The sequence below is a fragment of the Microtus oregoni genome, unplaced genomic scaffold, assembly GCF_018167655.1.
Source record: "Microtus oregoni isolate MIOR12 unplaced genomic scaffold, Mior012 000020F_ref0000438, whole genome shotgun sequence".
Lineage (NCBI taxonomy): Eukaryota > Metazoa > Chordata > Mammalia > Rodentia > Cricetidae > Microtus > Microtus oregoni.
The window spans coordinates 17,697,768-17,835,136 of record NW_024543079.1 but is presented as its reverse complement, the minus strand read 5'-3'; the positions used below and the strand labels follow the sequence as shown (position 1 = coordinate 17,835,136).

The window sequence follows — 137,369 nt, the reverse complement described above, 5'->3', positions numbered from 1 at the left end:
GTATTAACGACAGCACTCTAGCACTTTGTAGATTTGGAAGCCGTGTCACAGTCAGCCAGTAAGTGGCTTAGATGCTCCTGGGAGCTGGTAAGTTGGCTTCTATCTAGGATAGCTTTTGTACATGCAGATCGCATGCCAAATCCTGTGCCAAAACCTTTACACCCCCTTTTAACAAATTCATGGGGTCTATTCTATTACCCACCTTCCCTTTGCAAGTGACAAACCAGATCAGAGCATTGTAAGAGCCCGTGAGCCAATAGTCAAATGTCAGTCACTTGTTAGTCTGTCTCCGTCAAGATTTTTACCACCTATTATTTCTCCAAGTTTCTTCAAGTTCAGTAGCTTTTGGTAGTCAAATAAAGTCACTTTCCCCATCTTGGTTGGTACCATGACCCAAGCCATTGCTGTTTTTCACTTGGGTACCTGGCACCAGCCTTTTCTGCTACGCTGTTTTCAGCCTGCAACCAAAGAAATTCTGTTAACACACAGGGAAGATCACGTTCCTTAAGTCCAAACCACCCGGAACTCCCACCACAAAGGAGAAGAAAAGTCCACTCTAGGTCTGCCACCCTCTTACTCCACAAACCCTACGCCTTTCTGATGTCACCTCCAAGTGTCCTTTCACCCCCTGCTCTCCTGCCTATAAGAGCTTGACTTCCTCAGCTCTTGTGCCTAGGTGAACAAGCCATTGTCTGGTCCTAATGGAGCTGTCTAGTGGTTTTTAAAAAACAAAACAGACAAAAGCAATCCAGTGTGAAACTGCCATTTTGGAAGTGCTCAGAGGCCTACACAAGGCCCCAGGAATCATGTGGTCCATGCATGTGAGGGTCAGGATGGGTTTCTTGGAGAAGGCGATGACCGACTGCACAGAGCTCTCATGGGAGAATAAAGAAAAAATTCCTTGTGAAAGGGACCAGAATGTGCAAAGGCAGCGATGTGAAGTGAAGCTCCTCCTGTGAGACCGGAGAATCAGCACCGCCCCTCTCATCTCCTGCTCATCTTAACTACACTCTTGCTCCAGAAGTTGGCGGCATGCCAAGGGGGTAGCATGCAGCAGAGAAAGCTATCGGCACCAGTAAGGGGAGAATTTTATCACTGAGGTAGGTTAGAATTGCTGCCTCATGATGATAATAAAGGGCAGGCTAGACTTTTGGTCAGCTTTATTAATGCGTTTAAGTTTTTTTCTTCCCTGTTGTCTTGGTTTGTTTTTTGTTTTTGTTTTTGTTTTTAATGCAGCCTCTTACTTCACGAGCAGTCAGTTCTCTCCTATCCTTTGGTTCCGCACTGCAAGTCATTGTGAGTTGCAGCCACACACCTCCCCTTTCTTTTATACACCAGGGGCTATCTTAGCAGGACTTCTCCCAAAGTCGATGCTGAAGGTATGGGGGCCTGTGTCTGTAATTCCAGTATTTGGGAGGAAGGGGCATAGGGTAAAGAGTTCAAGGCCATCCTGGGCTTCAGGAGATCCTGTTGGGGAAAGACGTTCTGAATGGCTTATTTGGGAGCGAATTCCAGTACCTCTCAGGAGGGGTGGGCTAAAGGAGGTGCCTGAGCAAGCCTCTGTGGGCAGTTGGGGCTCACACTTGCTGGGGACCAGTGAGGGGAGAGTATGAAAGATCTCAGAGATGTCCCAACTCAAGACTGGGGTATTGGGAATGTTTCACTCCAGTAAGAGCTACTTCTAGCATTACGGAGAACCCTCAGGTGAGAGTTACAGAATTCCAAGGAAGTGGCTTTGGTGCTTACAGGTGACTGCTGAGATGGTCAGGGCACGGCGTCTATTGTGGTCCTCCTATCCCCAGCTAATGGTGATCTGTGCCTTAGAAAGTCTGTGTCTTAGCAGTCAATTTGGGAAACGCATTAGTGCATTGAAAGAATGGAGCTGAGCTGTTTCCCCGCACCAACCTGTAAGGGCCTGACTGTGTTCTACTTACCCCGTCCCCTGCATCTTCCACCCATGGAGAACAAGTGAGAAGATTCTCTAGACTAGAAGTTCTCTGCACCTCCCTGGTCCATCCAGATCTTCCTGTGGACTTACCTACATCAGCAAGAGCCCCAGTCTGCCTGTGTGACAGGGAGCAGGTGGGAGATGCCTCCTCATCAGGTATGCCCTGTTTATCTTGGTGGAAAAGGACCCATGCCAGATAAGGGCATAAGGTGACAGGAAGGACTTGGTGGTGACTGCAGCCACCAGTTCCTGGTTGCCAAGTGAGAGCAATGTGTACATTCCAAGCTTTGTGCTCCCTTGGAAACTATTAAGAGATGAGCTACAGGGCAGGCAATGGGAGCAATGAGGAATCCGAGCAGCATCCTTCTCCCTCAGCTTCAGCTCAGCCACCCACCTTCTCCAGAGGCATCTATGTCATAGATATTGTCCTTCCACCAAATGGCTGACCAGAAGCCAAGACTTCCCATCCCCATTGCCACTGGGGTTACAATATAATTGACACCAAGAGCAGACAACTTTCTTTTGAAATATAATTTTAATGTAATACTATTAGTCTTTCAAAGACTTTGTATTGTTTCCAAACACACAGAACAGAACTCATTTGCCATCTTAATCATTTGTAATCACACAATTTAGTGACACTAAGGGCGGTCGGATTGTGTAAGACTCACCACCCTTCAACTCCAAGCTTTTCATTTTGCCAGACTGAAACCCTGTGCTCATTAAACAGTCACTTCCCACATCCCCTTCTCTCTGTGGGTGGCAGCCACTGTTCTACTTTCTATCTCTATAAATTTGACTCTTATGGACAACACAGCTACGAACCAGGGTGGACACACTTATATGACTTCAAGTCTGCTTTTCATCCCTGAGGGGTTCAAGCCTAGAAATGGAATTGCTGAATCGTATCACATTTCTATTTTTAATTACTTTGAAACAGGGTTTTGTGTATCCCAGGCTGGCCCCAAAGTCATTATGAATGACCTTGAACTTCTGCTCCTCCTGCCTTCACCTCCTGAGTGCTGAAATTACAGGTGTGTGCCACCGCCCCCAGCTGATGTGATGCTGGGGTCCAGGGCTTGCTGCATTCTAGACAAATGTTCTACCAAGGAAGCTACATCCCTATGCCCCATTTTTAAGCTTCTGAGGCCCCCACACACTGTTTACCCAGCGTCTATACTACTTCTTATTCCCATATGCAGCACATAAAGGTTCCACTCTGCTCACATCTGGCCAACATTTTTGCCAACAGGAGCCACCCTAATGGGAATGAGGTGATATTCTTTTCTTAGGAGACACAGTGTTGGTTTCATTATGGCATTTGTTGTGGTTTTGATTTTTATTTCCCTCTGGCTGAACAGCCTCTGGTGTGGCCCTTATTTGGAGAAATGCCCTGGCTTGTTTTTGAATTACTTTTCAGGATTTTCCCCATATGTTTTGAGTGTTATTTCCCTATCAGCTGTGTGATTTACAAATATTCCCTCCCCTTCTTTAGGTTGCTTTTTTATTATGTATCTCTCTCTCTCTCTCTCTCTCTCTCTCTCTCTCTCTCTCTGTGTGTGTGTGTGTGTGCGTGCGTGCGTGCATGTGTGTGTGTGTGTGTGTGTTGGGGGTCAGAGGATAGCTTCTAATGTTTATCTTAAGAGCTATTATTTGCCTTGTTTTTTGAGACAGGGCCTCTCAATGGGAGCTGGGCCTTGCTGAATCAGTAGGCTGACTGGCCAGCGACTCCCAGGCATCTGCCTGTCTCTCTTTCTCATGCTGTGATTATAACTACACACCACCGTGCCTGATTTCTTATGCAGACACCAAGGATCAAACCTGGGTCCTCGAGTTTGTGCAGCGGCACTTTACCAACCTAGCTACGTCCCCAATATCTGTTGATAGCATCTTTTGACAAATATTTTTAAGTTTTTGCTTGAAGCCCCTATGCTATGGCTGAATGAAATACATAGTTCTTTGTGCCTGTCTTCATCAGCATGTCTGAGATTTGCCCATGCTGATGGAGGTGCTAATCTCATTTTTGTTTTTATTTCTGATTAATAACATTGTTGTACTGATGTAGCCCAATGTATCCATTTCTTTATTAATAGACATCTGGACTGTTTCCATAGGCCAAATGGATCGCGCTGCTTGAACATTCATGTACCAATCTTGGTGTGGGCATATGCTTCCTTTAGTCTTGAGAGAACTCCTTGGAGTGAGATTGCTTTGTGTTATACTGGCCCATGTTTATCAGACACTGCCAAATGGATTTATGAAATGGTTATGCCACTCCATCCCCTCACCCCCAGCACTGAATGAGCGTCCTTGTTGCTTCACATCCAGCAGGAAGGGATTTAATAAAGAATGTGCTTATGAAACAGCTGGATAGTGTAATGCTTCCCGAGGAGTCTCTTTCTATTCATCCCTGGTATAGTACCAGCAACATACGAAAGACATGATTCCACCCAAACCCATGTTGGGGGAATCAGCGGGTCTGTTAAGGTTACTTACAGGATAGAACCAGATGTTTTACTGAAAAGTCCCGTGTTAGCATGGGTGATGACTTCCCAAAAACTGCATAGATGAAGCCTTTCTTCAGTTAGCCTTCTACCTCCTGCATGCTGCAACACCTTCTGAGGCCATGTCCAGCTGGAGTAGGGGGGTAGAGTATGTGGAAAGAGAGAGGAGAGAGAGAGAGAGAGAGAGAGAGAGAGAGAGAGAGGAGGTACGTGTGGGGGAGTGCTGGAATCTCAAGTGATTGCTAACCCCCTTCCAGTTCAGAATGCCAATGGGGTGTCAGAGGCATGAGGTATGGCCACAGGACCACGGCTCCCCACTGTCACCCTCCGCAGCCTGAGCAGTTCCTCTAGACCTCTAGGGATCTCATCGTGGGCCCAAACAGAAAAGAATTTCAGGACTAGACAGTTTACAAGTCAGGGTTAGGATTTAATAAAGATATTTTAGCATATGCTTAAGCCCTAGGGTTAAAGGGATTCTCAGAAGACAGTAAGGCACACGCAAGAGCATGGATGTAGGCTTCTCCAAGATGAGTTGAAGAGCTCGCCCCACCTCTCTAAAAGAAGTATATATTGGATTCTGGTGGAGTCACTTGGGAAGAGAACACCTCAGTGGAGAAGGTGTTTCCACAGATTGGCCTACGGGCAAGCCTGCAGGGCATTTCAATTGATGATTGATGTGGGAGGGCCCAGCTTGCTGTGGGCAGTGATGACTCCGGGCTGGTGGTCCTGGGTGTTATAAGAAAGCAGGCTGAGCAAGCCGTGAGGAGAAAGCCATGAAGTAAGCAGCACTGTTTCACGGTTTCTGTGTCAGTCCTTGTCTCCAGGTTCCTGCCTGGGCTTCCTTTCATGGTGCACTGTGATGTGGACGCACAATGGAAGCAGACCTTTTCCGCAACCAGCTGCTATTGGCTGTGCTGTTCCATCACAGCAAAAGAAACCTTAATAAGACAGTATCTTTAAGGGTGGCTCCTGATGGATGCCTGAGAGGATTGCCCTTGATGAGATTTCCAGGAGGCAGGAGACGGGCTACCTTTATTGTAAGCAAAGTTAGCCATCCCAGATCAAGGACATATACATTCTGGCTACAAGCCTGGACCTTTGTTACTTTAATCTACATATGAAAGGACTGTGATTTCTCTGTGGCCACCTTAATAACAATGTTCACCTGTGCTGGAATTCTGGTGTCCCAGCTAGCGAGAGGCTTTCATGAGACTCTGGCATGCAGGAGGGGTTGTGGTCCCCTCTCCTGCTTCCATAATTCCTCTTGTGCTCTCCTGCCGCAGTAAGAGTCATGTGGGTATTAGAGCTGCTCTGATTTTGAGGTATGATGACCATGCCACGGAGGGCAGAATTTTACAGTCGTGTTTCATGGCCAATGTCACTTCCCCCTGCTCCCCACCACCGGCCACTCTCTGGAGCTCTCCAGCACATCTCTTGCCATTTCTGCATCTGTGCCCACCCCTTCATGTTATCAATTCATCCTGCTCTATTAATGCTAAAGATTAAAAGTAGGCAGGAGTGTGGTGGCGTACCTTCAATCCCAGCACATGGAAAGCAGCGGGGGTGGGGGGCTGTCTCAGTGACTCTGAGTCCAGCCTGGTCTACACAGGGAGACCCTGTGTGGAAGTTTGAATTAGAATGCCCCCCATAGGCTCATAGATTTGAATGCTTGATTCCCAGTTGGGAAGGATTAGAAGGCATGGCCTTATTGGAAGAGGAGTGTCACTGGGGATGGACAGGCTTGGAAGTTTCAAAATCCCAAGCCATCTATTTTCAGAGCCTCTCTCTCTCTCTCTCTCTCTCTCTCTCTCTCTCTCTCTCTCTCCACACACACACACACACACAGTTGTTGGTTCAACATGTTAACTCTAGTTCCTTCTCCAGTGTCATGCCGGCCTGCCTGTCTGCCGCTGTGGTCCCTACCATGACGGTCATGAACTCACCGTCTGAAACTGTAAGCAAGAGCTTAATTAAACGTTTTCTTTTTAAAAGAGACTTTGGCCATTAAGTAGCCTGTGTTTCTTCACAGCAATAGAAAAGTAACTAAGATACCTGTCTTAAAAAAAAAAATCAACAATAGCCGGGCAGTGGTGGCACATGCCTTTAATCCCAGCACTCAGGAGGCAGAGGCAGGTGGATCTCTGTGAGTTTGAGGCCAGCCTGGTCTACAGGAGCTAGTTCCAGGGCAGGCTCTAAAGCTACAAAGAAACCCTGTCTCATAAAAACAAAAACAAAACAAAAGCAAAGTATTCAAGAGGCTCCTTTAAACGGGCCTAAAGTTGCAGCACAGGCGGGTGTCTCCCAGCTGGCTGGAGAAGAGAGCCTAACCCTTGCTTATATAGCCGAAACCAGGAGTGGGACAGCAAAGGCATTTGCACCAACCATGCCAGTCTTTAATGCAGATGGAGGACTGTGTTTGTGGCAGCACCTCACTCCTGGATAGGAACGGCTTCCAGGATTGGCATTATTGTAGGGAAGTCAAGATGGACACCTAAAGCGTCATGTCCAGCTAAGAGGAGAGAGACAATAAGCATGGGGACTTTTGCTTGTTTAGTACTCAGCTGGCTTTCTCTGCTCTTGTATATCCCAGGGTTCAAAACCAGAGGAAGGTGCCACTGAGCGTGCTCTGGGTCTTCTTTTATCAATTAACAATCAAGTCAAGTGCCATGGACACGCCCACAGGCTAACTTACCCAGTTAATTCCCCATTAAGACTCTTCCAGGTGATTCTAGAGCGTGTCGAGTTGACAGTTACAACATCAGCACGAACTAGGAGTCAAATGAACCCAGCCTCCAATGCCTTAGCTTATTTAAGAGACCATAAACAATTAAAGAATTCTGTTATTAGGCTGGAGAGATGGCTCTGTGGTTAAGAGCACAAACTGCTCTTCCAGAGGACCTGAGTTCAATTCCCAGCACCCACATCAGGTGGCTCACACCCATCCGTCACTCCAGTTCCCGGGGTATCTTCACTCTGGTTTTCATCACCCACACACGTACCTCCCATATATATAAAATATAAAATAATAAAAAGATTTTTTTTAAAAAAAAGAACGCTATTATGGCTTAGATATAAAAGTCTCCCCTTTCCCACCTCACCCTGAGGCTCATCTGTTTAAATTAGTCCTCAACTAGTGGTGCTTTGTGGGAGAGCCTTTGGAATCTTTGGAAGGAGAGGCTTCTGGGAGGCCCATCCCAAAGCTAGCCCAGTTTCTCTGCCTCCTTATCCACCGTGTTGTGAGCTAATTGTGCTATCCTCTCCTGTGGCCAGAGACAGAAGCCAGCCCCACCACCATGCCGTCTCAGGGAAACAGCGAAACAAAGTAAACTCACCTCCTCAAGCGGCTTTCTGTTGGGTTGCTATCTCATGGCAAAAAAGAGCAGCGTTAATAACTACCACACACTGCAAGCCCGTCCCTCTACCAGTGCCTCTCCCGTCCTGCGGGAACCCATGCCTGAATTCTGAGGTCAACGCAGGAAAAAGGAGAAGGAGCACTTTAAAAAGTGCTATTTTAAAGGCGTCAGTTGGGGCCAGGAAGGGCTAGGAATCGGGAAGAGAGACCAACCTGGAACAGAGGAATAATAAAAACAAGAAAAGCCCCTCCACCTGCAGGGATTTAGAATGGCCCATGCAGAGGTGAGGGAGGCCACTAGAGGGCACCAGTATCCATCCAAATGCCCAGGGAGGGGGCGGGGCATACATTATTACACTACTTTGTTTTTTTTTTTTTTTTTTTTTCAGTTTTCCAGGGAGCCCTCGGCCCAAGAACCCACGAAACTGTGTCCACACCACGACCTTCAGCTCTGCACTTCATTTGACTTCAGGAGAGGCAGTCCTCAGGGAATTCTGATGTTCTGATCCTGGAAGTACGCCCTTCCCGGAATCCCGTCAGTGAAGGGGAACCGGAGGCATAGAGGGGCCGCTTTCCTTGGCCACTTTAGTAAGAATCAGCCATTGGTTTCTACGGCCCTGTTAAAAGACAGTTGTCAGGAAAAGGAACTAAGATCATAACTCTTGCAGAGCTATGAAAACAACCACATCGTAAGATTTTAGCTCACTGTTAAACCGCGGAGGTACCCACACAGATGTTACAACTTGTTAAAGGGACTGAATTATAAAAGCCACGTCTGTTTTTCCACACAGGGAAATAAAAAGATTCTACCAGACAAGACAAAGCTTATACAGCTATAGTTATCTATAATTTACAGGAATAGGGGGCTGGGCATCAAGCATTAGGGACAGGCTTTCAGGCTTGGAGATTCCAGCTTCTTATCCTGGGCAAATTCTGCTCTTCTCAGCTTGTCTGGGTCTTGGTTTGCAACTCTGGAGGGAAATTAGTTAGTAGCCCCATTCTACAGAGGAGGAAACCAAGACCCAGACAAGCTGAAAAGAGCAGAATTTGCCCAGGTGGGATGAACTTCTAGAAGAAGGTGAAGGGGTTAGGGAGATGGCTCAGTTGGTTTAAAAAAAAATGCTCATTTTGTAAGACTGAAGACCTAAGTTTGACTCTCCAGCGCCTGTGTGAGAAGTTGGGCACAGGGCAGATGCCTCTAACTCCAGAAATTGGAAGGCAGAGTCAGAAAGATCCCTTGGCTTTTGGGACCAGCCAGTCTATAGATGAGCTCTAGGTTCAGCGAGAGACCCTGTCCCAAAAAGTAAGAGTGATGGAAAAAGATAGCTGATGTTGACCTCTGGCCTCCACAGGCGCACACACATACACCTACATACATACACACACACATATGAACACTCATACACGAGGAAAGAAGGCTAAGTGTGAGCTGAGGCAGTGGCCTTGGTGGACCTTCACTCATTTCCAGTGTTGTGATAGCTCTGGATAACGACACCACATCCATGATGAAACATCATCCCGACAGCCACCAGAAGGGGCGAATGGGGGCAAAAGTTCCTTCAGGGCCTAAGAATTGTAATTAGGCATTTTTTCCTGGTGAGTCTCTGGAAGACCCCACTTTGCAAGCTTGTTTTTGTTTTACCTGACTTCCAACTTACCCAGCACAGAGGCTTTTTTCATGTCTTTTTCTCTGGGCAATGTTTGCTAAAGCATTTGCAAGCAATTGTGCAGCTTTTGAACGACTTTGGTGGAAGATAAAATTTGGGGAGAACAATAGACTAACCAAAAAACTTAAATTGAATAACTAGAGAATGAGAAGCTTCATAGGGGCTTCAGAAAGCTCGGATCAGTTACTGGGAATCTACAAGACTATATGCTTCAGGCGGATCTCTGTGAGTTCGAGACCAGCCTGGTCTACAAGAGCTAGTTCCAGGACAGGCTCCAAAACCACAGAGAAACCCTGTCTCAAAAAACCAAAAAAAAAAAAGACTATATGCTTGCAGGGCTGTGCAGTACCACAGTCATGCACAGGCCCAGCAAAGGGCTCATTTCCTCTCTAAACAAGCATTGAAATGATAGCCCAACAGGTAACCAAGTCCCTGGCTGAGTTTTGAGAGCAAATCTGCATCCACAAAGAACCTCTCTTCATAGACAGGATGATTTACAAGTTTCGAGTATTTTAGGAAATTTCTGCCCAGTCATTGGTTGACCACTAAAGTAGCTGAGTGGAAATCTCAGTACCATACTCACAGAAGGATGTAACCCTTCCCAAAGATGTCCCAAGAAGTCACTGCGGCAAGCAACACATGCAGGGGAGGGGAACCCAGCTAGCACCTAGGGTATCTACACTATGTTATATAAAAACTCCAGGTTTCAACAAAAAAAAAAAATGAGCAAGCATACGAAGAAACAACAAATGCAGAAGACTCACAGTGGGGGAAGCAATCAACAGAAAGTGTCTCTGGGGAAGCATAGGTGTCAGACTTTCCCAGACAAATACTTAAAGTAATATATTTAAAATACAGTCAGAGAACCAAAGAAATTACTTATGAAGAGCCAAGGTAAAGTGGAATGATGTCTCATTAAAGAGGCAATAATAATAAAGGGTTGCAAGGTGCTTTAAAAAGAAGTAGGTGAAAATTTGGGACTTGAAAAATGTAATTTAATAAAAAGTTCACTAAAAGGGGGCAACAGCAAACTGAAACTGGCAAAAGGGGAAATTGGGGAGCTTGAGTAGGCCAAATGAGATCTCCATGTCTGAGCATCAGAGAGAAAACAACAACGACAAAATGAACAGAACTGTGAAGATCTGCGGGACATAATCACACACACCATGGCCTTCCTAGGAGAGAAAGAATATTTGGAGAAAAATAAAAATAAATGGGTCTAAATAGCACATTCTGAGCTCCCCATCTGGACACATCACAGTGAAATTGTTGAAAATAAAAAGTAAGATGTGGTCCATCTAGTAGTACGGCTCTAACAAGCTCAACAGCTGAGTTCCCTCCTGAAATCAAGCAGGCTAGAAGTCAGCGGTGACATTCCCAAAGCACTGAAAGACAAAGATTGTCAATCAAGAATTATGTATCCAGGGCCAGAAAGATGGCTCAACAGGTAAAGGCACTTGTCACCAAGGCTGATGACCTGAGCTCCTTCTCTGGGACTCACATGACGAGAAAAATCACCCTCACTATCTGTCCTCCACATGGGTGCCATGGCATGCACATACTGCCTCTTATACATGGATACAAAATAAATAAATAAAATGTAAAAAACATGGTATATTTAGAAAGCAAGAAAAATGAAGACATTTCTAGAGGAACAAAAGCATGGAGAGAATATGTGGTTAGCATCAAAGAGCTGGAGTCGTAACTCAGTAATAGACGGCTTGTCCAGGTTGGTCCATCACCCTGGTTCAATGCCGAACACCAAAACAAACAAACAAATACCTATTTCACGTGTGTGGTGTGTTAAGTTTGTGGCTATAATCCCAACACATGAGGTGCTGAAGCATCAGGATCACAAGTTCAAGGCCAGCCTGAACTACATGGTGAGACCATGTCACAAGCCAAACCAAACCAAACCAAACCAATCAAACAGGGCTGGGGTGTGGTTCCATGGGAGAGAACTTATGTAGCATGTGGAGGACTATGGTTTCATTCCCCGGTCCCAGTACAAACAAGCAGGCAAAAACCAAGCAAAAACAAAACAAAAACAAACAGACAAACAAAACAAAAACCTAGAGAATTCTTTGATTAAATGAAAGGACACACACAAGACTATCTTAACTCCATTTCAAAGATAAAGGTACACAGTGTGTGTGTGTGTATGTATATATATATACATATGTATGTATAATAATCTCCTAGATTATTATGTAAAGAACTGATTGTAAGTCTCTGCTGGCAGCATATAATCTATAAAGAAACAACTTGTACAACAATAGCAGCATAAAAGAAATAAAAAGCACCCAGATTGGAAAGGAATAAATAAAAGTATTTCTATTTGTAGATAACATCGTCATGATCTTGTAGAAAATTCCAAGGATCACACACACACAGACACCCTACAGGAGAAAGAGACATAGAGACAGACAGACAGAGAGATAAAGATAAATACACACATAGAGAAGAGAGAAAGAGGGAGAGAGAGAGAGAGAGAGAGAGAGAGAGAGAGGAGTTTAGAGACTGGAGAGTTGGCTCAGTGGTTAAGAGCACTTGTTGCTCATTCAGTTTTCAGAACCTACATGTGACTTATAGTGATCTGTAACTCCAGTTCTAGGGGATTTGAAGCCTTCTTCTGGTCTCCATGGGCACCAGATATGCACATGGTACACAAACAGATATGCAGACAGAACACTCATATATATGAAAAAATTAATCTCTTTACAAATGAAAGAAGTAAGATTTCGGCAAGGTATAATATACAAAATCAGTATGAAAATAATTATATTTATTTATTTATTTTTATTTTATGTGCATTGGTGTGGATGTATGTCTATATGAGGGTGTCATATCTTGGAGTTATAAACAGTTGTGAGCTCCCACGTGGATGCTGGGAATTGAACTCAGGTTCTCTAGGAAAACAACCAGTTCTCCCAACCACTGAGCCATCTCTCCAGCCCCGAAAATCAATTATATTTCTTTGTACCAATAATGAGCAATCCAAAAATTTAAAAAGAACACAATTAGAATGAAATGCCTAGGAATAAAGTTAAGGAATAGGACATGCACACTGAAAAATACAAAATAGCATCTAAAGGAATTCTGAGTACATGTGAAGGTATTTGTATTCTCAGACTACAGTTTCAATACAACGTCTGTCGAAATCCCAGCTGAAAAATTTTACATACTGATAAGCCAATTCTAAAATTTATATGAAAATGTACAAGACCTAGAATGGCTAACATAATCTTTAAGAGATAGCATTGGAAGATTCTTAATTCTGTATTTCAAAATCTGTTACAAAGTTTTCAGAGACTGTATGTCGCTGGCTTAAGGACAGAAATCATTGAAATACAATAGACAGTTTGTACTTTTATGAGCAATTGAATTTTGATGAAGACATCAACATAATTCAGTGGAGAAAGGACAGTCTTTTAGGTAAATAGTGCTGGAAAAATCAGGTGGAAAGGATTGAAGGTGGGTCTCTCTTTAGCTCAACACACACATGCATGCACACACACATACATACACAGATGCATGTATGCTCACATACATATGCACACATACACACACAGGATGCAAATCTTCACTCTGAAAACTAACATAATAAAACTCTCAAAATAATGCTGGGGAGTATATCTTATCACTATGCAATAAATACAACACCAAATACATCCAACCAATTGAAGAAAAACTGTAAACATTTTAAATTCAAAGTATACCACAAAGTAAATAAAAAGAAAACACACAAAGAGAAAATATTTTACCATTGTATTTGATAACGGTATAATGCCTAGAATATATACAGAACTTTTACAGCTCAACACCAATGACAAAAAATAGGTAAACCAATTCAAAACGGGAATAGAATTTTAGTACATAATATTTAAAAGAAAATACAGAAGTGTCTAATATACACTTGAAAATGCTTAACATCATTAATAAGTAGGGTAATATTAATCAGAACCACAGTCAGGTGTCACTTCACACATACTGGGATGGATATATTAAAAAGTGAGGAAAAAGAATAATGATGTCAGCCGGGCGGTGGTGACGCATGCCTTTAATCCCAGCACTCGGGGGGCAGAGGCAGGCGGATCTCTGTGAGTTGAGGCCAGCCTGGTCTACAAGAGCTAGTTCCAGGACAGGAACCAAAAAAACTACGGAGAAACCCTGTCTCGAAAAATCAAAAAAAAAAATGATAGTGGTGCACACCTTTAATCCCAGCTCTTGGGAGGCAGAGACAGGCAGATCTCTGAGTTCGAGGCCAGATTGGTCTTCAAAGTGGGTTCCAAGTCAGCCAAGACTGTCACATAGAGAAATCCTGTCTCAAAACAACAACAACAACAAAGACAGATGTATTCCCCACAATGACTGAACGATTCTCAGAACTGTGGGCCAGAATAAGCCCGTTCTCCCTTAAGTCTCTTTTAAGTCAGAGTGTTTTATTACAATAGGAAACGTAATTAATACAGAAAATTGGTACTGAGAAGTGAGGCTGTTGCTATGGTAACACTGACCATGTGGTTCTTAGGCCTTTAGATCTGGTTTGCAAGAGGAATGTAGAAGAATCTGAAATTCTCAGATAGGGAAAGAAAAAAAAAACTTTTGAATGTTGTAAGAAGAGTTTAAAAGGTCATTCTGGTGGGAGTTTGGAAAGCTAGTGGGTGGTGCAGTTCACGAGGTTTCAGACGCGGAACAGGAAGGACTCTATCACAAACAGGGCTGGAGTCTATTCAAATTATATTCTGACAAAGAACTTGACTGCATTTGATCTACGGCTTGAGAGCTTAAATGGGCCTGAATGAAGTGAGAAGCAACAGGCTAATAGGTGGGGGTAATTTCAAGATAATAGAAGGTTCAGGCTGAGGCATGGCTACTATTACTGCACATATCCAGGCCTACAGTGATGAAGAAGAGCAGAAAGCAGGGCAGAAACACATTTTAAAAGTGCAGTTGTTCCAAAAAAAAGAAAAAAACCAGCCAAGGTGCATAATAACTGTTAGAGTGTTCTGCACTGGGGCAGTTAGAAAGGAGCCCAGGGCAAGACTCTGCCCATCAAAGGCTCCAACATGTGAAAAACCAAAATAGTTTGAAAGGAGTCTAAGCTCAGAATGCCTAAAGGGTCCCTGATCCTGGAAAGAGAGTGCCTGGGAGGGTGTTTCCCTAGGGTCGACACACAGGGACCGCTGCACTGTGGTTCAGGGGTGGCCAGGCTGACAGCAGAACTGGACAGCATTGTCCACATGGCGATGGTTTCACAGGCATGAAAGATGCAAGGCTGGGAGGATCACTGTGTCTCCCTCCATAGCTTCAGAGCATCACTGCATGGCTAGCCAATGTGTGTCTCTGAAAGAGGCCCCGAGAGACCCTAGTATGAAGCTGGTCAGGTGAAAACTTCAGTTACAGAGGAGACCCAGGATGTTGGAGGGGCCAGAGCCATGGGATGTCCCCCGAGGAAAGCCTCATGAGGTATTCATAAAGCATCCAGTGCAGCACAAAGGCTGTTAAAAGCCACTATTGTGTCCCCAGAGCTTCTTCCCAAATGCATAATAAACCATGATTAGAAGTAAGAGGATTTGATTCTGGGAAGATTTAACAGATCTTCCAGTGAGCTAGGAACCCTTGTGCAATAACTCCAGATCCTAACGTCTGCCTCCCTGGTCTCTCTCCGCCTAGTTTTTCCTGGCCGTCTTGAGGGCTGTGATGCTGGTTGTAGGGAACCTGGGTTAGTCAACTTCTGCTACTGAAATGAAGTATCTGGGGCTAATGAATTTATAAAAAGAAAGATGCCCTCCTGCTCATGGTTTTGGGGATTGCAGCCTAGCATTATGGTCCTGTTGCTTGGGGCCCCTGATCAAGCAATGGGACATCATGGGGGCAGCCATGTCAAAGCAAACTGCATAGGCTTTGAGCCAGGAAGCAGAAGAAAGACTAAGAGAGCGGTGCACACCCCAGGGATCTAAAGACCCCTCACTAGCCCACCCCACACTGGCAGCAGGAGTACCATTCTGGGGACCAAGCCTTCAACACAGGGACTTTTAGGAAGATGCTAATCCAAGACACACATGGTGTGGTTTGGATGAGAATGCCCCCCATGTTTGACTGCTTGGTCCCCAGTTGATGGAATTGTTTGGGAAGGATCAGGTGTGGCCTGTTGGATGGCATGGGGGCAGACTCTGAGGCTTCAAAATTCTGCCACCATCCCTAGTGTACATTCTGCTTCCTGTTTGTGAGCTGGGATGTGAGCTCTCAGCTGTTGCTCCAGCATCATCCTGTCCACCTGCTGCTCCCCCCATCCTCATCCCCTCCCCACCATGATGGTGATGTACTCTTATCCCCTACAACCGTAAGGCCCAGGTAAACTCTTCCTTCTGTAAGTTGTGCGCCCTATTGTGGTGTTTATCACACAATAGAAAAGCGACTAATACAGCCTGGCAGCACCTTTCTGTCCTTAGATCAGGAACCTAAGGGGTCTGGCTGCTTACTCCACGTTACCTAGCTGCTCAGTAAGAATGGATATGACAAGCCAGGGCTGGCTCTTCCTGGACCTCGGTGCCACCATCTGTAAAGTGGGGACAAGAGGACTCTGGGTAGTTTCTAAAGTCCTCCCTCAAAGTTGCTTGAAGTTTCTGGAGTGCTAGAGAAAAGGCAGGGTGGGGGCAGAGGCAAGAAAGGAAGGGAAGGGAGAAGAAGGAGGGAGGGACACAAGGTATCAAGGGGTGACTGGGACTTCAGTTCTTACTTTTTTTTTTTTTTTAGGTCATAATAAGGAAAGATTTAAGCCAGATGTGCTGCTGAGTTGCAGTAGCCGAGGGTGGATGCACTGTGATAACAGCGCATTAGTGTGAAGCCATTTATCTATCAACAGCTCCGGACAGAGCGCAGCCATTGGCGCTGCCAGGCACAGCATCCCCACATTTGATCTCGGCGTTTGGAAACCCTCAGACCCCAGCTGGGCTTCGGAGCCCTTCCAGGAGGGCCCTGCTCCTCAGAAGTGTCTAGCCCTGGCTCCACTCATACGACAGGATGAGGCAGGGCAGGGACCCCGCTACTCACTTGGCTGCACATTTGAGGCACGCTGGGGAGGCAGGAAGAGCAGAGGCCCAGAAGAGCCAGGCTCAGTGGGGACTGTGGGAGCCCACAAGGTCACAGGCCACATGGTTATTACTTTTTAATTAAAACGGCGTCTTTCCCCCTTATTACAAAAGCCATGTCTGTTTATTTTATCAAAATTAGAAAAGACAGACCAGGAAAAAGAAAAATTAAAAACGACCCATGACCCACAGAGAGCTGTTAACACCCACGTACATCCGGGAGTCATGAACTGAATGCCCGTGGGGCCAGACTGTTAATGTAAATGTGCAATGGGTGTTAAACTTAATACCAGGGAACTGGGGAAGTGCAGTCAGTACAGTGCTTGCATGCAAGCATGAGACGCTGAGTTCAAGCCCTGGGACCCATGCAAAAAACTCAGGCATGGTGGTAACTTACTTGGGATCCCAGTACTGGGGAGTCAGAGGCAGGTGCAATCCTGGGCTCACTGGCCAGTCAATCTAGCCCAGTTGGTGATCTCCAGAGCAGTGAGAGAGTCTCCCTCAAAATATAAAATAGATGGCCCTAAAGGATAGAACTGAGGCTGTCGCCTTAGCTTCCGCAGCACATACATGCACACATACATACTCATATGCTTATGCGCGTTTACCTGAACAGGAACCCATTTATTAACATGTATATGTACATAGAGTGAATTAGTTCACGTGAAAATTATGATAAATGAGTGAACTGTGACATTAGAACTATCACACATGTTTGCTCTGACCAGGGAGGGCTGTTGACAGATATATAGCTTCTGGCGACTGTACTATTATTATCCTGAGTCCACTCATGACTACTGCAAGTTACTAGGGTAGTCTGTAATATAGATTATGTAGGTGGTGTTTTGCTTTGTTTTTAAATAGGGAATTACTATGAAACCCTGACTAACCTTGAACCTGCTGGCCTGCCTCTGCTTCCTGTGTTAGAATTGAAGGTGTGTGCCACCATACCTGGCAAGAGAAAAAGAATTTTCTTTTGAGACAGAGTCTTATGTGTAGAAGCCAGCATGAATATGCTGTGTAGACCAAGCTGGGCTGGAACTCATAGAAATCCACCTGCCTCTGCTTCCCCGGTGCTGGGATTAAAGGAGTGTGTCACTATACTCAGCCCCTTAAAAATATTTTAAGTATAGACTTAAGTTTCAGAAACCACCACTTTAAAATCCCTATTAGGTAGACGTCTAGATAATTTTCATATATGTATATATATATTAAATAAACATATACATGTAAAACACATATATACAGATAAATACATACATATAAAATTCAGCAGAATTTTATGTGTACACTCAGTTTAATGTTCAGACAAAAGGAAGGTGTTTGTGTTGAAGACTGAGACCCTGGACCCACACCCTTTCCTCCTTCCCTCTCACTCCAGTAGAAATCCCTAAAATAGCAGGATGACGCAGAAATCTGGGTTGAAATCAGTTATTCTAATAGCTCCAAGTCTTCAGTCCTCCGTAGGCTTTTCAAAAATCAGGGGGCACTGATCTGGGGTTGCCTCCTTCTTTCCCTAAGGTGTGGCAGGCTTGGCTGCTCTCTGAATAGTCATTTTCTACTGCTCTGTCGCTCCATTTCTGGATTTTGTTCAAAGGACTGGTGTACCTTGTCCTGAGTCATCATCAGAAAACCTGCTATGCTAATCCCATGGCCTTTGCTGGAGTCTGCATTTCCGGGACTGACTCCCTTGCTGCCTCTCTTGCTGCTATGTCTCTGTGAATTCACTGGAGCTGTGAAATATAAGCAGTCTGCTGGAGACTCGGGTGTCAGCTGTTGCTTTCTAGTAGTGGGGAAATGTCACTGGTATCTTCTCATGCCCGTCTTCCTGCTTTTTTTTTTCCATTTTTTTATTGAGAAAAGGAGAAAAAAAAAAACAAGTTTCCACCTCCTCCCAGCCTCCCATTTCCCTCCCCCTCCTCCCACCCTTCTCCCCCTCCTCCCACCCTTCTCCCCCTCCCCCCACTCCTCTCCCTCTCCCTCTCCAGTCCAAAGAGCAGTCAGGGTTCCCTGCCCTGTGGTAAGTCCTAGGTCCTCCCCTCTCCGTCCATTTCTAGGAAGGTGAACATCCAAACTGGCTAGGCTCCCACAAAGCCAGCACATTACCAAGGTCCCCAGTTAGTTCCTTGGGCAGCTGAGGATAGGGAACCTGAAATGACTCTATCCTATAGCAATACTGACGACTATCTTGCATATCATCATAGAACCTTCATCTGGTGATGGATGGAGATAGAGACAGAGACCCACACTGGAGCACTGGACTGAGCTCCCAAGGTCCCAATGAGGAACAGAAGGAGGGAGAACATGAGCAAAGAAGTCGGGACCACGAGGGGTGCACCCACCCACTGAGACAGTGGAGCTGATCTATTGGGAGCTCACCAAGGCCAGCTGGACTGTGACTGAAAAAGCATGGGATAAAACTGGACTCTCTGAGCATGGCAAACAATGAGGGCTGATGAGAAGCCAAGGACAATGGCACGGGGTTTTGAACCGTCTTCCTGCTTTAAATGAGAGAACTGTGATAAGAGCAGCTCCATGCCTTAGAACCTTGAGGGAAATGGTAAAAGACCCACAGAACCTCCCAGGAGCGCCCTTGGTGAACACTGGCTCTCCCCAAGTCCTTGCTGCCTCCAGATTTAGTTTTGTGTTTAGGCCACAATTAAACTGGGTCTTTTCCTTTCTAGAAGAAATAATATACATCCCTTATCACCGAGAAGCCAAAGAACTAGAGCAGAGACATGATGAGCATCTTCTGTCGTTGTTTCTCCGAGTCTTCCATGAGCTAGCAAAAAGTTTCAAACAGCAACTTTGCCCATGGACAAACAACATCTGTGGGAATTTTCCATTTTTACTCTAGCAGTGACTGCAGTTGCTAGAGAGCACCCAACAGCAGGCTGCTAGTCATTAGGAGACCTGGGGTGGGGGGCAGATTGGTCATTCACACTGTTTCCTGTTATTCCCTAAGTAGGAAGCATCGCTGAGGTAAAGTCTTTTCCTCATCTTTAATGATTTCCTTTGGGTAAATTCCTCAAAGAGAACTTTCCAGGTAGAAGATTATTCAGACATTTACCCATCTGGCCCATTGCCTCCCAGAAAGAAAATACCAAGTCACGCTGTCACCTCTTTCCAGATGTTTCACACAGCTTGCAGTGATGACAAGTTACCACAGGATCCTGTCTGGACTGTGCTTTGGGCCATCATCCCTAGAACTGGTTGCCTTCCGTCCCTTCCCAGCGGGGGTGCTGATCCGTACATCTAACACCCTCTCCAGCTGTGGCAAGACTAGGGTCACTGCATATTTGCATATAGTGTCGCCCATCCTGGAATCCTCCAGTGCTGAGAGAACCGTCACTCAGCAGCAGGACAGGGGCACGAGGCCTACAGACAACCAAAGCGTCATGGTCGTGTTGGTCCACTTGCTATTGCTATAACCAAGTGCCAAAGACTGAATAGGCTGTAAGCAATAGAGGTTGAACCAATTCATAGTTCCGGAGCATAGTAGACCCCACACCGAAGAGTCAGACCTGATGAAGACCTTTTGCTAGCGGCTCAGGTCATCACATGTCCATGCTTAGAAAGGGAAGTGAGGGGTTTGTAGCAAAGCTAGAACTAAGTTGCTTTTTAAGAGACCCAATTCTAAGAGAACCCATCACTTCCTTAATTTACGAATGAAATAGTCCATTTAGGAGGACAAAACCCTGGCCACCTAATCACTCTTCAAGGTCCTATCTGGTCCCACCTCTTAATACATAAAGAATATTAAATTTCTTTTGTGTATATGCATGTGTATACATGTGTAGAGGCCAGGAGACAACCCTAGATGTCCTTCCTTGGGAGCATCCACTTTTTTTTTTTTGAGACAGATTCTCCCATTAGCCTGGAAACATCTAAGTAGCCTAGGTCAGCACCTGTCCCATGCTAGATTACAAGTATGTTCCACCATGTTTGGTTCCTCCCTCCCTCCCTTTCTTCCTCCCTCCCTCCCTCCCTCCTTCCTTCCTTCATTCCTTTCTCCCTCCCTTCCTTTTTTTCTTCCTTCCTTTCTTTTTTGGACATAGTTTCATAGGCTCATACCTGGTCCACATGTTTACAAGGCAAGCACTTTCTGACGGCTCTTCCCAGGCCCCAAAGATTGAATTTCAACATGATTTTGGCGGGAACACTGAAAGCATAATATTTGACCCTTATCACTGGCACGTCCACTCATGGTGAGCCATGTGCTTTTCTAACAGCTTATCGGGAGTTTGTGTATGCTCCATCTCCATCATAGCAAAGACTTTCCACTATTTCTACCTGTATTTATGCTTTAAATTCCAACTCAGACATCACCACTACCAGGCAGCCTCCATGACTTTACACTGGTCGAAAGTCTGTGTACAGAACCTATTTTTCTCTGCAGCACCCAGGTTACGCTCATCCCCCTCGGCCTCATTCCCTTACAGATCGGCAAATGTGAGCACAGGGGAAGCCTGTCTTCCTCCAGACGGACATACTGTCACCCTCAGACTGTTGCTCAGAGATCAGCTCCTCTTCCTCCTCCCACACTCACTAGAAACCTTCCCTGGGGATTTCAGAGCCCGTATAGACTCCATTTGGGTCTGGTTACTACGGTCTTGCCCCAGAGACATTGCTAGAGAGCAGCAGGCTTAGAAGCCTGAGGCTAGATGCTGGTGGGTGGGTGCAGCCTCCCTCCCTGGACTGTTCAGAGGAAGGGAGAGAAGAGGGAATTTTCATCCATTTCATCAGGCCTCCCCAGCTCTCAATGTGGGTGTCAAATAATCACTTGCAGCCTCCTGGGCTTGAGTCAGACGGAAGATGCTTGCTTGCCAATCATCTTCCCAGAGATTAAAAAAATTCACTTTGGGAATTTCATACATGATTACTGTATTTACATCATTTCCACCCCTCTTCCTCCCCCATATCCTCCCATGACCCCTGCCACTCCTTCTCAAGTCCATGACCTCGTCTATAATCATTACTGTTACACACACACACACACACACATACACACACACACACACACACACACACCCTACTGAGCCAATATTTAGTGTTGCACTAATGTATGTGTTTGGGGCTGACCATTTGCGATTGTTTAACCTATCTGGGGCTGGTCCAGGCCCAGGAAGCCCTTTAAGGGATTATTTATGGCTTGCAATGTCTGCTTGTTCAGCATACATTTCCTTTCCTTCTTACAAAGCCCTGACTTTAGGGGGAGTATTCATGATTCATGTTCCTTCCTTCTTTCCTTCTTTTCTTTTTCCTTTTTTTTTTCGAGACAGGGTTTCTATGTGTAGCTTTTGGTGCCTGTCCTGGAACTATCTCGTAGATCAGGCTGACCTCGAACTTGAACTTACAGAGATCCACCTGCCTCTGTCTCCTGAGTGCAGGATTTAATCCCCTAAATGGGGATTAAAGGTGTGTGCCACCACCACCCAGTCCTTCTTTCTTTTTAAATAAATTTATTTATTTTTTATTTTATGAGTACAGGTGAGTGCCTACATGTATGTCTGTTTACCATGTGCATGTCTGGTGCCTGAAGAAGTCAGAAAAGGGCGTTGAGCCCTCTGGGACTATAGTTACACATGGTTGTGAATTGCTTCATGGGAACTGGGAATCGAACCCAGGTCCTCTGGAAGAGCAGCCAGTGCTCTTAACCACTGAAGTAAAACCAGGTAACTCCAGCCCTTACCATCTTTCTTTCCATCTGGGAAAAGGGGGAGCACAGGGCATAAAGCAATTAGAATTACAGACTCTGGACCATCCTTCTCTGGGCACAGGGACTGAAAACCACTAGGGAACTCCCAAAGCTGCTGCTGAGGTGATCAGAAGATTCTCCCTGATTGCTGTAACTTTCGGATTCAGAGGCTGGAGGCACCAGGTCCCTGGAGAACAGTTGTCCAGGCTGAGGAGCGAGACTGGAGCCATCGTGTGCTCTTCCTCCTCTTTCCTGTTCCTTCCCCCTCTCCTCCCACCTCCTGGCAGCAGATGAGCTGTGTGTACTCTGTCCATGGTGGACCTTGTCTCTTAACTCAGCTCTTTTCCAGGCTGTGCACTGGCCTGGCAGAAGCAGGAAGAACAGGAAGCAAACAGTGTGTGGAGAGGTGGAGGGACCAGGTAGGAGGCAGTGCTCCCAGAACCCTTCCCATGGCGTTGTGCTGTCTGAGCTCATGACTTAGTTGAGCCTTGTCACACCACCTTAGGAACTGACCAATGTCAGCTCTGCATCCAGTGACATCAATGGCCTTGTCACACCACCTTAGGAACTGGCCAATGTCAGCTCTGCATGCAGTTTGCAGCCCCGCCATGGGAAAGCCTTCTTTCTCTTTTCCACCTGCTCATTATAGGACTGTTGAAGAGCGGATGTACATGGTTCAAGGGAGAGGTAAAAAAAAAAAAAAGATGTCCATCATGGCTTGGACATCATCCTTGTGTTAACCCACAGGGAGCATAAAAAGCCTCTTGGTTATCATGTGGACTCAAACATCTCCATTCTTAAGTCTTGTCCCATCTTTGCTTGGAACCATTGCTCGTCAATGCTCATCTTCCAGTAACTTCTAATTCGGACTTCAGATCACCCAGTGTCCTTGTGCAAAATTTCCTCATGATAGCCAAGAAGCAGAGGGGGGAAGGAAGGAGAAGGAGGAAGAGGAGGAGGAGGAGAAGGAAGAAGAAGACGAGGATAAGATATGACCTTCCTGTAGATGTCCCCCAAGATACCTTGTGCAGATGAACTCATTAAAGGGTCAATACCCTGGCCTTCCAAAACAGCAACAACAGTAGTTCCTGGGACTTAATTGTGTGTGTGTGTGTGTGTGTGTGTGTGTGTGTGTATGTCGGAGGTCAATGTCAGGAGACTTTCATGAGAGTTTAGATCAGATCAGGCTGGTCTAGAACTAATGGAGATCCATCTACCTCTGCCTCTTGAGTGCTGAGAAGAAAGGCATGTGACACCAGGCCATACCCTACCTCATCATTTGATGCAGAGTCCCTTTCTGAACCTAGAGCTAATAGATAGGTTAGATAGTAGCTCCAGGGATCCACCAGTCTGGGGGTGCCCCTCCCAGCATTGTGGTCACACGTCTGAGAGCCACCTCTAGGTCTTTCACATGTCCGAGGGGATCTGAACTCAGTCCCTCAGGCTTTTGTGGCAAACCCTTCACTGAAGGAGCCATTCTCAACAGTCACAACTTTATTCAGTCGCTTGTTTACTGTCTGCCTAGCCCTCTAGTGTACGCTTACAGCCCTGGAGTCCAGCTCTGTCTGCGCAGAGACGTCGGGCTGAGTGAACAAATGAAGGAATGGTAACTAAAACTGTGTGCTCGACGCTTGGCATTGTGCCTGGCACACTGACTGACTGACTGGCTGACAGACTGACTAACTGAATGAATGAGTGGTTTGGGGGAACATCACTACAACTTCTGCTGCCACCCCCACCCCCACAGTGACAAGTGTCCTCTCTCAGGCTCGGCTCAACTTGAAAAGCACCATTGGAAGGGGCTCTGCTTCATGCCTTGTTTTCCTCCCATTTTTTTCTTTGCAAAATCTCCTGTGACTGTTTAAGCCCAGGAAGCAGAATCAAAGGGTCTAGGATTCAAAGGACGCTAATTACCTTTCAAAGAGTTCCCTTGGTTTTCCCGCCAGAGGCTGTGGGAGTTTGTGGTTCCTCACTGGGCTTTGAAACTGGGAGGGATGAGTGGGACTTGATTAAAGCACAATGTCAGGAAGCATGGAGGGCAGCTAGGGGTGCTGACCACCTCCATCCTGGGGTGGGGGTCAGTCGTGGCCTCTTCTACCCGAGCTGCTCTTATTCTCCTGATAAGGGACTTGGGGAGCGTCTTGTTCTCCAAGGCTCTTCTTTCAGACTGAGGAACCCGAGGACCATGCTTGTGGATGCAGGAATGACTCGTGTGCTAACAAGAGAATTCAGTTTTGCTTTTGAAACCAGCCCACTAATTCTTCATGGTCTGTCATTTCAAGGAAAAAAAATCATTTGAGAAAAACCTGTGAAGCAAACTTTCATTAGACATTCTCAAGCAGACTACGGGGCCTGTCTTCAAGTGGTGTCAGGAAATGCTGATCTAATAAAGGTCCCTTCATTGTGGGGCTTGGCAGTCTTTACAATACTAATGTGGAGGCTGGATCGCTTGCAAAAGGCCTGCATTCCCCCAAACTCATTTCTCAAAAGATTTCTTGTAAATAAAAGTCTTGTGTGCACTGGCGCATGCCTGTAATCCCAACACTTTGGAGACAGTGGCAGGAGGATTGCGGTGAGTTCAAGCGCAGAGTGGGCTACAGAGTGAGACACTATTGCAAAAAACAAACAGAAATCACTGCAAATATCTTGGGGAGGCTCATGCTTAGCTGAGGAGTGGAGAGCCAGTTGGGGACATCAATGTAGTGTTATAAAATGCCATTGCTTGCCTAAATGAATCTAAATGCCAGCATCTTATCAGTTCAGTAGGTAATACTTCTGTTAATCAGATTCCCCGAGCTATGCCAACACAGCAGACAAATCCTCAGCTCTCACTGACTGATGCCAAATGTGTCTTTCCTGCTCACCCGACATTTCCGGTTGGCTGGGGCTCTGGCCTAACCGGCTTCCTTCTGGCACCAGCGAGGGGCGACTTGCTGTGATACTCTGATGGGAGGTGGGGAGAAGCCCTGATGGGAGGTGGGGAGAAGGTGGGGACCGGGCATAGCTGCTGGTTCTGCTCACGGCACCATTACTTTACTCACGTTTGTGATCATTGGTCAAAGTCAGTCACAAAGCCAGGACTGATGTCCATGGCTCACGAAGTACAATCCTCTTCCAAGGAGAGAGGGCTTGGAAACACTAGCTTCAGGCTGGAGTGGTGTCTCAGTGGTTAAGACCATGTACTGCTTCTTCAGAGGAGTCAAGTTCAGGCCCCAGCACCTAAACAACTGCCTGTAACTGCAGCTCCAGGGCATCCAAGGCCTCTGACCTTCCAAGGACCTACGGCCATCTGCACATCCCATACACAGACACACATACACATGCATACTCAAATATGATACAAATATTTGAAAAACACAATAAATTACCTTCCTTCCTCTTATTAAAATAAGAACCTTGGCTGGAAGTAGTGGCACATGCCTGGAATCCTAGCACTTGGGAGGCGGAGGCAGGCAGATCTCTGTGAGTTCAAGGCCAGTTTACTCTACATATTGAGTACCAGGACAGCCAGGGTTGCATAGAGAGACCCTGTCTCAAAACCACCAAAAGACAAAAGATAAAAATAATAAAATAAAAACTCTGGGGAAGTCAAGATAGTGAATAGAAGAAAAAAGGAAGGCTGGAAGGAAGGTAAGGAGGAAGAGAGGCAGCTAGGGACGGAGGGAGAGAAGAAAGGAGGACATAATGCTCCCAAACGGTTGAGCTTTAGGTTTCTCTTATAGATATAAGGGAGAACACAGGCAGAGGCAGAGACATCTGGAAGAGTCCATAGTGAACGTGATTGGCTGATTGAGCCAGGCCAAGTGAGGAGGAGGGAGAGAGCGAGAGAGGGGAACTAAGAGCAGTGGCCAAGAGGACAAGAGGCCAAAGGGGTAAAAAGGGCCAGAGTAGCCCAAATGGCTGGGTTATATAGGGAAGAGGAGCTGGGGGAAGGGCAGCGCAGCCCAGTCTCTGGACTGGAGAAGTTTAGGGCAGGGGGTGGGGTATGCCAGCCAGGAGGACCCTGTAACAAGTAGGAACTGAGGGAAACTGGAAGAACCTGGAGGCCAGGTCCACTCTGATATGTTAAATTGTCACCCTGGTCATTTGTGCCAGGTTTGAGAAGTAACAAATGGCTCATCAGGTAAAAGAGCTTGTCGTGTATGCTCTACGAGCTGGCTTTGACCCCCAGAACCCGTGGTGGAAGGACAGAACAGACCCCTGTGAGTTGTCTTCTTCCTATATACACATCTCATATATCCACAATACATGTACACACAAGTACCACACAATACACATCTTGTATATCCTCACATACATGTACAGACAACTATCACACAATACACATCTCATAGATCCACACATGCATGTAGACACATGTATCACACACAAGGTTGTTTCTGGGACTGTTAGATTTTGTGTCTAGAGTAAATGAGGTTTCTTTTTTTTCTTTTTTACCTTTTTTTGAGGGCTCTTCTTCAAGACAGGGTTTCTCTGTGTAGCCCTGGCTGTTCTGAAACTCGCTCTGTAGACCAGGTTGACCTCAAACTCAGAGATCCACCTGCTTTTGTCTCCTGCATTCTGGGATTAAAAGCATGTGCCACCACTGTCCAGCAAGTTTTCTTTTTCAAAGAATTCTTTATTCTGATTTGTCATTGGTATATAGAAACATAATTGATATTTGATTATTGGTTATCTATTCAGTAACTACTGAACTCTTCAGAATTCTAATACCATGTCTGTGTGCTGGTTAGGTTTTCTTTGGTCAACTTTACTGACCTGAACTGGAGTCTGGGAAGTGGGAATAGCAGCGCTGGAATTACTTCCATCAGACTGGCCTGTAGGCAAGTCTATAAGGCTTTGAAAAAACTAATGGTTGATATGGGAGGGCCCAGCGCTAGCCCACTGCAGGTGGTGCCATCCCTAGGCGAGTGGTCTTGGGTTGTATAAAATATCAAGCTGAGCAAGGCAGTAAGCAGCACACCTCCATGACCTTTATTTCAGTTCCTGCCTCCAGGTTCCTGCCCTGATTCCATTTCATGATGGACTATACGCTGAAGATGAAACCAACCCTTTCTTCCTCAAGTTGCTTTTGGTCATGCTGTTTATCACAGCAATAAGAAGCAAACTTGGACAGTCTGTAATTTGAAAATGATTGTGACATGTGAATGCAATTATAAATATAAACATATTATAGTATACATTGTAAACATTCGCATATAATTGCATGTAATTTTTATTCCTTCCCATGATACTTTCCTTTATGTTTTCCTCCCCTTTCCTTGTCTTGCCACCTTGCAGTCCTGACATGCCTTCAAAACTCTAAAAACTCCCTAAGTTTGTCATTTTGATTATTCTCCTTACACAGATGAAGATACTGAGACTTGAGGGGAAACCTGCATTGTTACAGCTAATCAAGACGTAGTTGCTAGGCTGCTTCCGGAACAAGTGACGAGTGTAAGAGTGGCCTGCAAATGCAGTCCAGGGACTAATGAACCTGGTTTCCTTCTGGAGAACCTGAGGTACCACCTCTGGGGCTCACCCTCAGGGAGAGATTCTCCACATGACAGTAGATGTGGTAGCCAGGGCCTGAGGATCACGAGCAACCCCAAGAAAGCCCAAGGCTGCCTCTCCTTCAGCATTCTTAAAGTCCCAGATAATCCCTTGGCCAGCTGGACCTCATGCTGCCCATATAGGACCAGTGATTAACAGGTCCGTTAGAATCGCTGGGAGTAAGAGATGACAGAAAGATGGGGTGAGAGAGTATGTTAGGTGGCTCCAATGAGGAGAAGGTGTACACTATGTTATGGGGGTCAAACTGACCCTCGCCGACCAGGGTGTGCACTCAGGAGGATCACCTTCTGTCGTGGTTTTGCTATCGGTACTTTGGACACTGTGTCTCCTGGAACTCTACTCCGCTTGCATGGCAACTGTAAATGAGAAGCCCATGGAAAGGAGGACGTGTAAACAAAAGCGTTGGAAGTAATCACTTTATCTTCACTGGTTTTAATTAGTGGAGTCACCCTCAGCTGCAAAGCCTTGGATGGCTCCCTGGAACCTGATTCCTCAAGTTCGTGACTGCAGAGCCTGCCAGGCTCTTTACAGTTTGACCACCCCACCTGTCAATCTCAGGTCTCCCTTACTCTTCCCCCCTAGGTAACATTGTGAGTCCACCTAGCAGGAGCCTACACAGTTGCTGTGAAACTTGGTTTGTTTATCTCTTAAGTGGGAAAAAATTGCTCCACAGGGTCACTGTAGTCCCCCCCAAAATAGAAGCAAAGCAACGCATGGCTGGCCCTGCACCCACACTTTGTCTAAGCCATGGCTGCTTCCCCATGTGCCCTTACTTTTACACTTCTTCAGAGATCGTGAGGAAGATATTTGGCACTAGAGGACAGCTCTGCCCTCCAGAAGCACTTCTTTCAGATGGGGTCCAGAGTCTTGGTCTGTTCTAACACAGCCGTAGACTGAGTGGCTTAGAAATAAGGATTCTTACCATCCTGGACGTGGGGAGCCTGGCCTAGGAGGAACACTTCAGATCCAAACCTGACAGGTCAGGCTGTGTCCCTGGAGTTTGCATGAGGCCGGTTTGTGGTGAGAGGGGAGGGAGCTACGTGCCAGGAGTGCTGGGGCCCAGACTGCCCCATTTGCACTAGAAGTTTCCCAGGCTGGTCCTGGTGAGGGCCCTCTTCCTAGCCAAAAGGGTTTCTGATATGTCCCCATGTGGTGCAAAGGGCAAGGTAAGCTGTGGGGCCCATTTTGTAAGGGCCCCAATCCCCTTTCCAAACCCTGAACATCACCGCATTTAGGGTTAGATTTCAACATGCTGATTTGCAGGGACCTTGTTCAGTCTGTGGCACCTGGAATAAGTATGGGCTTGACCCTTTTGGGCTAAGGGTTGAAAAAGTCTCTAGGGAGAAGAAGATGAAGGGACATGGCTGGGGCTCTAGGTCTGTATGGAAGAGGACGCCTTGGTGGTAGCTGATGTGTTCGTCACCTTTCTATCACTGTGACAAAACACGTGGGGAGATCAGTTTATAGTGGAAAGATTCACTTTGTCGCGGAGGTCCAGACCCTAGTCATTTGGCTCCATTGTTTCTGGGCCTGTGGTGAGGCACCATGGTGAGAAGCATGAGCAAAGCTGCTCCCACACGACGGCCAGGAAGCAGGGGAGAGCAGGAGAGGCAGGAGATACTGGGAAGGGGAAGGGCCTGGGAACACGTCCACCCCTCAAGCACGGGTGTCCAGAGATGCACTTTCTCCAACTACACCCCCCTGTCTTCTACAAACCATACCACATGGCCTTTGAGGGATATTTCAGACCCAAATCATAATATTTGAGGATGTCTTCTGGGGTTGTGCTGTGGCTGAGGACTGGCCTGAGTATGTGGTGCCAGTGGATGACTGTGTGCAGGCACTATCCGGGTCTCCTTGCGGCCCCACTTCCAGGTCTGTGCTCTGGGACTGTCACCGCCAATCATCAGTGGTCTGGTTGGATCCGCATCCCTTCATGCCATGCAGGCATACTGTCAGCAATGCTCTTGCCAGTCTGGCCTGCACACCCTTCAGGCCTGGCCCACCCAGCATGTGGAGCTTGCAAAATTGTTGATGCCCTTCCATGCATGGCAGCTGGGTTCCTCTTCTCTTGAGTTCAGGGGGAGGGCTGGCTGCCTTGGCTGGTAGAACACAGTGGAAGTGATCCCGTGAGGCTGGAAGCCAGATGGTAAAAGGCCAGGCAGCTTCCGCTTGGTTCTCCTGCAGAGCCCACTCCGGGGGCACACAGCCTCAGAACCCAGAGCCATGCATGAGAGGCTCAGGCCACATGGGAAGCCATGTGTAGGGGCTTTAGTGGACTGTCCTAGCCGCGTCACGGGCTGAGTCATTCCAGCACGAGCACCAGCTATGTGAGTAGAGAAGCCTCCAGATGGTTTCAGCGCCAGTGCCTGAGTCTTCCCAGCTGAAGCCCCCAGACGCCATGGAGCTGAGTCAAACCATCTCCACTCATCCTGTCCAAACTACTGTCACAGAGAGTTTGTGGGCAAAACAGAACAGTTGCTTCACGTCACCAGATCCAGGGTTGTTTGTTACATGGAAATGTTAGCTGGAAAACAGCGCTTCTAAAACTTTTCATTCTGTTGACAAAGTTTAAAATTGGGAGACTTCATAGACACATTTGGATTTCTGGTTTTCAGTGAGAAACCAGAAAACCTGGTCATATTGAGCCTGTATTCCTTTGTGGCAAGATCTGCTCAAAGCAATCTCCTTAAAGAGGAAGATAGCGAAACTGTCTGTCTGACCCCTGTCTAGCTGTTAAGTCACTTGCCTGGTCCCCAAGAGTATGTGGCTATATGAACATAGGCCAAAGTCATCCAGTTTCCTTAGTGGGCACCAAGTTCTCAGAACCATGTATTCTTGCTCACTTTGGCATCCCTGATCTCTGTGGGTGTTCCCCTTCACACCCTAGTGGCACTTAGCCTAGAAGTGTCTAGGATCACCCTTTTGTGCTTTGATAATTGCTCATGAGAAATAAGGATCAGGTAGGGTTTGGGGGTAGTGATGGCTGTGCCTGGATCGTGCTTGCTCTGCAAACAATTTCCTGGTAATCATCTTTCCAATTATCCCCAAAAGCTGGAGCTGCACTGTGAAGTGATTCCGGGTGCTCAGGCTCAGCCTGTGCATGTCAGAGTCCTTATGGTTTGACTAGATCTGTCAGAATGATCAGTGCAGAGCCCCAAGACCAGTAACTCCCCCATCTTTGGCATACATGGCAGTGTTATGGGGACTTAGAATTACCTAAGATAAATTGTAGGTGCTCATAGAGAGTGGAGCTGAAAAGCCAACATATCTCAGTTGGGCTTGGTAAAGTAGACTAGATATAATCTCACCTACTGGGGAATCTGAAGCAGTGAAGTTCAAGTTGTACCTGGGCTATAGCATGAGTTCAAGGCCAGGCTGGATGACTATCTCTATCTCAAAATCAAGAGAAAAAAGAGGGATGGTGTTGGAGGAGGTCGTTTGTTTGTTCCTGGCTGCTCAGCCCCGAAATAATCACACAGAAACCATATTATTTGCAATAATGTTTGGCCAATACTTTAAGTGTATTTCTGGCTAACTCATAACTTAAATTAACTCATCTCCATTAGTCTGTGTATTGCCACGGGGTAAAGTTCCAGCATCTGTCTCTGGCGGGGCGACATGGCTTTTCTAAACTCTGCCTTCCTTCTCCCAGCATTCAGTTTAGTTTTCCCTGTCTAGCTCTTCTCTTTTGCCCTATCAGAGGCCAAGACAATTTCTTTATTAACCAATGGTATTCACAGCATACAGAGGGGAATCCTACATCACCTCACCTTTTCTGTTTAAATAAAAAGGAAGGTTTTAACTTTAACATAGAAAAATTATATGTAATAAAACAGCTATCAAGCAAGAATTACAGTTACAATATTTATACCTACTTCATCTTTTATCATAACTAAGGAAAACTATAACTATAACAATCTATTTTTCAACTCCATCAAAGATTCCAGATAAATATAATATTACCTGAGTAAATGGGGAGTGCATTGTAAGCAACTTCAAAAAATCTAGAACTGATGGAGACCTTTCACTGCCTGGACAGTCACCCAAAGTTCTGTAACATTGAAGCATCCATCTTCAGCCTACTGGCCCATAGTATCTGGCAGACTTTTCCATGAAGCAAGAAATTTCAAAAACTGTTCTGCCTATACTGGCAGTTTGTCAGTCACTTTCTTCTGTGTCCTGCAGATTGTCTGGCAGGCTCTTTCATGAAGCAGGAACCCTGAAGGACCATCTGACCTTTAGACAGCTTCAGCAGTCATTTTTCTGTGGGTCCTACAAGTCTAGTTCATACAACATACCATCAAGCAGTCTAGACAAGAACAGTCTTTTTGCCCAATGGCTAACCAACTCCATAAGGAGCCTCTTCAATGCCCATCATCCTCTTGAAGTAATTGGTGCTGCCAGGAGCAGATTTGTCTCATTGTCATGAAAAGTTCTAAGTTCTTAAAACATTTTAAATGCCATATTCTAAAGGTCTCTGAAAGATTTGAAGAATAACTATCTAACTAAAATATATTTTTATATATCTAGAAAACCTAACTAGTATGACTATAAACTTGACTATTATAGATAACTCTGTTAACCTGTATATCTTAGTTATGCATTACATTTTTAAATGAGTTGCACAAACACAATACCTTAATCAAGAGCAGAAATATACACATAACACAGTGTGTTTAAATATTTATGTAGGCTTTGGAGAGAGAAGAAAAAGAGTATTGAGAGTTATAAAAAGAAGTAAATGGTTTATAAAAAAATGAAACAAAGTCTTTAAAGAGACAGAGCACATACAGTCATAGATTAAAAGAGTAAAGATAATATAATAAATATTAAGAAGTAATAGATTAAAAGCAAATAAGCCATGTAAAGATATAATATACACAGATACTCTGGATTATGTATATTATTGTGTTTTCTTTGAATTTTTTGACTGTGAAGGAGCTAAGTACAGAGAGACGTTTCATTGTATCGACTGCTAAGTTAAACTAACATAAAGGTATCCTGACTTCAGAATTTGAGTCTAAGGCTATGTTGCTTTGGAAAAGAGGTTCTTCTAATGTTTCCACAGAGGATGAGAACCTGTGGAATCCTTCCAGACTAATGTGGTTTGATGAACCAAGACCTGCAGAAAGGTCACCATGAACACCCCCAAAATCTACTTTGCAAAAAAAAAAAAAAAAAAAAAAGCAGAAAGCAGTTTGGAGAGAACTACGCCCAAATTCCCAAATATTGTTTATAAATGTTTGTTTATGTTTAAAGGGGGATATGCTATAGAGATTTACTTGTTTGTTGCGGGAGGTCCTCCCACTCCTCCAGCCTATAGCTGCTGAGATACCAGCCCATTGGGGCGTGGTCTCTCTCCCTTTAAAAAAGCCGCCACTTCCCTCTCCTCTCTCTCTCTTCACTTCCTGCTCCACCAGCGACTAGACTCCCTTCCTCGTTGCGTAGAGGGCTGTTGCCTGGGACAGTGATCTGTAAGTTTTTTCCCCTTTAAATAAATACCACCCTATTAATCATAATTCCAAACTGGTGTGGCATTGCTTGTGACTTACGCCTTCACTGGTTTATTGATACAAATTAAAGGTCAATTTTGTTATATGTGCATTTCTGAAAATAGCCTGGTATTGGCATAAAAACAAATAAGAGGACCAATGGAACTGAATAGAAGACCCAGATATTAATCCACACCCATTCAAACACCTGATTTTTGACAAAGAAGCAAAAAATATAAAATGGAAAAAGGAAAGCATATTTAACAAATGGTGCTGGCATAACTGGATATCAACAAGTAGAAGAATGACAATAGATCCATATCTATCACCATGCACAAAACTCAAGTCCAAATGGATCAAAGACCTCAACATAAAGCCAGCCACACTGAACCTTATAGAAGAGAAAGTGGGAAGTATACTTGAACGCATTGGCACAGGAGACCACTTCCTAAATATAACCCCAGCAACATAGACACTGAGAGAAACAATCAATAAATGGGACCTCCTGAAACTGAAAAGCTTCTGTAAAACAAAGGACACAGTTAACAAGTCAAAATGACAGCCTACAGAATGAGAAAAGATCTTCACTAATCCCACATCAGACAGAGGTCTGATCTCCAAAATATACAAAGAACTCAAGAAATTGGTCATCAATAGAACACATAATCCAATGGAGTACAAACCTAAACAGAGAACTGTCAACAGAGGAATCTAAAATGGCTAAAAGACACTTAAGGAAATGCTCAACATCCTTAGTCATCAGAGAAATGCAAATCAAAATAACTCTGTGATTCCATCTTACACCTGTAAGAATGGCCAAGATCAAAAACACTGATGACAACTTATGCTGGAGAGGTTGTAGGGTAAAGGGAACACTTCTAAATTGCTGGTGGGAGTGTAAGCTGGTAAACCTGCTTTGGAAATGGGTATGGTGATTTCTCAGAAAAATTAGGAAACAACCTTTCTCAAGACCCAGTAATACCACTTTTGGATATATATCCAAAGGATGCTCAATCGTTCCACAAGGACATGTGCTCAACTATGTTCATAGCAGCTTTGTTTGTCGTAGCCAGAACCTGGAAACAACCTAAATGCTCCCTGACCAAAGATGGATAAGGAAAATGTGGTACATTCACACAATGGAGTATTACACAGCAGAAGAAATAACATCTTGAAATTTTCAGGCAAATAAAACATTATATTGAGTGAGGTAACTCAGACCCAGAAAGACAATTATCATATGTACTCACTCATAAGTGGTTTTTAAACACAAAACAAAGAAAAGCAACCTACAAATCACAATCCCAGAGAACCCAGACAACAATGAGGACCCTAAGAGAGACATGTGTATCTAATCTACATGGGAAATAGAAAAAGACAAGGTCTCCTGAGTAAATCAGGAGCATGCGGACCATGGGAGAGGGTTGGAGGGGAGGGGAGTGACAGGGAGGGGAGCAGAGAAAAAGTAGAGCTCAATAAAATCAACAAAAAAAAAAAGAAAAAAAGAAAATGGAGCGAGAAGCTTAGGCATAGTGGAACATCGCACCTTTAATTCCAGCACCTGAGAAGCAGAGGCAGGCGGATCTTGTAAATTTGAGGCCAGCCTAGTCTACATAGTGAGTTCCAGGACAGCCAGGGTTACATAAAGAGATCCTGTCTCCAAAAAATGAGTAACATATTGAAGATAAGAAATGAGTTTTAATTAATCAGTGCTGACTTTCAAATATCAGAGGGCTGAGGAGATGGCTCAGTCTGTAGAGTCCCTGCTGCCTGAGTATGCAGACCTGAGTTCAGATCCCCAGCGTGCACGATTATAATTGTGTATAATGGTACACACCTATAATTCTAGTTCTGTGGACATGTTATGGAGCCATACAGATCCCTGGAACTCACTGCCAGTCAGTCTAGTCAATTGGTGAGCCCTGGGTTCAGTGAGAGACCCCGTCTCAGAAGAACAAGGTGGCAAGAAATAGAAAATGCTCAGTATCAGCTTCTGACTTCCATACACACATGCACGTATGTGCACAAAACATGGTTTTTACACACATGTGCACACATGGATAGACCTCATTTATACAAAAATTAAATATATAGAAAGCATATATACTATTAGAATCCATGAGAATCCAGTGAGTCTTTCTTAAGGGATTGGCTAGAAACTGAACTACAGACAATGGAACCAATGGGCAATGTCAGCATAAAGACTGAAGGAGAAAGACTGGAGAGTTGGTGTAGCCATTAAGAACACTGCTCTTGCAGAGGTCCCGGGTAGAATTCCCATTACCCACACAGTGGCTCCCAACTGTCTTTAACTGCAGTTCCAGGGATCTGATGCCATCTTCTGATGTCTATGGGCACCAGGCATGTATATGGTACACACTCATACTTGCAGGCAAAACACTCATTCACATAAAATAATAAAACATTAAGAGAAGATTGAAGGTGAGGCTGTAATACATACTTACTTGTAGAACAAGATTGGCCGAGGGGTTTGTGTAGCAGCTTTCCCTGAGTTAAAACATTCCATCAGGATTGTTTTATGAAATGAATGGAATGAAATGAAAACATTCCAAGCTCCTTAAGACTCAGAAAGCAACCAACTCAGAAGTCTCAGGAAGTCTCTAAAATGGACCAAACGCCCAAATCCCCTCCCTCCCCAAGGTTATATAAACAATAAGGCCAACTGAAGAGACAGAGGCCAGCCAAGCCGGCCTGCTGAGCTGCCTGCAAGTGTTGCCGTGAGGTTCAGGCTTCCGGCTTTCATGAGCTCTCACCCATACTGGGTGGGCTTTCAGCATCTGGCTGCCTGTGAGTGGCTCCTGCTTTTGTAACTAACCTCTCGCTCATATTCCTGTAAGTAAGCCCTAATAAACTCATTGGTTCTCAAAATTGGACTCGGGTGGTATAATTACTGTGGTCTGTCATTGTTTCTTTATTTGGGGTGAATAAACATTTGTGTCCCTAGAAAAAATACCACTTAACAAGGGGAGAAAGAAACAGGACAAGATTGACTGGGACCAGGCATGGACTTGAGCATGCAAACGTGTGTGTGTGTGTGTGTGTGTGTGTGTGTGCGCATGTGCATGTGTGCGCGCTGTGCCTGGCTTTTTCATGAAAGTTCTAGAGATTCAAACTCAGATTTGCATCATTTCATAGCAAGCACTCTAATCTATGGAACCAACCCCCTAGTCCATGTACAAACCTGTAGAGTGATTCTCAGTGATTATAAGTACGATTGGGAATATTCGTAATATTCTGAAACTGTTGTGTGTCACCAGAATAAAGCAGATGACTAGCAATGGACTAGTCTAGTTCTATCATCTCTGTGACACTGGAATCCAGGATTGTCAGAATCTATCACACTCACACACGCACACACACACACACACAGAGAGAGAGAGAGAGAGAGAGAGAGAGAGAGAGAGGCATACATACACACAGATACACACATATATAAACACACATGCACACAGAGACAGACATGCATACATACATAAACACACACACACACACACACACACACAAGAGAGAGGGAGGGAAGTATCTAGAGTTTTTGTTTTTCCAGCACTCGGGACTAAACCTGGGGCCGTGCACATGGCAGGCAAGTATTCCTGAACTTGTGAGCTGTGTTATGTGTGCTTATATCAACCTTGGCCTAGAAATAACAACCATCCCAGGAGCAAGCAACAATTCTCCTTAGCCTTTAGTTTGTTTCCTTGAAATACCTCTTCTCATTTGTGGGAACCCTGGCTTCTTGGAGATATAGCTTATCTTCCATCTGAGGCAAGATACTAGGGCCAGAAAAACCTGGAATGTTCAACCATACCCCATACGGAGGTTTCAAAGACTGACGAGGCAAAGGACGCTGGTGCCAACATGAAGTGGCTCCCTGCTGGCCGAAGATGAAATAGTTGGAGTGTTAGAATAGGAATGTGATGGATTAAAATTTATAAACTATCCTTAAACCTGTGATTCAACAATGAGGAAAGAATCTACACAATGGGATGACCTTTGGAGGATGATAGCAACAAATTAATTGTCCTGGAATTTGGTAAATAAAGAGAGCAGATCAAACAGTAACCTTCATCCCCTGTGTGTATGAGTTCTACCGCTGGTAACTTAGTTTGCTCAAGATGCCGTAACAAAATACCACAGGCTGGATGGCTTAACCAGCAGAAATACATTCCTCATGGTTCAGGATCCTGGAAACACAAGATCATGGTGTTTAGAATTAGGTCTCTGTGAAATTTCTTACTGACTTGAAATCGACCACCTTTTCTCTGTGTTCTCACATGCCCTTGTGTGAATGTGGAGAGGAAGGTTTTCTGGACAATCAGAAAAAATTTCTGGTGTCACCTTCATTTCACAAGGAGTCCAGTGTTCTTGGATTGGGCCCAACCCTATGGCCTCATTTTACCTTGTCTCACTGTTGCCCAAAACAACCACTCCCAATCTACAGAGTTAAGACATCAACAGAAGACTAGGAAAGGGGGACACAATTCAGTCCACAACAGTATCAGCATTAGCTACTGCCTCATCTCCACGACGAAATGTCCGACAAAAACAGCCTGCAGGAAGAATTCTTTATCTTATCTCAGGGTTTCCCGGAGTTCAGTCCACAGCCCTTGGGTCTGTTGGTCTGGATCCACGGAGAAGCAGCCTAAGAAGGAGGAAGTGGTCAAACCTGTTGATCTGGATCCATGGTGAGGAAGCATCATGAGAAGGAGGAGGTGGTCCACCTCATGGAAAAAAGGAGTCAGGGAAGAGGAATGGGATATTCTGCAATGGCATGACCCAAGTAAGCCTCTTCCTGCATCTAGACCCTACCTTCCTTTTTCATTGCTTTTTATTGAGCTATATATTTTTCCCCACTCCCCTCACTGCCCCCCCCACTTCTACCCTCTCCCATGATCCTCACACTCCCAATTTACTCAGGAGACCTTGTCTGTTTCTACTTCCCATGTAGATTAGATCCATGCATGTCTCTCTTATGGTCCTCATTGTTGTCTACATTCTCTGCTTTATGTCTAAAAGCCACTTATGAATGAATAACATGATATTTGTCTTTCTGGATCTGGGTTACCTCACTCAATATGGTGTTTCCTAGAGCCATCTATTTGTCTGCAAACTTCAAGATGTCATTTTTTTTCTGCTGTATAGTACTCCATTGTGCAAATGTACCACATCTTCTTTATCCATTCTTCGGTCGAGGCGCGTTTAGGTTGTTTCCAGGTTCTAAGACCCCACCTTCTAAAGTTTCCACCACCTCTCCAAATGATGATGCCAGTTGGAGATCAAGTGTTCAACACAACACATGAGCCTGTGAAAACATTTCATATTCAAACCATAACAGTAACTAAAGTCAATGGGGGAAAAGTTCTCTTTACAGATGATTCCATTAAAGAAGTGGAAAAGAAAAGATAGAACAGCTCCATTTTTCGGTTTCCAAAGAACTCATGCGTGTGAATATTGGTGTGAATTGGTGAATATTGGTGTGTTCTCCAAGAGAGAAGGCTAGAGATGTGTTATGCCATGAAAGAACACAATGCTCATGCTAAAGAAGTGCCATGGAGGCATGAGGACCTCGGTTTAATCCCAGTTCAGTAGCCCACACGTCACCATGAACCTATAACTCAGCACTGAGGAGGCAGAGACAGACATGACACAAGGAGCAGTACCTAATTTTTGAGAACCGAGAAAGGAGCTGCACCATCTTGTGATCTTCATTTATTTTCTCTTGTGAGCTCTGCCCTTCTCTTATGATACCTTCAGCGGGACTTTTACTTCATCGTATCAAATGGGACATCTGTGTTGCCTCACTGCTTTCTCCAGACCCAGCAGGGACATTATTGTGGGAGAGTGGGAAGAATTTAAGAGCCCATGGATGGGGAGGAATGCTCTGAGATGCTTGCCCTGAAAACACGAGGATATAGGTTTAATCTGCACCAAATATGTGGGCCTGATATTTCTATCATACTCATGAATGCCAGCACCTGCGGTTACCTGCGTAAGATCAAGCCAGATAAAAGTCTTGCATAGGTGGACAGATGATATTCGGGGACTGCCCCTCGTCTGCCCCTCACTGAGGAGCTTTTGGCAGATGATAGCTGCTGGGGGAGGAAGAATCACTGTTCTTTGAGGATGTGACCATTGGTAGGATTCCTATGCTCTACCGGATGGCCCCAGACCCATGCACACGTGGGAAGCACTAACTAAATGTAACAGTGTCTTATTTAAAAACAGAAGACATGAAATCGGAAGGGGGACTATTGCAGGTGATATGGGGAATTGAAAGGAGGACATGGGGGGATGATATGAACATACTTCATTGTATACATGTATGACATTCTCAAAAATAAAGAAAATATTTTAAAAGAAATTGGGAATACAATGGGCATACCTCAATGAAAGCTATAGATAAAAATTAAACATATTTCATTATTTTCCTTAATACATTCACATGATTTTGTTTCTGCATTTTTGTCTTTATTGGGCATTATTTTTTTCTTTTCCTAATTTCTTTTGTTTTATGTTATCCTCTATGGTTTTGCTTCCCTCCATGCATTTAGTAGTACTTTGACTTTATCTTAGTGTTTTTGATTCTCATGTCTTGATTTTTTATTCCCCTTCTTATATTTATCTAAGTTTGTTTTTGATTTTTTCATCACTGGGATATCTTCCCCTCCTTTCCCCCTGAATCCCTTTCTGTTATTGAGCTTTTAAGAGAAGGTTGCTCAACAACAAAATCCCTGCAAAATAATCTGGAAGACATGATGTGCAAATCACAAGCCAGAAATGCAAGAGACATGAAGAAAGCAAAACAACATGGCTCCCCCAAAGGAGGCCAGAGCCCAGCTGCTGAATTTATGATATTGAAACAGGTGAAATGCCAGACAAAGATTTCAAAACTTTTCTGGAAAAATAATCAAAGATTTGAAAGAGGATATCAACAAGTAGATACATTCAGTCAGAGTCTGAGAAGGAAAGTCAGCAACACAGAGGAAAATGTCAGTAAAACAGATGAGAAAACCAGAAGTATGGGTGAAAAATAAATGCATAAACAATTCAGTAAGAAAGTCGGTATTCTGAAGAAATTTTAGAAAAAAAACACAATGGGAAGCAGAAGCAGCAAGAACATCAGGAATAGAGGATGATGTTGACAAAATAAATATTCAAGCATCAATAAGGAAAATATAAATGAGCAAGCATGACCACCATGTTGATGAATTCTGGGGTCCCATCAAGAGACCCAGTCTATGCATTCATGGGACAAAAGAAAGAACAGAGACAAACACTAGAGACCCAGAGGATCTACTCAATGAAAATGTGGAAGAAGTGTCCCCAAATCCAGAGAAAAACATGGGCAACCAAACGTAAGAAGCGCTTAGAACCCCAAACAGATATGACAAACTACTGTCAAGAAGGGGGGAAAATCCTACAAAGCAAAGGAACAATATTGTCAAGGGAAGATGCTGACCCACCCCCAGAGGCAGAAACAGAGACCAAGGTAAGACCTCTTGTCTGCAACCCTGAATGCCGGGAGTGCTGAAGGATACATTTCAAGCTCTGACAATAGATAGATAATGGCTAACCAAGACTGCTAAATCCATAGAGACTGTCTTTTAAAACTGTCTCATTTTAAAAGACAAGACAAGTACTAACTAAGGCAGATTGTGACCAAGCTCACCCTGTAAAGTTACTAGAGGGACACTACAAGTAGAAGAGGAAGGAAGACTATGTCAGTCACAATTTCATGAGAGGAATAGGGAAACCCAGGAGAGCCAAGAGTCCATCATGTCCCACACAGTAACCAGCAAAACCCTGATACCAATAGGCAAGGACAATCGGTGATCTTAGTTTTCAGCTTGACTCTGAGACAAGCTTCTGGGCACACCATGAGCTGTTTTCTTGATTAAGTTAACTAAAGGGAGACAATCTACCCTAAATGTGGGTGGCACGTTACAATGGCAGCTCAGAAATAAGGGGGTCCAAGGTTCTCTTTTGCATGCTTGTCTTCACGTTTCTGTGAGTTTATCTACTCTGTTGCTGCCGCCGACACCATCTTTGATGGCATCAGGACTCAGCTTCATTTGCCCTCCAACATGGTTCTCCAGGAATCCTCCAGGCCATCCGTGCCGGACTGGAACTGTTGAGCTATCTAGCATCAGAGCCTGAACAGCTGCTGGGTTTCAGCCTCCGCAGGGTGAAGTCAGCTATTGTTGACCTACCCAGACCAAATTGTGTAAACCAATCCAGTAAGTCCCATATGCTATCATTTCTGTTCTCCTAGAAAACTCCCCTAGAGAATTTATACAGGGATAAAATAAAGAACAACAAGCTCACAAGCCAGAAAACAACCATCAGAATTATAGCCATTCATCAACATCTTTGTTGTGGAACAATCCTTTTGCATACTGTGAAGATATGTTGCTCTCATTGGTTTAACAAAGAGTTAAATGGCCAACAGCTAGGCAAGAATAGGTTCAGTGGCACTTGTGGACAGGGAGAGAATTCACAGAGGAGGGCAGAGTTGTCAGGAGATACAGGGAGAAGCAAGATGAACATGCTCTGTTAAAGAAAGGTACTGAGCCACGTGCTAGAACTTAGATAAGAAATATGGGTTAATTTAAGTTGTAAGAGCTAGTTAGTAACAAGCCTAAGCTATCAGCGCAGCATTTATAATTAATAATAAGTTTCTGTATGGTTATTTGAGAGCTGGCTGGAAAGACAAAAACTTCAGCCTACAAGTGGCACCTTATGTGGGACCACATACATTCACATAAAGCCTGAGAAATTTTTTTTTAAAAGTTCAGAACACAGAGGCAAATGTGGCTTCCTGGTGACTGAGGTCTCTTGGATAGGCTCAACACACGGAGACTGCTTACAGACCAGAGCTGTATGGTATTGTATTGACTTTAAATATTTTGATTGCTGATGAACAAGTGACATTGGAAGCTTCTGGATTAAGCCAACCTATATATTTTAAAAGCGTCTTGACTTCAAAATAAAAGTCAAAAGGTGTGTTGCTTTGGGAAATAGGTTATGCTTTTGTTTCCACAGAAAACAAAAGGCTGTGGATTCATTCGGGGTTAAAGAAGATCAGGTTTGATCAGGGGAGAACCCCTGAAAATTCTGGCTACAGATATAAAGAAAATAAACTTAAAAAAAAAAACCACTATGGGACAGGTGATGTATATTTTACCTGTTCAAGTCTAAAACAAAAAATCATCTTTAACTGACTTGTGCACCTCACACCCCGTACTTGTGCTAACACAGATATGCACGTCACCTTTAAAAGTTTACGTGTTTTCAGAACAAGGGGATCAAACACTAATGAAAATAGACGGCCCAGGTGATCCAACATCTCAGATTACCTCTGCTGCTGTTGATTTCTGCATCCAGAACAGCTTTTGAGCCTGCTGGTTGAGATGGTCCAGCCTAACAGACTGCTCCAGTCAGGATTTGACCATTGTCCTGATTTTCTCAGGGTTCCCCAAAGATGCCAGTGTCCCTAAATAACAGGTAGCTGTCTAGAGAAAACAACGCCCACATTCCCTTGAGATGGGTTATGAGTGTTTGTCATCATTTCGGAAGGGTTGGTTACAAGTTGTTTTTAATCATGGTCAGTAAAAAGATAAACAAAGGAGTTGGATTCAAGAATATCTTTCTGAAGGAAAAAAGGGGGCTATGGTATAGGAATGATGAGATGAAAGTGTAGATTGTTGAATCTACTTTAATAAAAAACATTAATCTCAAAATATTTTACATTGGTATGGATTTTGGTTTATTGATACAAATTTAAATTTATTTTTGTTATACTGTATGTATGGTTTTACTCTTGTTTGGGGTATTTGTGCTTAGCAGCTCCTTTAAAAATGCAATGTATAGTTAAATACAGGTTAGTAGTCATCTATAAGAATTAAACTTGTAATCATATTAGGTATATATTCAAGGTTAAACAGATAGATTTAGGTAGATAGATGGTCTTCCAGCACCTAAAAGACTTACAGCATATGACATTTAATTAATAACCTGGGGCTTTTCATGACAGTGAGACACATCTGCTCCTGGCAGCACCAATCTAACCACTTCAGATGAGATGATGAACATCAAAGAACCTCTGTATGGAGTTTGCTTTCTTGTGGCAAAAGCTAGCCATTTGGGTAAGAAACTGCTTTTGCCTCAGTTGCTTACAGTATGGTGTCCATAGAACACAAAATAAAGCAACTGCTGAATTTGCCAAGACAAGGTAGGACAGTCCCCCAAAATTCTCTGTTTCTCAGAAATGTCTGTCAAATATTCTGGGCCTGTAGGCTGAAGATGGATGTTCCAACATTTCAGAGGAGCTTTGGATAGCTGTTTTGGTAGCCAGATGCCCCTGTCATTAGGGAATATTACATCTCTCTGGGGTTTTTGATGGAATTAAAGACTAAATAGTTAAACTTAAAAGTTTTCCTTAGTTATGATAAAAAGTAAATTAGGTATAAAACTTTAGACTCACAATGATAAGATAGATAATAGAGTATTTTTTTTTCTAAATTTGTCAAATACAAACAAACTGGATATTGTAACTATAATTCTTATTCGGTGACTGTTTTTTGTTGTATATAGTTTTACTATGTTAAAGTTAAACCCTTCCTTTTTAATTAGACAAAAAGGAGGAAATGTTTTGAAACAACTTTTTTTATACACTGTGAAGATGTGTTGCTCTCATCAATTTAATAAAGAGCTAAATGGCCAATAGCTAGGCAGGAAGTGGTTAGGTGGGACTTATGGACAGAGAGAGAGCTCTTTGGGAGGAAGGACGATGGAGTTGCCAGGAGATGCAGAGAGAAGCAGGATGAACATGCTGTATTAAAGAAAGGTACCAAGCCACATGCTAGAACTTAGATAAGAAATACGGGATAATTTGAGTTGTAAGTGCTAGTTAGTAATAAGCCTAAGCTATTGGCTGATCATTTCTAATTGATAATAAGTTTCTGTATGGTTATTTGAGAGCTGACGGGGGGACAGAAAATTCAGCTTACACATCTTAAATAAAAACCTTAGCTGTACATGGCCTCAACTCACTAATAAAGAGTTACAGACTGTTGAATGGATTAAAAAACTAGATTCAACTTTTTGTCATCTCCAAGAAACATATGCACTGATACGAAACAGTCTATTAAGTGAAGAATAACAAAAAATAAGCTGGTGCAGCTGTTTTGATATCTGATAAAGTAGCAAAGTAGCTTTAAGCCAAAATTAGCAAGAAGAAATAAAGCCATTTGAGATGGTTCAGTAGTTAAGGATATGTACTTCCCTTGAAAAGGACCTGGATTTGGTTCCCAGCACCTATGCCAGGTGACTCACAATCACCTGTAATTCAAGCTCCAAGGAGATGAGATGTTTCTGGCCTCTATGAGCACCTGCACTCACGTGCAAATATGTCCCATATAGAGAGAATTAAAAATTAAAATAAATATGAAAAAGAGAGAAACTTCAGTATTCAACCACATTATAAATCAAATAGATATATATGCATGTGTATATATACATATATGTACATGTATATTTCACCCAACAAATATATATTCTCAGCAGCCGTGAAATCTTCTCTAAGACAGACAACATCATTAGTCACAAATCAAGTCTTACACATACAAAAGAATCAAAATGATCTCTTGTATCTTATAAGAACACAGTGGGATAAAATGAGAAATTACAGCAGGGAAAATGGCAGTACCCAAATACGTGGAGACTGAATAACACACTCTTGAATGACTGTAGGTTGCTTAAAAGCCAGGAGTTAAATGTAAAGTTTCTAGAATCAAATGAAAATGAAAATACAATTTACTCTGAGTGCTAATGTTAAGAAGCCAGAAAGATCGCAAACGAATAACCTAATGATGCAGCTCCAGCTCCAAGCGAACAAGAACCATCCAAACTCCAAAGCAGGAGGAGCAATGAAGATCAGGGCAGAAATTAATAAACTGGAGACGGAAACAGCAATGCATAGATTGGTCAAACAAAGGATTGATTCCTTGAAAAATGAACAAGATTGACAAACTCCTAGCTAGCCCTAACCAAAAGAATGAGAAAGAAGGTCTTAATGAATAAAGTTAGAGAGGAGAGGGACAGGTTTTCATAATAAAGTCCTGGAATGGAGTCGTGTGAGAATTCTGAGTGCTTGTGAGAAAACTCCAAGAAAACAAGAGTCTTGTGACCTCAGTTTCTTCAAAGCACAGAATCGTTCTTGCAGTGTGTTTCCTTGCTCCTCCCCGGTATAGCAGATAGGAGTGACTTTTCTTCAGCTGGTGTTATTCATGTGCCTCTATGGAAAAACGTGTTTTTCCACATGTGGCTTGTCCTGTGATTGCAGAGTTTCCTCAGGTGACTCTCAACCCTCAGAGCCTAAGTTGTTGGCTGTTCTGAATAAAGTTGGCTATTGCATGAGACTTTAGTCTGCCTCGTTTTTAGGCCCTGCTCTCCCACGTCCATGAAACCAACTAGAGTGGTAAACAGGAGATTGCTAGTATCTAATAAATCCAGGGTGTTTTGAAACTCTAAATACTCCCCAAATGGAAAAGTCTGGAAGATAATAACTTCCTAGACACATAAAACCTATCAAATTTAAATTAAAATAATGGAAAAACTTAAACAGACCCATAAAAATCAATAAGACTGAAGCAGTTATTTAAAAAAAAAATATCCCCTCACAGAAAAGCCCAGGAGTAGGTGGACTCACTGATGGAGTCTGTCTAATCTTTAAGGAAATACTTTCTGCTCCACAGAATAGAAAGGAAGACACATTACTACACTCATTCTTTGAAGCCGGCATTATCCTGATACTAAAAAGGATAAGGGTGCCTCAGTAAAAGAAAACTGTACCCTGACTTCTCTGATGAACATAGACAGAAAATTTCTGAATAAAATTCTTATAAAAATACTAAAAATCACATAAAGAAGACGATACACCATTACTAAGTTGGTTTATTATAGGATGGTCCAGTTGGCACAGCATATGCAATCAATGAGTATAATATAGTACATAAATAGACTTGACAGAAATCACATGGTCAGCTTAATCAATGCAGGAAAAAGCCTTTGAGAAAAATTTAACATTCCTTCATGACAAAAACCCCCAAAGAAAAGGGAAATAGAAGGGGCATGCCTTGACAAAATAAAGGCTACATATGGCAGACCTACAGCCAACATCATCCTGAATGGGGGAACTGAAAACATTTCCTCTAAAATCTGAAATGAGACACGGGTGCCTATTTTCTTTATTCTTATTCAATACTGTGTGCAAGGCTTTGCCAGAACAATAAAACAAAAGAAATCAATAAAAGTGTTATAATTAGGAAAGAAGTCAAGTTATCCCTATCTGCAGACAGTGTAATCTCCATTTAATGAACCCCAGAGACTCCACCAGAACACTCAGGACACAAAAGGGTGCTGGGGAAACTGTATTGCCATGTATGGAAGACTGAAAGATCCACGTCTCTCACCCTGCACAAAATTCAGTTCAAAACCGATCGAATACCTTAATGTAAGACCTGAAAGTCTGGAATGGGTAGAGGGAAACAGGTAAAACACTGGAGATGTAGGCACAGGCAAAGGCTTCTAAACAGGGCTCCAATGCACTGGAAATCACACCAAGAACAGACAAATGAGATTACATGAGAGTTAAACGGTTCTGCTCAATGAGGGAAACTATCTGTACAGCTGACAGACTGGCTACAGAATGGGAGAAAACCCTTGCCAGCCATAGCTCAGACAGGAGCCAATATATAGAACCTATAAAGAACTACAAAAATTAAATACAAAAATAGAAAAAGAAATCTTCCAATCAATGAATGGGCACATGAACTGGACAGACAGTTTTCAAAAGAAAGACTGCACATAGCCAATAATTTCTTGGAATATCCCTAGTCATCAGGAAAATGCAAACTGAAAGTACACTGAGAACTCATTCTGTCAGAATGGGTGCCATCAAAAAAAAATGGTGGCAAACACTGTCGAGGATGTGGCGAAAGAAAAATGCTAATCCTCTGTTGATGGGATTGTAAACATATACAATAACTATGAAAACCACTGCGGAGCTTCCTCAAAAAATTAAAAGTAGAATTACCATAGGACCCAACTGTATCACTCTTGGGTGTATGCCAAAAGGACTTTCACCTTATTGTAGAGAAACTCACCAATTCATGCGCATTGCTGATTACTCACCAACAGGAACCAGGGCCGGCCTAGACGTCCATCAGCTGACGAAAGGATTAAGCTAGTGGGACAGATGTGCAATGGAATTTTACGTATCCTTGAAAAAAAAAAACCAAAACAAAGTCATCACATTTGCAGAAAAATAGATGAAAGAGGAAATCATCATGGTAAGCAAAATGGCCAGATTGAAAAGTAAGTATGCCTGTGTTTGTGTGTGTAGGTCATGAAAGTAGAAAGGGAATCACGAGAGCAGGGGAAGAGATCTTAAAGGGCCAGAGGGTAATGCAGTACTCAGGATAAGAAATCAGAAGGGTGACTGAAGGAAGGAAGGGGACCATTGGAGGAGGGTGGGGACAGGCAGTGGGGGAGGGGACAAACATCTGTTAACCTAAAACATTAATTTTAAAAAGATATATGTTGACCTGTGTGATAGTTACAAAGGAGCAGTGTCTAAAAATTTACTAATCTGTGTGATTTTTCTGTGGGTTACAGGAGACCCGGAGTCCCGTCTCAATACTAACAGCAGTAAGTGCCATGATGAAAAGGAAGCCAGGATGCTGATCCGGTCAGAGAAGCCAGCTGTGAAGAGCAGATTCCCCGCTGAATCAGGGACCATGAAGAAGGAGCAGCGCGTGCAGAGGCCCTATGGCAGAAGCATAGCTATGAATTTCAAGAGATCCTTATACAGGTCTGGGAATTACCCATCAGGCCCCACTGCGTGCTGTATCTGGAGCTTTAGAGACTCGTTTGGTTCTAATTTTAGTGATTTGTAGCACCTGGTGCTTTGCCGCTGGAGTTGTTAATGTCCTATAAATCTGCCCCTTTAAGTGGCACCATGTGCCTAGCTTCGGCCCAGCTATAATTGCAGTTTGGCTTTTGATTAGAGGAAGCCCCCTGCGCCGCTAGTTGTGAGCTGGCCAGGGCGGCTAGACATCCTCCCGAAAAGCATAGCGGGGTAGGCTGGGCCACTGGCGTCTCACAGGGTCAGGGCTCTGATGTGTGGAGTATGCAGCTTCCTGGAGACTCCCCGCAGGGACACTGGGGTGCCAGTCCTTTTCCCAGGATGATGGCAGCAGATCCGTGGAAAGGGAGGCCAGTACTCCTCACCCCTTTTAATGCAGAAACAGAGGCAAGGGTTACTTGGATGTCAGTAAGGCAAAAGGAATTGTCATTTAAGTTTCGGGCCATTCAAATAACTCACTAAACACTGAACCAGTTTAAGCCAGGAGTTGTGCAAAGGCCCAGGTTAACGAGCCAAAGAGCTACGATTGCTAAGCTCAGGGGACTTGGAGGCATTTCCCACTGGGGCATCACTGCCCAAATGTTCTGTCTCCAATCAGCAATTCAGGACACCCAGTCTGGACACTTGAAATCAACTTCAAACCTGAACCACTTCAAGGGCAGAAGCAAGTTCTGGGAGTGAGAATGGCCCTGAGCATTGTTGGGCCTTTCTTCTTCACCCGTCCCTCCCCCTCTCCGTTTCCCCTCCCTCCCACTCCCTTCCATCTTTATTTTATTTCTTCCTTCTCTTCCCCTCCTCTCTTCTTCTGGTTCTTTCTCTTCTTCACTTCCGTTTTCTGGTCTTTTCCTTCCCCTTGTCCCTCACTTGAGTATTTTCCAACTTGTCTCATGAAGCTCGCAGTCTAGAGAGAAAAGCAGACAATGGCAGATCCTAGGAGGAGCTTAAAGGGCACAGATATATGACAAGGAATAATAGGTAGCTCAGGGACATGCTTGCTAGAAGTGATGTGATAAGTAGCGGCTGGCCAGCAGAGCCTGGAGAAGAAGAACCAGACCACTGGGAAGCTGGAAGGGAAAGTAGCCATCACTGTGTCAGGAGAGGGTAAATCAGCATGGTGGCTCTCCTGAGCCAGGGAAGGAGGGAGTTAGAGATGGTTGAGAAGGGATCCCCGGCTGTGGGTCACACCGGGACCTGCATACTGGACATGGAGAAGGTTTGTAGGACTTTGTAGAGGTCTGGTCTGGCTGTGTGAAGGATTTCTTGGCAAGGGTTGAGTGAGAGAGTCAAGGAAGGGGCAGGACTCTTTGAGTGACAGGGAAGAGCGCACAGAGTTGCGACCTAGGTGTAGCAGTGACCGTGGGAAAAAGAGGAGACTGGAGGATGTGCTGGAGGCAGTGTGGGCAGAATACGCCTAAGAATCTGGAGCAGTGGAGGGGACAAGGGCACCATGGCCAAATGCAAGGGTGTTATCAGAGATACCCGAGGGCCAAGCTGCTGTTGTATGAGATGAAGAAGACAGACGTGGTGTGTTTGGAAATAAAGGGCCAGATGTGGAACTGAGGGATGGTTCCATCTGTAAAGAGTCACTGCCTAAGAATGAGGCCCCAGGGGTGTCTGTAACCCCAGCCCCCAGGAACTGGGACAGGCAGATCCCTAGAGATCATTCAGTGAGCTCCAGGTTCAGTGACAGACCCTCACTCAAAAACTAACATAGAAGTGGCTGAGGCACTGGCTGCTCTTCTTGAAGACCGAGGCTTGATTCCCAGCACTGGCAGAGTAGCTCACAACCATCCATCACTCCAGTTCCAGAGACTCCCACGCCCTCTTCTGGCTGTTTGTGGGCACACCCATGGTGCACAGACACACGTGCAGCCAAAACATCCATACACATAAACTAATAGTTAAGAAGAGTAAGGTGGAGATCAAGGGAGGAAGACCCCTGATATCAATCTCTGGTCTCCATTTGAGCATCGTGCACATGCAAACACCCTTGTACACACCTGCACACATACTCACATACCTGCACACATATCCATATGCACAGTGTACATGCATCCATACACGAATGCACTAGCACACACACATGCATGCTTTAGCACACGCTTTTGCACATACCCACAGGAACACTGTGCATTAAACACATATGAACAGGCAAGTGAAGATACTGGATGATTGACAGCTGTCCAGGTTGAACTCAGAGGACAAATGTGGGGAGGGGAAGTAAATGAGGACCCAGTAATTCTTGGTTGTGGCGACCTGTGAGGATCACCAGGTTCTGTGTGCACGGGATGTAACACAGAATGCTTAGCAGTGGGTTCGGGTGGATCCAAGCACCAGCATTGTGAGTAAAACATTATAGGCAGTCTCTGAACACTGCTCAAGGTAGGTTGATATCCAGATGTCTGAGAGCTGGGTCCCCAGATCGATAGCATGACCAGCACCTGGAGTTTATTAGAGATACCACAGCACAGGTTTCACTTGACACCTACAGAATTAGATGCTGCGTAGACAAGATGCAGCCAACCTATGTGTTCACAAGTTGGTACTGGCTTCCCCTTCTTTGTATCTTTGAGGACGGATGTAATGCTCGGGGCTGTGACAGTTACCTTGCAACCATGAAGCAGCATGCTAGCTATTCCCATAGGTCAGAGGCATTGGAATCCTTGACATGGCCGTGCTCATGCCAACCCTACACATCTACTGCATCCATTTCCCATATCCAGGACTTTGTCCATTCCCCATAGTCCCTCATGAGGCTAAGTAAGCCAGGGCTCCGTTGACCTAGGCTAGACTCCAAGATCAATGCAGGTTTGCCACACACGGCTCCCTCCACTCTTCACTCTGGGGACTTCTAGGCCTGTGTCCTTCACAAGAGACAAAGGAGGACTTGGAGGCTGTGGCAGCACCATCTCGATGATAGAATGAAGTGTCTAAGGGATGCGTACATACTTTCAGACACAGCATGTCCCCTGTTCATAGACATGGCAGAGTGAGGGAGGGTATCTGTGGCCAATGGGACCAGGAGTTGATCTCTCACTCTTAGAAAGGAAAGTATTTAATTGAATTGGCAGCTTGCAGTTTCAGAGGTTAGTCCATTATCATTACGGCAGGGGCATAGTGGCTGGGAGTATGGCAGCATGCAGGCAGACATAGTGTTGAAGGAGCTGAGAAGTCTACATCTTGATCCAAAGGCAACAGGAAGTGAACTGAGACACTGGGAGTGACTGAGTGCATATGAGACTTCAGAGCCCACCCCCACAGTGACACATTTCCTTCAACAAGGTCATACTCACTCCAACAAAGTCATACCTCCTAATAGTGCCACTCCCTATGAGATTATGGGGGGCCAATTCATTCAAACTGCCACATTCTACTCCCTGGCCCCCATAGGCTTGTAACAGTATCATAGTACAAAATGCATTTAGTCCAACTTCATAAGTCCTCATAGTCTATGACAGTCTCAACAATGTTTAAAAGTCAAAAGTTCAAAGTGTCTTCTGAGATTCATGCAATCTCTTAACTGTAATCCCCTATAAAATCAAAATTAAAAACAGATCACGTACTTTCAATATATAATGGCACAGGATATACATCACCATTCCAAACTGTAGGGAGGGAGCAGAGTGAGGAACTACTGGCCCAAAGCAAGATGGAAAATCAGCCTGGCAAACTCTAAAGTCTATATCTCCATGTCAAAACGCCCTTTAGATCTTCAACTCCTTTCAACTTTGTTGACTGCAAATGACTTCTCTCTCTTGGGCTGATTCCGCTCCCTCTTAGCAGTTCTCAAAGCAGCTATCCCATGGCTCTAGCATCTTCAATATCTTGGGGTCTCCAAGGCAATCAAGGCTTCCTTCAACTTCACAGTTTCACACAGCAGACTGTCCAGGGATTCATTCAGGGACACTCCAGACACAGGCCTGGCATCAGAGGCTTTTCTTAGTCCAGGAGGCAAATTCCATAAACCCTTTCTTCTATCCTTGACTCCAGAACCACTTGGCCAAAGTTGCCAAGTTCTGTTGCTTGCTGGGGAACGTGTCCATGAAACAAGGCCCCCTCATTCAATTACATCTTCAAAAGCTTTCTGTTTTCCATGGTTTCCTTCATGGCCTAAGCTTAGCTGTCCTTGAACTTGATCTGTAGACCAGGCTGGCCTCAAACTCAGAGATCCACCAGCCTCTGAGTCCAAGTGCTGGGGGTGCTGAGATTAAAGATGTGCACCATCACACTTTGCTTTAAACTTTTATTTAATTTCTTTTCACAAATTGAAATTTTAGCTGGGTAGGATCTTGCCCTAAGGTTACCGTTCCCTTTCTTCCATTTCTTAATCTGTTTATCTCCTTGAACACACACTTCAGCTCCATCCCACTTTCTGGTGTTCCTTTTTCCTCAAATTGTACATTTTGTATTTTTCCTTGTTCAGTTTGCCCCCTTTCATTATAAATCTTCATTAGTGTTACCATTAATAACCACATAGCAGAGAGTCCATATAAGACTGTTTTGAAATTCACTCTGCCATCATAATCAATTCAAATCTCTTCACTTCAACCTCAGACAGACTCTTTGGACAAGGGCAAGAAGCAGCCACATTCTTCACCAAAATATCAAAAGAATGATCTCTAGGCAACATACTAAAATTCTTCTCCTGTGGAACCTCTTAAGCCACCCCCCCCCATTTCAAATCATTCTCAGCACCATTGTCTTTCATGTACCTACTACTATGGTCCATTAGCATTCTCCTACTCTCCTAACCCAAAGTACCAAAGTCCAAATCCCTCCAAATAAAAACATGGACAGGCCTATTACAGCAATATACCCATATTTGGTACCAACTTCTGTCTTAGTTAGAGTTTCTATTGCTGTGAAGAGACACCATAACCATAGTAACTCTTATGAATTGAGGTGGCAGCTTACAGTTTCAGAGGTTTAGTCCATTATTATCATGGCAGGGAGCATGGTGGCTGGGAGTATGGAAGCATGCAGGCAGATATAGTGCTGGAGAAGGAGTTGGGAATTATACATTTTGATCCAAAGGCAACAGTGTTATGATTTATGATGCGAGTGACCCTGGCAGGTCCCATGGTAGGTGGGAGACAGACATGCTGAGAAAGCTTGGGTATGGAGAGTTTATTTAGTGACTATTGGAAGGATATAAGAGTAAAGGGGTGTGGGGGAAAGAGAGAGAGAGAGAGAGAGAGAGAGAGAGGAAGAAGAAGAGGAGGAGGAGGAGGAGGAGCGGAAGGAGGGAAGCAGAGGCTACCGCTTCAGAAGAAAAACAGACAGGGAGAGAGAAAGGAAGAGTGAAGGCATGAGATCAGCTTGCCTCCACAGGAAGGGAAAGGGGAGATTGGGAGTGTGCGGAGCTTGTCTCCTAAACAGACAGGCTACCCAGGTGACAGGGCAGGCCAGGATAATTATAATTATAACATTCCCATCTTCTTCTTATAATAAAAAGGCGAGGAGTTCGGTATGGCAGATTAAGGGGATAAAGGCACCACATTCTCAAGACTGCTTCCTGATGATTTGTGGGTGTCAAATTCTTGGGGGACCTGAGAAAGTTGGGATGTTAGCCACATCCTACGGTAACTGGTTGCTTCACTCCTGTCCAGGATTTGTGGTGTGGAACTGTCTGGTGTCTCTCAAACCTGGCAAGGTGTTGGCAGAGCAGAGGACAAGGTTAACTTTAGGAAGAAAAAAAAAATTCTTTAAGTCCTGGTAATTGAGGAGGAGGGTGTCAGACCAGAGAATTGAGAGAAGAGTGTATCTGACCTGTTTAAGGTGAATCCTTCAATTTGGCTCTCTGGAACTCACAAGAAGTTTTTTGAGTTTGTAAACACAAAGTTTTAGACACATGCATTGTATAAATAGCAGCATATCGATACCAGAATAATTGTGACAGATGTTTTTGCACAATGAAAAGTATCCTTAGAAAATGACCAAGGAGAATTTAAAATCTTGATCTTGTAATATAGTAGTGGTAGCACTCCACCAGAGTTAGATTAACTGCTTATCAGCATTTTATTGATAATGTTAAGACTATGAATGGCAGTATGATGGGAGAGAAAAAGATAATTTGCATTTATTCTCAGACCTTTATAACTTGCATTTGTATACCTTAAAACACCTTCTTTTTGGTTTGAGCTTTGCATCTTAAAACGCTTTTTATTTAAACATGGTAAGAGGTTATGCTGAAATCTGTTTTGTGAGGTGGTCCTTTTTAAACTGACAAAACCTCTCAGCCATCAAACTGTATCAAAGACCTCTGAGAAGGATAAAATTTTATTTGAGTTAATGATTTTAAGAAATGTCAAAAATCTACTTGATTGGCTACCTAGAGCCACTCCTCAGGGTCCTCCATGGTCATTGAAGGCAGGGGCTTCAGGACTGTAATTGCCTTTTGCTGTTGATGTAGGACCTACCAGGCTTCCGAAGATCCTGAGGGTTGGAAATCTGTAGGAAGACAGGCCTACCTTACCCTGAGCAGCTAGGCAATTGATTCCTCTTCTCCTTCGTCGTTAGTAGTTTGGATAAAAGACAGTTCTGTCCAGTGGTTAGTGCTTTTACTTGAAGCAAACTGTGGATGGATGTTGTTCTGTGCCCGTCTGTCTTCTTTGGAGGAGTTGTTTAACATTTATAGCTCACTCAACTTCACTGCTTCATCATCCTAGGCATCAGCTATGCTCAACAATATTGAACCTTAGTCCTTCAAGTGACCCTAATGTTTATTTAAGAGAGTAGACATAAATCACAGGGCTGGATTGCAGAAATTGTTAAAGTAAGTCAAGCATTTCTTTTCTTTAAAAAAAAAAATCTACTGAGAGTCAATGATCAAAAGCAATTACATTCCCCGCCTCCCTACCACTCACACTGACATGCTAGACACCCCTCTCATTCCATCCATGAACATAGATGCACAGCTTCCTGGTGTAGTAGTGCTGTTCACTGCTCCTTGGTTACTTATGCAAAGTTTTAATGAAAGTCACTGGCGTTTTCCTGTAAACTTGATCGTATTCACTGCCTTAGCCACCTCCATACTATTCTGCCGCTGGCTGGCTGGGCCACTGTAACTGGACTGTTTGACGAACCCTTGCCTCCTAGCGTTTGGCTACTGTAAGCACCACTGCTTGATCCTGCTGTAGAATTCAAGAAGAGGTCTACATATCTGCGCTGTGTATTTGCTTTGTCTTTACACAGCTGCAACGGCATCTTCATCGCTTGCAAACTCGACAACAGCTTCACTGGTGAATTGGCTATCAGGTCCAATCTCAGTGTGTTCTATCCCAGGCTTGAGTGGTGGACAAAGACAAATGTCTTTTTTAGTGGCTCTTTGCAAGGTATGTATGTGTACACAGTGTCTAGTGTTGTGCTCTGGAAAACAGAGCCTTCATCCCCATATCTGTGGTCCAACATTCGTGACAAACAATAATTGAGGTCCCTTCCAAATCTGTCTGAAACAAACTCATAGCTATCATTATAGTTATTATACTCAACATAGCCTCTATAACCTCCACCACAAACACAACACCTCATTTCTCAAAGCCAGCTCCTCTGCCAGTTCTGTTGTACCCTCTGCTCGGCCTGGCTGCTGCATGGTCATGCCTTCTCGTAGTGAATCATAGTGAGTTCTAACTTCACTGCTCTTAAATATTTCAATATGCCAACGCCATATTCTTTCCTCGTGTATCTTCAGAGCCTTTTCAGGGAAACAAATGGCAGGAAGGCTCCCCTGCACTCACCCTCTGGAAGTCTACCCGCAAAGTTATTCTGTTTGGCACAATTTCCAGCCCTGAGAAGGACTGAACAATTTCTTGCTTGCTACATCCAGAGGGGAGTCCTCTAAGCTGTGCAAAGGGTCATTGGTCATATCATGACTATTTGGAGCTGTGTGCTTCAACACCCAATCTGCTTCAATGGTGTTTGACCTGAATACTTTCACATTATCTGTGCCCCGTTGTTTCTCTCCAAGGCTATCTGATTTCATCATCTGTTTCACATTCAACAAAAGCCTCCACACTTAGTCTGCCTTCTCTGGTTTAGATTTTGAATTTTAGAGTCAAAAAAAGCAAAAAACTACTACAATTTATCAGCTAAGCACGACAAGGGTAATCCCAGGATCTTCACCAAGAAGCATGTCTGCAAATTTAAATTATACATGCAGAAAACAGAGCTGCACAGGTGTTGGGTGGGTGCTGGGTTGGGCAGGATGAAAGTAGCCAAGGGGTGATCTAGGGAGATATATAGGAGGCAAATTATTATAGAACAGTAAGATGAGCCACTTCCTCTCACCTGGCTGCCAGTGATGGGTAGCCTGAAAGAGGATGGTGCCATTTAGGAACCAAGGGAGAAGGAGTATGTAGCTGGTAATCAGGGATGAAAGGAAGTTGACTAGTACGCTACAGGAAAAGAACCAATAGAAGCAAGCTATATTAAAGGGGACTTATTCATTTGGTTTGTATAGTATGGAGTGGGTAGTCCAATAATGATTGTTTTCCCACAGGAAAGTCTAAAAGCCTGGCAGGTGCTTCGTCTACAAGGCTGGAAGCCTTAGCAGTTCCAGTCTGGTGTTGAAGGCTTGAAGGATTCTTGGAAAGCCAATGGTCTTCAGTGCATGCTGGAAAGCAGAAGCTAGGTTCTGATGTCACAAAGGAGGGCAGTATCAGTGACAGCAACAGAGTGTATACACTCGCCAGCAGGAAGTAGATGTAGGCGGGCAAATGCAAGAGCTTTTCCATGGAACCTCTTTATATCTAGGCTAGAGATGGATGTCCATTCAGGAAAGGGTCTTCATCCTTAGTTAATGCTTTTAGAAAACACCTTGGCAGACTCACCCAGAGGCAAATCTCTTAGTTGATTCCAGACCTAGTCAAGCTGACATCCAAGAAGAACTACCACAGGAAGATGGATGATGGAATTTGGGATCCTTCATAGATGCTGTCCAGGAGAGCCTAGCCCAAGACTCAGGCAAGGGATTGTGGGGAAGCTTTGGAGCTGGGAATCCTGTGGTCTAAGTTAGGCCTTCATCAAAGTCACACTGCAGCTGTGAACAGCTGGATCCAGAGTAGGAGGAAAGATAGACAGATTCTCTTAAAACAGTGCTCACAGAAAATGGCACGAATACAGGTTATTAAATGAATCTTGAATGAGAATGGTCAGCTGGGGACTCAGAGAACCTCCACTCCCTGCACAGTATCTCCAGGTCTGAGTGGGTGGCCCGTGATTCACTCAGCAATGGGCACTTAGATCATCTAAGCAGGGCATTGCCATCTCTACAGAATCCTGTGGCACTCCAGGAGGTGGGCACAACAATGATTGTCACAGCTGAAGTGTGACCTTCCCTGACTCCCCAGCCTTAATACCTTTGGCTGGATAGCCCTCCAGGACAGGCTCCACGAAGCCCTCCAGATTCCATCTTCCTTTGCCTTCCTCCCACCCCGTCTGCCAGCCACGTGGGCCTGCCCCGTGGTCCCTGAATTGCATGTCCACTCCCCGTTTCCCCTGATTGGAAGCCAGGTGCTCTGAGGTGGTTTAATTGCATTCCCCTCTCTGTCCAGGGAGCAGGTTGCCATTCAGCCCAACCCCTTTCTATTTATTTTCTGTTTTCCAGTCTAATTTTGGGCATATTTTTTCTATTTAAAGTTATTTGCTGGCACTAGAATACAGTACTCAGAGAGACAAAACTACCCGAAGTCTTGTTAATGAGGAACAGGGCACTCAGAACTTAGGGAGAAAGCATAGAAAGAAATCTGGCCAGCAGGGAGGGGGAGAGGGCTGGGATAAGGTAGGCAGGCTGAAAGTATGCTGGGGAGCAGAGAAGGAGATGGCTTTCCCACCCCTATCTGGCAGGAAGGTTCTGATGACCTCACCCTCTAGCCTCTCCTATTTCTCACATGTAGTATAGGGCCAGAAAGGACAGGAAATGGAGAGGGACAGGAATCAGAATGGGGATCTCTACCTTCAGCAGACTCCCGAGTCCCAAGCCAGAGACAAAGACTCCTCACACAGGCCTGAACATCTATAATTATTTTAAAGTATTCCAGGTGGGACAGGTGAGCAGTCAGGATTCAGACGACGTCCTGGATTCTTAGGACAATGAAGGGTGTTCGTATCCTTGTTCTCTCTAGAAATACAGTTGGAAGTTGGTGGTGTGGCTCTGCGGTAGAGCATTGACCTAGTAAGCACAGTGTTCATTCCCAATACTTCAAAGAGGCACACAAAAATGTTACTAGCTTCCTATCTACTTGACCTCTACCTTATCTTTTTTGATTTGATTTTTTCCTTTGCTTCCTCCTTCCTCCTCATTCTCCTGTCTCTCTCTCTCTCTCTCTCTCTCTCTCTCTCTCTCTCTCTCTCTCATTTGAGACTGTTGCTATAGCCCAGGCTAGTCACGATCCTAATAATAATAATATATGTAGCTAAGGATGATCTTGAACTCCTGCCTCCTGCTTCAGTCTCCAAAATCTAAGTGCTGGGATTACAGGCATCCACCACTACAGCCTTCTAGACCATGATCTTGACGGTGCAACTGGAAATCGAGCTCCTCAGCTCTAAGAACCCTCCTTTCTCTGCTCATACAGAGTTTAACTTTCTAAAAGAAGTGTGGGTAGGTTTGCCTCTCTCCCATATACGCTTCAATGGTTCTGCTCCCAGATCAGGGCTTCATACAGCCAGAAAACACAGCACCACGAATTTCACCAACATCCCACTCCCATAGTCATTCATCAGCAGTGTGTCGCCAGAGTCCTTTCCTGTTGTGGGAGCTCATTCAGCCAATGGCCTTTAAGATACCAGCCCACTTTGGACATGGTCTTATGTACTATAAGTGCAGACAAAAAGCCTGTGCAGCCCCTTTTCTCTGCTAGATTTGGTTCTAGTCCCCTGCAGATGCAGAGGACTGTGGATCGCTACCCTTACTGTGAGTTTATCCCCAAATAAACAAACCTTTGTTATACTCCATTCCGGGCTATTGTGGAACACTTTGATATTATTGCACTTCCCCATTGCTTTCATATTGTTTTGGCTTTCCTTTGACACCAGTGAACAATCTGTGAGCTCCTGCTATATCCTCCTCACTTCACACTGTGTTGGAAGTGTTTTCATAGGAGTAAAAGAATTCTAGCCCCTGGCCATCTCTTCTTCAGGCTCATCATGCTTTCGTCCCCAGAAGAATCCCAGAAGATGCTGTGTATTCTGTCTTAGTGTAGAGGAGGCAACGGACTTTCCAGAGTTGTCATGGTAATTGAATGGCTCAGCAGTGCCTATGCCAAGCACCAGCCTGTGGTGGTAGCCTCTAGGATGGAAGCCACTCTGGCCAGAAGTGGAAGTTCATGGCTGTTCCACTACAGGCCAGCAGTCGCCTAGAGTCACATGAAGGCACATCTACAGAACCAAATGAGAGCAGGGGTCTGGGTTCAATCCTCACTTCCTATTCTTACAGGTCATCTAACCTCCTGTGTCAACCTCCTCATCTGTAAGATGGAAATAAATGATATGTCCCTCAAATGGCCATGCAAAGGATAAAATTTTACCACTCAAAGCATAAGGCCCACAATGAATGCATCAATATAACCAACAGGGATTTGGATCAAATATTAAGGTTGATCTAAATACTAGAGGTTTTTACAAACATAAATATTTATAAATATAAATATTTCAAGGCACTACGGCTAATTTTATCAAGTTCTATTTGGGCTAAATTGTTGTGGAATATTAATTGAAGATGTGTTGCACTCGTTTAGGCTGTGGAATATTTGTTTAATGATGCAAAGATGTGTTGCATTCTTTTATGTTGCATTTGCTCAACTCTGTGAAGCTGTGTTGGTTTGCCTATCTAAAACTGGTTGGTCATAGTGGACAATGAGGACTACTGAGAACTCAAGAACAATGGCAATGGGTTTTTGATCCTACTGCACGTACGGGCTTTGTGGGAGCCTAGGCAGTTTGGATGCTCACCTTACTAGACCTGAATGGAGGTGGGTGGTCCTTGGACTTCCCACAGGGCAGGGAACCCTGATCACTCTTTGGGCTGACGAGGGAGGGGGACTTGATTGGGGGAGGGGGAGGGAAATGGGAGGCAGTGGTGGGGAAGAGACAGAAATCTTAAATAAATAAATAAATAAATAAAAGAAAAAAAAGAAATAGAAAAAAATAAATAAAACTGGTTGGTCTAGTAAAGAGCTGAACAGCCAATAGCAAAGCAGAAGAGAGAAATAGGTGGGGCTGCCAAGCAGAAAGAATACATAGAAGAAGTGCAAAGAGACAGGAGTTAGAAAAGGAGAAGGAGAGGAGGACATCAGCAGCCAGCCACCCAGGCACACAACCAGCTATAGAGCAAGAAGTAAAGAAAGGTATATAGAATAGAGAAAGGCAAAAGGCCCAGGGTCAAAATGTAGAAGGGAAATGGATTAATTTAAGTTAGAAAAGCTGGGTAGAAACAAGCCAATTTAAATTTATTCTTATTCATAAGAAAGAATAAGTCCCTGTGTATTTATTTGGGAGCTGGGCAGTGGGACCCCGAAGAGTAAAGAGTAAAAACAACCAACTAACTACAGTAAATTGTGCAAATGCATTGGAATTTTCTATTGGAAACTGGTTTGTCCTGCCTTTCCTTTGAGCAGAAAGTCAATTTGGAGGTCAGGTGGTGATGATGCATGCCTTTAATCCCAGCACTCAGGAGGCAGCAGCAGATAGATCTCTATGAGTTTGGGGCCAGCCTCATCTACAGAGTGAGTTCCAGGATAACCAGGGCTACACAGAGAAACACTGTCTCAAAAAAAAAAAAGCCAGTTTGGTTTGCAATTGAGTAAAAAGCAACAACAAAAAACCAAACCAAAACAAACAAACAAACAAACAAAAAAACCAGCTTTCAAGAAACAGTGTATCTCTCTCCAGCTTGGAACTTTTTATTTGGGATCTGCTTTAGGTATGGCTGGTGGTGCCTTCCCTACCCTCTTGATGCCCATCACTTGAACACTGGGGCTGGGACACTGCAAACTTGCAAGTCTCTGATACCCACATTTAAGACCAAGTAGAGATATGAAACGGGCAGGGTGTGCAGACACAGCAGGTAAGAGCTACAGGGAGGGACATGGTTTCGTGCTTGGCATAAGCAGGATTGTTGGGGGTCAGCTGTCCTCATTGTCATGGTGTTCTTGACTCCTGGTCACAGTGCTGAGCTGTTGGTTGCATTGTTTCTGCCTTGTCACAAAAGAGAAACTGAGGCTCAGACAGGTTAGGTGACTCACTCAGAGCTGCAGAGCCGGCGTTTGGATCGGATCCATCTCCTCTAGGATGGGCATTCTTTCCTTTTCTGGACAGTGCACGGGGAAATGGAGGCATCCCACTCATGTGTGATAGTGCTAAGATTGGGTCCAGACTTAGTAGGGTCCTGCCCTGAGCCCCGTGTCTGCTAGGGCATGAGTCAACCTCCAGTTAGTCAGGCAGGGCCAAGGGGACAGGGCTGTGGAGTCCCCAAAACCAAAGGTTTTCAACAACTGGACTTCATTTGAAGTAGTTACTTTGGAATGGCAGGGGGCACACAGGAAGTATGGTGTCCCCCAGGCATGTGGGAGCCGGCTGTCAGCTAATACGGAAAATGATGAAGACAGCTGAATTTTTTCATGTTGTGTGTACACTAGTAATGAAGCAGGAGGAATTTGGAGGGGGGGGGGGGCTCTGGGATGCGGAGAAAGTGTTACAGATGTTAGACTCACAAAGAAAGGCAGACCCTGACCCCTTTGGGGTTGAGGGGAGCATCTCCAGGCATCAGCAGTAAGACTCTGGCAACTGGAAAATGTCTGTAGCCTCTAGGGGCAAGTGCGCATATGGCATTGTGGGCACAGAAGCAGGGCTTCTCTGGACTGGTTCTGCTCTCTAACTTGAAGCAGGGCCATTTCCAGGATGGACACTTGGAACAAAGTGAGCCTTGCTTCACATGAAGGACAGAATAAGAGGTGGGGAATGCGGCTGTTGCTTGTTATATAGTGTTTTTTCTCTGATGCTGCCTAGCCATTCTAGCTGAAATATACCTTCCTGGAGGGATGCTAAGACTCAGGCAGTCAATAAACTCACAAGTCTTAGGAAGCTCCTGAAACTTAACAGGATTCACACCAGGTCTCCCCAGGGTTATATAGGCAGCAGTAATTGCTGCTGAGAGGAGTCTGAACAGTGCCACAGCCTGATGGAGTTCCAGGGATGTAGTTCTCATCCATGCTTGGATGTGCTTTTCAGTGGCAGCTGCCGGATGTCTCCGTGATTCTATAAATTAACTCCCTCATCCTTACTCTGTAAGTGACCCCAACAAACTCCCTGACTTTGAGTGGAATTGCTTGTTCAGTCCACTGTCGGTGAAGAGATATATTTACATCTTCTCAGGAAAAGTCATACACTAAACAGGAACTTATGCTGGGGTGGCTGAGACCCTCAGCAGATCCACACCGTCAAGTATGGAAGGGCTTCCTGGAGCTTGCAGGATGAAGAGGTTGGTTGGGAAAGCAGGGAGAAGATTTGTATTTAATGAATACTTGCTATGGACAAGGGAGGATGGCCCCATCTGTGTGTTGACCCCATCTGCATGCTCCTGTGGGATGAATGGACAGCCACCGGGAGCACATTCTTCCTTAGTTTCTAGGCTTGCCCATCCTCTTGGGTTTTCACTGAGGAGAAAGAACTTGAGGTTCAGTTCTCTTCCCACAGGAGTGAAGCAAACTCTGTCCTCTGACAGCTAGGATGTCAGCAAAGGACCCTACGCTGGTCCAGTCACCTAGGACAGGGATGGGCTAGGTCCTCAGATAACCATAAGTTGTTAGACAAGCATGGTTGTGGGGTTCTTTGGGAAGAGAAGCTAGTAACTAGAAGGATATGTCGCAAGTGTCCATTAGCATATAGTGGCTTGTGCATTAGTTTGGTTTGTGGGGTATGTAGTTCCCCTTACCCCCTGCAGGCTACCCACCAACCCCGCCTCTGATGCTGATCCAGAATGCATTCCTTCACCTCTGTTGTTCCCATCCTCATGCTGCTGTGTGCTGTGTCAGCCATGCTTGCCTGCGACGCATCGCTCCAGCTCAACTCCCCAGCAGCCAGAGGGACCTTTTCAAAATATAAACTGCAAGATATTCTTCCATTTCCACTCTGCCTGTGTCCTCCTCCCCCTTGACATTTCTCCAAAAGCAAAACTTTACTGGGAGAGGGGACGTCGTCCTCTAGAATTACTTGCAGCTGCCATGGGGGCGACGTTCTTTCTGGGGGATCCTGTGAAAGTAAAATGATGGTTAAATTTCAAGATCAATGTCTTTTAAAATTGCAAATAGTCTCTGAGTATTTTGTGGAGGTCTGGCCAGAATGTTGTACAAGATGTGCACCATTTCAGCTAACCAAGTTGGGATCGTCTTGTGCAGCTGGTATCCAAAACAGGTCTTGTAGTAGTGCTATCAGTATCATGACGTCATATCAACCAGGTGGAGTTGTTGTTGTGGGGCCTCATCTTCTTCCTGGAAACTTCAAATGTCACTTCAGGAAAAACTCATTGTTCATTGTGAAAAACTTAAACATTAATCATATAGACATATATAGACATACATATATATATTCAATGAAAAGCATGATAGATATATTCAATGAAAAGTATGATAGATATGAAGAAAAGCAAAGATGTTTTCTAAACTCATATTTCTTTCTGTCCCATATCATGGCTCTTGACATGAGACAGAAACTCCAGAAACTCTGGATTTTTCTCTTACTAACAGGCTTGGAATTGGAGAGGGACTGAGCCAGAGTCCAACTTCAAAACCAGCTCTATATATTTATAAAGAAATGTTTAATAAGACATATATATAAAAATTAATACTTACAAAATGTGTCCATCCATCAGTAATTAAATATTCAGGGTCCCTCAATTTCTTTGAAGATGAGTATTTTCCTGTGGAGATAAGAAAAGAACCCTGCCTCCAACCTATCTGTATTTCTTACCATCAGTATGTTCGCCATCCTTATGAAAGAATAGTTATTTATCTTTTCCAAGTGGCTTCTCTTCTTCAAACCGAACCTTTATTAATTTTGATGGTATCCACAATTTTTCCTCACCTGTGGAGATAAGAGCAAAACCTCTTCCCCAACGTAGCCCATCTCCTGGCTTCCATTGTGAGGTCAGCACATCCTTGCAATAAACTGGTTGATTTAGTTCAGTAGACTTTTCCAATACTCGGGAGGCAGAGGCAGGCGGATCTCTGTGAGTTCGAGACCAGCCTGGTCTACAGAGCGAGTTCCAGGACAGGCTCCAAAGCCACAGAGAAACCCTGTCTCAAAAAAAAAAAAAAAAAAAAAAAAAAAAAAAAAAAAAAAAAAAATCCATTATCCAATGTCTTTCTGCAGCCGTTGTTCCCTTCTCATTAGCGTTGAGAAAATTCAAGGTTAACAAAGCATTATGTGACCTATTTCAACAGAGTGGCGCCCAACGTGAAGGACTAAATCCACTTAAAAAACCTGAGAAGGCTTAAAAATAAGGGAGAGAGAGTTTAACACAGATTTTTGCTGTTTGTTGGTGGCATGCTGTAGAGAGATTTCCTGATTCGGCAACAGCAGCAGAAAAAACGCTGTGTCATTTTAAAGTGCAGCTTCTTGGGGCTGTGCTGCCAGCGTGAACTCTGGCTTTAAAGCATTTGTGGCACTCTGCTTGCTAGAGGCAAGCAAGCACTCTCATCTAAGAGAAGCTTCCTGACTCAGCTTTAGCTGCAAAACCCTGAGGCTCATTAAGAGGTCCTGCCACAAAACACTTAAACGGTGTTGACGAAAAGCTGAACGCATGCTTTTTGGTTTTCAGTCATAGCAGGAAAAAAGCTGCGCCGTTTAAAAATGCCAGCTTTCTGGGCTGTCCTGCCAGGGCAAACTCTGACTCTTTTACGCAGGCGGTTCGTGCAGTTTGCAAGCACAGGCTGCTGAAGTTCGCTTGCTGGCAGGGACCTTGAAATGCCATAGAGTTGTGGCAGTAAACATGGCTACAGCCAGTACCTCAGCCATGAGGCTGGAAAGAAAGGAATGGGCTGGATCCAGCTGTCAAAGCCACGCCTTTAGTCCTACTGAGATTGCTTGGTAAATTAAAGATTCATGTGGTCAGAAAAAGAGAGATTCAAAGACAAAGAAAATTTCTATATGGTTTACAGCTTGTTAAAAATATATGCAGACTAAAAGTTGAAGTTCTTAAAGTAAAAAACAAAAAAAAAGGAAGAGAGTTGTTGTGTGTGGTAGTACACACCTTTAATCCCAACACTTGGAAGGTAGAGGGAGATTGACCTCTGTGACTTCAAGGTGTGGTAGCACAGGCCTTTAATCCCAGTGCCTAGAAGGCAGAGACAAACAGTTCTCTGTGAGTTCAAGGTGTAGTAGCGCACACCTTTAATCCCGAATGCCTGGGAGGCAGAGACAGGTGGATCTCTGAGAGTTCAAGGACAGCCTGGTCTACAGAGTTACTTCAGGTCAAAGATACAGAGAACCTGTCTCAAAAAGCAAAGAGTTAAAAGTAAAAATAAACAAAATAGAGGTTAAAACAAAGCTGCACAAAGATGGAAAATACACAGAGAATTTTGATACTGTATGCTATTATGCTCTCTTTAAATTATTTAAATGCTGAGGAAGGAGCAACAGATGCTAAAAGATATCTATTTATAAATGCTGCTGAACTAATCCAACATAGATATTTTGAATTTGGATCTAAGGATATGATACTTTGGAAAGGAGTTTCTTATTTTGTTTTCACAGAGGGTGAGAGTCTGTGGATTGCTTCCATCCCAATGTGGTATGATAGACCACGTCCTCCTGAATGGTTCCTGTGCACGCCTTCAAAAAATTGCTTCGCTCAACTGCCAACTGAGATGAAACTAGCACACAGGTTATACCATGAAAGACCTAATTAATGACGCCCCCATTCAGCAGGAAGCAGTTTGGAGAGAAAAAACCACGCCCATGTTCCCAAATATGGTTTATAAACGTTCTTTAACATTTAAAGGGGGATATGATATAGGTATGAATAATTTGCATTAGTATAGATTTTGCTTTATTGATAGAGATTTACGGTCAATTTTGTTATATGTACATGTATTTCTTGATCTTGATTAAGGTATTGTGATTGTGTAGTTCATTTAATAATATACTGTATAATTAAGAAATATAGGTTGTTAATGGATAATCATCGATAATAGTAAAGCTTGCAGTCATGTTAGTTAGATTTTCTAGATATATAGAGATATATTTTAGATAGACATTCTTCATGTCTTTCAAAGATTACAGAATAGGACATTTAATGTTTGAATAACTGAGGACTTTTTATGACAATGAGACACTCTGCTCCTGACAGCACCAATCTACTTCAAGAGGAAGATGGGCATCAAAGAGGCACCTTATGGGGTTTGATAGCCATTTGGGCAAGAAACTGCTCTTGCCTAGACTATTGCATAAACTGGAAACAGAGAACCCACAGAGAGAGGACTACTGAACTTGCCTAAGGTGAGATGATCTTTCGGGGTTCCTGATTCATGAAAGAGTCTGCAAGACATTCTGCAGGACACAACAGATAGTGACTGAACTGACTTTGAATTTTCCTGCTTTATGGAAATGTCTGCTGGATACCATGGGCCTGAAGGCTGAAGATGGATGCCCCAACGGTACAGAGGAACTTTGGGTGACTGTCCAGGCAGCGAGATGTCTCTGTCATTTCTCGAGTTTTAAAAGTTGCTTTTTTCTTGTTTGCTTAGGTAGTATTGTATCTTTCTGGAGTCTTTGATGGAGTTAAGAATAGTTAGTTATAGTTTTCCTTAGTTATGATAAAGACTATTGTAACTTTTACTTGATAACTGTTTTGTTATATGTAATTTTGCTATGTTAAAGTTAAAGCCTTTTTTTTTTTTTTTTGTTTAAACCGAAAAAGGGGAAATGATGGAGGAAGGTCATTGGTTAAATAAAAAGAAACTGCTTGGCCCTCATTGGTTAGAAGATAGGTGGGAGGAGTAAACAGAACAGAACTCTGGGAGGAAGAGGAAGTGAGCTCAGACTCGACAGCTCTCCTCTTGGGAGCAGACGCCTCAGAGAGACGCCATGCTCCCCTCACCAGGCCAGATGCATGTGATGAAGCTCCGACCCAGGATGGACATAGGCTAGAATCTTCCCGGTAAGCGCACCTAGGGGCGCTACACAGATGATCAGAAATGGGCTAGTCTAGGTGCGAGAATTAGCCTAGAAGAGGCTAGATAGAAATGGGCCAAGCGGTGTTTAAAAGAATACAGTGTCCGTGTAATTATTTCGGGACATAAGCTAGCCGAGCAGGCAGCTGGGGTGCCGGGGAGGCAGCCCTGCCGCTGCTCTTATTACTACAAAATACAAGAGAACATGGAGGAGGTTTGCCCAGTTTGCAAAATCCAAGTCTGCTGCCATCAAGATAGCAAGATCATGGAGTCACACCTGGTTATAGAGAGTCCATGGTCAAGTATAGTGACGGGAAGCACAGTTAACTACCCAGGCCATGGTCACCTTCTCAGAGATACCTTTCTTAGACCTTCTCGAAAGAAAGAAAGAAAGAAAGAAAGAAAGAAAGAAAGAGAGAAAGAGAGAAAGAGAGAAAGAGAAAGAGAAGAAAGGAAGGGAGAAAAGAAGGAAGGAAAGAAAGAAAGGAATGAAGGAAGGAAAAAACAGAAAGAGAAAGGAAGAAAGGAAGAGAGAAAGAAAGGACCCTATGTCACTACACTTCTCCTGTCATTACTTAATTTTCTCCACCATTTTTCATCTATGTGTCTGTCTGTAACCCTTCTGGAAGTTAAACTGTGTGAGGGTGGAGAATTTGGCCACTCTATGCCACATTCCTAGCATCTAGATCAGGGTTCTGTCAATTGCTTCTGCGTAATGGGTATTTTTAAAGTTACTATTATTCAGGTACTAGAGGAGGAAAAAATATGTTCCAGTTCATCTTGTGAAGTTGATGTGCTTCTGACTGCCAACCAAGACTACAACAACCCACGGGGGCCCAGTGGCTTCATGATCAAAAATTGCTTTAGAATATGAAACCTACGCATGCAGACTCCTTTCTCATTGCTGATCAAGAGGCTGTAAGTCTCAGAAAGGTAAGCCTAGTGTCTGAATAAGAATCCTGGGGACGGGGTTGGCTCTGCCCTGGCTTCTGTGTGGATCCCTCTTTTGTCTTCTGCTGGCCTTGGTTTCCCAGCCTACAAGATGAGGGTAGTTCAGAATAGGCCAGGCAACACTCCACATTCTTCACAGTGTGCCAAGGGTAGATGGCCTCCTCAGAGCATGGCAGTGCCTTCTTTTTCCAACTGCTGACCTTTGGAGAAAGTTTCCCTCCTGGTCTGCTCTCCCTCTGTGGTCTTAATAAGGCTTAATGAGGGGCCTAGCCCCTGAGTGGCCACCAGCTCATACTTATACTCCAGGGCAGGGTAGGGGGAATGTGGCTAATGACAGGGTCCTGGTATGGGGTGAGCTGACAACCTCGGCTGGCCTTTCTGGGCCTCTATTAACAGACCACACAGGGGAATGTCTTCCCAGGGCCCATGATTTTCAATTTTTCCACTGGAAAAGGCTGCTGGGAAAAGGTGGCCAAGAGGCCAGAGACAACCATCTGTGTTTCTCTCAGCACCATTCTGTCCATCCTCCAGCTGTGTATCAGCTCAGCCTTCTTCCTGGCCTCCCACCTGGCTGTTCACGTACCGCCTCCCCAACCTATCTACCACCTATCCACACGTCCATCCTTCCTCCTAACCATTTACCAAGTTACCATCCAACAGGCCAGGAAACGTAGATAAAATGTGCCTAGCCAGCCTTCCACCTCTTCATCCATCCTTCTGCATCTTCATCTGTCCTTCCACCTACTGAACCATCTTACTACTTCAATGTCCACCCTTCTCTCTGTGCATCCATCAACTACTGTCCATAATAAGCTCAAACTAACAAGACTAAGCAACCATGGGGGGAAATTAGAATTCAAACTAAGAATATCTGCATTTTAAGTTGATTTTCTCGATATTTTGTCACAGCATTGGAAAGTTGAATAACACAGAGTTTATTTGAACTCTGAACTAAGTGGAGACTACCTGGTACAACGTGACAGCAGGGATCAATAATAACACTATCTTCCTGGTGCTATTGAAAAGGCTAAGGCTAAGGTACACAAAAGACATACACTATACCCCACTATGTCACATCATGAAGAAAAGTTACTTATCATGATTTCAGAATAGCCCCCCCAAAGCCCAGGGAAGATGGAGCATTTTTCTCCTGCAGGCCCTGTTTGCTTGGAGGTCCTCCACATCCACTGTGGCTGCCCCTCCCCCAGCTCCTCTGTCTCCTCAGATAGCCCCAGATGTGTCTCCTCTGAGTGTGGCTGTAATTCACATCACTGTCACTGGGTGTCAGGCCATCAGACAGGGTGTCAGGGAAGGCCTCTTGGCAATGTCATCCTTCTAATTACCCAGTGCCATGCCCCAAGTTCAAACAGATGTGGCCTGGCAGACAGGATGGCAGAGCACTTGGAGAGTGAACTGGGATGCCAGGCATGCTTTGGGCTCTGTGCTTGCTTGCCTCTGCCTCTTCCTGATGGTGAGAGTGGCTCATGCCTCATCGGTAATGACTAAGACAAGGGCTGCCAAGCAGATGTGCCTTCATGGGAAACTTGATGGCATCCTGCCCTTGACTCCAGGCCCCCTCAACTCTTCTGTTTGTGGAACCCCTTCTGCTCTTGGATAGAATAACCTAAGGGTAGCTGTTCAGGCTGTAATATTACTTGATTGCAGTGGCTACTTCGTGATGCAGCCAATCCGGCTTCCTTAGAGACTCACAACAGAGCTTACTCTGAAGGATGCTGAGAAGAGAAATGGAGGCAGAGTCCACTCCAACAACACACTGGAGCCTCCTGAAGGCTAGTGTCCCTGGAGTTCCAATAGGAGCCTTCCCATCCTAAGCCCCCTGTATGAGGGCCAGTCTCTCTTCAAGAAGTCATCAGATACAAAGCTGATGAGTGCCTGCTCATCCTTCATGAGGGCCAGAGCCTCTTCTTCGCCAGGGACGTCTGGGCTTTTGTGAAGCACATTGGGGGCAGCTTGGTTCCCTGGATCCAGAGCTTCAGTGGGGTCCAAACGCTTACATCAGAGTCTTTGTTCGATGGCAACTTTAATTAAGGGCTTTCAAGCCCCTCTGTGAAGAATTGTGCTGTCTGCTCTGTGAGAATTTAGGGACTGTCCTCAGAGATGTCATTCTGTTTCCAATTATCCAAATGTTAAGCCCCAGTTCCAACCAGATGCTGCCTGGAAAATGGTGAGGGAGTGGGCAGTGGCTGGGCTGGGGAGAGATCCTACTTCTGCTGAGAATGCAGCCTTGTGTGGCCTATCATAGCCAACCCCAGTACATCCACCAGGCTGCCTCCCCAGACACACGCTCAAGAGCTGTGGAGTGCTGCGCTTTGAACACTGATGCTCTGGATGGAAATCTCAGGTTCATCTGAGACAGGAGAGGAAGGGAGAGGAGCAGTGGTCTGGCAAACTGCCCAATGACACAGAGTTTAACCAAGTCTGGGAGAAGCCAAGGGAGAAGTAGTGCTGGGCAGGGGATACAGTACCCTAGGTGTGGTACCATGTAGGGCACAATGAAGATTTTGAGATGTGCCAGGGAAGTTCTGGGTCTTGAACCCCATGGGGTGTATATACACTATGCTCTCTCTCTTTCTTCCCTCCCTCCCTCCGTTCCTCCCTTTTATCTCCCTCTCCCCCTCTTCTTTCCTTCTCCATCTCTATGGTTCCCAAAGTGGTAAGGTCACTACTTTCTCACCTGGACAGTCACTCTGACCTTCTTCTAGCTTTCCTATCCACCCCCATTTATAAAATTCCATTTATTCTTTCATTCACTCACTCATTCATTCATTCATTCAGAAAATACCAATGGGGACAGAGCAATGGAGCTGGGACCTTTCTATCTCCCCACCCCACCTTGTCCTGTCCCAGCAAAACCACTTTCCATTCCTAATGGAACTTGCCCTTTCAAACTGTCTTCATGCCTGTGTCTTCACTTTAGAATCACACCTACTCTATCCCTTCCAGAACGTTCTCCTCAGCTGCCATCCACTGAGGCTGAACTCCACATCTGTGCCTTGCCTGGTGGCCTTCCCGCACTTCAAGTCACCTCTCACAGCCACATTCACTGCACCTCACTGTTGACCAAGATTTCGGTCCCGCCTGGTCTCGCAGCTGTTCAGTCCCAAAGAAACACATGTTAATCATAAACTGGCTGGCCTATTAGCTCAGGCTTCTTATTAACTCTTATAACTTAAATTAGCCCATAATTCTTGGACTTGGTATCTTTTTCGGTGAGGCAGTCTCATCTTGCTTCCTCTGTGTCTGGATGACAACTGCAGACTGAGCTTTCCTCTTCCCAGAATTCTCCTGTTCTCATTGCCTCACCTCTACTTCCTGCCTGGTCATCCCACCTCTACTTCCTGCCTGGCTACTAGCCAATCAGTGTTTATTTAAAATACATGAGACAGGGTACAGACCATTGTCCCAGAGCACTGGACCCATGGTTGCAGGTGAGTCCTGGATGGGAATTGCCCTGGCCTTGCAGAAAGACACAGTCCCTACCAGGGGTGGTCCATGGCCACTGGCTAGATTATATACAGGTCCCTTCATTCTGCCACTATTACAAAATACCTGAAAGAAACAACTTAAGAGAAGCTCACAGTTTCTGAGGATCCAGTCCATGGTCACTTGTCCCTACTCTGTGCCAGCAGTGAGGAAGACCATCAAGGTACAGAAGGCATGCCAAAGCAAAGGCTCTCACCTCTGGCAACCAGGGAGAAGAAAGCAGCGGGGAGGCCACGGTATACCTTCAAACACATGCCCTCAAAGACTGGCATGGCCCATGCACCACCAGATGGGAACCAAACCTTGTGCACATGGCCCATGGATGCCATTCACATCGAAGCCATGACAACTCTGAAGGCCACCTTAGCTCCTGCTGTGATTTTTGGAGGCATGCCCCAGTGTCCCCATTCCCAGCATGTCATCCTTACTCCTCACCAAGTTATCACAAGGCACTTGGCCCAGCCAGCTTTGCAACCTGTCTTTACCTCTCAGATTCTTATTCCTGCATTGACGGAAGATAGAAGGGACAGAGAGATACCACAATGGTTTGAAAGAAAATGTACCTCAACGGGAGTAACACTAGTGGAGGTGTGGCTTTGTTGAAGTGGCTGTGGTCTTGTTGGAGGAAGTGTGTCACTGTGGAGGCGGGCTTTGAGGTCTCATACTTCTCAGTCCACACCCAATGTCTCAGCTCACTTGCAAGTTACTCGCAAGATATAAAACTCTCAGCTTATTCTCCAGCACCATGTCTGCCTGCATACCACCATGTCCCACCATGATGATAATGGACTAAACCTCTGAAACTGTGAGCCACCCCATTAAATGTTATATGAGTTGCTGCAGAGGTCATGGTGTCTCTTCACAGCAATAGAAACCCTAACTAAGATAGATACACACAGAGAAGATGGGAGAGGAGGACTTGGGGAGGAGGTGGTGAGATAACAGAAGAATGGTAGGCTGCCAGCCAGGGCCAGTGTTGGCCACTATGCTCTAGTTCCAGCCTTCCTCTGTACCTGTATCCATGAACTGTCACAGGGCTATCAGTTGCTGATCTTGGTGCATTCCCTGGCCTACTGTAGGCCTCTGATAGTCCCTTCACCTCTGAGTACTATCTATACAAAGGAACTGAGGGCTGTAAGGGCAATCTGGCTGTGACCCCTGTTACCCTGATGGTGGTCAAGCTTAACTAGGCTGATCTGGCTGCCTGGGTAGGGTTCTCTTTCTCCCTCTCAAAGGTCATTTATGAGAAACTTGATTTCTTAGGTGTGGAGGGCAGAATGATGGCATCTAAGGCTGAGGACAGGAGAGGAGGGGGCTCAGGAAGTGCCGAGCAATGGATGCTAAGTTATAGCTAGATAGAAGCAAGAAGCTCTGGGACCCTGCTGCACAGGAAGGTGATGGATGCACTACATGATCAAAACACTACAAGGAGAGGTTTTCGATGTTTCCACCACCAAGAAGTTGTCAGCTGAGTATAGTAGTGCACACCTGTAATCCCAGCACTGGGGAGGCAGAGGCAGGCACATGTAAATGGGGACTGTGTGTTCATTTCCCAGCCACCCAGACCCAAATAATCACACAGAAGCTATTAATTACAACACTGTTTGGCTAATGGTTCAGGCATATTCCTAGGTAGCTCTTACATCTTAAATTAACCCATTTGTATTAATCTATGTCATACCACGAGTCTACAGCTTACTGGTAAGGTTCTAGCATCTTTCTCCTTCAGCAGCTACATGGTGTCTCCCTGACTCTGCCTTCTTTCTCCCTGTACTCAGTTTAGTTTTCCTGCTTTCCCACCTAGCTCTATTCTGCCCTGCCATAGGCTAAAGCAGCTTCTTTATTAACCAATGGTAATAAAACATATTCAGGGCATGCAGAGGGGAATCCCACATCAGGCACATCTCTGAGTTCTAGGCCAGCCTGGTCTACATAGTGATTTTGAGACAGGGTTTCTCTGTAGCTTTGATGAGTGACCTGGAACTAGCTCTGTAGACCAGACTTGCCTTGAACTCACAGAGATCGCCTGCCTCTGCTTCCTGAATTCTGGGATTAAAGGTATGGGCCATCAATGCCTGGCTAAAATTATATTTAAAATGATTTAAAAATAGAAGGTTGGTGGAAGGGAATAGCCAGTAGGAGAAAAGAAATCCCAGGCAGAGGGACCAGCATGTGCAAGAATCATGAAGTGAGGAAGAGAAACTGGGAAGAGGCTGCTGTGACAAGAAAGGATGCCAGTCAGAGGCAAGGGTATGGGGATAGATCAGGGTCCACAAGATATGCAGGTGAGAAGAAGGCTTGGCTTTTACTTGGAGTACGACAGAGAGCTGCTGGAAAATTTCCCGTTGACTTAGATACCAAGGGTAGAAGGTCTGGGTACTTAGTTCTTCTTTCCATTAGCCTGGCTACATGCTTTGTGATAGGGCTTATAGCCTTGGAGTCTAGGCCCCTCCACCCTTTTTGTTAACCCTCTGTCATTTTGATCTGGGGACCCCCTTTCTGCCCTTCAGTCAGTTAGGACCCTTGAGTTATGCTCAGTATATCCTGGTACAGGAGTAGAACAAGGCTAATGATAGAGGCTCTCAATACAGTGTCAAATTTAAGTGCAGCAGAAATCCCAGCCATGGGCTAGAGAGATGGCTCAGTGGTTAAGAGTGTGTACTGATCTTATAAGGAGAGGAGTTCAATTCCCAGGACCAGTATCAAGGAGCTCACAACCACCTGTAACCCAGCTCCAGGGGATCCAACGCCTCTGGTTTTCTTGGACACTTCACATACACACACACACACACACACACACACACACACACACACCACACAACACATACTCACAGCACAAACACACACTCACAACACATATAACATACATAAACCACACATACAACACAAACACACATGCACACACAGGGGAGGGGTAGAGACATAATTAAAAATAAAAAGTAAATCTTTAAACATTTCCAGTCTTTATGATAAATATTTCAATACTTAAAAATATGATCCACATTGAACCATAAGACAAAAGGGAATGAGCGCAAGGTAGATTGAATTAAGTAATTAATTGAGGTTTGGGTATTTTTATTTGTGAGGGAATTTTTGGCATCAGTATTTTGTACCTCTCTCAGCATGATGATGCATCACCTGCTGTGTTTGGAATTCGAGAAACTTTTCCTCATGCTTCTGTCTTTAGTCTGAGGCTAGCCCCTTAGGACTCTATGACTTTAGGGTTCATGAACTAAGGCCAAAATGCAGAGGTCATGCATGGGCCTCAGGCTTACACCTTCCCAGGTTACAGGTCTCCACCCAGCACCCCCTAAGACAAGCAGTTGAAGGATTGAGAGCCCCGTATCATCTTCAGGCATGGAGCGTGATGAACATACCACTTCCCTGCTCTTGCCTACCCATGCCCCAGCTGCCTGTCTGGAAGTTCCTGTCCCTCTTCCTGGCCTAAGATCCCAGTGAGCAGAGACGAGTAGCTATGCTGAGCTCCTGCGGAGTATACATCCACAGAGAAATCTCACATCTAAGAGGAAAGCCTGCAGCACAGGAAGCCAGCTTTCTGAGCCAAACTCTAAAAATTTGTGGGCAGAATAAATAGGACCTCTAACCTGGTGGGGACAGCCTGGGAAGATGGTACAAGAAGGAAAAGGGAGAGGCAAGAGCTCGTGGTGGTGGTGGTGGAACCGGTAACCAGGGCACATTCTCTGCCACAGACCACAGACGGGTACCTGCCAACCTGGCCCTTTCTTTGTTCATTCTAATTTTCTCTCTCCAAACACTGACACTGAGTCCTAAAGTCAGTGTTTGGGGAAATCTCCCTTCACCTCCACAGACCCCAGTTCCCAGGTCCACCATATAGAAGACAGGGCTTGGGACTGCTGCCAAGAATCTAAACATCTTGGGCTTTAAAACCCTGGTGAGCTGGAGAGGTAGCTCAGCTGGTGAGATGCCTGCTAGGAAGGGCGACTTTGATGGAAGCATTACTTCCTATCAGCTTGGCCCGTGGCCATGTCTATGAGAGACTGTCTAGATTAATGGCTGATGTAGGAGGGCCCAGCCCATTGTGGGTGTCACCCTCCCTAGGCAAGTGGGTCTGACCTATGTAAGAAGCTGGGCCAGAGAGCAAGCCCAGAGAACAAGTCAGATAACATGTCAGTGAGTGGCCTTCCTCCATTCTTCCTGCCTCCAGATTTCTGCCTTGAACCCTTGCCTTGCCTTCCATCAGTGATGAACAGCATCACGGAAGTATAAGCCAAATAAATCCTCCCTTCTCCAAGCTGATTTCAGCGGGGGTTTTCTCATAGCAGCAGAGAGCAGACCAGAGCACTGGTGTGCATGGCCTGGGTTGGGTCCATGACACAACGAAAAGAGTGGGAAGATAGAGGCAGGAGGGTCACAAGTTCAAGGTCATCATGGGTTAGATAGCTAGTTGGAGGCCTGCTTGGGCTGCATGAGTTATTATCTCAAAAGACAATGGCAAAAAAAATGTAAATAAAAAAACACTCTTTGCCCACTATGAGCCCTTACCCCACTGGCTAGGTGACCTTGGTAGCTGCATGTCCTTCTGGTGCCTCAGTTTCCCATCCGTAGGGATACTAGTAGCTACTAACTCAGAGCGTTTTGCGGGGTTAGATGAGCTGACATTTGTACATGGGGCCTGGAGCACAGTCACCTCCCAATAAATGCTTCACACACACACCCCCAGTCTAAAAATGTTCCTCCATTCTCACTCTAAGATGGATAGTTCCAAGACTCTAGAGTTGCAAGTATCAAAGGACCTATTGTTCAAGGATGCTGTGACATTCCAACTCTGTAAGCCGCTAGTGGAGACACCATGTTCTGGGATCCTTGATCCATAACCTTGTGTATTTGCCTCACACAAGCTAGGAGCCTGGCTGGCTAGCCCGACCCTGGCACTCTTAGCCACCAACCAAATAAACACAAGGAGCTTGAGAAATATCTAGAGATAGCTTGACCTTCTGGCCAAAGGTTCATTGGCCTTCCCCAACTCCTACAATCCGTGAAGACAAAGGAAGACCATCCCTCTCAGAGCGTGGAACTCCTTTGATTAAGAACCTGCGGAGGCTTCCTACTTGCTCTTCAAACCCGTGCTACTTCTCAGTCTCACTTCTGAAACCCCTTTAGCTCTCGTCCACTTTAAAGTTGAGGGTTTATGAAATGGAGACGGGGACTCAGCCTTGGAAGCTGCTCCTGGGACTATGTATCTTTGTTCATTCTTAATCTTATCCAAACTATTTTATTAAACGTCTATGTGACCAGTTGTTCTGGGCTCTGAGGATGCAAAAGTAAATATGGAAGGCGGGGTCCCTGGAGTCTGACCTGGCTCCTTCCAGACCCCTCTCAAGACCCAGCATTTGTCCTGCGGCTATAGTCTCCAAACCTTTGGACTCTATCTCCTTGGGCTCACTTTGAAAAGTGGATCAATACCACCATCTACCACTCAGAGCTAGGATGAGGACGAAAAGAGATGGCAATGGGGACCAACTCGGCACAGCCTGTGTGCTACGGGTACGCAGTGCACATCTGTGCTGTCGGGAGGGTCCATCTACTTTCCTGCCCCCAGCTCCCTTTGGAGCCCTCCATGCAGAGTGAAAGAGACAGGCGTGACTGGGGTCCCATCCTCTGCTAGGAGGACGGATGCACGCGCGCCTGCTTCCCCGAGTGGGCTGCGGAGAGTGTGCTGAGTATCCTCAGGGAGACTCTCAAGAGACTGAGGCCGCCTGCCCTCCTCCCCAGCTCTGCCTCTGAGCTTCACCTTCACCTAGCTTTCCGCCCCACACAACCAGAACGATTCCCTTGCCTCTTTGTGTTGGGGGAGGCACAGGAGGACTGCTCCATGGAAGGTAGAACAAAATCAGCTCTAAGACACAGACTGCGACAATTAAGCCAGATCCAGCAGTGGGGAGTGCTAGTTCTGGGGTGGTATCTCCAGGCCAAAAGTGTCCACTGTCTTCCAGGCGCTCCTCTGTTCCTTGCACCTCGCCCTGGCAGCTGCTTGGGTTCCCCCGCCAGTGCCAGCCATGAGTCCCTGGCCTATTTGGGGGTTAGATTATTTTTTCATTAAGTTTGTAATTATTGAAAAGTGCAAGTCATTTGCAACAGGCTGAGTGAAGCAGGCGGTGGAGGTTAAGGCTTTTTCCCTGCCTGCGGCCTGCTGGGCCCCCACCCTGTTCTGGGGAAAGGGGAACATTGTTGGGGAAAATAAACACGAGGCTGTGATCCTTCAGGGACTTTATGAGCCTGACCCCACCCCACTCCCTAGCCTGCTTATGCTCCCTGTTAATTAAGGGGAGACTACTTTCCAGGGCACTTTCTGGCCAGGCCAGGCCGGTAGACAGACCATGAGGATATATGGTGGGCAGTCAGCTGGTGGCCTTGGATTTAACAATCCTTCTTGAGACAGAATCCACTCCCATGAAGGGGACTATGTTGTTCTTCCCGTTCCTATCGCCCCCTGACCTCCCAGGAGGGGGTTATTATTCTAGACACTGAAGAGGTTCCTGGAGAGCAGGAGACACCATGGAAGGCATCTGCAGAGTATTTGCTCTGTGGGCAGTGGGGCCCCATCAGTCCCCCACAGCCTCCACCTGTGTCTGGCATAGAAAACTGGGGATCCATGCAACCACCCCTTTACATGTTGGTTTACATCACATCTTTTTACTGTGCGCCAAGAGAATGGGGAAAAAAAGCACCCAGGCCCCTCCACGGTCCCTAGGATACAGGGGTCAGTAGGTATCCCAAAAATGTGTCAACCAGTGTGTCTGTCATTCCTTGCCAGACTGACACACAAGCACATAGGCAGGTCATGGCTGAGCAGTCGTAGGAGAGCAGGGGACCCTCTGAGAAGTAGTGACTCTGGGTAGAGGCCTACAGAGAAAGGGGACCAAGTATTTGACAGTGAGATTTCCGCCTTGGAAGGAGCAGGCTGAACCCCACCCTCACCTGATCTTTTAGACTAGGTTTCCTGGCCAAGGTTCCATGCTGCCCAGTCTGCAGCAGCTTATCCATGCTTCCTTCAGTACATCCCTTGTTGCTTTATTAACCATGCCCAGTGCATCTGTAAAACCAGAATGCCAAGCCCTTTCATGGGAGACATGGAGTGTCCGGTGACGGGCTCAGAACCCATATTATTGGCACACTTCTACCCCTCAAAACGGTGTTTTTCCATTTAAAACACTAATGAACCAGTTTGCTGAGGCTCTGCCCAGTACTAGGGTATTTTTCCACTTGGATCCCTGGCGGAAGGGCCTGGGATGGTAGTCGGCTAAAGACATTGCTGTTCCTCTTGTTAAAAAAAATAACCACCCCTGGTGCACGCCTGGTATCCCAGCACCCAGGAGGCAGAGGCAGGTGATCGCTGTGAGTTTGAGGCTAGCATGGTTTATGTAGTGAGTTCCAGGCCTGCCAAGGCTACACAGTGAGGCCCCGCCTCAAAATTATATAAATTATATAAGAATATAGCTATAACCCCCCTCCCCCACACACACATAAGAAGAAGTAGAAAGACAAACTCGGGAACAGAGAGGTCTGGAGCACTGAACTGCAGACAGGTAAAGGGAGAGGATGAGAACGACACTTAGTGGGCCTGGCGCTGGCTACTTGGGTGCTGCAAAGAGGACTGGGTGGTTTTTCTGAAAGGCTCAAGGACCGAAGGCGCCAGATAGCAGAGGAGGTGCTGGAAAGGCTGGGGTGGGGGAAGGCTGAACTTGGGAGCCCTGGATCTCCAACCCTCCTGCCCAGCCTACCCAGGGCTCCACTCTGAGTCCACCAGCAAGAGAAGCTCACTGGAAGGGGGACCAATGAGGCTCCCAAGGGAGGTACCCCAGGCCCAGGGATAGGGAAGGCCTCCGACCCTCTGCCTATCTTCTTCTAAAATATGAGGGATACCTCTGCCCTCCCTCCTCTCCTGAGTGGAGAATGCTCTGAGAAGCACATTAAGTCTCCCGTTTCTGTGACCACAGTACAGATGCAACCTAAGGGAGGAAAGGTGGATTTGACCTCACGCTCAGAAGTTCCACCCACTAAGGTGAGGAGTGTCTAAAGAACTGTGGGAATGTTTTTAAATGGCTACACCATTAGACTGCGAATAGGAAAGGAAGAAAACGAGTAGGGAAGGAGAGGGGGAGGAATAGGAAAGGGACTGAATTCAGAATTTCCAGAGAGAGAAGGGTTGCCTTAAAACTTAGTGACTCAAAACCGCCATGGATTGGTTTGTAGTAGAGTGTGGTAGTTTGAAAGAAATTGCCCCCCAAAGGGAGAGGCACTATTAGGAGGTGTGGCTTTGTTGGGGTGGGTGTGGCTTTGTTGGAGAAGTGTGTCACTGTGGAGGTGGGCATTGAGGTTTCGTATATGTTCAAGATACTGCCCAGTGTCTCAGACCACATCCTGTTGCCGTCAGGAGTCAAGATTTAGGACCCTCAGCTATTTTTCTGGCCCCATGTTGGCCTGATGGCCACCATGTTTCTCCATGATGGTAATGGTCTAAACTTTTCAAAATGTAAGCCATCCACTCCAGTTCAACATTTTTCTTTATAAGAATCGCCAAGGTCATGGTGTCTCTTCACAGCAATAAAACCCTAAGACATGTAGCTTAACTTCATATGGCTCTGTTTGGCCTCCCTCAAATGCTCTACAGTGGCTCTACAGTAGCCCACTTGGCTGATGTCAACTGAGGCAACAGAGATGATCTTATCACAGGGCCTTATCCTTCAGGAATCCAGCCTGGGCTCATTGCCAGCCTTGGGTGGGCACCAGGCTTCCCTGAGCTGAAGGAAGCAAAGACCCAAAGGTAGAAGTCATTTCCCTGCTTCTCACTGTGATGTCTGCAGTTATCCTGTTGGTCAAAGTCTGCATGACTGGAGAAGACTGGGGCTTGCGTAGAAGTCAAGAATCTCTTGGTCTCTATTTTGACTCTTCCAGGGCAACCTGAAAGGCAGGAGACTGTGTTTAGCACAGCAGAAGACAAGGGCTTCTTGACTCTCTGCCCAAAACTCAATAGGCACTAAAGTCAGAACTCAGAGCAGAAATAGCACCCTTATTAAATTATTAGACATGTTTGTCTGTAAGGAAATCACACAAGATGGCATATCACAGAACTGTTTTCAGGGAGAACAGAGGCTCGGGTCAAGTGTACAAAGAAAACAATTATTTTTAAAGGGCCATTATAATGGATGGAGAAAGGCCCGAGAGTTTGAGAGATCGTTGTTACAAATGAGCAGACAGGGCAAGAAGCAGCATCTACAATTATGAGAGTAAAGACACCGGAGACAAGATTAACAAAAATCTACAGCAGGAAAAACAATCAGCATCCATTACCTGGGGAAACCTGGGAGGTAGAGCAGCTACAACTAAGTTAAAATCCCCTCCTAGTTCCAGAATAAGCCTGCATATGACATCTGAAATGAGGACATTTCCAGACGTACATTGGGGTGAGGTGAGGAGCAGAAACTGCCGTAAGTGACTCTATGGAGAAGTATTGGGGTAACAAAGAGGCACGCCACCTCAAAGAGAGGAAGTTCAAACGTGTGGACCGAGGGAACCACATGGAAACCTATGCAGCGTCAGCCCCTGCTTTTCCACAGAGGAGACCACCTCTTTAACAAACGCCTGCTTTTCCACAGAGGAGACCACCTCTTTAACAAACGCTTGTGGAAAACTGGATTCTCCACACGTGTCAGGATGAGACTAGATCCTGTACCAAAAATCAAGTCAAACTGCGTACCAAAAAACAAAAGTACCAAAAGGACTCAATGTAAATTCTGGAGCTGCTAGGAAACACCTCAAGCATGGCTCAGGCAAGGACTTTCTGGAAAGGACTCCAGGAAGTAAGGGCAAAAATTGGTTGGGGTTTGTGTGAAACTGAAAAGCTTCTGTAGGCAAAGAAAGCAGCAGAGTGGAGAAACCGCCTACAGTACAGCAGGACCCCACTGTAGCTCCCGGTCTGATGGGGGCATTTCTAACCAGAACATATAGAGAACCCAAACCGTTAAAAGTGAAAACAACAAAACAAAACAAAAAAACCCACACCCAATCCAGAAATGGAGAGTGGATAGGATGGAAGGTTCTCAAAGGAAGAAGCACAAATAGCCAACCAGTGTGGAAAATGTTCAACATCCTTAGGCGTCAGCGAGTTGGAAATTTAAACTACTTTGAGATGCTGGCTCACTTCAGCCAGGTGTCTATCATTAAGAAAACAAATAAAGGCCAATGAGATGCCTCTGTGGGTAAAGGGGCTTGCTGCCAAGCTTGACTATCTGAGTTCAATCCCCAGAACCCATATGATAGGAGGCGAGAACTGACCCCACTAGTTGCTCTCTGATCTCCACATGTGTGCTGTAGGATGGGCACAGACACACATATACACTCAATATGTACACTCAACAATTCATACATGTATATATACCTACATACATGCATGCATACTGTTTGTGAACAATGAAAGACGCCGAATGATAACAAAATCTTGTGAGAATGTTGGGGGAGCCTCCTTAGTCTTTGATAGTGGGATCGTACAGCCACCAATGAAAATTAATATGGAGGGTCCTCAAAATCTAACACAAAGGCATTGCCTGACCTCGCTACATCACTCCCATGTCCATATCTGAAGGAAAGGAAGTATAACACAGAGGTACCTGCTGCAACCCATGTGCACTGTGGGGCTCATCACTACAGCCAAGCTAAGAATCAGCCTAGATGCCCGTTGGCATTCGCTTCTCTTTTTTAGTGATAAACACAGTAACCAAAAGCAACTTGGGGAGCAAAGGGTGATTGGGCTTATACGGTACAATCATGGTCCATCACTGGTGAAAACCAAAGCAGGAACTCAAGCAGGAGCAGAGGCAGGAACCGCGGAGGAAAACTGACTACTACCTTTCTCTCCATTGGTTGCTTGGTTTGCTTTCTTGCTTGCTTTCTTTCTTTCTTTCTTTTTCTTTTTTCTTTTTCTTTTCTTTTCTTTTTTTTTTTGGACTTTGGAGACAGGGTTTCTCTGTAGCTTTTTTTGGTTCCTGTCCCAGAACTAGCTCTTGTAGACCAGGCTGGCCTCGAACTCACAGAGATCCGCCTGCCTCTGCCTCCCGAGTGCTGGGATTAAAGGCGTGCGCCACCAACCGCCCGGCTTGGGTTCACTTTCTTATACTTCCCAAGGATCCCTGCCCAGGGCTATCACCACCCACAGTAAACTGGACCCCCCATATCAATCATTAGCCAAGAAAATCCTTCACAGACTTGCTCACAGGCCAGTTTGATGGAAGCGACTCCCACAGCCTACTTGGTAGTATGAGCATAAGTCCCTGAAATGTCTGAGATCCGGCTTCCTCATCTGTAATGTGGGATAGCGCATGTAGACCTCACGTGGTTGTACTGCTCAGTTGGTGCTGGCCTCCCTGGCAGGGAACATGCCCTTCCGTGTGCATATATTCATGGATTTACAAAGTAAAATCATTTACAGGTTCCTATTAGATACAAAATAGAAATTAAACAAGATGAAATCATGTAATACAGATCAATTTTCTTATTATTTTTCTTGCAAGACTTGGAGGAACTTGGTGCAGCCCTCAGGTCTGTTTCTTTACCTGTTTCATTAAACTGACAAGCCCTTTCCTGAGAACTGAGGTGTGGGGACAGGATGACCATGCCCTGTTCACTGTCGAGAGTGATTTGTTCCCATGACGACGCTGTGGTTTGGCCATTGCTGTCATCCCTCCTTCCGTTTTGAATCAGTTAGCCTACCATGCCTCCAAGGTGGGCTACTCAATGCTAAACTAGGCTCCTCTGGGCTAGCACCTGGTGAAGTGGAATTCATCCACAGAGGTTACTGTAGTTGGGAGCCTGCCACCCAAGTGTATCCCAAATAAATACATGGGATCTTATGATGGAGGAAGGTCATTGGCTAATAAAGGAACTGCCTTGGCCCATTTTATTGGTTAGAAGATAGGTGGGAGGAGTAAACATAACAGAACGCTGGGACGAAGAGGAAGTGAGCTCAGACTTGACAGCTCTCCTCTCGGGAGCAGACGCCTCAGAGAGACGCCATGCTCCTGGCTCCTGGGCAGACGCATGCTGTGAAGCTCCGACCCAGGATGGACATAGGCTAGAATTTCCCTGGTAAGCGCACCTTGGGGTGCTACACACGGATGATTAGAAATGGGCTAAATTAATATGTGAGAATTAGCCTAGAAGAGAATGGGCCAAGCAGTGTTTAAAAGAATACAGTGTCCGTGTAATTATTTCGGGGCATAAGCTAGCCGAGCAGGCAGCTGGGGTGCTGGGGACGCAGCCCCGCCGCCCCTATTTACAACAATCTTATTCTCACTTATCAATGCCTGGCCTTAGCTTGGCTTATTTCTAGCCAGTTTTTCTTTTAAATTATCCTGTCTACCTTTTGCCTCTGGGTTTTTACCTTTCTCTATTCTTTATTCCTTTGTTTCCTTCTCTCTCTGTGGCTGGTTGTGTGACTGGGTGGCTGGCCCCTAGCGTCCTTCCCTCCTCCTTTTCTCGTTCCTCCCTTCCTTCTTTGTTCTTCTCTCGAGACTAGATTTCTTCTCATTTATTCTCTTCCTGCCAGTTCCACCTATCCTTTCTCCTGCCTAGCCAATCAAATATTTTAGACAGGCAAATTAACACATTTTTACAGAGTTAAACAAATGCAACTTAAAAGAATGCAACACATCATTAAACAGATGTTCCACAGCATAAATGAATGTAACACATCTTACATTAATATTCCATAATAGGTTACTATTATTGCTAACTTTTTATTTTACCATGTAGGATGTAAGTTTGCAGGATCGCCTCAGAAAACTTTGGAACGGTACCTATTAAAACTAAATAGAGCCGCTGTTGAGGTGGCTGTGTGGGGAAAAGGCATTGCCGGCTAGTGATGCAAACCTGACAGCTGAGTTTAATATCTGGAACCCATCAAGGTGGGAGGAGAGAACCAGCCCCACAACCTTGTCCTCTGACGTCCACATGCATTGGGGTGACATGCACACCTCCCTCCACCCATATCACACACCACCACTGCCACCACCACCGCCACCACCGCCGCCACCACCGCCACCACCACCAATTAAAATAAAAACTAAATAGAGTTCAATTGACCAAATCCTTGCCTAGGCTTGATCCATAGCACCATGTAAAACCAGATCTGATAGCTAACTCCTATAATCTCAGAACTCAGGAAGTGGAGGCAGGAGGATCAGAAGTTTAATGACAGAGAGTTCAAAGCCAGTCTGTCAAAAACGAACAACTGAACAGAAACTGAGTTGTGGCTGAAAATTAGGCATTGTATGCATGAAGCGCACAGGTCCTAAGACATACATCTCAAAGAATGTTTTGCAAATGTGCTTGTCATCTAGGTCAAGAAAAAGAACCTTCTGGACCCACTGCTGGGCTTTCATGCCTTCCTTCCAGCTGCTCCCCATCTTCCCTACCTGCCATTGCAGATGCAGACTGTGGGAAAGACATCTTTATCAGTCTTCTTGTGCATGGCTGTGACTTTGTGTCAGATATCTCATGACAACCAAGGTGGCTGAAATACTTTGCTACCGGGGAAAGCTGCGTAGACGTGGTAGAATCCGAATGAAGAGTCCCACACGCAGCGGGGTTTCCACAGCTCTCAAAAGCCCACTATGTCCTGCATGAAGTACCAGAGAATTAGAAGGTGAAAATGCTAATTACCCTGGTTTTGTATGTCCACGCTGTGTATGTGAGTTGAAATAGCACATCATAGTTTATTAACAAGTACAGATATTCTGTGTAAACACCGTTGCTATGAGTTTAAGCCAGTAGAAAGGCCAACTAACCCAAGCTGATCAGGGTGTCTGATGGGCTAGCGATTATGATGACTGCTATGGTAGCATGGCTTTTGCCTCAGCTTACCTGAGAGATGGATTTCAGGAACTGTAAGTGAGATGGTTTCAAGTAAGTCAAGGTAGCCAGCCCCCTGCCTCAAGCAGCTTCTACTCAGCCTAAAGTCAAGGGTAGGCTAGATTCCACCATCTTCCCTGATATTATAGAATCTAGTTTAACCTAAACAACAACTATAAATCTCAAAATTTTACATTGGTATGGATTTTGGTGTATTAATACAAATTTAATTTTGTTATACTATATGCATGCCTCTGCTTTTTGGGGGGTATTGTGTTTATGTGACTCATTTAAAAATGTAATTGTATAACTAATAAATACAGATTAAAATAGTCATCTATATGACAGTCAAGCTTATAGTTATGTTAGGTATGTTTTCAAAGTCATATACAGACAAATTTGGATAGATGGTCTTCAAAGACCTACAGAATATGGCATTTCATATGTTTAATAACCTAAGGTTTTCATGACAATGAGACATGTCTGCTCCTGACAGCACCAATTTACTTCAAAAGAAGATGATGGGCATTGAAGAAACTCTGTATGGTGTTTGCTTTCTTTATGGCAAAAGAAACTACCCCTGTCTCAATTGCTGACAGTATACTATCCAAACTGGACCAGTAGGACCCACAAAAAAAGCGACTGCCAAATTTTGCGAAGACAAGGTAGGACAGTTCTTCAAAATTCCCAGCTTCTCAAAAATGTTTGTCAGCTACACTAGGCCTGTAGGCCAAAGTTGGATGTCCCAACATTACAGAAGATCGTGTCTGCCCAGTGACAGCACATGCCCCCTCTGCCCATGACCCCAGCTCCCAAAGTCAGTTCTGCACATTCTCACGGAAGGCACACTGCAGCTTTGCTTACATCCATGTGAAGCTTAAAGGCTGATAAAGTTATTCTAAGATTCAGAGGGCATGAGAGGGTAGATAACTACCCTCTAGAGGGTGACCAATAGGGTGGGGACCCAGATGCGACCGATATTTGTTTTTCCTCTATCTAAGTGCTCCTTATGGGGTATGGACAGTCTGGAAGACTTTTCTGCTTGCTCACTCATATGTGCATATTTTAAACATAGTATTCTTAAACCAGGTTTGTGTGTTTTTAAGTGGTGTGTGTGTGTGTGTGTGTGTGTGTGTGTGTGTAAACCAGAGGTTGACCTTGGGTGTTTTCATTCAATGAGACATAAACCTGGTACCAGAACCAACCTCCTGACAACATGAAGAGGGGTACTCTCCCCGACAGCCTCTCATGGGAAGCCCTCTCCTTGTAGGCAGAGTAGCAGAAATCAGGGGAGGGTCCCTTAGACACAAGAAAGGGTCCAATGTGATGGGCAAGCACCCTGAGTGACAGAAGCTTGTGGACTGAGGAAGCAGAAGACTCCAGAGACAGGAAAGCTGTGCTTGTCCCTAATACAGAGCCCCAAGGTGGCTTTGACCCTAATGGAAATGGTCCTGCTGCCTCTTCATTTGTGCTTCCAGTGGCTCTCAGGTGGTGGTTCACCAGCCCTGCTTCCCTGCTGGCTTTTTCTAGCTTTCCACTCGCCCCCAGCCATCACCTCAGCAGATGCAAGCATTTCTTCCTCAGGATCCTTGCTCTGAGATCCCAACCCAGGAGGCCCATGCTTCTGGACTTCCCACTCCATTTAAAGATGGAGATCTTGGCTCTACTGGGAGAGACAGAGCCGACAGGGCCAGAAGATACATCGGATTTGACCTGGCTCGCCACTGCTGGTGTGAGGGGCCTTCTGAGTAGCGAATGTTCACGGTGGGGAAAGTGAGAATGCTCGTGCTCATTGTGAAAGAGACGAGTGAGGGGAAAGAGTGGTTGTCACTGAACACCTGCTGAGGAGGCCAGGTCAACCTCAGAGGTCTTCCTCACTCTGTACCTTAGTTTCGAAGCAGGATCTCTGACTGAATCTAGAACTTACGGACATGGCTAACCTGGCTGGCCAGTACACCCTAGGGATCTTGTCTCTGCCTCCCCCAACTTGGGTTTACAGATGTATGCTGCACACCTGGCTTTTGGCATGGGTGCTAGGAAACCAAACTCGGGTCCTTACTTAGGCTTGTACAGCAAGCACCGTATTGACTGTGCCATCTTTCTAGCCCCACTGGTAGATTTTATATACTTGATTCACTTAGCACGCCCCCCCCGCCCCCCAGTTATCACCAGGTAAATGCTAACTTACAGACAAGGAAATGGTTCAGAGAGGGCAAGTAGTTCGCTCAAGACCACACAGTCAGCAACTCAAACAACTGGGATTTGAATCGTCCGACTGTCTTGTACTCGTCCCACCCATTTCTTAATAAACACCCTCATTATTAAGTGATGACTCACGCTGCAGCAATGGCTCCTAATTAAGTTTGGGAATCGGAAAAGCATTTGGGCAGTGCTTGGAGGAGGCCGGCGTGGCAGAATTACTTCCATCCCAAGCTTTCTTCCCCAGCCAGGGAGCGGCTGGGTTTCTCTTTTTGCATTCCTTGCTATTCACAATGAGCAGATGACCAGCTTCCGCCTTCCCCATCCTTCCCAGGCTGCCTCAGACCCTTTGTATAACAGGAGCAGAGAAATCACAACAGAGAAATACATCAATAAATCAATTCCCACTTCTCCAAGCTATGACTACGGGGGGGGGGGGGGGGGGGGGAGATGTTACTGACCCACAGTGGACACAGGGAAGCCTTAGGCTCCAGCCCCCAAATGCTATGACAACCCTACAGAAAGTGCTTAGTGTTGCAGCTAGAGGTCAGAGAACACATCTGCTCCCAAGTTTCAGGTTAAACCATCATGCAGAAGAAGCCATGGCTGGCCTCCCTCTCCTGCCAAGAAGAGCTGGGCTGAAGGAAGCCAGTTGAGAAACCCAGCCTCACGTTTTCTGATTGTAGTCTGGAGGCCATACCTGTTGATCACCCATGAGACGGTGGCCTGGTTGGGTGGCTAACATTTCCTTCTGAACCAGCTATGAGAGAATCCTACAGGGCCTCTTTTCTGCGGTCTACCAGCTCAGAGGCACGGTGGCAAATAAGATTCTGAAAGACCTGGAAGGGGCCTGTGTTAGCTTTCCATCACTGAAACAAAACACCCGAGGTAATCAACTTAGAGAGGGAGGAGGCTGGCTGTGGCTCATGGTTTTCGATGTTTCAAGCCCGTTACTGGCTGGCCCACCTCCTTCAGACCTCCAGAAGGGCACAAAAGGCGATGGCTGGGAACATAAGGCAGAGAAAATTGCTTACCTGGTCTTAAGGAAGAGGAAGGAACTGGGGTTCCACAACCCAAGGGAATACCCCAGGGTGAGGCATGGGATCCTCCCCTTCCCTAAGAGACAGACAGCTGCAAAAGCTGCTGCAGAGACTTCAGTCTCTGGCTCCATTCTGACCCCAGGCGCCACTGAGGAAAGAGAAGCTGGGATTGCCTATGTCAGGATGGTTGTGGCTCTTTTCCTGGTAGATAAGAACTCATTCTGGCACTGAGAAGACCCTGTGGGCCAGCTCAGTGCAGACTGCACACAGAACTTGGCAGCCCTTGTTTCCCTTCCATGTCTTCTCTCTCCCCTCACACTGCCCCATTCACACCAGCCCTCCGAGTTCATCCCGACCAAAGGGCTTTGCACAGCTGTTCCCTCTGCCTTTCTCCCAAGATGTCATAGGGCTCCCTTGAGATCAGGTACAGCTGGTCACACGAAGACGGTAGCCGCTTTGCTCAGAGGACCAGGCTCTACCACAGTGTCCATAGCCTGGAAGGTGGGTGACCGCAGGTGGGGGTTAGTGGTCCAGGGTGGGAGTGGTCAATCGCAGATGAATGAACGCAATGGAAAGTGCTGAGTTTGAAGTCCCATGGCCCCTGCCTTTGTTCCAGTCTTCCCACTCATGACCTTTGCTGAGCCACTTGTGTTCTCTGAGTCACTATCCACACATCTGCTCAACACAAAACAAATTCTACCTCACAGGGCTTCTCTGAAGCAGACGTGATAACGTGAGCCTTGCCTTTGCTTGCTCACTGTGTGTTCCCTGGGGCATTAGAAGAGCTTCCCTCACGATGGTCCCAGCCAGCATTCTGTAATTCTCATCGATTTTGCTCCCATGAGAGCAGGTATCACGATCGGGCAACTTCTGTGGAGGAACTGTAATGTCAAGGAGTTGACGGGACAATGTTCTTGAATCTCCTCCAGCTTTCTTGAGATGAGGAAGCTGAGGCCAAAGGGGAGACTGCAACCCAGCTGTCAATATGTTAGCATCTTGAGTAGGATCTCAAAGCAGTGACCTCTTTGGACACTGGGGACCAAGAGAAGAAATCACTACCGGTGCTGATACCGAGGCGGCAGCGGGGCAGCTTTCTCCAGAAGGGCACTTCCAACCCTTCCTGTAGTCGCTCGGTTCTTCCTCTGGCTCCAGGATCAGGTTTTATATCTCCATCAATCTCAGAAGGGCAAAGGAAAGCCAAGGAGTGTAGGGCACGCACCCAAGAAACACAGCAAAGAGCATGCCTCAGACTCTGTCGCCAGTGGGAACCAGATGGCTGGAGAGATTGAGGCAGCCGGAATGGAAGGGTCTGGGTAGATAACATGGTAGAGGGAAGGAAACTGGCAACCCAGGCATTCATAGGATAATTAGTCTGAGGGAAGCTGGAAGGTACAAGAGAAGCAGACACGTGAAGGGAGGGACCACTTCCCAGCCAGGGGAAGTCTGACTAGGACCCAGATGAGCCTGTATGAAGAGCAGGGCTTTAAGAATCAAGGGACCTGAGGTCTTGTCCTAGCTCTGTCCATGACAGAGGTAAGTGGTTTTCTTTCTCAGAACTGTGGTTTCTTCTGCTGAGAAACACAAGTAATAATGTATCTGTCACGGAAGGATGTTGTGACAAACGAACTAGGCCGATTTTCGAAGTGCTTAGCATGCGTGTCTATCCTGGGAAGTCAGACGCCATGCTGGGAAGACATGAAAATGACTCCAGGAAGAGGCCTATGTAAAGAGCCACTGAGGTCCACCATACCGTGTTCCCACTTCTCGAGGCCATGCCCAGAAGGAATGCTAACCTAGCCAACTACTAGAGGAACAGGCAAGGAGAGCCCAAAGTTATTTGTGCCATAAGCCAGGAGCACACTCAAGCCCTAAGAGCACTCCTGGGATGAATGTGGTCTGGAGAATTTTCAGGAGATGAACTTGACCTGAGTCTGGAAGAGCAATTGCGACTCACACAAGCAGTAATGAAAAGAAAGCTTTCCTTAGGCCATAGAGAAACAGCATGAACCAAACATGGAAGGACAAACCCAGTGCAGAGAGTCCTTGAATACCTGGCAAGAAGTTTGGACATCATCCTGGTGTCCAAGGGACTTCATGGATGTGCTCTGGGGACAGAGACTGTGACTTCCATAAAATCCTGTGGTTCAGAGATAACAAAGAGACACAGAAGGCTCTGTTAACCCTGAAACAAGCAAATTGCACATTGGACAGACTCCAGCTCCAAAGGGTACCTGGATGCGACAAATGGCATACACCCCAGTCAAAGTGGGGTGCTGGGATTACCCACTACCTCCCATAGCTCACTGGATGAGAGCTGCTTGCAATATAATCCCTCAATTCAAAGCTAAGGTCTTGGCAAGCTAGCAGGAGAGTCATGGGCGCTTACAGAAGGCTGCTCGGCCACGGAAGGATAAATATCAAGGGCAACAAGACATGGCAGTTACATTGTGTGTCATGGAAGACAAACTGGAGCCAGGGACTGCAGAGCATCACACAGGAGGAAAGCCCTGGTCCACACACTCAGCGGACAAGTAGACAGGTCCTCTGGGAATCAGAGCCCAGGGGGAAAGGCCAAGACTGATGGAGGAAGGTCATTGGCTAATAAAGGAACTGCCTTGGCCCGTTTTATTGTTAGAGGATAGGTGGGAGGAGTAAACAGAACAGAACGCTGGGAGGAAGAGGAAGTGAGCTCAGTCTCGACAGCTCTCCTCTCGGGAGCAGACGCCTGAGAGAGACGCCATGCCCCACTCCCGGGATGAAGCTCCGACCCAGGATGGACATAGGCTAGAATCTCCCTGGTAAGCGCACCTTGGGGTGCTACACACAGATGATTAGAAATGGGCTAAATTAATATGTGAGAATTAGCCTAGAAGAGAATGGGCCAAGCAGTGTTTAAATGAATACAGTTTGTGTGTTGTTATTTCGGGCATAAGCTAGCCGTGCAGGCGGCTGGGGTGCTGGGGACGCAGCCCCGCCACCCTTATTACTACACCAAGACCTTAGGCCTAAGACACCCAGGACCTCGGTGGAGCTGTCCACATGAGTTCATGAAATGTGGTGACATATTTGCTGTGGGGAAACTGAATTCTCAACCACGGGTGAACCAGTCCTCAGCAAATCTCATTCTGAATGAACTACTGTGAGCCTTACCTTAATCGGTCCAGGTACTATTTCCATAGGCTTTTCACGGTACCTCCCCTGGATGCCCACGACCCTCCTACGGCCCCAGATTCTAAAATTTGACTGACTTTACAAAAATCTCTTCTTTCCTAATATGCCTCTCCAGCAGCGTGTGAGTACCTAGACATCATCTTCAGCTTCTGCCAATCCCTTCTGCAGCGAATGCTGGGTAATGAGTGAACGAATCCCTCAACCAACTGCTCACACCAGTGAATGTGGGACAGGAGGCCTCGGAGCCAGTGTCCATGCTACGGCTCACAAGATCAACCCGTCGTGTCCTTGCAGCCTGAACTTTGTATATAGACATGAAATATTTTATGAATCTGTAGCAAGCTACCCCTTCCCCTTTGCACACCTGTTGTGATCATGAGCCTTGACTGTCAACTCGTGGGGTTTGATTCACCATGGAAACAACCCTTGGGCAAATCTGTGAAGGAATTTCTGGGTTAAACGATGGGGGAAGACCACCCTAATGTGAGTGTCACCATTCCATGGACTGGGTCCCCACTGAATAGAAAGAAGAAAGCAACTGAACGCCACAATCCGCTCTCGTGGCTGCCGATGCAATGTGACGGGCTGCCTCAAGCTCCCGTGGCCCTGACTTCTCTGCCAAGAAGCACTATACTCTTAGACTGTGAGATAAAAATAAATCCCTTCTTCCCTTAAGTTGCTCTTGCCAGGCATTTTGCCACAGCAACAGGAAAAGTAACCATCGTGCACCAGGGGCCACATTTATTAGCAAATTAATCTTCATAACCCAATTTCTATCTCCATTTTAGAGACGAGGAAACTGAGACTCCTAGTGGCTCAGCAGTTCGCCTACAGCCATGTACATAAGCAGCCAGCCCACGACTTGACTGTGGCTTCAGTGGCTCATCAAACCCTCCCGTCACTCCGTCACTCCGCTGACAGTGGCTGCAAGTCAGGACAAAGGCAGACACTGTCCTTTGCATCTGCTCAGCACTTCACAGTCACCACACAGTCCTTGGGCAGGTGCTGGTAACTCCAGACTGCAGGGCTCACAGTGGCTCATAGACCCTGCTCTCATCAGCTCTCTCCAGAGCTGGGACACAAAGGCATTTCTCCTTCCTTCGTGGGCTCAGCTCTCCGTCTCTCCCTCTCTATCCTTCACTTCTTCAGTGCACACTGGCAGCCCAGCTCAGCCCCCACAGCCCTGCCCCCCACCCACCGCAGACCTCCCCCCACCCCGGTCCTGATGGAAAACTCCTGCAGCTCTCTCTTCTTCCCTCAATTACCAAGGGATCGACTTGACTGTGAACATAGTTTGGAAATATTTTCACTGTTGTTTTTCCATTTTGTCCTTTGTTTGAAAGAGTGTCACAACTTCCAACAGCAAAGAAAAGAAAAACACTATGCCAGGCTGACCAAGGCTGGACGCAAAACCAGAAATGACTTATTCAATAATCAAAACTGAAAGCCACCCAGCCAATAGCACTCGCCATTACTCTTGCGTCAGAAAACTTGGAACTTTGGGACTCTTCTCCCTGGGGTACACCCAGCAATTACAGCCACAGGAGGTGAGACAGGGTCTTACTCCTATGGTGGCATATGAATCTTGCCATGACACTTGGACCTTTCCAAGAAATGCCCAATCTTCTGGTTCACTCTTTCTGGACAGATGATCTGATGGAAGATGGGCAGCAGCTGAGGTGGACATCTAAGTTAGAGATCCCCATTGTGCTGAGACAGTGGCCAGAGTCGGGGCTCAGCATGGAGTCAAGATCCTGAGTCAATATGGGATCAGTATTAAATTCAATCTGTCTCAAGGATTAGGGGTCAGTCTACCTCAAATATCAAAGCCCAGTTGGGACTGGAATCAAGAGCTGGTGCTAAACAATATCCGTGGCTCTGAGTTCTATTAAAAATTAAGATTTTGACATTGGTTTCAGTCCATAATTAATAATGGGGTCAGACCTCTTCCCTGGATTAAGTTCATTGCACCAATATAATGGCTAATTTTGCTTGTCAACTTGATATACCTGGGAAGATAGAACTTCATGGCTTCCGTGAAATTGTGTGTGTGAGGATGTCTCTTCTGATTGTTAAGTGATATAAGAGGATCCAGCCCACTGTGGGCTGGTGGTACCATCCCTAGATAGGGAGGCCTGGGCTATGTAAGAAGCATAGTCGAAGGTGAACCCAGGGCAAAGCCAGTAAGTGGTATTCCTCCAATGGTTTCTATTGATGCTTGTACCTTGAGTTCCTGTCTTGGCTTCCCTCGATTATTGGTTATAGCCTGCAAGATTCAGTAAACTGTTTCCTCCCCCGAGTTGCTTTGGTCATGGTGTTTATCACAGCAACAGAAAGCCAACTAAAACATTTTGTCTAGGATCAGGCTCAAGTTTCAGTGTGTGACAAGGATCAGGACCCCCCCCGGCCCAGCTTACCAAAATGGAGCCTGGCTCTTGCTGTTCTGAGAGCAGGAATCAGATGCCTGCCAGATGCTGGCTTCTTAGACTCCTGTCCTGAAGCTCTCCCTAGATCAGCATCAGGCGGCAGGTGTCTGCGAGCTTTGCAAACTGCACCTTGGAGAAACGCTGGGATGTCGCTCAGTTTCACCTGGTCCCCCGCAGCTTCTGCTTCCTCTTCCACCTGTGACACTAACAGCAGCTGAAGTTCCCCAGTGTGGCCTTGCGTTGTCCTCTACGAGCTTCATGTATGTTTAACTGATTTGATTCTCTCCTTCCATCTTGTCGTAGGCACTGGGGATCAAACTCAGCTCATCGGACTCCCACAGCAAAGGCTTTACCCATGCAGCCATCCTTCCTGCCCATTATTGCAATCTTATAGACTGACGCTAGAGTCCTGCTTTCTGTGGAGAAACCGAGGCCAGCAATGAAGTAACTTGTTTGAAGCCCTTCTTCAATGGGAAAATTTCTGCTTCAATCAGAGAGGGTGGCTCCCAAGCCTACACTGATTGTGGGACCTGAGAAGGAGGTGGGAAGTGTGTCGTCGAGCAGAGTGGTAGACATAAGTCATCATAGAGCCCGAGAGGTGACCGTGATTCCCAGCAGTCTCTCTGCCCAAGAGGCCATGCCCCAGCAAACTCCATACGTACACAGGACATAGAGGGTTTAAGAGAGTTCTGGAGTGGCACTGAGGTAACCCATCAAACTTGTTTGTTTATGGAAAGAAATTTCAAGCCAGCTGCTCAAAACCTGTATTTTGTGGGTAATTTTTTCAATTTATTTCACGGCATTAAAATAATAACAAGCCAATCTGTGGAGGGTGGGGGCTGGGATTCCTCCGGGGTTAACACAGAAGGGGCAGGCGGGCTTGAAGCTGTGAGGCTGCGTACTCCATAAGGCCTGGGCTGCTTGCCTTCCCTGGGGAAAAGCCAGACACACAAGGAATGAAGGAAACAGAGGTTTCAGGGTTTTGATTGAAGAGGGGACTGACATGAAGTCCTGAGGAGGTGTTGGGAGGTTTGATGTCTCTGTTTATGGATTCTGAGCAGACACAAATGAGGAACATGTGAGAACATTCCCTGAGTTGGGAGTTGCTCCTAGCTCACACGCATTACCTATGACTTACCATGAGAACTCTCTCATCCTCTCTTGGTTTAGAATTGCCTTGGCAGATCCTGGAGTCAAGCCGGAGGTGAGATGGGGTGGTGCACACCTTTAATCCCAGCACTCACTCGGGAGGCAAAGGCAGTTGGATCTCTGTGAGTTTGAGGCCAGCCTGGTCTACAGTGCAAGTTCCAGGACAACCAGGACTGTTACACAAAAAAACCCTGACTAGAAAACAAAAATAGTTGGGGTCAAGTTCATGTGGAAACTGATCCCCCAAAACATGGCACAGAATAGACACTGGACAGGAAAAAACTTGAATCAGGAAGGAAGTTGGCCTTGGAAGGAGAGCTGCTCAGTCAGCACCGGCTACAGCCTAGTTTGCCATTCCCAGTTTCTGCTGGCACTGGGGGAGAGGGGACAGTGTCTGGGAAATGCCTTGGGCCACCTTGTCCCTTGGAGGTGGGAGCTGGGGTTTGTCCATCATTGCTCATTTCTGCTCTATTATTGGGTCTATTAGCAAGTTGTTTTTTCCAATTATTAATTTTTTTCAGCTTCGTAATTTCTATTTGGTTCCTTTTTTTTCTTTGCCATGGTTTTATATGCTTTCATTTGTTTCAAGAGAATGTGTAATTTCCTACAAGAACATTGTTATGACGGCTTCTTGAAAATCCTCGTCAGACTATTGCAACATCTTAATTATCTTGGTATTAGCATCAGTTGAGTGTACTTTCTCACTAAAGTTGTGGTCATCCTGATTCTCATTATGACAATTCTCTATTCTGTCTTGGTTATTTGGGCTTTTATGTCAGGAAGCTTCAAGTCTTATAAATCTTCCCTTTTTATGTATTCATGTATTTGTTTGCTTGCTCTCATGCTGAAGATTAAACCCAGGACCTTAGGACACACAGGCAAGTGTCCTATCACTGAGTTTCAACTTCAGCCTTTATCCCTCTTGATTTAACAGTCTCACCAATGAAGAGGAACACGGGGATTCCTGTTGACCTTCAAGTGCGGAGTTACAATGACAGGAACACACTTTTAATCCCAGCACTTGGGAGGGAGGGGCAAGTGGGTCTCTGAGTTCAAAGCCAGCCTGCTCTCCATAACAAGTGCCAGGACACTATGTAAGTGTCCAGATTAGTCCAAGTAAAGGCAAAGATATTTTGTGACTAGGAGTGCAGGGGAATAGAAAAGAAGGCATCCTTAAGGTCAAGGGCAAAGCAATGGGAGGTGTCTGAGGGGATGATGGAGAGGAGAGTACAGGAACTCGGTACTTCAAGGTGCCGAGGAACCACTGCTGAGATGATAAGCCAGAGACCCTGAGCAAAGTGATAGACCTGTTGGGATTTTTAGCTGCTGGTGTGGGTGGGTTAAAGGGGGAAGAAGTGAGACACAAAAGATTCTCTCTTGCCAGGCGGTGGTGGCACATGCCTTTAATCCCATCCCTCAGGAAGCAGAGACAGTTGGATCTCTGTGAGTTTGAGGCCAGTCTAGTCTACAAGAGCTAGTTCCTGGACAGGATCCAAAGCTACAGCTGGAAAAAATGATTCTTTCTTAAGAGATCAGAGATAAGAGTCTTTAGTCCCCCAGGGCTTTGAAGAGAACGTGAGTATTGGGTCTTAGATATGTATTTGATCGGGCTTAATAGTTGGGTGATGCTTCCCTATAGAAGGGTTTTGAGTGTCCCACACCTGGGGATCTACTTGAGAGGCTGGTAATGGAAAAGGAGTAGCAGAATGTGGGTTTGGAGAGGAGGGGAATGGCTGGCGAGCCTGGGGTCAAGTGGATGGGGGAGCAAAAGAAACACAGGCTCCCTAGGGCTACATGGTGAGACCCTGTCTCAAAAAACCTAATTAATTAATTAGTTAGTTAAAATCTAATTAATTAATCTATTAAAGCATTATGTCAGGGTCGTCATCAGAGCCTGTGCAATTTCATTCTGTCTGCTTTGTTCTTCTGGGGCTTCCTTCAAGACTAGTGTTGAGCACTGATACTTGAACTAGACAGAACACAAAGGAAAGCTACAGGCCCCTAGCCTTCATGAATGTATTCAGAGAAGTCCTTAAAACATTCAGAAAGAGAGCTAAGCAAACCATGACCAAATGGGGGCTTGTTTCACTCTAGGAAGTAATGTATGACATCCACAGGTAAAAGAAAAGTTAAATGAACACATCAGCATACACAATAAAATTGACAAATTCAAAATCCATTCACAATTTTAACAACCAGAAAAACAGCAACCAGAAGAATTCTGCAGCTTGATGAAAAACATCCACAAAAGCCTGACTGGTAATGTCATGCTCACTGGTGAGGGCTGGACGCCTTCCCGCTCAGAGTGGGAACAAGACAAGGATGTCTGTTCTCATCGGGCCCTTTTGGCATAGTGCTGGAAGCTCTCAGCAGTTCAGTAAGTCAGAACCAAGGAAATAAAGGGCACTAAGTCCAGAAAGAAAGGAAAATGGTCCCTACTTTCAGGTAATATAATTGTCTATGTAAAAAACTTATACATACAGAACACTAATACATATATAGGTGTATGTTAATTCTGAATATATATTTATGCACTTGTAGAACTAATAAGCAAATTTAGCCAAGTGACAAGATAAAAGAGCTGTACACAAAATTGTCTGTATTTCTGTATGTTAGTAATGAAGATGGAGATAGGAAAATTAAAAATCCAATAGCATTTAAACTTGTTAGGGGAAGAGGGAAATGAAACAGGCTTGATCCTGACAAAACATGGCTGTGAACGCTATGCTACACGGATGACGTGTGGGTAGAGAGAGACACATGCCGTGTCTGTGGATGGGACAGTTCAGCACACTGACGCTATCTCTCTCAAATTCATAGGCATATGTAGTAGGGTTCTTGGTAAGATTCTCCTCTAGACACAAACAGACTTATTCCGAGATGTATGTAGGAAGGAAGACAAAAGAAATAGAACAGCTAAAATAATTTTGAATAAGAATTAAGTAAGAGAAGTGGGTCTAACTAAACTCAAAACTTACTACCCAGCCACAGTGAAGACAATGTAGTAGTGTGTGTGTGTGTGTATTTACACATGTGTGTCTGTGCTCTGCACATAGAGTCGAGGCCAGAGATCAACATTGGGTATCTTCTGTTTCTTTCTATCTTATTTTTATATGAATGTCTTTTACTGAACCTCAGGCTTCCTGATTGGGCTGGATCCTGTGGGAACTGCATGACTCGGCCTCCTTAGCACTACAATTAGAGCCTGCTGAGACCAGTTTTATACACGGTGCTGGGGATCTGAACTCAGGTTCACATGCTTGTATGGCAAGTACATTACTGATTTAGCCATCTCCTAAGCCCCAAAAGTGTAGTGTTGACAGGCAAAAAATATATATATACAGTCCACACAGCAGGATAGAAAAGTTCTAAAATCAATCCATATAAATACGTCCAATTAATTTGTGGTAAATGAGTTAAAGCAGTTGAACAGAGGCAGAGTACCAATACTAGTGGAGGCAGTAACACCACAGCAACCAGAGAGTCCCAAGCAGAAGATGAACCTTGACCTAAAATAAACCCCAGACTTTTCACAAAAACCAATTCAAAACAAATCATGAACCTAAACATAAGCGTATCATTTTTAGGAAATCGTAGGAGAAACCCTTTGACACACAACATTAGGAAATGTTAAGCTTGAAACTTAAAGTGTGATAGCTGATTTTGGCTGTCAGTTTGATACACCCGAGAAGAGGAGAACCCAGCTGAGGAACTGCCTCCATCAGATGGGCCTTTGGGCATGTGTGTAGGACATTTCCTTAATTGCTGGTTGATGTAGGAGGGCCTAGCCCACTGTGGGCAGCACCATCCCTATGCTGTGTAAGAAAGCTAGCAGAGCCAGCCAGAAAGTGGTGCTCCTCTGGGGCGTCTGCTTCAAGTGCCTGCCCCGAGCTCCTGCCCTGAGCTACTGCCCCGAGCTCCTGCCCCGAGCTCCTGCCCCGAGCTCCTGCCCCGAGCTCCTGCCCCGAGCTCCTGCCCCGAGCTCCTGCCCTGAGCTCCTGCCCTGGCTCCTCTCAATGACAGACTGTTACCTGTAAGCTGAAGCAAAACCTTTCCTCCCCTGCTTGCTGTTGGTCATGTGTTTGTTAGACAGAGCAATGGGAAAGCCAAGTAGGACACAAAGCATGACTTATGAAAAGGAAAATATGATAAAGTGGACCCCACTGAAGTTAACTATATTTGCTCTGTGAGGGAGCCTGGTAAGGAGATGAAAAGACAAATTACAGAGCAGAAGAAAACATTTGAAAAATCACAATACCCAACACAGCACTTTGAATCTAGCACATAAAAAAAACAGACGGTGGCTTTATTCGTAATAAGCAAAATTTGAAAACACAAATGCCTTTAATGGAGTAAACTGTTGGGTGACTGGGTTCGATGCCCACCACCATGGAAGACCACTCAGGAATAAAAAGCAGCTGACTGTCGTGGATGAGCAAGCTGGGGTGACTCGGAAGAAAATTATGCTGAGTGCAGAAAGCGGGTCTCAAACTGTACACACTTCACAATCCCATTACATAATATTTGTGTAACGACATAATTACAGAGATGGAGAACAGATGAGTGGTTGCTAGGGATTAGTGCTGAGGAGGGAGAGGAAGGGCAGAGCCATGAGGGTACCATGTGGGAGTCCTGTGGTGGTGGCTCTGTTAGGAATCTTGACTGTGGTGCTGCCGAAACCAAGCTCTGTGTCGTGAGATAACACAGCATTCTGGAAGCAATGCAGGGTCACAAACCTGGGCTGGTGGTCATCTGAGTAGGGGCCATCGAGTGGCTCTGGGGAAACTGTGCTTGGCCTAATGGAAAGTTCAGGTGTCTTGGTTGGAGATATCCACCCACTCTCCCTGGCGACTATGTGAACTCCAGCTACAGTATTAGACTACATTTCCCAGCCACCCTTGCAAAGAAGCAGCGGTCCAGTCAACAGCGCATAAGTGAATAGCTCTGTCCTCTCCATAAGCCCTTTCCCTTCTCAGGAAATTTGAAACCTTGTAGAGAAGTCCCCTTTCCAAGATGCATATCCCTAAGATGCCTAGTGGATGTCTGAAACAGAGCATGATAGATAGATAGATAGATAGATAGATAGATGATAGATAGATGATAGAAGAGAGATAGATAGAAGATAGATGATAGATAGATAGATGATAGAAGATAGATGATAGATAGATAGATAGGTAGATAGATAGATAGATAGATAGATAGATGATAGAAGAGAGATAGAAGATAGATGATAGATAGATAGATGATAGATACATAGATAGATAGATAGATAGATAGATGATAGATAGAGATACAGTTCATTCTATATATCCAACTTCTGATAAAGTTCAACTTATAAGTCAAGGCACAACACAAGATTAACAACACCAACTAATAAAAAGAGGGGAAAACGTAACAATATACTGTAATAAAAGTCAAATGGATGTAATATACCCCCTCAAGATAGCTTATTTTACATCTACCTTTCTACTTAAAGGAAGCACTTCCTGGCTTCTCTCTGGCATCTGTGAATCACTGGTGTCACTACTTGGGACCACTAATAAATGACATAACGGTGGCTTGAATACAAGCCCTGCCTAGCCAACTAAGTGATTAGCAGGAAGGTGATGTATTCAGAGTAGATACGCTAGAAAATGGTACGATTCAAATCCAGGACCAGATAAAACAGGAGGTATGTATTACTCCATACGGGACGTAACTTCACACTTACGAATACTTGCTTCTATAATTGTCCATTGTATATTTGCAGTCTCTGTCAACTGGTATCAACTGAAACTGTGGAAAAGAAAACCATGGCTGAGGAAGGGCTGCTGTGTGGAAGAGGGAGGAAGCCTGAGTCCTCCAGTCTGAGAGGATTTCTTCTGGGACCATGTGTGATAAGCCATTATTCTTGACAGTGCCCAACAGTTCCTAAGCTCCTAGGCAGATCACCAGTATTCCCAGCCTTAATGCCATCTCTGGGTGGCTGTACTCGGGGAGGGTCTGGATGGTGGGCTGAGATGCCTAGATAACCTCCAAGAGATAGCACCAAACCCTCTGAGCATCTAAGGGAGGAAAAGGATCCTGAGTTTGGGGTTTATATCCTCAAACTCAGGTTCTGGAGGGTCCAGATGGCTCACTGGACTCACAAGAGTCAAAAATTCATGAGCTATTAGTTACTTTTCTTTTGCTGTAATAAAACACCATAACCAAGGCAACCTATAGAAGGCAGGGTTTATTTGGGCTTATAGTTTCAGAATTTTAGGGGCCATATTGGTGGAAACAGCATAGAAGACATGGATCCTGCTGGAAGCTGAGAGCTGAAGGCTCACACCACAGGCTTCAAACAGGAGACAGAGAGAGAGAGAGAATTAGTACGTGTCTTTTAAACTCCAGGGCCTGCCCCCAGTGACATGCATCCTCCAACAAGTTCTCACCTCCTAAACCTACGCAAACAGCACCACCAGTTGCGGATCAAGTACTCAAACATCTGAGCCTGTGGGAGAAATTTTCACTCAAACCACCACAAGGTCCCACAACAAAGCTTGGGGTTGAGGAATGCTCAGTCGTTCATTTATTCATCTCATTCATACTTGTATTCATTTACAAATATTGAATAATTATTTTATGCACGGGGTACATGGAGAATACACAGGTGATTGCTACCCTATGTAACTCATAAGCAAGCTAGTTGAAAACAAAACCAGGCCGGTGGTACTGATACTGTGGAGAGCAGAGGAGGAGGAGGCGGAGTGAGAGTCCTGTACTTCTGCAGTCATGGGAGAGGTCTTTCAGAGGAGGCCATGCTGGAGACATGTACTGAAGGGGCCTGGGGAAGAATTTTCCAGACAGAGACACAGCAAAAGTCCTGTAAAAGACTATACCTGAGGAGTGGGAACCAAGAGGAGGCATGGGAAGCTGGGGCAGAGGAAGAGGCAGACATGTCTGTACTTCCCAGTGTGTTAAGACAGCTATGGTGGGGAATGATGGATGCCCAGAAGAGGTACTAACCTGGGAATCAGGGACAACTTCCTGGAAGGCATCAAACCACGACTGGGTCCTGAAAGCGTCAGTGGGGAAGAGGAGTGGAGTCAGCTACCACTCCAGGAAGAAGCCTGGGCAAGAAATGCTCAGGATGGAAGGGGACGCTGGATGAGGTGTCACATACCTGTAATGCCAGCAATTGGGAAGAGGAGGGAAGATGGTCAGGGGTTCAAGGTCATCCTTAGCTACACAGTGAGTTCCGGGCTAGCCTAAGATACACATCTCACAAAAAGAAACAAAACCAAAACAACAACAACAAGAAAACAAGTGTACGAGGCCTGAGAAACTTGAAAAATAGGGTGAGAAGTTGGAGATTTGGGATGAAAAGGAGAAGAGAGAAATCGGAGTCATCAGAACCAGAGGACCCTGCAGGGAACCACAGTGTTTACCAGAGGCAGGCCCGTGCACATGGGCTGGGGGGTGTGGGGGTGGGACAGCCAGCCTTGGAACCTCTTTCTAGCAAGTCACTTGCAGGAAACAAAGTCTGACTGTCCTTTGGGCCTCCGAGGCTCTCTCCACCCTCTCTGTGATGAGACTGTGTAGTAATAGGGGCGACGGGGCTGCATCCCTAGCACCCCGGCTGCCTGGCTAGCTTATGCCCGAAATAACAACACACAAACTGTATTCATTTAATCACTGCTTGGCCCATTTCTATCTAGCCTCTTCTAGGCTAATTCTCACATATTAATTTAGCCCATTTCCAATCATCTGTGTAGCGCCCCTAGGTGCGCTTACTGGGAAGATTCTAGCCTATGTCCATCCTGGGATGGAGCTTCATTGCGTGCGTCTGCCTGGGAGCTGGGAGCATGGTGTCTCTCTGAGGCGTCTGCTCCTGAGAGGAGAGCTGTCGAGTCTGAGCTCACTTCCTCTTCCTCCCAGCATTCTGTTCTGTTTACTCCTCCCACCTATCTTCTAACCAATGAGGGCCAAGCAGTTTCTTTTTATTTAACCAATGACCTTCCTCCATCAAGACTGTGTGCTGGAAAGTGGCTGAAAGGCGATGGACATGCTGCGCAGCTTTGGGCAAATCATTTGGTCTCGCTGAGCATCCGTTCTCCTTTGGAAGGAGTCCTTAGTTAAAACAGGAGCTGTTCAGAAGCTTTTAGCTCACAGAAAGTGTTTAGCAGAAGGCCAAACTCATGGGTCTCAGATATCGCCGTAGCAGCTTGGCTCAAAGGGTCACAGGAGGCAAGAGAGGAGTACTGTTTTATTGAAAGAGCAATTTGGCACTCAAACAGTTAAAACTAATCCAATCCCGGAGATAAGACTTTAAAAAACACTCCAGGTCCCAGGTCCCTTCATAAGCAAATTTATGAGATGCTGGACACTGGGTCAAAGAATAAGGGATCCCCAAGGCTGCAGCAGGAATCGCTCAGGGCCTGGACCAGACAGTGTTGGGGACATCTAGAAAGAAAAGAGGGTGGAGCAGCGTGGTTCACACTCCCACCCCTGAGAGCCAAGGGATGGAGAGAGCCGCGCGAGCGGGCTGGATACCAGAGAGCCAGGTGTGGACAGCGCGCCAGAAAGGGGCCTAGCTCTTGGCAAGAGTGGAGTGTTGGAGGCCAGACAGTCAGGGGACAAACAGTTGGAACAGTAAAACAAGCCAAGAGGGTCCTGGGAGAAGGAGGGTAGAAACCAGAAGTGGCAGAGGGAGGGTGCTGCTGGAGGGTCTGAACGGGTGAGTGCGCAGTACTCCGTGGGCGTGTGTGTACCTGCAGTCGGCCTGTGCCCGTGCGCAGGGCGTGGGGTTGTGTGGGGCGGGCAGGACCGCAGGCACCCGCACGGGCCCCCCGAGGGTTAAGCGCCGCCCAGCCGCCGGCTCCTCCCCGCCCCGGCCGCGCGGCCAAGCTGACGCCCTCACTCGACCCACCGCGCCCTGGGCGCACGGCTGGTCCCCGGTGACCGCAGCGACCAGCGACCCGCGGATGCGCAAGGCGTGCCACGAACTGTCCCCGCACAGCGGCTGCCGGGCCGTCGGGGCGCCCGGGCGCCAGGAGCATCAGGCTGCCCAGATGCGGGCGCCACTCTGCCTGTTGTTGCTCCTCGCCCACGCGGTGGACATGCTCGCCCTGCACCGGAGGAAGAAGCAAGGTACAGATGTGGCTGAACTGTGGTGGGATAGTTTGCCATGAAGCAGACTCGTGGTAGCCTGGCGGGCATCTGTCTGGTGCCCAATGCCTGGGCTGTTGACGCAGGGTCAGCACGGGGAACTGTCGAGCAACCTGGACCTAGGAAGCAGAGAGAAGGTCGAGCTCACTGGCCCCAGCCTTCCTTCCGGCCGTGTCCCAAGGGTAAATCCATGGACACCAAAACCCAAGGAACCATCCTTGGGACCAAGGCACTAGAAAACAGAGCTAGTGGCTTAGAAGCCAGCTTAAACATCCTCGCTGGGCCACAGGGTCCCATCAAGAGCAGTTGCTCCAGGGCCTACATGAGGCTCTATCACTGTCCCTGACCCCTGCTATCATCCCCCACCTCCCTGAGAAGTGATCTGGGTGAGCCTCTCTGGTGATCTTTTCTGGATGACCTGGAAGAAGTTTGTCCCCTCTAGAATAGGAGCCTTGGAATTTATTTTTTTCCTTTGGGACCTGCTGGAACTCCTAAGAAACCTGAACCTGAGACTAACTGTGCCTGGACCCTGAAAACATTGTCTTGGGGTCCTGGGCCACAGTTCCTCAGTGCCACAGTCAGATGTCTTTTGTAGGTGAGTTTGGTACTGTCCCTACAGAGCCAGAGTTGGCAGACTCTGTGCTGGCAGGAGGAGCAAGATGACCAGCAAGCCCTAAAGCTGACTGGGGCAGGTCCTAGAACCCTTGATGCCTGTCTGTGAACCAACAGTCAAAGACTAACCACAGTGCCGAGAGTCTGCCACACACTGTCTCCTCACATCCTTAAGTCGCCCAGAGTGGCCGGCTCACTCTGTAGAGCTAGAACCCAAAGTGCGTGCAGGGTGCTTTGCTGAGTGGTCCCACAGGCAGCAGGAAGCTCCAGCTGAGAGCCAGGGTCAGAGAATGCTGAGTAGGAGAGTGTGAGAGTGGCCTTACCCTTAGGGCTTCGAGTCCATCCTCGTGAAAAGCCTTCTGTGGAGGCGGTAGCTCCTGTAAGGGAGCAAGGTGCGCAGAGGGATGGTGGGAGAGCAGGTATGAGGTGGGATGGCAGGCCATGGCCTAGGGGTCCATCTTCTAAGGGAGGTGGACAAAGGGACGAAGAATAGAGAGGCAGGTAGACTTAGGGGTCTTGAAGGTTTCCCTCTGTGAGTGGCCTTCACTCTGCTGTCCAGAGCCTAGGCACTGGAGTCAGTCTGTCTGGATGCACAACGCGCCTTTGAAGGCTCGAGATGAGTGACTACAGTGGAGGCATTCAGGACTTCAGGTTTGCCTGTGTGGGATCCTTCAGCACACTGGTCCTCCAGAATGCTTCTCCGTTCTGAATCCTGTGTGAGATCCTTCACTTTGGTCCTCTAACATGCTTCTCCACTCTGAAACGATATTTTAAATCCTTTCCTTTTACCAGCTTATCTTTAAAATGGGAGTAGATTTCCGTCTCCATCAGGAGGACCATAACTATGATGACGTGAGGTAAGGTAGAGGGTTCCCTGCCTCTGCCGGCACCTTGTGGTCCTTGTCACCATAAACCATCCCGGGCTCTTGTCTGTTGTGTCATTAGCTACTTCCAGAAGCCCAGTGGATGCAGGGAGAGGTGCTTACTTTCTAGAGAGAAAACAAGTTCAGCAATTCAGAGAGGGGGATTGACTTGTCTGAAGCTGCACAGCCGATGAGCAGGCTGAGATCGTAGGATCAGATGATAGGGTGTTGTGAGGTCCTGTGAGCTGGATTGGTCTTCTTTTCTCAGAACCTCAGTTTACCTCACTAGAGGGAAATGTAGTTAGACTTCTGAGATGCTTCTCACTAATCAAAGGAAGAGAGGGGTCGTGAAAATCCTTTGTTCCTTCCCATTAGCCCAGCTCACTAGCAGCTCCTCAGAACTTGCCACAGAGAGATGCTCCTTGCATTGGTCCCGCTAGATGGAAACGCTGCTTTTGAGCCTCAGGTGCGCCCACCTGCCCAGCATCTTCAGCGAGGTTGTGACTGTGTCACGTGAAGCAAAGCCTTGGGCTTCAGTCTCTCTCCTGACCCATTCATGCCACGTGACCTTGGATGAGAGGGTTTCTTCTCTGCTTCTGCCGAGAGTCTCAGTTTCCCCCTTGGCACGGAGGTGGAGACTACATAACTCTAGAGCCTGTTCTGCAAGGCAGTCACAGTTGTCACGGCCAGGTAGGTTTGGGAAATGTAGGGTTTGGTAGAGTTCTTGACTGTGCAGTTTTATCAGAGCTCAGGAAGAGGTGGTGGAGAGGGGCTGACCTCTCCCATACCTAGGCATACACAAGAGGACCATTTCTCAGACATGCCTTGGAAGGCTGTGCATATGGTCCTCAGGGGCTAGCTGACTTTGGCCCTCTGATCTGACTTTGGTGAGAGAATGTGTGTTTTAGATGCTCGGATATTGACAGTGCCTCGCTCGCTCATTCCCTCACTAGCTCACTCATCTATTCCTGTAGTGTTACAGAGCAGCCTCCCAGCCAGGTTGTGTCAGAAGCCTGGAGGATGCTAAGCTGAGACATCCAAGGCAGCAGGAGGCTCGTTGCTTTCCTGAGCCGCCGCCCCCACACCCTGCCCTTGACCTCAGTCTTTGGCCCAGTATCCAGCCATGGGGAAGGACCTGCTTACCCCAGCTTGATCTGTGCTGCCTCCCATGGGGTTCACTTCTCATGGACCTAGGCTCCTCTGGCTCCAGCGTCATCACTGGGTTTTTGATGAAACCTAATTTTTCTATTTCTACAAAACAGAATGAAAGAAAAGGCTTAAAAGGAGTTCTTGGACCTCAAGTGTCTCTTACAAAACACTTTGATTAATTAAGTATAAATGAATTAGAACCAGATGGCGACATTTCTCTTGAAATGAACTGGTGTGCCTGGCAGTGGGGCAGTGGAGCAAAATGAGGGGACTTGCTGGGCGGTGGTGGCGCACGCCTTTAATCCCAGCACTTGGGAGGCAGAGGCAGGCGGATCTCTGTGAGTTCGAGGCCAGCCTGGTCTACAAGAGCTAGTTCCAGAACAGCTAGGGCTGTGACACAGGGAAACCCTGCCTTGAAAAAAAATGAGAGGACTCTAGGTTGTGTCCCCTGTTCCCAGATCTAGAGCTTCTGTAGGGATGAGATAAGGCTGGGGTCCAAATCCTCTGTCCTCTCCTACACTAGGCATGAGAACTTGGGCAGTCCACGCACTTTCTCTGATATGTGTTTCCCTAATCTGTGAAGTGGGAGCCACTGAACCTGCCTTCTTGGGTAGCAGGAAAAATTTACCGTCACCCCAGAGGGAAAGTACACGAAGGCTTCTTAGGGCAGAGAGGGCTGGGCAGAGGGTACCGCCTGAGCGTTGACTTCCCCATGACCCTGTTCCCCTGAGCCATTTGATTTACTGTGGCAGGTACAAGGAATACCGTGTGCAAAGCCTGAACGGCAGTACTGGCCCCAGATGCAGATCCAGAGTGGAGGTTAACACCTGGGCAGGCAAGTGACAGATGGCACAGACCACCTGGGCCTCTTGTCTATGGGTCGGAGTGTGGCTGGATGCAGAACAAGTTGTGTTGCCTGAGAGATGGTATGCAGATGGAGCCGGCTCGGAAGGACATTGGCGTGGCTCTGAAAAGAAAGCCTGTTCCCTTGGGGCAGAGCGAGGTGATGCCTTCATGGGTGCTGAGGGATGGGGTGGGTGAATCTTGACCTGAGACCTGGGTCTCTCGGGAAAACAGCAACTGGTTAAGTCTAGGAAGCAGAAGCCTGCACACAAGGCAAACAGGCAGCTGATCCTGAGCTCCTCACCTGGCCTGTCCCTCCTCAGCCACTCTGAAGCCAGCCTGTGTACAAAGGGAGGGGGAGGAGTTTTCCATTATCCTGCCATGGCCTTGGGAGGCCATCCAGACACCCTCCCCATTCCCAGTCACCAGGGCTGCAGAGACCACAGAGAGAGCTGGCCGTGTACTGGGACCCTGAATAGGGGATGGACTTCCTTTTCCATGCTTTTTGGCAAACCCGTTTTTCAGGCAAGGCAGTGAAGGGGCAGTGGCCTGTGGAGAACTCCCAACAGCTGAGTTGGGGCACAGAACCAAAGCTTAGGAGACACCCCAGCCTGTGCCTAAATCAATCAAGGACTGACGGTCAGGTCTCGGTGAGCCTTAGCATGTCATCAAGCAGTGGCAGCAGGTAGCGACCTGCAGGAGGAGGGGGAGCCTGGCTGCGATAGGGACCACATGGTGGGGAGGAGATGGGAGCCCCACTGTGGACAGAGCTAGTGTTGGGTCATGGAGGGATTTGGGGTACCATATTTGCTGAGCTCCCATGTCCAGACTCTGCTGGGTCCTAAAGACAGCAGGGGTGGACACTGCACTGCCACTGATGTCATAACACCCAGCAAGTCCCTAAAGCCCATCAGGGATAATGCTATGGCAGGGCTCCAGTCCTCTTCAGCCCAGCCTTGACAGGCAGGCTGGCCATTGTTCCAGTCTCAGCTGGGGACTCCAAGAAGGGACATTGCTTGGGGACTCTGGGGCTCCAAGAGGAGACATTGCTGAGCTGGAGTGTGTAAGAGGTTTGCTGTCCCTTATGAAGGGATTCACACCTGAGATATGAAGCCTTGGCAGTGAGCAATCAACTAAGTACGTTGCAGGGCATGTTTTAATGAATGGCATGGAATAGAACAGGACAGAAGGGAACAGAACAGGGCAGAAGGAAAAGTAGAATGGAGTTGGAGGTTGTTTCTGTAAAGAACTAGAGTCAATATTCTAGGTTTTGTGAACCACCCGGGATCATGCCAGAGGCCGTGGCATAGCAGACTCTCTGCAGAAACTGGCAGAGTGCTTTTCCAGTGTTGAGAAGGGTAGTGATGCTTGCTTATGTGTAGGGCTGTATGCACAGACAGGTATGTGAGCATGCTTGCAAGTATGTGCAATTGCACATGGATATGTGGTGTGTGTTCTCATGAGTGTGTGTACAGCGTGAATGTTAATATGGAATATTTTTCTATTTGTGTGCATGTTTGTGATGCGTATGCCTATGTTATGCGCATGTTTATATGTATGCACACTCACATGTGTGTGCATGACTGTGAAGGCTGTCAGGTCTCCTGCTCATCGGCTCTCTATGAAAACAGTCCCTCACTGAGCCTGGGGCTTGCAATTCTGGCTAGTCCAGCTCGCTGGCTTGCCTGGAGGATCCTCTGCCTCTACCTCCTGAGTACTAGGATCAAAAGTGAGTCACCACACCTGCCTGGGTTTTCATGGGTTCTGGAGCCCCGAATCCAGGTTTCCAGACTTGCACCAGCCTCTGAAAGTGTGAGTGCGTCCTTCCCATTATCAGAACATGGATGCCATTCCCCCAGCTGTGCCTGTCGGAGGCCCTCAACCCTTCCCACGCTGGCCTAATAAGAGGACAGATGTAAGATGCAGGACTCTGTGAAGGTATTAAGGTCCGTTTTTTCCCCAAGAGGGGACCAAGGCCCAATGGACCACGTGGCATTATCCAGAAGTGTCTCCCTCCTGGGGACACCTACACAGGATGCTCAACAGAATGGCAAGTGTCAGACAGGCAAGGACCTGTGACAAGACTGTGACAGGCCTGGGTTCCCATCCTCCTCTCCCTACAGCCATGCTCCCGAATGCCACTGCTGTCAGGACAACGGGGCCAGTGAATAACATCTGACTGTACAGTGTCCTGGAGGTCACTGCTTGTGGCCCATCTGGAAGACACAAGGCACTCAGCTAGTATTGATGATTGCCATGAATCATGGGAGACTGGCGTCTTGAGTATGTGGAATGCTTAGAACTAATGTCACACACGCCCTAACACCAGCTGAGGATCTTAAGCAGCTGTGGTGAGTCCAGCCGAGGTAGCTCTGAGGAAGCTAGGTTCTTAGGATGAAGTTGGTGCTCTGTGCTGTGTGATGTGGCCTAGTGAGCCACCCTCTCTGAGCATCTGCACTCCCTGTATAGGGACCTGAGAGGGTGATAGTGAACATGGGGATAGCGAGGGTGACAGCTCACACACTAACTCACTACAGGGCACACCATGAACCCACAAGTAACTAGCTGTGTGTTCCCAAGTGAAGCCATCAGCATCTGATGCCTTGTTCTCCATTGTACAACAAGCTGGAACCCTCGCTCCTGGCCTCTGAGCCACTCAGCTCCTGAACGCCCACACATTGGCCACAGGTGTCTACAAAATCTTTGTGTGCTGACTGTATTTGTTTTCTGTCATTATTTTTTAAATTGCTAAAAAAATCACTTGGATTTTAAATGTTCCTCTTAAAAGTCTACTTCACTTCTCTTCTGTTTCCTCTGTGTGCGTGTCTTGCCTGCGTTGGTGTGTGCCCCTCATGCATGCTTGATACTTGCGGAGGCCTGAAGAGGGCGCCCATTCCCCTAGAACTGGAATTGCAGGCAGTTGTGAGCTGCCTTGTCGTTGCTAGGAATCAAACCCAGGTGCTCTGACAGAGCAGCTAGGGCTCTTAACCACCAAGCCGTCTCTCTAGCCACTCATTTTAAATTTCAAATCTTGATTTAGGCATTAAAGTTAGCTTCAATCTGTACTACTTATTCATTTAAAAGTAATGTATTGGAATGTACTTGACAAGTGAATTTTTATTTTACTTTTACATTTTAGGTTTTGACTTTGATTGTTTTAAATTTGTTTTAAGTGCCATCTTATTTTAGAATTGTTGACTGATTTTCATTTCCATATTTTAGGGATTTTGTGTGTTTATGTGTACATGTGTGTGCATGTTTGTGAAGAGATATGCACACACATATGGGCGAGAGGCCAACCTTAGCCGCCATCTCCTTTGTCTTTGGAGACAGGGTCTCTCACTGGGACCTGGAACTTGCTGTTTTGTAGGATAGGCAGGGTGGTTACTGAGCCCCAGGGATCTGCCTGTCTCTACCACCACACCCAGGTGCCGAGGACTCGAACTCAGATCCTTGTGCTTGCAAGGCAAGCAGTTGACTGACTGAGCTATTTCCCCCGCCTCATTTTAGTGTCTTACTTTAATTAAAATAGTTTTTAGTTTTCCAATTTAATTTTTCTCCCCTCTACTCCTCTTTTACTGGGCTTCCTGATTTTTTTTCCTGTCAGTTTTGTGGGCTCCCTTAGTGGCACCTGCTTACTGATCCATCTTAACATTGAAGAGTCTCTTGGAGCTCATTCATTTGTCTCGACAGTTTATCAGTCTTGTGGAAAGCAGTCACCACGAGGCATGGTGCTGCCGTGGTCAGATCCAGTCGCCACATAACATGGTGTTGCTGTAGTCAAATCCACTAATCCTGCCTTAATTTGTATAGATTTAAAAGTATTTTTAGGGACTTTTTAAATTTTTCTTTTTACATATTTTGAAAGGGACAGGATTGTTCTGCCTTATGGCCTGAGTTGGGTTTGGTCTTAGGGAGAGCATTTTGGAAGGCCTTGTGGGTGTTACAGAGATGTGAGCCAGGGGCCACATCCATGGCACCTTTTTCCTTAAGCTTCCTCCTCTGATCATCAGGTGCTGCTGGGTCTCAAGAATGCAGGTGTTCCTGCATGTGTCCCTCCCCTGCCTCGAGAGACAGGTTACCTTGGCTTAAGTGGCAGCCCTCCCCAAGTGGAGGGGTATCCCCAGCTAGCAGCTTGCATTTGGTTCAGTGGCTCCCGTGTGGAGATGTCTTCTTCACCCGCATCCAAAATGAAGGCACATTGAGGACATTTGTTGGCAACGTGGACCTCAGAAGGTCTGGGGACTGGAGCTTGTGCCCACATGCAAACAGGTCGAAATCAAAGACACACAGGAGCTGGGTCTCTTGCCAAGTCCTGCTTGGCTTGACTGCCCTAACTCCTGCTCATTGCACACAGTGGTGTCTAGCCCTGGGGACCCTGGGCCCTGGGACCACCCTGTTTTTCAGTAACAGTTCCTGCCTTTTAGAGTACCACCAGGCAGAAATGGACAGGGAGAAGCTGGAGTTTCTACTCTCCTGCATCCCATGGCTCTTTGCTGTGCATGCGCAAACGGCCCCTTAGCACCCTCAGTCCCTCTCGTCCATGCAAATAGAGTATGCCGAACCCACACCTTGCAGGGTTGTGATGGGGAGCTCAGGGCTTGACCTGGCCAGATGTCTCTGCAGTGTACCACCTTTGAAACGAGGGAGCCTGGGTGTCAGTCCCAGGCTTGAGAACAGAGGGTGTGCAATCTGCTTCAAAACCATCACCAGAGGGAACCCGAACTAAGACTGGGTCTCAGCAGCACAATGGTCAGGAGGTAGCAGCAGGTACAAGAGGCAGGCCTCAAATCCATGACTGGGGGGAGAGGTCGTGGCTGGGGCATGGGTAGAGGAGGTTTCAAGAGGGACAGCCATGAGTGTCTTAGAGCTTCTGCTGACACAATGAAACACCATGACCAAAATTCAGCTGGGGAGGAAGGAGTTAATTTAGCCTCACACTTCCCTATCAGTTGATCACTGAAGGAAGACAGAACAGGAACTCAAACAAGGCAGGAACCTGGAGGCAGGAGCTGGATGGGTGCTGCTTTCTGGCTTACTCCCCATGGCTTGCTCAACCTGATATTTTATAGAACCCAGGACCACCAGCCCAGGGATGACACCTATCCACCATGGACTGGGCCCTCCCCCTTCAATCACTAGTTAAGAAAATGCCTTACAGGGTTGCCTAGAGCCTCTTATGGAGACTTTTCTAACTGTGCTTCCTTCATTCAGATGACTTTAGCTTGTGTCAAGTTGATATCAAACTAGCCAGTGCAATGAATCTCTATGACAAGGTCCCTTTGGAACTAAGGATGGGAGGTAAAGGATCTGTAATCTGCTGGATGTGACACTCTGGACACAGCCATCTACCTTTTAATTCGCTTGACACACAAGCAAACTTGCTGGAGCTGTTAGGGTCCGCACATGACCCCACAGAGACCACCACTCACATATGCGATCAGCATTTATTTCCAGCATGCTGGGGTCAGCCACACAACAAAATGGCAGCAACCCCCAGAGAAGCTCACAGGCTTTTATACACAGCTCCAGAAATTCCGGAAACAGTTAGGTCCTCTCCCACAAACCTGATTAGCTGAGCAAGTAGTAATTACACTAATACGTTTCTGATTGACCAGGGCTTGTCTGGACAAGTCCTCACCTCCTGGCCTGAATGCAGAAAACTTGACACCATCCAAGCAGATACCTGGAGATCACACACAAGGCCACATACAATGTAACTGTTTCTAATAGTTCTGTTGTGTTGTTTAGGGAAAAACAAGAAAAAAAAAACCCTGCCTATTCTGTCAACAGGGTTGGTTTTTTTTTTTTATTTTAATATTTTTAATGCAGAACTTGGGCAAATCAGCTTCAGTTAGCCCACCCTAGTGGTCTGGGCCCCCACCCTCTAACCTTAGCACTTGCTCTTCCTCCCTTGGCCACTGCCCTCTGATCTCTCCAGCCTGACGACCTTCTACTTGCTGATTCCTCTTCTAAGAATGTATATTCCAGAGTGGCTTTGGAACCCCACTCCCTTCAGGATGGAAACTCCCATTGTTTCCATCTTGTCTAGCGGAATGTCTGTTCACTGAGGCCTCCCCTTGCCTTGAACAGTATTTGACACAAAACAGTAATTCCTTGGTATCCCACCACCTCAAGACGCCCAATCTGCAAGTGTTAAGTCCCGTGTATAAGACAGCGTATGGGCGTGTATGGTTGTTTGAATGAGAATGGCCCCTATAGGCTCATATATTTGAATGTTTGATCCCTAGTTGGCGGAACTGTTTGGGAAGGACTAGGAGGTGTGTCATGAGGATTTGAGGTTTGGCGGTTTCTGAAAAGCCCACACCATTCCCAGTTAGCTCTCTCTGTCCCGTGCTTGTGGATCAAGACGTAAGTGAGCTTCCAATGCTGCTCCTGTGTCATGCCTGCCCGCCTGCTGCTATGTCCCCTGCCATGTTGTCATGGATTCAACCCTCTGGAACCATGAGCCACAAATTAAATGCTTTTTAAATTTTATTTATTTATTTATTTGGGGTTTTTGAGACAGGGTTTCTCTGTGTAGCCCTGGCTGTCCTAGAGCTCACAGAGATCCCCCTGCCTCTGCCTCCCGAATGCTGGGATTAAAAGTGTGTGCAGTCACCACCAGACTTTGTCTTTTACTTTGTCTTGGCCATGGTGTTTTATCACAACAATTGAAAAGTAAGTTAGATACCTTGTAACCTTGAGATCACAAACAAGGCCGCATAACAATGTAGCTGTTCGTAAATACTTCTGTTATTTTGTTTAGGGAATAACAAGAAAAAGTCTCTGCCTGTTCTGTCCAGCGGTATTTTTTTCTTAATGTTTTCAATACTGAGCCTGGATAAGTCAACCCTCTGTAGACAGTGTGTGTGGCTGGCCTGTTCTTCACAGCTATATAGTGGGGATCTGGGGTCTAAGACCAGGTTGGTTAAAGCCAAGACCTTGTATTCCCGCTTCTGTCTTCTGCATCTCACCCCTCAGCCAGCCTGACTAAGCCTCAGCTCCAGGGCCCTGTGATGGTGAAGTATGTGTTACCTGGAGTGGCAGAGACCCACCCTTTGTCAGTCAGAGCTAGCCTCTGAGTCGGGGGCTGTGCCCACATCCAGATGGGGAGGAAAAGGGAGCTGGAGAGACGAAGTTCAAAGCACACATTCAGATCCAAGGGTCTCAGCCCTGGATCCCAAGGATTCGCTGTGTGCCTCTAAAAAGAGTTCCTATTCTTCACTGAGGACCCTTTATTGATGGAGCCCCCTCAGGAAAATGCTGTCACCTACTGTGCTGGAGACAGCAGGCCCATCTCCTCTCGTGGAGTGGCGGGTGCTGCGGTCTTTTTCAGTTTGCCTATCCAGTAGGTCACCGTAATATTTTGCAGGATTTCTGGTGTGTGCAGGTCCCTGATGGGGTACAGAGCAGCAATGGCGGAGAAGCCATGGTAGGGGAAACTGTGCAATGGAGAAACTGAAGAGAAAGACGGAGTGGCCAAGCATGTTCCCCAATACCCTGAGGGGCTGTCATTATACCCTGAAAGGTTCACCCAGTTCTCATTAGGGGACCAAGTCTTTTGCCCATTATACTCCTCCTCACATGCCCATCCCCCTTGCCGCAGCCAGGGCTCTCCCTATGGGAAGATAGCTGTGTCAGGTTTTACTTCGCTCCCAGTTCTGTGGGTTCCAGTCCCAGTGGGGCAGCTCTGTTGCTTTGTGGTAGCTATGGTGGAGAGCCCATGGTGTGGGAAACTGCTCACCTAACAAGGGAGAAGCTGAAGAGGAAGATGGGGAGGCCAAGCATGTGCCCAATATTCTGAGGGTGTCATTAGATCCTGCCACCACAAGGCTCCCCCATCTCTCCTTAGGGGACCAAGTCTCTCACATTCGGATCTTTGGGGATGACAGCCGAACTTTAACACTGATTGCATGTTGTGTGCAGAAAGGGTAGGGATAGAATTGCTTGCTAATGTCACCTCCAGAAATCCTGCAGTTGGAAAACCCAGGTCCTATCTCGGTGAGTAGAGGGGAGGGGCTGTGCCAGGTGCACCGGTGCAGATGGCAGGTGTCCCATGGTGGGACTCTGATGCCTTGCACCCCTCCAGGTAGGAATCACCATCTCGAATCAATCTCAGTCACCACCATTGGTTTCCCTATACTCAGATCATAAATTGGCCAAAGGATGACAACATGGCTGTCCCACCTGTCCCACCCCCTCCACCTCCTACTAGTTTGCTCATCCTCAGTGGATCAAGGTAGACAGCAAATGTGAGTTTAATTGGGGTGTGGCATCTCAATCTCTCCATCCTTTGGGCCCCTCCAGACCAGAAGCTCACCTGCACGTGGGGATTGGGGACATGTCTACTGGTCCATTCTGTAGCAAGCGTTCTTGTTGGACTATCTTTGGACCTCCAGCCCGCAAATAATGACCTGGAGACTTATTAATTATGAAATCTTGACCTTAGCTTAGGTTTTCCCCCCACCTAGCTCTTATAACTTAATTAACTCATATTTTTTAAACTACATTCTGCAGTGTGGCTCAGTTACCTCTCAGTATGGCGCATCTGATTTGCTCTGAGTCTGCTGGAGAAATTGCGCACTTAGATTCCTCCTTTCAGTTTCTCTCTCTCTTCCCGGAAGTCCCACCTATTTTCTCCTTCCTACCTATTGGCCATTTAGCTCTTTATTAAACCAGTCAGAAGGCACCTTAGGAAGAGACAAATATTCCGCACCACTGGTCACTGCTGGGTCATCCCTTTGTGTTCTGTGAACAGGCACCCATAGACTGGAGAGGTGCAAGGGAGGAGATGAAAGGCAGCAAAGAGAGCTGGTCCCCTCCTGGAAAGTCCGGGTGTTCCGAGCAGACCACACAGGGCATCACACTGGACCTTACATCTGAGGGCATTGATCCCTATCTTACAGGAAAGGAAGGAAGCTGAGGCTTAAGGACGATCATCTAGGTTAGAACTCAGGGCATCTGCCTCTGCAGCCTGTGCTCCTGGCTACCCTAAGCTCTGCCCTCCTCTGCTCCTGCCATCAGCCCAGCTGGACTTCAGGGGCGCCCAAGCCTCTGGGCTTCTCTGGAGATAAACTAGAGGAATAGAAGGCTAGGCATGAGGTCCTCCCCTTACCCATCCTGGACTCGCATTTCCCAGCGTGGGCAGCTGGAGGGCTCTGGCCCCACATTGCTGTACTCGGTACTCCAGCTGGACTCTGTGATGACCTAGAAAGCTCAGAGAGGAACTTAGACCACCCTCTGAGTGGCCCGGAGGCACAGAGACCCAAAGGGAGCCAGAGCAGCGCAGGGCCTCAAGGTCATCCAGCAGACACCCATTTAGCACCTGTGTGTACCAGGCACTCACTGAGAACCTGCTATACCAGGCTTCTCTATCGCAGAAGCAGCGCTTGATGACAATGCCATACACAGCAGTCCCTTCCCTACGTCATGGAAAGCTTGTCAGTGTTCACTGCGTGACAGAGCTGCAGACTCTGTATTGATCTCTAGGACAGTTCCATGATTCATTTTCTCTGTCTGTCTGTCTCTCTCTCCTCTCTCCTCTTTCCTCTCTCCTCTCTCCTCTCTCCCTCCCTCCCTTCCCCCTTCTTCTTCCTCCCCCCACCTGTGTGTGTGTGTGTATGTGTGTGTGTACTGAGTGGGTGTGCAGCTATACATGTGTGTCGGTGTATGTAGAGGGCATGTCAATCTCATGTCATTCCTCAAGCGTCATCCCTCTTGGGTTTTTTTTAAACAGGGTCTCTCACAGAACCTGGAGCTCACCAGTTAAACTCAACTGGTTGACCAGCAAGCTCCAGGGATTCTCCTTGTCCCCACCTGGCAACACTGAGGTTACAAGCTTGCACCATGTCCCTCTTTCTGTGCGGGTTATAGGATTGACCCTGATCTCTATGCTTGTGCAGTAGGCACGTGCTGACCAAGCTGCCTCCACGACGCACACCCTTGTATTATCAGTTTCTTCTTATATGGTTTTTACATATTTGACACACAGGCAGGCCAGCTGATTCTCCAACAGTTTCCCCTCAGGGTAGCTCTCACTGGCAGCTCTCAGAAGGCTGAGCTGTGGGCAGATAACCTGGGAGAAGCCAGCTGGTGCTTCCCACATTACCTAGCTTCCTCTCTCAGCATGGTCACCCTGCGAGGCCCCAGGAAGTGGAGTCCTGTCTCTGCCTCACTGGTTGCTCTGTGTGCCAGGCCTCCCACCAGGGACACCAGTCTCACGTCTCCTATTGAGTGGCCAACAGAGCGCTGTGCACCTGGTGGTCCAGAGTGGTCCTGCAGAGATGGGAGGAGAGACTTGATTTGGGACACTCAGCCTGTGCTGGCCTGTACCCTGCACCCTACCAGAAGGTCAGGCAGGGGCACTGTTGAGCGAAGAGCAAAGCTTTCTCCATGCTGCACTGGGAGGGGGGGGGGCACCTCAATCAGTTAGAGCTGATCACAGATGGATCACCAGCCATGTCCCGGGGCACACGGGGACCCAAACAGTCCTTCTCTTTCCTGTCATTTGAGGCTTAGCAGGGATGGTCCACAACCAAGGTCTCTCCTGTAGCTAGAGAGTGACCCTCAACCGCTGTCCCTTAGCCACTGTCCCCTGATTTCGTTGATCTGTTCCATGGCTGCTGGGAGGAGTGGAAAGTCTGGGGGCGGGCCAGGCCCAGGCAGCCATTGCTGCTGCTGCCCTCATTTGGCAAGGTTTCTATCACTGTTAAGGTCAGGTGCCTGGCGGCCCTTAGCATGGCACTAGGAAGACTTCTCAAGATCTTGTTGAGGGGCCTGTGGCGCTCACTACGTGGAAGCTTGAAGATGCAGCTGATGGTACAATGCCAAGGTTAAGCCTTTGGATTCTGCTGAATGTGTAACCTCTCGAGGTCCCATCCTGGTGCTGAGAAGAAACTAGTGGCCTGAAAGCCCCTAAGCCTGCCCTCCCTGGGAGCCTCCAAGCTGGGAGCTATCTCCAGAGCCTGGATGGTGCAATCTGCCCCCCAGGCAGGAATGTGCTGGCCCTCTGAGCCAGCCTCCAGCGGTGGCAACTGCCTCCCATATGTGGCCGTCAAAGGGGGCAGGCGAGCGCCCAGATGTTGTTCATTTCCCCTTGGTCATCAGCGACATGCGTCCCTCATTGCCAGGAAGATATCTGAGATGTGCTGAGTAGCCCTCTCTTTGCAGTTCCTCTTTTGAAGTTCTGGATCCTTCCCAAGGGCAGAGCAGGGACCAGGTCCTGCCCTGGTCTTCCCTAGAGTGACTTACCTTAGAGCACACTCCATGATCTTTCTCTGCCTGTGCTCCCCCCGACTCCACCCCTGCCACCTTCTCACCCTGGGAGTCCTGAGGACGGCTGTATTAAATCTGTAGTCCACCATGACAAACCGTGTTCTCATGCAAGGCATACTTCATTGGGCACACCCCAGTTATGAAGAAACTCTGCCCCAAAAAAAATGTTGGCATTGAAATAAGCAGTCCTGCACTGACTGTTGGAAGAACAACAGCCACAGATTGGAGTCAGGGTAGGTGGTAAAGGTCTCAGCTGCATAGCGATGTCACCAAGACCCTCTTGTCGGTCAGTACTGCCCAGCAGCTCCACGGATGTCTGTGAGCCTAACTCACGGATTTCTGCTTTGCGAATGGGAAGCTGAAGCACAGGACGGTTAGAACCCTGGTTCCTGGTAACACAGGTAAGAGGGGAGGGTCAGAGCCGGGATTTGAACCTGCATTGAGCCCGCTCTGGCTCGATCCTGCTCTCCACCAGTGGATTTTAAAGTGTGGCTCCAAGACTACAAGCAGGGACCCATAAGCTCTGTGGGTTCCAGGTCCTGCCAACCCTCCCAAAGTATCTGCTGATGGGAGGACCAGCTGGGGGTGTTCCAGCAAACTTCAGGGTATTCTGTATACAAAGGGGGTGGATCCTGCTTGGCCCAGTGTGGTGTGCTTGCCCACACCTATTGTTCCATATCTGTGGAAGACTGAGGAAGGATCCCCAAGAATTCAAGGCCAGCCTGAGTAACATGGCAAAACCTCCCACCTTAAAATCAAAATTGACGAGAGACCCTCTTCCCATTGTCACTAAAGGGGGAAGCGGATGTGGCTGCTGCCCAAGCACAGTGAGATCTGGAACTTCCCATCATCTTTGGCACCAGGATGGGCATAGAAACTTGAGGGTCTGCATTTGGCACCCAAGAGCATCACTTCGGATAACCCCAGCCACTGCCACTGTGAGAATGCAAGCCAGGACTGGCAGATGCTCTGAATTTTTCCAGAAGTCCAAATTCTAGCTTTTTATGTGAAATCCCTTGATTTTATAAACGCTGGCCATCTGTCCAAATTACTCTTTAAAAAAAAAGTGTGGGGCGTACACTTGGCCTGGGTACCAAGGGCATTTTAATGTCAGGCGCACTGTGTCTGCTGAGATGAACCTATCTGGGACAGCACGGTGTTTTCAGGGTCCCAGGTGTCCACGCAAGCCCCCAGGGAAAGAAGGCTGTGATGTGTGTCAATGTGGAGGTGACCTTAAATCCACTCAGTTTCCAAATGGAAAAAAAATAGTTGTCCCCTATTCTGAGGCCATTGGTTCCTGTCAGATGAGGTGTTGGGGCCCAATCCCAGGATGCAGATGACTCTGACCCTGGACTCTTTGTCATTCCTTGTCCCCAGAAGAAAGAACAAACCTGCCCTTCACCCGAGACCAAAGATGCCCGATGAGATCTTCACTCAGTGGTGGCAGAAAACCGTGTCCCCATTCCTTGCTACCTTCTAGTCTTTCCCATGCCCCTGCCCTACGTGAGACAAGGGACACATGGTGGTTCACAGTTCCACTGAGGGTATTGACAGTGAAGGGATAGGGTAGGCACTTCGGTTGTGAATGAGCTATGTGTGGACACTCGGCTGATTTGCTGTTATGCCCCCTTAAGGTTTCAGGGCTGAGAGCTGCCTCCACAAGTCTTCAAGTGAGGAAACCACAGCATCAGTGATGAAGGGACTTGTCTGAGGTCATTCATCAAGCAGAGAAGCCAGGGTTTCCGTCTGTTCATCTGCACACATCTTTAGATACTTTAGATTTTTGAAGACAGAAATTATACCATCCTCTTCAACCTGGTAAAAAGGGCTGCAGTTCCTCGGATACTGGCTGTGTACTGGACTCTGAGCTTATCGTAGGCTCTTTTGCCCTCCAACATGGCAGCCCTGCAAGATAAGCATGATCATACCTAGAACACCATACCTAGAACTGCTCAGGGTTGTAATGGATCTTGCCCAGGTTCACGCAGTACTCCCCACAGGCATTGTAACCATTGAATTTCTAGCATTTCCCAGAAGAAAAAAAATCTAAAAGGTTCAGCAACTGTGGTGATGTGAAAGAAAACTGCCCCCAAAGGGAGTAGCACTGTTAGGAGGTGTGGCCTTGTTGGAAGAAGTGTGTCACTGTGGAAGTGGGCTTTGAGGTCCAATGTATGCTCAAGCCACGCCCAGTGAGGCAGACCACTTCCTGTTGCCTGTGAGTCAAGATGTAATAACTCTCAGCTCCTTCTCTAGCACCATGTCTGCCTGCATGCTGCCTTGCTTCCTGCCATGATAATGGACTGAACCTCTGAACTGTAAGCGAGCCAGCCCAGTTAAATGTTTCCTTTATAAATAACCATGGTCATGGTGTCTTCACAGCAATAGAAACCCTAAGAGAGCAACCATTCATTGAATGAGTGGCTGGCTTCCTCAGCACCGGGTTTCTGTGTGCATTCAGAGTCATCATAAGCCAGAGTCACCTTATAAACTGTCAAGCCAAAGTGGTCGCTGTGTTCTGTAGAGTGGACTTCCAAGTCCTAACTCATTCCCCAGGTACTGGGAGAAAGACTGGTAACTGAGAAGTCATTCAGAGCGCTCCCCCTGCTGGCCCAGGCAGAGCTGTAGCTGTGGGGCCAACTGGCATTTCCACTGCGGGAAGCTGGTCTCAATCGTAGGAGATGGTTGCTCAGGGGAATCACATGGGCTGTCGACTCTGATGCTCCAAGGAAGCTCATGAGGTTGCAATTAGAGCCCAGATGTACTCATTTATAAGTATGTGCCTCATCTGGGGTAGGGAGGGATTCAGTGGGGATCCACCTGACATGGAGAAGAACCCGGGGTTTCCTCGGAGTGCCATGGAGGGCAGTGGTGAAGGTGGTGCTGCGGGCCCTCTGTCCTGCAGGAGCATAGCTGCCCACCGGGCTCTTCCTATCCAGGGAGCTGGGTCTCTTCTGATTGCAGGCTGACAGAGGAGCCTTAGCTGGAGCGGAAAGCTCCTTTCTTCGGAGCGGTGAGGGAGCCAAGCCCCAGGAGGGCCTGGAAGGGCCTCAGAAGGTTTGCAGCCTTTTGGAGCTAGTGAGGTTCCTGGCTGCCACTTCCCACTAGGAATCTCATTGTTTATTTATTTTTCTCCTTCTGCTTCTGTATTAGTCAGAAACCGTTCGGTTGCAAGTGACAGAAACGCTAACTCAACGTGGCTTGAGAAGAGCGTGCTGGCCTCTGGGGTGGACCAGGTGGGATGGAGGCGCCTTCAAAACGCAGACGTAGCTCCTGGCTCCGCTCTGAGAGCTCTTCATTCTTGGGAGGTTCTTGGTTTGTGCGGCCTTCATCAGCCTCCACCATCCACAGCTTCCCAGGTCCAAAGTGCAGAAAAGAAAACACGCATGAAATACCACACACACTACACCACCACAAACTCACACACCACACACACATGCCCACACCACACACAAAAAAATATACAGCACACACACATATTACGTGCCACACACACATGCCCACACCACATACCATACCACACAAAGAACATATACACCGCACACACACACACACACACACACACCACATAGCACACAAACAACACATATACCACACCACACACACACACTACATGCTACACCACATACCATACCCCCCGACACTCACACCACACAAAACGACACATATGCCTATTGACTTAAGAAGAAGAAAAATCTCAAGATGAGTTTCTGTTGGGACGCATGCCTGTGTCTGGACCAACAGTGACTAAGGTCAAGGGCACATGGTGAGCTGCTCCAGTCATAATGGGTGTCAAAATGTAGGTGGCACCACATGTGCCTCAAAAGTCAGGCCCAGTTGAAGATCAGCGTTTGCCAGAAAAGATGCCGGTGGCCACCAGTGGCCGCTTTGCCTTGGGGAAGACCTGTGCACCCCCCTATCTGCCACTGTCTTTGTCCTGACCACCATTTCTCATCCAAAGTCACTTTCCACAGCTGTATCTCACTGGCCCAGGGGAGCCAGAGCAGAGCCTGGACCAGAAAGCACATGCCTGGTGGCCATCTTCTTCGCTCAGAGAAAGGAGACTGGAGCAAGGAAGACATTGTGAAATGCCCAGTGTGTTTATTTTAGATTTGGACTCAAACAAATCACTTCCTGCGCCTCACTGAGACTCTGATACAGTCAAGTATAAGAACCAGTATGTGTGGCTCCTTCTGGAGCAGCCCTGTCCAAACTCAAGTGGTCATTGTTTCTCTTCCATAAAGTGAGCAATTGGGTTCCTTCACCCATGACCTTGAGGGAACCCCATTGTTCTTTCTAATAAATCAAGAAAGGTGTGATAAAGACCTTGGAAGTACACTTGGCACAGGAGATCACTTCCTAAATATAACCCCAACAGCACAGACACTGAGAGAAACAATTAATAAATGGGACCCCCTGAAACTGAGAAGCTTCTGTAAAGCAAAGGACACGGTCAACAAGACAAAACGACAGCCTACAGAATGGGAAAAGATCTTCACTAACCCCACATCAAATAGAGGGCTGATCTCCAAAATATACAAAGAACTCAATAAATTGGCCTTCAAAAGAATAATCTAGTAAAAAAAAATGGGGTACAGACCTAAACAGAGAACTGTAAACAGATGAATCTAAAATGACTGAAAGACACTTAAGGAAATGCTCAACATCCTTATCCATCAGAGAAATGCAAATCAAAACAACTCTGAGATTCCATCTTATACCCGTAAGAATGGCCAAGATCAAAAACACTGGTGACAACTTTTGCTGGAGAGGATAAGGGGTACAGGGAACACTCCTGCATTGCTGGTGGGAGTGTAAACTTGTACAACATGTACAGCTGCTTTGGAAATCAGTATGGTGACTTCTCAGAAAATTAGGAAACAACCTACCTCAAAACCCAGCAATACCACTTTTGGGTGTATACTCAAAGGATGCTCAATCGTACCACAAAGGCATGTGTTCAACTATGTTCATAGCAGCATTATTCATAATAGACAACCTGGAAACAACCTAAATGCCCCTCAGCCAAAGAATGGATAAAGAAGATGTGGTACATTTACACAGTGGAGTACTGCATAGCAGAAAAAAATAATGACATCGTGACATTTGCAGGCAAATGGATGGAGCTAGAAAACAACATATTGAGTGAGGTAACCCAGACTCATAAAGACAAATATAATATGTACTCACTCATAAGTGGCTTTTAGACATAAAACCAAGAAAAACAGCATGCAATTCACAATCCCAGAGAACCTTGACAACAAAGAGGACTCTAAGAGAGACATACATACATACATACATCTACATGGGAAGTAGAAAAAGACAAGATCTCCTGAGTAAATTGGGAGGAGCATGGGGACCATGGGAGAGAGCATAAGGGGAGGGGGCGGAAGGAGGGGAGCGGAGAAAAGCATATAGCTCAATAAAAACAATCTTAAAAAAATAAAATAAAAATTTCAAAAGGTGCCATTACAACCTTGGAGCACTAGAGGGCACTGTAGCCAATTTCTGGGTCAGGGAAGCAGCCAGAAACTAAACCACAGCCCTCACAAAGGTGGGAGGCTTGTGTGTAAGCACATGGACGCATGCGCGCGCGCGCGCGCGCGCGCGCACACACACACACACACACACACACACACACACCCATGTGCCTACATTCTAATTCTCAGAGTCAGGGGACAGTTCCTGAAGGATTATTTTGCCCTCAGCACGTTCAGTCAACATCCTCCAAAGACTGTGGCTCTAGTAGGGAGTTTCCTTAGGTTTGAGAGGCTTTTTTCTTTTCCTCTTGCAAAATGGCAACACCCCCACATGAGGGCATCTTGGCCCACAGATGCAGTTTGCAGGGCAAACCCCACCTTGTTCTCTGATGATAGAATGTAACTTGCAGTTTGTCCAAGTTTCCTTGGGATCACTGAGTCCGCTGAGTTGCCCTTCATTGCTGGGTGACAGCTTGGCTCTGAGGCTTCCCTGGCACACAGCACGAGGGGCGCACCCTCGTCTCGAGCAACACCGCTGTGCTTCCCAGCATCGAAAGCCTTGGTGCCTGGGCAAGGCCGTGACCTAAACCAGGTGTATTGCCGTGCGTCTGCGCTCTGTGCGCTCGCACCCAGTTCGCGAGCTTCGGGCAAGGGGGCTGGAGGTTAAAATACACAAACACACACAGACAGAGAGACAGCGACACGGGTCATCCTTGAATTCCCCAAGAATGCCCCCCTTATTGTGTTCAGGGGCAGATTATATAGAGATAGCCACGCCCCGGCCAAACCCACCAGAAACCACTCTCCTGCCATCAGGAACTCCTGAAGGTCTCGGCTGTAGACACTCAGATCAGGGGATCAGGATCTGGGGTCTCACTGCTCCCAACAGTGTATGAGATTTTCTTCTCCTCCCATTACAGCCCTGGGTTCATGTGGTGGCTGTACCAGTGCCTTTCTCAAGATTCCTCTGCCACAGGGAGCAGCCAAGGCTCCTGCCATCAAAATTGAAACCCTAACAGGGAGGACAGAGGAGAGAAGAGCAATGTGGACCCTTCCTGGGCATGGCCCATGACACGCCCACTCCCATCTCATTGACCATGGTTAGACATGGGACCGCTTAGCAGTGCAAGAGGGTCTGAGCAATATAATTTCTGAGACAAATCATGCTAAACATCAGGGGTCCGTTCCTGAAGACAAGGAGTGCAGAAGCAGGAGGTGACTAGCGGAGAGCCTGGGGGTGGATGGGTCTCCACTGCTCCCAAACCCCCCAGCCCCAGAATCTGTTTCCTTCCCTACCCATGACCTAAACCTGAGGGCAGAATGGGGCTTAGGAAGGGGATCTGGAAGAAAGGGGGAATAATTAATACATCTTTATGGGACTAGAGATGGCTCAGTGATTAAGATTAAGGCTGCTCTTTTAGGGGACCATGGCTCAGTTCCCAGGACCCATGTGGCAGGCTCACAACTGTTAACTCGAGTCCCAGGGAACCCGATGTCCTCTTCTGACTTCGGTGGCACACGGCATGCACGTGATGCACAAACATACATGCAGGCGAAATGTTGACGCCCGCAAAATAATAAAATAATCTTGAGGAAAAAATGTAGCCCTTCCATGCTCTGTACACCAGAGAAGCTAAGTTTCTTTTTCTTTAAATGGATTTTTGTTTTGAACTGTTTCAAGTCTGTACTAAAAAATAAAAACTAATGTAATAAATACCCCAGTGTGTATGTGTATGTTTGTGTTACAGGCATACAGGTGTGCATGGCCCTGTGGAGGCCAGAGGTCCACACTGGGTGTCTTCCTTAGTTCGGTCTCTACCCTGTTTGTTTGTTTGTTTGTTTGTTTGTTTGTTCCGGTCAGGGTCTCTTGCTGAACCCAGAGCTCTCGAATTTGGCTAGACTGACTGGCCAGCAAGCTCCAGGGAATCCTCCTGCCTCTACGTCCCTGGCACTGGAATTACAGCCACACTCTACACTAACTGGCTTTTTTTGTGTGTGGGTGCTGGAGATCAGAACTCGGGGCATCCTGCTTTCGTAGCAGGCACTTTACTGGCCAAGCCATCTTCCCACCTACCCACTCACCCTCATCAGCCATTTTGACCAGTTCTTTCTGTGTACACATTTGCATCAAATTTTAGGAAGTTAAAATACAAATGAGGTCTCAAGTCTTCTTTCCCATCCCCTCTCCCACATCTGCACATGAGTACCCCCATACTGAATTAGATGCGCATGCACCCTTATATGTCTCTCATTCTTCGGATGCCTCGTGTGTAGGCAGGGCGACAGATCACGGTTCTGCTGTTGAGCTCAGATGGTAACTTGTACGTGACTCATCCACACACTTGCTCTTTCTTCTCAGCGTTGGCTCTGAGCTGCGTCCGCAAGGATAACCGACCCTGCCTCAGCCGTTTATCATGGCCGCGCTGTGTGTGTGGTGCACGGCTGTGGCGTATGATTACACCACCACGTATTTATCTGGCCTCCCCAAAGTGGGTTCTCTTTTGTGACTGTGCTATTAAGCCGCGCCGCAGTAAGCATCTCTGTCAGGGTCTCTTGACGCAGTTAAGCAAGAGTTTCTCGGCTTTGTGGTTTCCCGAGTGAGTCTGTGACGGGCAGTGACATATCACCTGGTAGATTCTCGAGTCTTACCCTAGACCTCCTGTAATGATTTGGATCTGAAATGGTTCTCCCAGCTTGGTGTTTTGAATGGTGCTCCCTAGCTGGAGAAACTATTTTGAGAGGCTGGAACTGTCAGGATGTGGGGGCCACATGGTAGAAGTCTGTCACTAAAGGCAGCCTTTGGAAATCTTCCCCAGACCCACCTCCTCTCCCAGTCTCTGCATCCTGACCCACTGTGATGGGGGCAGCCTCCACCATGTGCCTCCACAGCCATGAACTCCCTGCTCCTCCGTGGCTTCTCTGCCATCAGTGATGGATCTGCTTTAAAACTTTGGGCTCAGATAAACCTCTCCTCCCTGACAGTTGTTCCTGTATCTACCAGGGGATGGAAGGACAGCTCCCTAAATCACCCGTGGGGCATTGAAAAGTTCCCTTAATCTCAACTCTGATAAAAAACCAGTCCCTTTACTTCAACACAGAGAAGCATTTCAGGGAAGTCTAGCATGGAGTGGAGTTGGAGTTTGTTAGAAAAAGAAAGGGGCTCAGAGAAAGCATACGACACACCCAAGAGTACTGTGAGGTGAAGCACACTGAAGTGCCCGAATGGTGACACCTCTCTCTCTCTCTCTCTCTCTCTCTCTCTCTCTCGTGTGTGTGTGTGTGTGTGTGTGTGTGTGTGTGCGCGCGCGCGAGAGAGAGAGAGAGAGAGAGAGAGAGAGAGAGAGAGAGATGCACATCCATTCAGAGAGCAGAAGAGGACATCGAGTCTCTTCCTCTACTGCCTTCCATTTTGTCTCTTCAAGACAGGGCCTCTCACTGAATTTGGAGCTCTCATTGGCTAGGCTGGCTGCCCATCAGGCTCCTGAATTCACCTGTTGCCACCGTTCAGTGCTGGAGCTACTTGGCCAGTCCTGGCTCCTATGTGGTGCTGAAGATTGGACTTCAGATTCTCTTTCTTCGATACTGTCAGCAAGCCCTTGCTTGTGCTCTTGTCCATTAAGCCATCTCCCTAGTCCCTGCTGAGTGGGTTCACAAGGTACCTGACCCTCCCTATATCTATTCCCTCTCCTGATCATTGATGATCATTGAGTTTCTGGGGGTGTCTCTGGGGTGTCTTGGGTGGAATTATAATCTGATTAAACCACGAGCCACTGGAGCTGCTCAAGGAGGTCCTAGAAAATTTCAGGTTTCCAGCTGGAAGGAGAAAAGGTAGATGCTGGTGGTTGTATTGAGATCGATGTTTCTCTGCTGGTGAGTCTGCAGAGTGCGGGGCTTCTTTCCCTTCTCGCGTCCCCATGTTTTTCTCTATCTTGCCTCAACATCACCATGGCAACTAATCACAGAGCCGTTCTGGAGTGGAGGTCAGATGTTGAACTATTGGGTATGAGAAGGCATGTCTTCAGATTTACTGGATACTGCTAGACTTCTTTCCAGGGCTCACACCAGCAGAGGGAGAAGTTTCCTTTCATTCCCGTCTGTCTTTGGTGTCATCCAAGTCAAGCAGGTTTTGCTGACTGGGAGAACCTGGCTCCATCTGGGTCTGGTGGTGTGGCTCTCTCTAGTCTGGGGCCCTCTGGTAGCTTCACGCTTTCTCTTGGGTGTCAGCTGCCTGCAGCTTTGGAAACCCCAAGTCTTTATTCTTCTGTCCCAATTCTCCACATTCTTTTCCTGGAGCAAGTGTGCTGAGGGTACTGGCACTTGCCCGGTACCCAGGGTGTGTCACGGGGTACACATCTGCTACAGTGTGGTCCTGTGAGGGCCACATCAGCCAGCTCCTCCGGTGTGACAGAACTAGGGTGACTCTCAGGTTTCTGGGTTGGGAGATGGAGAGAGAGGCAGAAACCCAGCAAGTCTAAGCAGAGACCTTGGATGTTCCCACGTGTTCCTTACTGTGTATTAAGCATAACATATCATCCAGGCTTTGGGGGGACTGCTCTGCTGACAGGAGGAGGGTGGCCCCTCTAGGGAGGTTCTGGCAACTCATACATCAAAAGTATCTCAGTGAGGAAGATACACACGGATGGGAACAGAAGAGCTGGGAGGTGGGGAGCCAAGGATGTCCTCTTCTGAGGACCCATGGCCTCGGGTCAGCCAGAGGGGGTAACCAGCTCATCCAATGTCTCAGCTCAATGAGATATGAAAACAGAACAATTCAATGCTCTCTGGGCATCTTCAGTGCCCTTTCTTAGTGACTCCTGATCAAATCCCGACTCTTCCCACTACTTGTCCTCAGCAGTCCCCACTGTTCTCTCTCTTCCGGGCACCTGCCTCTGCAAGACATAAGCAGACCCTATGGCCTGCCTGGCTACGCCATGGATCCCTTGCAGCAAGCTCCTCACGCTTGCCATGAAGTCTAGGGGCTATCTGCTGTCATTCTCTGCGCCTACTCCCCCAGGTTCCTCTGCTCAGAGAGGCACAAGGAAGGGCTGGTAGCAGGGCTGGGCATGAAGACTTAGTGCTCCACATGGTTTGGTAAAGATGTCCCTGTGAGCCTTGGTGTGGAGCATACGACTCATCTTCTCGACTTTGCGGCCTCGTTCATCCTTCATCCTTCCTCCCCTTGACTTCCTGAACCCAATGGTGACAGGAGCTTTTGTAATGGTGACAGGGGAGACTGGAGTATTGTTCAGGAACTGAGAAAGAAGGTGATGGTCTCACCCGTCCCCATGTGTGCAACTTACACACACACACACACACACACACACAATACTGTTTTAGTAAAGAGTAAATGTGTCTGTAATCGAAAAGTCCAGGTAGCAGTGTCTGAGCAAAGTAGACATTGATTTCTGTGCTATCAGCAGTCTATAAATGCCTACCTCTATGCCCCGTTCACCAGATTTTGATCACATGATATCTAGTGGTCGGAGATGCTCAGAAATGTTGTCTTATATTGCATCCAGTTAATAGTCCATGAGTCCATCTAAGTAGCTCACATGTGTGATTTGGCTATCTTTCTCCTGTCTGGTCTGTCTGCAGCAGGCACTGGTCTGGGGGCCAACTGCACGGGCTGTGTCATATGCTCGGAGGAGAATGGCTGTTCCACCTGCCAGCAGAGGCTCTTCCTGTTCATCCGCCGGGAAGGGATCCGTCAGTATGGCAAGTGTGTGCATGACTGTCCCCTCGGCTTCTTCGGAATCCGTGGCCAGGAGGCCAACAGGTGCAAGAGTACGTGTCTCCTCCCATGTAGGCAAGCTTAGGTAGAGCTACCCTGTATTCCACCCTCTCCCCACACATACCCTGGGAGGAAGCAGAAGCATGACCAAGCCCAAGCTTGCTGGTTTTAGCCCACCCTGCAGTCCCAGGCCAGGTCGTCTCCTCTCCGTGAGCTCTAAGAGGACACCAGCAGGTCTCAGCACAAACAGTGCAGCGAACCTCCACTTCTATCTAGGTTCTACATGACCACTAGCGGGTTACTCACCTCCTCCGGGTCTAGCTCTAGTAGGAAAGCAGCCCTTGCCTTTTTTCCATTTTTGCTGTGACCTAGGACAAATCATCACTGATCTTGGAGCCTTGTGGGTAAAGGGCAAGGGAGCTTCACTCCCGGCCCAGAATGGCTGTGATACCTAGTGTATCACTTCCCGTGCTCAACCTCAGCTTAGATGAGAAAGGAAGGCCTCTCTTATGCAGCCCAGCTCATCAATTTCCAAGTCTGAGCTGCTGACAAGATGAGTCCATACCCCAGTGGGCTGCACAGAGACCCTCCCTCCTCAGGCAGGCCCATGACTTATGGTGTCTCTGGCTTTGTTGCAGAATGTGGGGCCACATGCGAGAGCTGTTTCAGCCAGGACTTCTGTATCCGGTGCAAAAGGCGGTTTCATCTATACAAAGGGAAGTGCCTGCCGGCCTGTCCGCCAGGCACCTTGACCCACCAGAGTACCCGGGAATGCCAGGGTGAGTGAGACACTGGCCACCTGCCCTAGCCTTGGGGAGATGTCGGGAGACCTGGAAACAGTCAATGAGATACTATGGGGTGATGGGCAGCCCGGCCCCATGTTGGTACACAGAGAATCTTCAGGGCTCTAGTGCCACCGTGACCACCAACTCTTGATGTCACTGTTGTTACCAAGGGTGTTCTCACCAGTCAGGCGACAAGGAACAGTGTTACCGTAGCTTCTCAGACAGTCGCTTCATCTGTGTCCCAGGGCTTCTCTGAAGATTTTTAAAAAGTAACAACACAAGGCCAGGCAAGTGGCTCTTTGAGAAAAGGGCTGATCCCTGGCACCCATATAAAAGCAGTGTGTGCTCTCTGTAACCCCAACATGGTGAGAGACAGGTGGACCCCTGGGGTGGCCGAGAGCTCCGCCTTCACACTTCAGTAGGAGACAGAAGGGACATGCAATTGGTATGTAGCACGTTAGGTGCAGTATCGCTGCAAGGGATGCTGACGCGCCATAGAGTTCCTGGACCCACCCACCAGTCACTCCCTGCATCTTTCTTCCTTGGTGTGGCCCCTGGGTTGTCTCTGAATCTGCACTCCCATGCAGGACCAGAAAATATGACAGCAATCTGCAAAATGCCTCTGCTACTCAAGGCCCTTCTGTGGCTCCCTCTAGCCTCTGGCAGAGTCCTGGCCAATCAGGTTCCCTGTCTATAACCTCTTCACACATCTTCCTCCTCTTCCAGGCTGGGCCTGCCTATCTTAGGTCAGTATCCTGGGGATTTTGTGGGGTTTCCACTCACTGGAAGCACCTCCTACTTCTCCTTCCCACCCCACTTGACAGTCAGTACCACAGCATCCTCCAGGAAGAAGGCTTCCTGGACCCAAGGGTGTGGCCCATTCCTCTTCTGGGCTCCCATAGCCTCTGTACCCTCTAGAATTGCACAAAGTAGCCCTGCCTTCCTGGTGCAGTATCTCAACAGGGTGCATTCTGGGAGGGAGGCAGGTGCATTCTGGGAGGCAGGCGGGTGTCTCCTCTGCAACTGCCCTTCTGCACATACAACCCTGGGTCTCACAGTAGGTGATCTGTCTTGACTTGTTAGGTGACTCCTGGTAGTGGCAGCATAGGTACCTCAGGTCTAGGGACCTGTTCCCAACCTGCTCTGTATACCAGTTCCTGCTCCAGGCCTCAGCACCTAAGACTGCAAGGTGGGACATTCACTGTCCCCAGAGCTGGGTGCTGCCTCCTGCTCAGAAGTGATTGGAATGATTCTGAAGTTTCCTTTTCTGAGAACTTTCTGTCCATCACCTCATTGATCCTCACAATAGCACTGGGTGGCTTTGACCTTCTACATTTGTTAAAAGGCATATGGTCAAGTTCAAAGATAGAACCCTGATCCTGAGGACCTTTTAGCAATCAGCTACCTCTGTGTCTGTCCCTAATCCCTGCCCCTTTCTGAATTCCAGCCACTTGGGCCCTCAGATCCTGCCAGCCATGGGAGGCTTAATTCAACTCTGTTACCTCCCCTGGGAAACCTTCTGCTTTGCTGGCAGGAGCCGGCTCTGGCTTCTAGCACAGCCTTGGTAGGGGTCTTTTCAGGCTCCTGCAAGCAGTGGTCTCTATGTGTCTTCTCTGCATCCAGCAATACACTGAGTCCCTTGCAGGCAGAGCTCCTCAGATCCCTGGTCCTTGAAGCCAACAGGCAAACACTACCAACTGACTCACCTGTCTGTCTCCCTTCACCCACAGAAGAGTGTGAGCCAAGCCCATGGGGCAGCTGGAGTCCCTGCATACACAATGGGAAGACCTGCGGCTCAGGCTGGGGCCTAGAAACCCGGGTGCGGGAGGCTGGCCCAGGCAAGCAGGAGGAGACGGCGAGTTGCCGAGTGTTATCTGAGTCCAGAAAATGTTCTATAAAGAGGCCCTGCCCAGGAGGTGAGTACTAAGCCTGCGAGGCTGCATGGGAAACAACCATGGGTGATTTCTAGCGTCCAGAGACAGAGACACCCCCACAGATGGCATCTGCAAGGCCACCAGAAAGGGCCTGCCAGCCCTTCCTGAGAACTAAGCATCACCCTGTGAAGTAGTTACAGAGAAGGGTCCCAAATACAGTAGGAAGAACGCTTTGCAGTGCTCAGACTCCTATGCTGCAAGGACTTTGGAACAAGCTGCTGTTTCTAGTGGAGTTCCTGGGAAAGCCCAAGAAATGGGGGCTGGGGGTGCAATGCAGTGCAGTGCCCATCCTGTAATACAAAAGAGAAACAATGCCAAAAAGCAGGTGCTTGACCCAGCATACAGAGATCAGTTGGAGACAGGTCCCAGGAATGCAGAGAGCTGAGGTTGCCATAGAGATTTGAGTGAAACACTCTAAAACCCCAGGCACACGTGTGCAAAGAGATCGCAGCTCTGAAAAATCAATGCTGTCAGCTATGCAAGAGTAAAATGGGAGACTGTGCCTATACCACCCCACTAAATACCGCAGGAGCCCCTTCACTTGGGCAGACAAGACCACAGATTTCCAATGGAGACCACTAAGAACCCCAAAAGAGACGGTTGTGAAGTACGAGAGGCATCGGCATGAAAAAGCAATGTTAAGGATATGAGCATGGTGTATTAGATTCTCTATAGTCACTGGCTCATTTGATCTGCACAGTGACTAATGATATAGGCGTGGTTACTATCCCGTTTTAGGAGATGGAGGCCCACAGAGCTTGAGATCCTGACCCCAGGATCACATAGCCAAGAGTAGGTGAACCTAGAGGCCAAACGTTAATCAGTGGGCGAAGAAGACTCTAAGTCATAGTCAACAGTGAAGACATGAAGCCAGGACACAGGACACACAGATGGGGCTATGCAGAGACAGAACTTGGATCTAGGGACTCTCCTGCCCCCATCACTACCCACAGATACACAATGGGCAGTTGGGACGGAGAGTGGAGTCTAGGTGAGGCTGTCCACCCAAAACTCGAGGAGAGCCCTTTTTAGATGATGACCCTAGGAGCTGTGGCCGCAGACACTCTGTGATTATTGCTGCGAGTGGTGTATGCTGAGTGTATGTATGAGTTCCCAGAAGCCTGCGGAGCCTGCTGGTATGTGCCTCAGCCCTGGCACCTTTTCCACTCAGAGGTTTTCCGAGGTCCCCTTCCGGAATCCTCTCGTGTCACGTCGTGTCATAGCACTGACACCACTAGGGGAAAGCCTTGCTCCTTCTGCAGCTGTCTGTGGTCTCTGGAGGGTGAGGCTGACTCTGATGCTGGAGCGGGACCCAGATGTCCACTGTGTGGGATGAGTAGGTGCGTGGGTGCAGGGAAGAGAGGTGGATGGATGAGGGAGTGCCTAGGTTGGTAGTTGTGTGAGTACCTGGTAGGCAGATGCGTGGGTAAGTAGAGAGTTAGGTGAGTGGGTAGATGGGTGGGTTGGTGGGTGCATGGGTTGGAGGACACGGGTGAGAGGGTAAGTGGATGGTAAGTAGGTAGTTTTGTGAGCACATGGCTAGATGAGTGGGAGGGTGCACGGGTGTAGATGGAGGTGTGCATGGGTGAGTGGGAGGGTGCACGGTGAGTGGGAGGGTGCACGGTGAGTGGGAGGGTGCATGGGTGAGTGGGAGGGTGCACGGTGAGTGGGAGGGTGCACGGTGAGTGGGAGGGTGCACGGGTGAGTGGGAGGGTGCATGGGTGTAGATGGAGGTGTGCATGGGTGTAGATGGAGGTGTGCATAGGCAGCGGGCTGGCATAGGAGAAGGATGGGGAGTAGTCTCATCTGGGAAGATTGCTCCAGAGAGCTGGCAGATACCTAGAAAGCTGTGCAAGCAGCGTGGAGTACCACAGGGAAGCTCAGACAGGCCTAATAAAAAAGTGACCAGAAAGGAGCTGCTGAAGGAGGCTGCCAGAGGACCCTGTCAGGATATTGAGCTCTCCTAAAGACAGCATGCTGGGATCTCTGCCACACCCTATGCCATCTGGCCACTAGCCACCCAGCTAGCCTTAGCCCAGATGAGCTTCTCTGAAGGGAAATCAGAACTGGTTCCAGGAACTCTAGGCCGCTGAGCAAGTTAATCCTCTGGCCAGCCTTTGGTCATCTTATCTGAGAAATGAGACTAATCCAGTGTTCACACTGGACTGTATTCCTCCAGGATTGGTGGGACACGCTGCGGTCTAACTGAGACCTGGGTCTGGGATTTGCAGCCAGCCCCCTGTACTGTGGGAGCAGCCAAAGCCAACCCCTTTCCCTGCCTGTCAAATGGGATAGAAATAGTAGTTTTTGCTCGCATTGCATGGATTTACTCAATACTCTCTGGGTCATCTGGCCCGCACCAAGAGCAGCTAAATCTCAGGGTCTCGAGATACCAGGCTGCTAGTGAGGGCAGGTCCTGGCTGGAAGTAGCTGGGAAGCTGACAGCGACTTTGTGTAAAGGAGACAGAGTCTCCAGCAGGAAGCCTAATTAACATGTAGTACATGTGTGGAGTGGCACGGGGAGCCCTGGGCGGCCATTCAAAATCCTGACAGGTGCTGATCCAAGTGGTCCTTCAGCCCTTACAGGATGTTGCCCGACTCCACCTCTGCTCCAGGCATTCCCTCCTCAAGCCAGTGTCCTCCTGATCCCCTAGGAATCTCCAAGGAGGAGTCTGTCCCGAGCAGTTTCACCTGCAGCCTCGAATTTAAAACAGGGGGACTTTGAGTCCAGCACTCAGAGCCTGCTGGGAATATCTGGGCTTCCCTCATCTCTCAGGACCTCCATGGACCTGTGTTCTCTTGCAGAGAGAAACCCCAGGCAGAAGAGCCGGAAGGATCGGAAGGATCGACGCCAGCGCAAGGACAGGAAGTTGGAGCGCAGGCCGCAGTTGCCTGTCTCACAGTGACCCCTCTCCACCTCTGGCATCCGACCTCTGCCCTTGGCTTGCTGCCTTCTTCCCCTGTGGCCTCTTCCCTTTCCCCCTGCCCTGCTCTTTATCCACATCCTTCGCTCTTTCTACCTGTCCCTCCTCTGTGTTTTCTTCACCTCCTTTCCTTTCCCCCCTCCCTTTCTTTACGGAATTCCTTGTTTCTGTCTTCAGACCTTTCCCTCTCTTCATGTATCTTTTTTTTTTCATTTCCTCCTGCTCTGCTTTCGGTTCTTCTGTCCACTCCCACCCCGTACACAGACACACGTAAGAGACGGAGCCTATATCCCCCATGTGGCTCTGTACACCTCAGAGCAAACATTTTTTCTAGATCTTTCTGTGACCCTGTCCTGACCCCACCTTTGCAGAGTTAAAATTAAGGAGGAATAGGGATGAGTGTGACTTGACTAGTCCTGGGAGCACTCAGCCATTGCCTCTGTGATGAGGCCACCTGGGATGCGTTCCAGAATCTCCCGAGGTCCAGCCTGAGCCCCTTGTTCAGGATGGTGGTGTAGGAGTCACTAGGGGCCCTTTGGCTGGACAGTGACCTCAGGCCCACCAACACATCCCTTTGAAAGTGCCTGCAACACACCCTCAGCACCCCCCTCCGATCTCCCTCTCGTAGTGCCTATGACCCTTCCCCAGCTGACCCTCTCCCAAGGCCTTTGGGGACCCATGCACAGAGTCAGGTGGGGCTGCTGTAAGAACGAGATGAGATTAAGTCTCTCATCTCAAAGGCTATTGAAGTTAAAGGGAGTTTAGAGCTGGCCCTGCCCACTCTATTCACCACCTTGCTTCCTGCCTGCCCATCATATCCACGGAAAAACTGACCGCTTGGGAAGCGACGGGCTAACGCACCCAGCCTTCACTTAGTGCCTCAAGTCTGTGAAG

General features: G+C 46.9%; 1 protein-coding gene and 1 pseudogene across 1 annotated transcript; one reads left to right on the top strand and one right to left on the bottom strand.

Moving 5' to 3' along the window:
- Nucleotides 1-55,224: 55,224 nt before the first annotated feature.
- LOC121460387 lies at nucleotides 55,225-104,771 on the bottom strand (annotated as a pseudogene).
- Nucleotides 104,772-104,783: 12 nt separating this feature from the next.
- Rspo4 (R-spondin 4) lies at nucleotides 104,784-136,457 on the top strand. Its single transcript, XM_041670748.1, has 5 exons — nucleotides 104,784-104,862; nucleotides 130,697-130,885; nucleotides 131,471-131,611; nucleotides 133,348-133,533; nucleotides 136,357-136,457. Exons 1-5 carry the CDS (start codon nucleotides 104,784-104,786, stop codon nucleotides 136,455-136,457), a joined length of 696 nt encoding a protein of 231 aa, XP_041526682.1.
- Nucleotides 136,458-137,369: the final 912 nt, after the last annotated feature.

What these genes read in the sequence shown, in the direction of transcription:
- Rspo4 (XM_041670748.1), top strand. Translation starts at nt 104,784, where the DNA reads ATGCGGGCGCCACTCTGCCTGTTGTTGCTCCTCGCCCACGCGGTGGAC. An exon ending in GCACCGGAGGAAGAAGCAAG is followed by an intron (nt 104,863 to 130,696) that starts GTACAGATGTGG and finishes GTCTGTCTGCAG; the next exon opens with CAGGCACTGGTCTGGGGGCC. An exon ending in GAGTACCCGGGAATGCCAGG is followed by an intron (nt 131,612 to 133,347) that starts GTGAGTGAGACA and finishes CTTCACCCACAG; the next exon opens with AAGAGTGTGAGCCAAGCCCA.